The following is a 144179-nucleotide window of genomic DNA, read 5'->3' on the forward strand; positions in this document are numbered from 1 at the left end:
ATCCATATTTACTTCCATATAAGGATGCAGTACTTACTGGTCCAAATAAATCAATATGGAGTAGTTCTAAGGGTCTGGAGGTTGAAACAATGTCTTTGGTTTTAAAAGATGATTTCACAATTTTCCCTCTCTGACATGCACCACTGAGTGTATCTGAATGATAGTCAATGTCTGGTAGGCCTTTGACAAGTTGTAACTTACTAAGCTTAGAGATTAATGTCCAGTTAGCATGTCCCAACCTTCTGTGCCACATCCATTTCTTATCATTCACTGATAGAAGGCAAATCACCTTCTGATCAGCCAGTTCAGAAAAATTGATTTTGTAGACATTGTCAACTATCTTTCCCTTGAACACAATGGATTTGTCTTCCTTGTTGATTACAGTACAGTTGGTTTTCTCAAAAAGCACATCATAACCATTATCACAAAATTGGCTAATGCTCAAAAGGTTATGTTCAAGACCATCTACCAACCATACATTATTAATTGAGGTAGAGGAATTACCAATAGTTCCTATACCTATGATATTGCCAAATTGGTTGCCTCCAAATTTCACACTTCCTCCTTCCTTCATTATTAGGTTGAGGAAGCTGGACTTTTCTCCTGTCATGTGTCTTGAGCAACCACTGTCTAGGTACCATGATCTTTGCTTTGGCACTGCTCTTAGACATACCTGCATCATTAACATTTTCAGATTTAGGTACCCATTGTTCTTTGGGTCCAGAAAGGTTAGTACTTGAGGCTTTACTCTTCACTTCCTGTACCTTGTGCTGTGAGTTGAATTGCTTCTGATTAACCATCACCTTAAGTTTTGGTACTTCAGAAGCAGTAATTGTCTTCTTCTGAAACTTGGACTTCAGAACCTCAGATTTTGGTTTCACCAGACTCTGAGGAACATGTTCTGATCTTTTCAGGATCCTGATCTTTGAAGTCTTAGTATCAGTTTTGATCATAGCCTTTGGCTTAATGTTCTTTGGCTTTGAGGTGATCTTAGCCTTAGAGCTAGAAGCTTCAGGTTCTGATTGAACAACAGTTTCCAACTCAGCACCTTCAGGTACAAAGAAGGTTTTCAATCCTTCCTTAATGCATTCACAACATGCTTTGAGACTGATTTCATTTGGTTTCCCTCATGAAAAAATAATCCCTTTGCCATTGTTTCTGTAAATGCTATAGATCATAGAAGCCACTCTGCTTCTGTCAATGTCAGATATGATAAAATCTTCAAGAGCAATTTCATGGTTGCTTAAAGGTTTTTCATTACACTTTTCATGTAGCTTCTGACATAAGAACCTGAGCTGATCTTCATAAGTTTTACACATGAAGTCAAAGCCCCTAAGTCCTTGCTCAGAAGCTTTCAGATCCAATAGAGTTGATTTTTGTTGTTTTACCAAATCAGCATATTTTTCTTTTAAATCCTTCAACTCATTGGTTCTTACTTCAAAATGTGTAAGAAGTTCTTTAAGTGACTCAACAAGTTCATCTCTGGGAATCTTAGAATATACCTCATTTTCATCTTCAGAATCTGATTCTGATCCAGCTTCTGAAGTTGCCGTAGCAACTAACCCAACAACTATCTTTGCATCTTCATCAGCTTCCTCTTTATCAGATCCAGATTCACTTCCTAAATCATCCCAGGTTGCCATTAAACTCTGCTTAATCTGCTTCTTGAATTTGCTTGGTTTGAACGTTGACTTCTTTGACTTGTCCTTTGACTTCTCCTTCTGAAGATCAGGGCATTCAGCAATAAAGTGTCCAGGCTTCTTACAGTTGAAGCATCCCTTCTGATCTTCTTTCCTTGAGCTTCTGGAGTTACTCTTTCTGGCTAGAAACTTTATGTTCTTCTTGGCCAGATACTGAAATCTGTTGGAGAGCATGGCCATTTCAGCAGCATCTGGTTCAGAATCTGAACTTGATTGTTCTTCCTCTTCAGATTCAACCACTTTGAGAGCTCTTGATGACTTGCCTTTGGATGGAAGATATATTGATTTACTCTTCTTAGTAGACTCATGTTCATTAAGACTTAACTCATGAACTTTGAGAGAACTAACAAGATCTTCGACACTTAAAGTGTTTAAATCTTTAGCTTCCTCAATGGTAGTCACCTTTGGTCTCCATCTAGCAGGCAAGCTTCTAAGTATCTTGCTCACATGATCAGAAGCAACATAACTCTTCTTCAAGATTTGTAGCCCAGAGACTAAGGTTTGAAACCTAGAGTACATCTACTCAATAGTTTCATCATCCTTCATCTTGAATAACTCATACTGATGTACAAGCATGAGAGCCTTTGCTTCTTTGACCTTCTTGCTGCCTTCATAGTTTGAACAGAGAGAAGAAAACATAGCTTTAGCAGTGGACTTGTCACTCATCTTCATATATTCTGCTTTAGGAATAACAGTGACAAGTGCTCCTCTGATAATATGATGCTTCTTGTAGAGTTTCTTCAACTCAGGAGTATGTTTCTTTCTATCAACAGCAGCTCCTTCTTCATCAAGAACTAAGCCACCAACTCCTTCTTCTAGTATATCCCATAGTCCTTCATCTAAGCTCATGATATAACTATAGAAGTTGGTTTTCCACCAAGAAAATTCTTTAGCATCTCCGTTGAACTTTGGAATCTTTCCAACACTGGATTTCTTACTGTCATTATAATCATGTGAAACATTATTATAGCTAGTTTGACCAGTAGTAGAAGATTCAGTAGACATGTTTTTCTCAGATCTTGGACTGTTACACTGTTAGGTGTTATCAATAGAACCAAGGCTCTATATACCAATTGAAGGTGAGAAAAACACAAGAAGGGGGGTTGAATTGTGTTTTGAAAAATTATTCGTTTCTCCTAAAACTGAACACACTGATCAGAAGCTAAGTGAAACAGCTTCTGAAGTGATAATCAGAATCTGAATGCAGCGAAATAAAACAGAGAGAGAGAAGAAGAACGACACAAAGCAATTATACTGGTTCCTTCCACAATCCGGAAGTAGTCCAGTCCCCCTTGCACTTCCAAGGAGATTTCACTAAGAGTAATATCTGATTACAATTGCTCAAGCACACCTGCAAGAGACTTCCTTTGCTCAAGCACACTTTGCAAGAGTCTTCCTATGCTCAAGAACACAATCAAGAGACTTCCCTGCTCAAGCACAACTGCAAGAGACTTCTAACTAAACAAAATTACACAGAAAATTGTTTAAGGTTGAACACTTGATATACAATAAGAGGTGCTCACAATACAAATCAGATACAGACTCAATGACTTAAGAATTTCTAAGATATGACTTTGAGACACAGAAATTCTAAGTGAATGCAGAACAATTTCAGCAGAGGTTTGGCACTTGTAAAAATGTTGTGAGTCTTTCGTTCAGCGTTCTTGCATTACCAAAACTATAAGTCTTCACTCCTTTATATAGAGGTGTGAAAGAGACGTTGTGAAATTGCCAGCATATCAAAGAGTCGTTGTTGAAGCTTGATCTTTCACCAATGATCTTTTGCCTGATTTGGTTGTTGTCCTATGAAGAACCAATTTGAAATCCATTCCCATTGTGAAGGAACATCTTTACAGGCGTAGCTGTTATTCTGGAGATGTTTTCTTGTCCAGTAGCGTAGACGCAAAAACAGAGTAGTGGAGAAGGTGGTAGTACAGTTCGTACAAAGTACAATGTCAACGCTTTCGTCCAAAATTGCAAGCACATGTCTTCAAACACCTTTGAAATAACCGTTGCAAAATTCCACTAATCTTTTGCTGTCCTTTGATGAATTTCGATCCATGACACAACTCTTGAATCCTTGAATTTCTCAAATTCAGTTGATCTTCAGCTTCTGGTGAAATGGCTTCTGATGAGGCAGCTTCTGATAACGCAGCTTCTGATGATGCAGCTTCTGATAACGTAGCTTCTGATGATATGGCACTTCTGGACCTCTTGTTTTCAGGAGCACTATTCTTCAGGAGCACTTTACTCTCTTCAGGAGTAGCTTTACTTCAGGAGCGCTTTTTCTCTTCAGGAGCAAGTTGCCTTCAGGAGCGTCTAAGCTTCAATTTTGTTGATTCCTTTTGCTCTTTATTTGCTCATTCATACCCACTTAAAGATGTAACTTTTTAATTATGGTCCTGTACACTTGAACAAATATTAGCTAGTCCAATTTACAATTTTTAATACCTTGTTATCATCAAAACTCTTTAAGGTTCATTGTTAAACACATTTTGTTCCAACACAAAAGACTACACCCCCATCTGCTCCTCCTCCCACGCCAACAACATATGCTTCCATTTCCAACCATTCTTCCCCACTCCCAGACCTAATAACACATCTTAACCACTTCCACCCGACTCGTTCTCAGATAAGTCAAATAACAGTCTAAACTTGTCACGCAACACATCGCCTTCTAACCACTGATCTAACCAGAATAACATCTTAATCCCATCGCCCACCACCCTGACCTTCTTCTCGTCAAACCAACTTCCCACACACAGTCCTACACCTCTACGAATTTCCAAGATATCATTCCCCCAACTCGATACTATTCTCCCTCCCTCCTTCACTTTACCTAAGAATTAATAATGTTCTTTAATTTTTTTTAACTGAATAAAGTGTAAGGAGGACATTAAGGAGAGACTAGACATCCCGACCAAGTCAGCATCCCCAAGCAACTCCCATCATATGTCACTTACTCATAATGATATATAGGAGAATGCTAAGTAGTTCCCTTGGGGCACTGGTTAGAGTACTAAAATAAGTAACTTTGCAAGAAAAAATTGTGTAATTATTGCTAAGACAAAAGTAAAAACTTGCATTTATATGACAAAATTTCTACTAATGGATTTCTTAACCATTGCCCTCAGGGCATTGGTTAGCGAAACCCATATTATTAAAATGCATGGAATCCATTAGTAAGAGAAAATTTCTTTTTCCTAATTATTACTAAGACAAAATTTCTACTAATGGATGCCTATAACCACAGCCCTTGGGCATTGGTTAGAGTAATATACATTATTAAAAATGAAAAAATATGTACAAGAGCGGACCAAACCAAAACCTTCTTAAAAAACCCATAAAAAAAACCAAAAAACAACATAAAAAGACAACAAAAAAAGGTTATGAAAAGCGAAAATTAGGTAATACATAACGGTCCCTAAAGTTATCTGGGTTAAAAACCAGCATAGAATCCCACCAAACCATATCAATTATATAATGACCATGATTTGCGAACTTGTCTGCACAACCATTGCCTTCCATAAAAATGAAGGATGAAATCACTCCAAGATCAAGAGAGATATAATTTCAAAGCATTTCTAGATTTGGAATTGCCAATTTATGTCAATATTCCAGTACAAAATCTTAATTCAAAAAAATTAAAAGGATCATATGACCCTTAAGCAAATTTTATTATTAATTTAACAGTATTTTAATAATTTCCTCATAAAATATATTAGATTAATTGAAAGTTTTGTTTAACCAAAAAAAGTAACATGAATTTCAATACCCGTCACTTTCAGTGATACACGCAAGCACGATGAAAAAAATTGCAGCAGCATGTATTTGTTTAAAAAAAACTAAGTCAAATCCGTACTAGTAGGGAAAGTGGGAAATTTTAACAGATAAAAAACAATAAAATTATGTAAATCGCTGATTAGTTCTTCTATAGCACTTTTTAAGACATTTAAATGCAAACTTTTTATAAAAATTTGTTTAATTTGAGCATTAAAAATTAGAATATTTATTTTTTTTTTATGAAAAAATTTCTTACTTTAGAATCCTTAAAAAATACTCGTGACTCTCGTTAATTAACAAGACCTTCAAAATATAACTTAGTATATAAGGTTCTATGAGAGTGCCTCGTTTTGAAAAGCCGAAATAGCACGAGTGTGGTAATAAAATCGAGTTAAGATCATCTTCATTTCTTGTATTTTGAAAGTTAAAGACGTAGAAAAGTTTAAAAAAGTATAAAATAATTAATGATGGTGAAATCCACTTAGTGGTAGGACCCACTATCAATTTTTTGTATTTATCTCTGTTTAAATTGTATACTCCATTTAATTTGTCAAATAGAAATGATCCTAACCAATAAAGAATTATGATTTTCTTACAAAATCAATAACAAAATGCCTCGTTTGATTTTATGTGTCATCTCTATCCATTATTAAATTTGATCCGATTTTTATTTGATTTTATTTCCTTAATTTAATCCATTAAGGAAAGTTCCTATGTCATTCTTATCCACTATTAAATGCAGGTAATGTCGACATAAATTTAAACATTAAGTGACATAATTTTCCATATAATTTTATTTTTTTTTATATTATTTTTAGTCAAAGAAATTTCCTCCCTCCTCCTATAAAACGAACCGAAAGTAATTTAGTTACTGAATTACACTTTCTGAATAATAATCAGAATTAAGAATGGCACCATTTAATTTCAACGTGTTTATGTTACTCTCTCTTTTATCCATTGTTACTCATATTGATGCTATTAAACCTCTTCATCTTCAAGACTTTTCTGATTTTAATCGGACCAGTTTTCCACCAGGCTTTGTTTTTGGAACAGCTTCCTCTGCATTCCAGGTATGCCCCAACAATCATCTTTCAATTTATGCAAACATGCATGCAACGTAGAAGTGTTGTTATTAGATTATGAAGCACGGACACGGACATCAGACACGACACTACACCTGACACATAGTTTAATAATTTGAGAAAATTACATAATTTTGTGTCATGACACACACGCCTAATCCAAGGAGTGCCCGTGTTTCATAGTTATTAGACATTTAATTGTGTACTGATTTTATATTTTCATGTTTTTTGAATTTTTAGTATGAAGGTGCAGCAAGAGAAGGTGGAAAAGGACCAAGTATATGGGATACCTTTACTCATAAATACCCAGGTTGTTATTAATCACTGTTCTTTTTATTTTTCAATTTTGAAACAAATATGAATATCGTCGTGTGTTCTGTTTTTATGTTCATTTGTGGCAAAAAAAACAGCATCATGTCTTGTATCTTTGAATATCGTGTTTTATTATGGCAAAAAACAAAAACAGTATCATGTGTTTTGTTTTTTTTTTAATATCTCAAAAAAGTATCACGTGTTCTATTTGGATTGGTTTCGCTATCCAAAAAGGCTTTAGCGGCGCAGGTGGTTGTTCGCTTCGACTCATGCGTAATTTTTTTTATTACATAGAAAAGTATCATGTGTTTTGGTTTAATATTTATTTGAAAAATGGATCTACTGCAAGCCATTAGGATTGGTCTGATCGGCTGCAGTTAGTAAAGTGGCACAGTCCTGTTTCGGTGAGTGTTCGATCAAGATCGGATGGTCCTGATTTGTGTTAGGTATTTTGTGAATTTAAATATAAAAACCAAATCTGTTTTTTCTGGATTTTCCGATCAACATCACATCGGATGGTCGTTAATGTCTCAACTACATGAATGCGGGAAAATAGTGACTGAAGTGAATCTGATCTTGATTGGAAAAATGGATCCACTGCATCAGGCTTTATCGTGAGACACCATAAAGCCTGCTGTAGAGAATTGATGTTTGTTCATTTGGGGGGAACATTTCACCATACCCTATGTATTTGATCCATGGTTTTAAATTGCAGTCGGTTGCAAATGTAATTGCGGGTGGGCATTGTGGCTGTTGCAGGTTGCAAGGTTGCTTATTTCAGTCGCTGCGGCATGAATTTATTTTTTATGAGTGTCAAATATTATACTAATTTATTACTTATCTTATAACTATAAAATCGAATATAGATTATAGAATATATTTTCTTTGGTTACTCCAGATATTATAATTGATTACTTACTCTTAACCTTTTGTTAAAAAAATAATAATTTGTGTGATCACTACATAGTCTGATGCAATGCGACCGTTGCACTCCCTATGTTGCGGTTATGGACACTACTGAAACTTCAATATTGCGGCCGCATCACATGACCTGGTTTGCAATTTTAAACCATGAATCTAGATGTCCATAAGTCTCTGTCTTGACTAAATGGAACTCGTGGTGAATTTGGTGAAGCTTCTTTCTTTATGCATGTGAGATCTAGCAAGTTCCGTTCAATTTAGTGCTAGAATCATGTCGAAGGGTCACTTTTAGCATAAGTAGCTTCTGGATGCCTTCTAGATTCAACTTAGTGCAACTTGCTATACCTTATTGCTTGTTTTACTTGTAAATTGAATTGCCTAGTTACATGACTTGTAAATTCCTCATAATGAAATGTCTTACAGAAAAAATAAGAGATCGACACAATGGAGATGTAGCCGACGACTCGTATCATCGGTACAAGGTATGGTCCAAATTGTAGTTTTGCAGAGGTACATTAAATACAAATGTAACTTATATTTAGAGTTCTGAAAGAATGCTTTATGTATTTTAGGAGGATATTGGAATCATGAAAGATTTGAATATGGATGCTTATAGATTTTCGATTTCTTGGTCTAGAGTACTACCAAGTAAGTCATATTTTTGTTAATATTCGTCGTTGTATATTGGTGATTTATAGTAACCATCATAAATTTCTTATCAACTATTTGCAGAAGGAAAGTTTAGTGGAGGTGTAAACCAGGAGGGAATAAACTACTACAACAACCTCATCGACGAAATATTGGCCAATGGTAAAATTCATCAAAATTTATCTGTGTTTCCACTTTTCACATTGTATTAGAATTTAAAATCATATCCATATGGTTGTTAATGAAAAATAATCATTGAGAATAATGCAGGTATGCAACCATATGTAACCCTTTTCCATTGGGACGTTCCTCAAGCCTTAGAGGATGAGTATCGCGGTTTCTTAAGCCGTCGTATTGTGTGAGTGACAACAATTTTCCATCAAGAGCTATTTCTGTATGATTATTTAGGAAAAGTTTACAGTAACTGAAATTGACTGATTAACTTATGTAATTTACAATCTTGCAGAGATGATTTTAGGGACTATGCTGAACTTTGCTTCAAGGAATTTGGTGATAGGGTGAAACATTGGATTACTTTGAATGAACCATGGAGTGTGAGCATGAATGCTTATGCATATGGAAAGTTTGCACCGGGTCGATGTTCAGATTGGTTAAATCTGAATTGCACAGGCGGTGATTCGGGAACAGAACCATATTTGGCTGCACACTACCAACTTCTTGCTCATGCTGCTGCTGTAAAACTGTACCGGACCAAATATCAGGTCCTCTGTTTTAAAACCAAAATGTTATTCAAATTCGGAACTGGATCTTTATGTCCTGAAATTCAAATAAAACGAGACATGAATAACCAAGATTTTAAAAAATGTGAACTAATTGCAGCTGTCGCTAACTAAAATTTTAAAAAATGCAGGCATCTCAAAACGGTAAAATAGGGATTACCTTACTCTCCCATTGGTTTGAGCCAGCCTCTCAAGCAAAATCAGACGTTGATGCTGCACTACGAGGCCTCGACTTCATGTTTGGCTGGTAAAGATTAAACTTTACTATTCGTAGCCAACACTAACAATTTTTGAAAATATGTTCACGATATGATCTAGTGGTCTATCATTCCACTTCGTAAGAAGACTGTCGACCAACTTCATTTGATTTTGGTTCACACTCTTTTGAATTTAAAAGAAATATTGTTATGTATGATTTCCTGAATTTAAATGCAACGATGTGCCATTTGATTGCATCTGCATTTTACATTTTGCTGTAGGTATATGCATCCAATCACAAAAGGCAGCTATCCAAAAAGCATGCGATCTTTGGTGGGAAACCGGCTACCAAGGTTCTCCAAAAAAGAATCCAAGCATCTTAAGGGGTCCTTCGATTTTCTCGGCCTAAACTATTACTCTTCCTATTATGCTGCTGATGCACCTCACCTAAGCAATGCCAGACCAGCGATACAAACTGATTCTCTCATTAATGCTACATGTAATTATCAAGTTAATTATATGCTTATGGTAGTTAATTAAGTTCATATTCTGAAATTTATATCTAAGCATGATTTATTAATTTTTTTCTATGACAGTTGAACATGATGGCAAGCCCCTTGGTCCAATGGTATGTATTTCATCATTTCATTAGAAGCTAACTTACATATCAATTTTGTAGCTTTTGTGCTCCAAAATATTATTTCTAAAATGTAATGATGGCTTTATTTATGATTATATGCAGTCTGCTTCCAGTTGGTTATGCATTTATCCACGAGGATTTCGACAATTGTTGCTTTACGTCAAGGAGCATTACAACAATCCCGTAATTTACATTACTGAAAACGGTAATACTTTACTGTACTTATTTTCTAAGATATTATATACGTAATACTGTAATATTATTAATAAAGCTAATGAAAGTCTGATAAAATTAATTGATAGGTCGTGATGAATTCAACGATCCAACATTATCACTTGAAGAATCCCTTTTAGATACCGACAGAATTGATTACTTTTATCGTCATCTTTATTATCTTCAAACTGCAATCAGGTGAGTAATGCTTTATCAGAACTCAGAAGCGGCTCTATGCCCCTAGTTATTCATTTGTACTAGGCTTATGGATATTATTTGTTTTTTCTGAACTTTATGCATTGCAGGGATGGGGTGAATGTAAAGGGATACTTTGCATGGTCGTTGTTGGATAACTTTGAATGGGAATCTGGCTTCAGTTTGCGATTTGGACTCGTCTTTGTGGATTTTAAAGACAACTTGAAAAGACACCCAAAACTCTCGGCGCATTGGTTCAAGAATTTCCTCAAAAGATCTTAGACATGTATTATGCATTGTTCCAAGAAAAGTTTTGTTTAAATGAACTTTTTTTGAGAAGTTGGTTAAATGAACTTAGGATTAGAAAAGTGATATGAAAGTCACTCAATGATTTATGTGAAACATGAGAATCACTAATAAAAGAATTTATAGGTTTATTAAAGGATTTATTATTCGCTCTGCAATTCTAGAAGTTGAACCGTCGAATATGTGAATTGTACGCACTACATTGCTTTTCACTCGCAGCAGGTACGTATATTAAATGTAAACGAGATAACACTTTCTGTTGGGAAATGCTGCATAATTTCCCTCTCCGTGAACTCAAAAATAGGAACTAAGCGGAAAACGTAAAATATCACACAAGAACGTAAAATATTACACAAGAAAATTTTAGTAGCATGAAAAACCTTCTCAATCTTCTCAATGTGAATAAGGAAAAACCACAGGATCTGTAGACCCTCTTGAACTCCACTGTGATAATGACTGGAGATACAAATTTTTACTTTTAAGTAAACCTACTATGTATCTTAATTTGTAGATACAATTCTTACAAATTACTTCATTATATTTTTTTTTTCTCAAAACACTAACCGAGACTTTCTATTTTTCTCGTAACTCTCTTGTGAGGAACTCCAATTTTTCTCTCAACTCTGAGATTATGTTGTGCTTCGTTACTTTGATTAGGTTTGTTGAAACCAAGTGCATTAAGTGTATGGTTCTCATTTTCCAACTTAGGCTATCAATTGCCAAGCTTTTCAAATTGTTCCTGACACATTGGAATTTAGTCACTACATGCTATGATCCATAGGCATACTGAAGGAGAACTTTAACATTTAATTTGGTGCACTATTTTTCGTTGGATTCCAACAATTCTCTCCTTCCAAGCCAAAGCGAAAATATCTTGAATTTAGTTTTGGGATGCTGCCAAGCATCTTTACAAAATTTTAACTTTTCATTTGGTAGAGCTTTTGTCATCATATTATCCCCGATGTCATCGGTGTGAATTTTCTCTATTTGCAGTAGTTTTTCTTTAACGCATCACATATCCAATGATACCTCACATCTATGCGTTTTGACCTTGAATGGTATGTCGAGTTCTTTCTGAGGTGAATTACACTTTGACTACCACAATAGGGAACATAACTTTCTTGATTTTGTCCTAACTTTGCATTAACTTCTTCATCCACATGATTTAGTTATTGTTATGTATTATGCTTCTGTGGCACTTAAAGCAACACACTTTTGTAGTCGTGATTTTCATAAGACAACTCCCCCCTACCAAAGTAATAAGATATCCGGATGCAGACTTCCTTGAATCTACATCTCCCGCCATATCAACATCTACATATCCAACAAGAATTTGATTTCCATTGCCAAAAACATAAGCACTTTTCCCTGTCCTTTTAGATACCCCAGTATCCATTTCACAGAACTCTAGTGTTCCTTTTCTAGGTTCGACTTGAATCTACTCAAAACCCCTACAACATAACCGATTATGGTCTCGTGCAAACCATGCCATACATAAGACTATCCACAACTGAAGAAGAGGGAAACTAACCCATTTCTTATTTTTCTTGGTCATTGGAACATGCACAAATGGTGTATTTTGCATGTTGAACATTTCAAAAACTGTTTTGATATAAACTTCTTGTGACATCCACAACATTATTTTAGAACGATCTCTAACGATTTTCATTCCAAGAATTTTCTTCACTACACCCAAGTTTTTCATAGCAAAAGATTTGGTCAATGTCTTCTTGAGAGCATATATCTGTCTGACTGTCTTATCCCAACAATAATCATATCATCATCATCATACATAAAAAAAATTCAAACTTAAAAGAAGAGAAAAAAAGCATTGTAGAAAAAGAAAGAAGAGTGAAAAAGGAAGCAGATATTTTTTTTTTGTTCTTGCAAATCTAAACACACACACACCCTCTAATTTTTTTATCTTCATTCCTTTGTTTCTTTGTTTTACCTTGTCTACCTTTAATACTTGTTTTTTTTTTTTTTTTTTATCTTTTTATTGTTTTGTGTTTGTCTTTCATTCCAAGCCTTCATATATTTTTTGGTTGCCATTAGTAAATTTGTTTTCTTGTATTGATTGATTTGGCTCCTCTAAAGAACGAAAATGAGAAATTGAGTGGTAAAAGACAAGATTGGTTCATTATAGAAGAAGCCAAGAAATGAATGTAATTAACACGTGAGTGGAGTGGTGAAGCCCAATTTTAAACATTTGTTTTTATTTTTCACTAAGTTTCATAATCATATCTGGTCCATCTTCACCGGTGTGGTAGCATTGGCTCTTAAAATGAGAGCAACGATGGAACAAATGCAACATGTCAAGAGATTAAGCGGGCAATTTAATCTAAGAATTGATGAATTGGAAAGGATGTCAAATGAAATTAATGATGATAGTGGAGATGAGAAGGATAGGTGGCGTAGGAGAAGAGAGAGGAGAGAAAGGGTGGAAGGTATATGAGAGGCATAAAAATAAAGGTTCCAACTTTTATCAGAAAAAGTGATCCGGATGTCTATTTGAAATGGGAGACTAAAATTGAACAAATTTTTAATTGTCACACTTACACTAATCTTCAAAAAGTGCTGGTTGAATCCCTTGAATATAAGGAGTATGCCATAGTGTGGTGCGATCAAATTGTCAAAGATAAAAGGAGGTATGGAGAGCCACAAATTAAGACTTGGGAGGAAATAAAGAGAATCATGAGGAGAAGATTTGTGTCATCCTATTACAATAGAGAATTACACAATAAATTTCAAAGATTCACTTAAGAAATCAAAATAGTTGATGAAGGCGATGGAGGTTGTATAGATAAGAGTCAATGTGGTGGAAGAGAATGAAGCAGCAATGGCTAGAATTATTCATGGCCTAAATCGTGAAATACGTGACATAGTGGGGCTACATCACTATGTGGATTTGGATGAGTTTATGCATCAAGTCATCAAGGTTGAACAACAACTCAAAAGGAAAAGTCAAATTAGGAGAAACACTTCTTCTTTTAACTCTCTAAGTTGGAAGGACAAGTCAAAGCTGGAGAGAGCCTCATCATCAACAAAAGAGGCCACAATTGACACAAAAGGTAAAACACAAATCCATCTCAAAGTGTGTCTACTAACAAAAATGTTAAGTGTTTTTAAGTGTCATGGTCAAGAGCATATTACATCTTGATGAAGTAATTTTGCTTCAAACAAGATAAGTATTTGTGTATCGTCTCCACAGGGAATAGTGCGTTATCAATGACAGTTTAACATCGATTATCATTCAAAGTATTAAGAGTACTTGTTTGTTTTAATTGAAATGTATCTAGCTAAACTAATTGCAAAAAGTAAAAGTTGAGATAAATAAGGATTGAAACTTGTTAGGAGTAGCGTTCCTTAACCAAGCGTCACACGTAACCTAATTGATCCATATGAATTCTAGCTTCATAAGCAACATTATCACAATCAATTCTAAACTATCCTTCGTGTCCAAAGTGATATAATTATTTCTAAGTTATCGTTTAAACATTCGTGTCCAAATTCCTTAAACGATAACAAAGTCGATCGGATAACCTAATCGACCGTGTCCAGCCTGGTTAAGTTATACGAAAGCATTTAGCTCTTGATTATGGTGATTATCGCAAGATTAACAAAGATGTCAAGTAAGTTAACCTAAGATATATTGCTATTCTAGCTCAAGATTCAAGAGTTTGTGTCCAAATCATCTTTGAATCTCATTGAAAGCATTAACACAAGAATAACAACAATATTGAATATAAATTGCTAGAATCATATTTTGCAAAATCAAAAGATTACATGTTAAGCAAAGATCAAGTACCTCTCATCCCAACAAAGGGGATTTAGCTACTCATCATCATGGAAGCCATGCAAGGATGGATTGAAAAGGAAGGATTCATTACACTTGTGATGTCTCAACAAAGTATTAAGATCCAACTTCCAAAACCAATCTTACTCAATGAAGAACTACCTTACTTCTCTCTATGAAAATATCTAAACTAAAACCTAAGAGAAGCTAAGAAAATATCAAGCTAAGATATGACAAGATATTTACAAAGAATAGCAAGTGGGCTATTTATAGAATTCCCACTATGCTTGAGCTCGCCTCGCGAGCAGCCTTACTCGCCATGGCGAGTACTGTTTCCTTCACCATTAAGCTTCTGCCACGTCACCCTGGGAGGGTCAAACCGCCCTTACTCGCAACGGCGAGTAGCTCTGCTCGCCTCGCGAGCAAGGGGGTGCTCACGGCTTTGTGGCTTGAATTGAAGCTCGCCACTGCGAGCTGATGTGCTCGCCTCGCGAGCAGTGTAGTACTTGCGGCCTTTTGCACTTTTCTTGGCTTTTTCATGCTTGCTTAGTGTCTTGAGGTCAAATCCTGCACAATTGGGTAAAGTAAGGTAATTAAAGCGTAATAAGGCAATTATCACTTTTATCTCGGCTTTTCCTTAAATTACTTGCAAAACAAGTAACAAAAGTGCTTAAAATATAACATGAAACTATCACTTCCTAGCACTTATCAAACTCTCCCCAACTTAACTCTTTGTTTGTCCTCAAACAAAAGATTGAAAATCAAACAAGTTAATAGAACAAGGCACAAGTACAAAAGGTTTTGAAAACTTTCTCAGATAATGATTCAAAATGAATGTGCGTGCAAGGCTAAGTTTCCAACTAATTTAGAATTCTACTACTAATATGAGATGAGTCCTATGTACAAAGCTCATGCCAAATAGTTCAAAACAATAATACATATATTCACGAACCACACCTAACACACTTCTTTGAAAGTAGATAAACAATTGAAAACAAACAAATGAGGGTTATGAACACACATCCGGAAATCAAGTTAACATTCCAATCAAGTTATGTGTCCATCCAAATATCATTTCAAAAGGCATAAAGAACATGGATCAAAAGGTCTTTGAGGGTTATAACTTGGCTTGGCTACAAAAGAAATGTCATATGTGGGGCAATTGAAATCAAAAAGCCTAACAATCAGGAACATTCCTTGTATCAACCATTAAATTTCACAACCTTTCCTACCAATCATTACAAACCCTTGGTGCTTAAACATGAAGCACTTTGATCTTGACAACTTATTTTCTTTTTGGATTTTTCTTTCTTTTTCTCTTTTTCTTTTTCTTTTCATGTACACATTGTTTTTCTTTTCTTTTTCTTTTCATGTACACATTGTTTTTCTTTTCTTTTTGTATTTACAACAACATGTTGTCTTGATCAAAGATAAAATTACACCATTGTACTTGACAAAAGATTTACATCTACCTTCTCTCCCCAACTTGAATCAACAAATACCCTAATTGAATGTTCCTCTACTCTAAGGCAAAAGGGACAAATAACATTGAAATTTTAGGGTTCAACAATTAAAAACATATCAGAGTCCTAAAGTGCGTCAAAGATGAACTGAATTTTGAAAAATTTAAAGGCAACTTCATCAAGCATTGTGCTTATGAATTGACAGTTCATAATTGATGACTCCGATTCATTTGGCTCAAGTGGGTTAGCAAATACTCGCTCTTCTCACAAGGTAGGCTATTTGTGGTCAAGTACGTTTCACTCAATAACAAAAATGTGCCTTGATCACTTCCATGCCTTCACACAATTTAAAACAATTATTGGATTTAACATAAAACAACCGAGTTAAACAATGAAAACCGGTCTCCTTGCATATGTACAAACATTTGAGGTTTCCTCACTTTAGGCTAGTACTACATGGTTCACAAACAAATAAATTATTGTAAAGAACTAAATGAAATGAAATTTGCACAAAGTACTCGTTCCATATTAGAGTAAAAACCTAGAAAAACTGGAAACTTGTACCTTGGCTTTGCGCTTTTAATCATAACTATGAATCAATATCAATCATCTGAGGATTGAAATTTAAGCTTTGGCTATTAAAACCAAAAGGGTACTTGATCATACAAAAAAAATATATATTTGCTAAACATGAATTTAACTAATCATAATACGAAAATAAACAATACTAAGATAAATAAGACATCACAATACTAATTAATTTAATTGTGCCAACGAAACACAATACAACATAACACAATACGATTGTACTAATACAAAAATAAACTAAGTCATTAGTGCTAAATCAAAACACAAAAGAAGTAACATTGTTCAAAAAGTATCAAAAGAGAAAGCAAATGAATTATAAGGAAGACAGCAAGAAAATGAATGAAAGCTTGATAAAATCATTCTATGAAGAACTGGCTTTCAAGACTTTTCCTCCTCCTTAAGATTGCATATCATCATCCGAGCCATCGTGAGAAGATGTAGCACTCGGTACATTTGCTGGATCATCTCTATCATCATCCTCATCACCACCTACATCTTCTCCCATGGTTGCATTCTCATGCCCTGCAAAGTCTCCAACCCCTCCATATGGACCTGGCATGCCCTCAGGCCAATTAACATAGTTCTGAAAAGCCTGTGGTGTCATGAACTGATCCATCACCTCCTGTGGGTAGCCTACTTGCTGCTGCATGACATACTGAGATTGTTGGAAGTAGGTGTTTGCACGGTTTTGGGCTGTCAGCATATTCCAAGTGTGCATATTGCTTTGATGTTGCCACTGAACGTAGCTAGCAAAATCAAAGGCAGCAGTGGGTTGGAATGGCATGGGTTCTTCCTGTGGAGGCGGTGCCTGTGAAGATGAAGCTTGCTTCCCCTTACCTTTATCTTTCTTAGATTCACCCATGATGAAACGGGTGATGAAAATATCATTGATGGGGTTGCGAATTTTCTCATGAACGGCAGAAGGAAGCTTCATACCGGTATCCTTAATGAGTCCCATGATGAGACCGGGGAAGAATAGGCGGGCTGCTGGCTCACCCTTCCCTTGTAAAGCGACTTTCCTCAACTCCCAAGCAATGGTTCGAGCTATATCCACGGGTTTGCCCTTAAGAATGTAGTAGATAAGAGGGCACACTTCCACAACACAATCGGACATGTGGCTACTTGGCATGACATTGTAGAGGATAAACTTTTGGATTATTTTGGCCGGGTTAGTCATGAATTTGTATTGGCAGCGGTGTTCTCTCCCGGCTTCACTCTTGTCATAGTTGAAACCCTCAAGCAAAAGAAATCGTTTGATTTCTTCATGAGTTTCATCAACCTTAAAGTGCCCCAAGTTTTGTTTGGTGTGAAATTCATCATATTCATGGTCATGGGGTAGTTCGAAGGGATTGCCAAGGTATTTGTTGATGGCTGCCCTATCAAATTTAATGGTGCGACCCCGGACAACAGTCTCATATGGGAAGATATCAGTGAAGGGGTTTTCTGGAAGAGCATTGGCGTAAAACTCACGCACAAGCTCAACATTCAGGTTGGTCATGGGGTTGCACAGTCTATCCCACCCTTGGTCTTTCAAAAGTTTAGCAATCTCCCCGTAAGGTCCATTAGGACTTATGTTAAACACTCTCTCAGCCCACATGTTTTGGTCGAGCAACTCGACATACCTCTCCTGATGAAAGCGGGATTTAAATCTACCCATATCAAAACTTTGGTTTCGGGAGGGTTGGGGTGCAGAGGCTTCACCCTTCTTTCTCTTTTGAGGATTCTTAGGAGCCATACCTACAAAACAGCCAGGAAATCCATACACAATACAATATAACAGTCAAAAATCTGTATGGAAACAAATCAGCACAATTGGCATCACTAGAACTTCAAACCAGAACAAAAATTTCAGGTTCTGAAGCTACTCGCCTCGCGAGCAGCTTTACTCGCAGTGGCGAGTTAGCAGATGAATTTCTGGGTTCAAGATGGACACTCGCCTCGCGAGTTATGAAGCTCGCCACGGCGAGTAACCCAGAATTTTTCAAAAATCCATTCTTTTTTCAACAGTTGTTCAGTTTCATGAATTCTAACCCTAAATAAAGCATTTTCGACCCTGGTAATGACCTAAAGATGAATTGAATCATGCCTTTGTTTTGCAATTCGAATTTATGCCACAAAACCCTAATTTTTATTTTTCAAAATTTACAAAAGGGTTAACCAAAAGATGTGGCTTTAGAGAGAAAAGCAATACGAAATTGTGCATGATTCTGTTTCATCTTAGGCATCTGGGTGCTAAATCAGAACAAAAGTTTCATCAACCTTCAATCTTCTAATCCTAGGGTTTACATGCATTCAAAATTGAAAAAAAAAAAAAAATCTGAAGCAAGAAGAAATGATTCAAACCTGTTGGAAGATTAAACTGAAGCAAGTGCAAAATAAACAGAAAAGAATGAGTGGCCTTGTCTTGACTTTGATTGAAACTTTGAAGATTTAGGGTTAGTGATGGTGTTAGAGAGAAGAATGTGAAAATTTTTGATGAGAGAGAGTGTAAAAACGAAAATGATAAGGGAAAGATAAAAATGGGTGGTTTAAGGAAAATAATGGGGGAGTTAATGTGAGTTAGTGGCCTTGGGATGTGTAACTGCCCAACTGAGCTTACTCGCCTCGCGAGCAACACTACTCGCTGTGGCGAGTGATTTGGTCGTTTGACCCATTTTGACTACCTGCATGCTCGCAGTGGCGAGCAGACTTACTCGCCTCGCGAGTGATGACAATTTTGAATTTTTGGTTTTCTTTTTGGCTCCTGCTTTAGATGGTTTGATGTATGCACATGATCCTAATAAATAATATGCCTAGAAAGCAGTAAAAAAAGACTTACAACGTTGGGTTGCCTCCCAACTAGCGCTTGTTTTACGTCTTTAGCTCGACGCCTTTTTGGTTAGGGCGGCCAAAATGAAACGGAAAGCACATCATCTTTTGTACTCCTTCGCTTTGGGAGAAATTCCATGAACTTTAGGAACAAATGATTTGGAGTCCATGACCTCCCTAGCTTTGGTTTATTGAACAAGGTGTAAATTTCATCAATGACTCGATCGATTTCGACCTTGTTCATCTTCTTCCCTCTTGTTACCATTAAATCTTCCTTGATTTGTAACCGTTCCTTTTCCTCAACCACCCTTGCTTCTTTAATATCAACATTTGTAACTACCTCATTTTGAACACAAACTTCTTCAACAATCTCTCCGACTCTCTCAAACATGTTTGGATTATTTTCTTGTTCTCTAAGAGTGGATTGATTGTTGGCTTGGCTATCCATGATTTGTGCTTGAATCAACCCAATTTGAAGTGATAAAGTCTTCAATCTTTGGTTGGTGATTTGCATGTTTATCATGGATTGTTGCATGAAGATGTTCAAAGTATTTTCAATCACCTTGTATCTCTCATCTTCATAAGAATGTTGCTGATACTGCGGATAGGATTCATACTCGGGTGGAGTATAGAAGTTGAAGTAACCATGATCAGCCATGATTTTGGCTTGGTGGTGATCCTAAAACGGACACAACTTACAAGAAACTTTTCTTTGTTTATCAACAAGGGGTTAATACAAACAACTATCAAATAAATAAAACTATTTACGGATTATAGACAAATACTTAAAACGATATATCAATCGTTCTATCTATAATAACTAAACACCATTCCCCGGCAGCGGCGCCATTTTGATGAAGTAATTTTGCTTCAAACAAGATAAGTATTTGTGTATCGTCTCCACAGGGAATAGTGTGTTATCAATGACAGTTTAACATCGATTATCATTCAAAGTATTAAGAGTACTTGTTTGTTTTAATTGAAATGTATCTAGCTAAACTAATTGCAAAAAGTAAAAGTTGAGATAAATAAGGATTGAAACTTGTTAGGAGTAGCGTTCCTTAACCAAGCGTCACACGTAACCTAATTGATCCATATGAATTCTAGCTTCATAAGCAACATTATCACAATCAATTCTAAACTATCCTTCGTGTCCAAAGTGATATAATTATTTCTAAGTTATCGTTTAAACATTCGTGTCCAAATTCCTTAAACGATAACAAAGTCGATCGGATAACCTAATCGACCGTGTCCAGCCTGGTTAAGTTATACGAAAGCATTTAGCTCTTGATTATGGTGATTATCGCAAGATTAACAAAGATGTCAAGTAAGTTAACCTAAGATATATTGCTATTCTAGCTCAAGATTCAAGAGTTTGTGTCCAAATCATCTTTGAATCTCATTGAAAGCATTAACACAAGAATAACAACAATATTGAATATAAATTGCTAGAATCATATTTTGCAAAATCAAAAGATTACATGTTAAGCAAAGATCAAGTACCTCTCATCCCAACAAAGGGGATTTAGCTACTCATCATCATGGAAGCCATGCAAGGATGGATTGAAAAGGAAGGATTCATTACACTTGTGATGTCTCAACAAAGTATTAAGATCCAACTTCCAAAACCAATCTTACTCAATGAAGAACTACCTTACTTCTCTCTATGAAAATATCTAAACTAAAACCTAAGAGAAGCTAAGAAAATATCAAGCTAAGATATGACAAGATATTTACAAAGAATAGCAAGTGGGCTATTTATAGAATTCCCACTATGCTTGAGCTCGCCTCGCGAGCAGCCTTACTCGCCATGGCGAGTACTGTTTCCTTCACCATTAAGCTTCTGCCACGTCACCCTGGGAGGGTCAAACCGCCCTTACTCGCAACGGCGAGTAGCTCTGCTCGCCTCGCGAGCAAGGGGGTGCTCACGGCTTTGTGGCTTGAATTGAAGCTCGCCACTGCGAGCTGATGTGCTCGCCTCGCGAGCAGTGTAGTACTTGCGGCCTTTTGCACTTTTCTTGGCTTTTTCATGCTTGCTTAGTGTCTTGAGGTCAAATCCTGCACAATTGGGTAAAGTAAGGTAATTAAAGCGTAATAAGGCAATTATCACTTTTATCTCGGCTTTTCCTTAAATTACTTGCAAAACAAGTAACAAAAGTGCTTAAAATATAACATGAAACTATCACTTCCTAGCACTTATCACATCTCAATGTCCTATAAAGAGAACTATGCTTATTGAGGAGAATGAACCAAATGAGGAAGAGGAGTATGATGGTTACATTGAAAATGATTATGAAGTGGAGGAAGGGGAAATTCCAAGTGGAGAATTCCTCATGATTAGGAAGATATTGAGAAATCAAGCTAAGGAGGAAAAATCAAATCAAAGAGAAAAAATTTTCCACACAAGATGTCTAGTTCAAGGAAACGCATATTCTTTAATCATTGATAGAGGAAGTTGTACTAATGTAGCTAGTACGCGTTTGGTTTCTAAGTTAGGATTGCAAACAAAACCTAACCCTAGGCCTTACAAACTTCAAGGGTTTAGTGAAAGTGTATAAACTAGTCGGCCGACCCGTGCGACGCACGGGTCTTATGGTTTAATATGTGTTAAAATAAATAAATATATCATTAAAAATATACGAACACTAAAAACATTGAATTTACAATCCGAAGAAATAAACATTATATGAATTTTGTAAATTAAAACATTAGCTAATATCAGCTTTGTTATTATAAATTTTGAAAAACTTCCCTGCAAACAACATTTGAAGTTAAATTAATATCTTCACCATCATCATCAGTCAACACTATGTTCAAGCCTTGCATTACACTAATAATAGGAGGGAAATTATTGAAAGAAATCATCAATCATCATTGATTTTTTATGATAGAGGCATTAGCAATTTGAATTTCAATTTTTATTGTGCTGAAGTATTTTTTTTATAATAGTGTCAGCAACCATTGAAATTTCATGAAGAAATCATCATCCCTCATCAATTTGTTTGATACAACAAAAACATGAGTGATCTAGTGGCAAAAGTTGTGAAGTGTTGTCCTGTGCTACGCGGTTCGATTCCCTCCAAACCTCTTTGGAAGCAATAATATTTTAAAGGTGGATTAGGGATGGCTCTTTGGAAGTAATAATATTTTTTTAAAGGTGGATTAGGGATGGCTCTTTGGAAGTAATAATATTTTAAAGGTGGATTAGGGATGGGAATAGGATTTGCACACTATTCTCCAATTACTAGACTTTCGACCCGTGCGATGCACGGGTCTATTAAAGAACTTAATAGATATACAATATAGAGATTAAAATCGTCATAATATGCCTTTCAAGAGCATTTTAAAAAAGGGTCATGTTAACTTGTGCCCTTAGGGCACATGTTAAGCAACCTAAATAGAGCAATTTTGCATTGGAAAACACAATATAACAACTTTTAAGAAGTTGAATGCACGCCTTTTGATATGTGTATTTCTATAATGAGTATCTTAACATGTGCCTTGAGGGCACAAGTTAACATTAGCCTTTAAAAAATAAATTAAATTTTTATATGATTAACTTTTCTACACAAAGTTCTTCAATTGAAATAATACATGATGAATTTAACTCAACAAAACTTTATCATAGATAAGAAGTTTTAGTATATAAACAGGCAAATGATAGAATTTCTGCTGAATAAGAAGTCTAGGGAAGTGACCTTTACATATATAGTTACATTCTTAATGTCAAAATTCTCATATTTCATGGCATATTTTCAATTGACATCTTCTCCATACTCACGGCATGTTAGAAAATAACATTAGTTTTTTTTTTTGCTAAACAAACATTTAATTGATGATTAAAGGTGATTTATAATGTAAATAATGTTCAAATACTAATCTAAGTATATTGGTGAGTATAATATAGATATCATGTTAGTTCCCCAAGTTAAGAGTTTCATTGTTGGCCTTCCTCTCAAGCTTGGTAAATGAAAAAACAATTTGCTCAATCTGATAAATCAGCATTTTCGGGTTTTGTTGTCAATAAAATCATACCTAATGTGAATGAATAAAAAATTTATCTTCTATTGCTTGATAAATAACTGAACAGGGGACATCCTTGAATGAAATGTATGGTGGTGAGACTGGAGTATACCCTATGAAAGCCAAGACTTCTACAGCAAATGCAGTGGAGATTTACAAATGATATTGAGATATATGAAAGTAAAGTAGAGGTAGCATAGCCAACGTAACTAAATTTGTTTAAATTAGCATTGTATTTTATTTTATTATAAGTTATTTAAATAGAAAATTCTACTAATTAGTCTCCAAATGAAATTGATCAATATCCAATTTTAAAATTACCTTGTAGAACTTGAGAAGCATCTAGGGAGACTAAGAAGCACTTGAGAAAATTACTACAACATAGGAGTTGAAATCGAACCAAATGAGATAAATGGAAAGCTTTATAATGTTTCAACAGAAGCCCTTAAATTACAAAATTTGAACAGAAATAACTGCAACATGAAGAGAAGACGTCCATTTGTTTATATTTTCAACATAAACATAGATAACACCTATAACTCCAACATGAATGAAAGGAAAGCAAAATAGAGAGAACAATTACATGGGAAAGACTGGAGATTTACCTTTAACATGTAGCAGTTTTCCTTTCAATATTAACACATGGCTTGTCCCTGCCAAGCAAAAAAATAAATAAATATATAAGCGTGATAGAAATTGATGACAGTCAGTCATGCACTATTTTTAGAGTCTTTTTCATGATATTTTTGAGTTCACAAGCAAGTTTAAGCATCAAGAAGAGCAAGAAAAGCAAGAAAATTGGAAGACTTGGAATCCAGGAATCGTGGTACGATTTTCACCATCGTAATACGATTTTTGAAGTCAGAACGCATGTTCTTGAAGAAGCCAAATCGCAGTACGATTCCTCCTGGCGTGGTACGATTGCAAGATGGATCTGGAAGGATTTTTAGGGTTTAAGGCCAAATCGTGGTACGATTATTAGCATCGTGATACGATTGTGGCGCGGCCAGATTTTCCTATTTAAACAAAAGTCAGTTTCAGGCACAAGAAAACAAAAGAATGTCGCAAAATGGAAGGTGTGAAAAGAAGAAACAAGTGGGCTTGGTGTTATCATGGGTCATTATAATAATAAAAATAAAAAGGAACATGTGGCATACTACAATTGGTGGAAGTAAAAACCATGACTCAAAATGTTTATAAAAGGAAGCTCACAACACAGGAACCATTCATTCACGTTTTTGGAGGCTGGGAGATTACGGCTTGGACAAGAAACGCAGCCGGTGAATCAAGATTTGGAGAGAGAAGAAAAACGCTAGGCATAAGTAACAAAGGAGCATCAAGAATTCAACAACAGCGGTTGGAATTAATTTGAGAGGCAACGCCGAGTCTCCGACAACGACGGAGCTTTATCGGTTATTTTCCTTTACTATGTTGTTTATTACTTTAACCATGTCTAGCTAATTTCCTTTGATTAGGTCTGAGATGATTCTGGTGTAAATCTAATTGAAACATGTTGCTGTGAAACTCTATTTATTGTGAATGATTATTTAGTCTTTATTCAATTCAATTGTTCTTAATGCTTTTTATATCCTGATCAAATATAAATATGTTTTAGTGAGAATGAATGACTACTGACCATAGCTTTCTACTTAGACCTAATTGAATTGTTCTAATAAACATGGTTAGTCTAGGAATGGATAATCGTTTATTAGTGATATTAAGTTAACGTGCTTTAAACCTTCAAAGATTGTTAGACCACCTAAGGAATTAGGGGCTGTAGTTTAAGAGGAGGGTCCTAACTCAAGGGATTGATTAGGACTATTTTGTTAACTATCGTGGGACTAGAAAATCATTCATAAGAATAGGTGCAGCATACCAATTAGGGGAACATAGATGATTCGAAAGACCTAATCTCATCTCTCTTTATCTTTTCCAAAACTATATCTATTTTCTGTTTATTTATTTTTTATGCAAATCAAATCTACTGCCTAGTGGCAAACAAAATATTTTACACATCCTAAATATTAACCTTATTGCTGAATTGAGATTAATACAGTCCTCGTGGGATCGATATTTTTACTACTTCGATAGTATTTGGTGCACTTGCCAGAGATCTATCAAGTTTTTGGCGCCGTTGCCGGGGACTGTTAAGTCATTTCAATTTGACAATTTTGTTTTTATTTAGGATTTCTGTCATTTATATTTTTGTATATATATTTATATAAAAAAAATAATATTATGCTCTTTGTTTTCTTCTCATTGTACTGTGCTACTGAAAAGTTTATCCAAGTTTTGCAGCTATGATAGACAGGGTACTCCTCTATGACACAGAAGAGATTGCTAAGTTGCAGTATGAAAAATATATGATATCTTTTAAGATCAAAATTTTGGACAACAAAATCTCGAGTTGTGGTCATTATGAGGCGAATCAACCAGGTAGTGATGGTGAAGGGAAGAAAGAGGTGATCAACATCGATTACAATACTCAACTTCAGAATATTTTAGATGATTTCTTGGGGTCAAATCAAGTTTTATTTGAAAAGTTTGATGTTCAGTGTGGTGATCTTGTTGAGAAAGCACATGAGTCTCAGAGGAAGCTGGTTCAGATGGAGATTGAGTGTCACAAGGTTGTGGTGGAAGAAAATCCAAAAGTGAGGAGTGTTGACATTTTTCCGAAGTCTGAACAAACAGGGGTTAAGAAAATCACTCGTGTGCAGATGGTTGCTTGTCCTTCTCTAAGGTGGGAGAGCCTAAATTCCAAGGGTTTAACTATGAGCGCATGGGAGCATTTACTTCTTTGTTACAAATTCATGGAATTCCTACCAAACAAGAGGAAGAAGAAGGATGATATATTCTTTCTATCATATTTTCCACCCTAGCATTGGTTGAAGCGTCAAGCTCAATGACGTAAAAGAAAGCGCTTGGTGGGAGGCAACCCATCCTTTTTATTATGTCTTTATTTTCAGTATTTTATTTTTATTGTTGAGTCAGACAATTGTCAGTATGTTTGAATAACTCAGTTGTATCCCCCTGTTATGTGATTGAATCTGAACTTGTTTATTATTGATGAATTTGCTTGTTTGTTGACTTTTTCCAGTTTAGTAACAAATATTTGTTCAAGTGGTATTCCAAAAGTTCAAAAGGAGGAGTGACTTGGTATTTCAAAGGCGAAATGTACGGCAGTTAAAGATAGGTAGTCACAACTCCCAGAAATCTCAGCCATAAGGTTCATTGCCAAATTTTGTTTTTCAATTTACATATATTAGATTATTCCATGCATCTACATTTCTAGAACTTGCGATTTTTCTCTATTGTTGATTGATCTTTGTCATTAGCACACTGAGGCAAAAGTGCTTGGTCCTGTGAGCCTTTTGAAGCCTACCCTGATCTTAATTGTTATATATTATCCATTTCTTAGCCAATTTGAGCCGGTAGGATTAGAACTTTTTGTTCGGTGACAAACTACATTACAAGCCTAGAGACTTTTAGGATTTGTCCCTTAATGTATTTTCTGAGTTAAGGCATTGTAGAATGTTGCTAAAGATTAAGTTTGGGGTTGCTATTGGAATTTGCAACCAATTAAGTTTGGGGTGGGGGTACTAGAGAATAAGAGAACAAAAATGAAAGAAAAAGAAATTGTCATGCAAAATACACACAAAAATGGTGTATGAAGAAAAAAAAATGATGAAAATGAAATGATGAAAAGAAAGGGACAAAACACATTGAAAATCCGAGTAACTTCAAACTCGATTGTCCCTACTGTTGAAAATATTCTCTAGTACCTTTGCATTGATTGTTATTCCACAAGGTGAATGAAGGAAGGATTGAATTTTGTACTTTAACTTTCGTAGGAATGCCTAACTCAAATTTTGTGTAGCCTACTTATCCAAATATATCCCACCTTTCACCTAAGCCCCGTTATAACCCTGAAGACCTCAAAAGTGTGTAATGATATTGATTTTGATTGACGTTTAGAAACTTTTCAAGGGTATGGTAATATGTAGATTGCATGTCGACTGTGAACCCTATTCAAATTGTTGCGTGGAGTTGTGAATTGGTGGATGCAAACAAGTCAAACTAGCTCATCTTTAGCTAGTAAGGAGTTGAACTTTTGGGTACTATCGCTTGATCAGGTAATTGTTATTTTACTGTCGATTGTCAATATTGCAAGCAAATTCCTTGAGGACAAGGAATGGTTTAAGTTTGGGGTTGTGATGACAGTCAGTCATGCACTATTTTTAGAGTCTTTTTCATGATATTTTTGAGTTCACAAGCAAGTTTAAGCATCAAGAAGAGCAAGAAAAGCAAGAAAATTGGAAGACTTGGAATCCAGGAATCGTGGTACGATTTTCACCATCGTAATACGATTTTTGAAGTCAGAACACATGTTCTTGAAGAAGCCAAATCGCAGTACGATTCCTCCTGGCGTGGTACGATTGCAAGATGGATCTGGAAGGATTTTTAGGGTTTAAGGCCAAATCGTGGTACGATTATTAGCATCGTGATACGATTGTGGCGCGGCCAGATTTTCCTATTTAAACAAAAGTCAGTTTCAGGCACAAGAAAACAAAAGAATGTCGCAAAATGGAAGGTGTGAAAAGAAGAAACAAGTGGGCTTGGTGTTATCATGGGTCATTATAATAATAAAAATAAAAAGGAACATGTGGCATACTACAATTGGTGGAAGTAAAAACCATGACTCAAAATGTTTATAAAAGGAAGCTCACAACACAGGAACCATTCATTCACGTTTTTGGAGGCTGGGAGATTACGGCTTGGACAAGAAACGCAGCCGGTGAATCAAGATTTGGAGAGAGAAGAAAAACGCTAGGCATAAGTAACAAAGGAGCATCAAGAATTCAACAACAGCGGTTGGAATTAATTTGAGAGGCAACGCCGAGTCTCCGACAACGACGGAGCTTTATCGGTTATTTTCCTTTACTATGTTGTTTATTACTTTAACCATGTCTAGCTAATTTCCTTTGATTAGGTCTGAGATGATTCTGGTGTAAACCTAATTGAAACATGTTGCTGTGAAACTCTATTTATTGTGAATGATTATTTAGTCTTTATTCAATTCAATTGTTGTTAATGCTTTTTATATCCTGATCAAATATAAATATGTTTTAGTGAGAATGAATGACTACTGACCATAGCTTTCTACTTAGACCTAATTGAATTGTTCTAATAAACATGGTTAGTCTAGGAATGGATAATCGTTTATTAGTGATATTAAGTTAACGTGCTTTAAACCTTCAAAGATTGTTAGACCACCTAAGGAATTAGGGGCTGTAGTTTAAGAGGAGGGTCCTAACTCAAGGGATTGATTAGGACTATTTTGTTAACTATCGTGGGACTAGAAAATCATTCATAAGAATAGGTGCAGCATACCAATTAGGGGAACATAGATGATTCGAAAGACCTAATCTCATCTCTCTTTATCTTTTCCAAAACTATATCTATTTTCTGTTTATTTATTTTTTATGCAAATCAAATCTACTGCCTAGTGGCAAACAAAATATTTTACACATCCTAAATATTAACCTTATTGCTGAATTGAGATTAATACAGTCCTCGTGGGATCGATATTTTTACTACTTCGATAGTATTTGGTGCACTTGCCAGAGATCTATCAGAAATCATGGACTGTCGAAGAGGGGAAAAATCGTTGGTTTCTAGTGAAGCATGAATAAATGTAGAAGGGAAACCATTATTAGTGCATGTTAAGGGAAAAAACCATTAAAAGAAAACCAATAGTTTATTTATAACGTGTGAATCAATTTGAATGGAATGAAAGTTTTTTTTTTCTTTTTTTGAGGGGACAAATGAATGAAAGGGTTATGGCCTTGTGGGTAACGTGTCGTTTAGTGGGATGGTGGGATAAGAGAGTCACATTTTTTTATTAGCGTAGTTGGTTAAGAGTTTTTTTTTTTAAATAACTGATCCAATCCAGTAGTGGTCATGGCATGTACGTGCATAAGTTTTTTACCCGCGAACATGTACTTCATGCTTAGTGACAAAGATTACCGATGAGGTGAAATTAATTCACCAAAAACTTGTGTGGCTTAGTGTTAAATACTCTAAAGGGTGATCAATTGGAACCTGGTTCATGTCCTTGCAAGTAATTTTTTTCATAAAGATTTTTAAAGCTAATAAAAAAGAGCGGGATTAGGGTTAATCAGCACTGTTTAACATTGATATATATAAAGATAAAGATATAGACCATTGAAATTTCATGAAGAAATCATCAGTACTCATCAATTTGTTTATAGACCATTCTCAGTAATTATATATAATAGACAGATACATGTTGCCAAACAAGTAGAGGTTTGTTTTTCAATTGAAAAATATGAGTATGTTATTGAGTGATGCGTCCATACGACTCTTCTAGAAAACTCCACAAACTGTTACTTAGTTATTGTGTTAGCGCCTAATAATTTAATTTTCTTTTTCTTTTTCTATTTGCATAGAACTTGTACTTATCGATTTTATACTTTCAAACAATGGTAATCAAAGTAAATAAGAATAAAAAAAATATTATTTAGATTGGTTTGGTTCATAGCTTTTATTTCCCTCTTTGCAATTGGAGAAATCTTAAGAATCAACGAGTAGAGTAGGAAACTAAGATAAGAACATAATCCTAAAATAATGAATAAACAAATGGAATGAATGAGACTTACCGATTGGTGGAGAGAGAGAGAGATTCATTCTATTGAAATTGCTTCATTAAGATTTGATATGAAGAGATCGGTAAAGAATGCAAGGTAATATAGGATTTGAATTAATCAATTAATTACCAAACGGGCTAAACTAATTTCCTTTACATCAATCCAAATCATGATATTTTTATGCTCTTTTTGTGTTCACATGAAATCCAACAATAACATTCGTCCTTTTGTGATTATCCCTTTTATGTTGTGAAAGGTTATCATATAAATAGAAAAATCGGTAAAATAAGAACGAATTGTAACGATCGGTGAGTTTTTTAGGCGACCTCTTTACTAATTGGGCTAAAGAGGCAAACACAATACTTTAATATATTTAAGAGATATTTAATATGATTTTAACTTTAGGAGTTTTTTTTTCTATGTAAGGAGAGGATAAGATTTTTTTTTTTTTTTTGAAAGAAGAGAATAAGATTTATAAAATATAAAGTGATAAAACCATACAGTATTTCATACATGCAAATGGCAGAAAACATGACTAAAGCTTTCAAGTCTACTTATGTTATAATTATCTTTCTTTCTCTATTTTTTCTTTCAATGAATATTGATGGTAAGCCAATTTAATCCTTTTCAATTTTTTAGTTACTTACTGCATAATATTTTCATTTTCATCCTTTTACTCTCTTTTTCATTACAGCGGCTAAATGTTATCAAGAGTCTGATTGTCCAAAAGATATGTGCTCATTTCTTTCTATACCAAAGTGTAATTTTACAAGATATTTTCCTATTTTTTTGGGAGGCATATGTGGATGTGATTGAGTAATGTGTCCATGACATCCAGCAAGAAAACTCCATGAGGTGTCGTTTTGTTATTGTGTTAGCACTCAATAATTTGAATTTTATTTTCCTAGTTTTTTTTTTATAGACCTTGTACTCATGGAAAATATTACCATTTATACTGTCTTCTAGATTTTATTTCCCACTCTGCAATTGGTGAAATCTTAATAATGAAAATCTAAGATAAGAACAAAGTCCTAAAGAATGAGCAAGAAAAAAAAAGGGCATGAATGAGACTTACCGATTGGTGGAAAGTGTTGCAAGCAAATGGTAGAATTTTTTTTTTACATTTTGAAAAAAACATATAATATTTCTGACATAATGGGAGAATATATGGTTAAAATTATCAAATTTGTTTATGTTATGATTATCTTTCTTTCCCTACTAGTATAGTGACCCGTGCCAAGCACGGGAAATAAAAACTTTTTTGATCAAATGTATAGATTTTATATTATGTTATCTTAAAATTATAAATGTGATTATAATTTAAATTTGATATGGAAAAAAATATCATCTTAATGTTGTTAATTTTGTATATATTTTGAAATATATACAAAAACACAATAATATATACAAAATTTATTTTGTATATATTTTATAAGCATGAGGATCTGCTTATATAGAAATTGCATGTCCTGTAATGACCAATACGTAGACATGGCAACGGGGCGGACCGGGGGCGGGTTTGAGAATCCCCGTCCCCGCCCCCGCTTCCATGCACCCGTACCCGCCCCCGCCTCTGTCCCCAAACCATATCAGGGGTAAAAATTGAACACACAACCCCGCCCTCAACTCCCGGCTCCGCCCCCACCCCCACCCGCGAAAACTTTATTTTTTATAAAATATTTAAAAAATGCATATTTTTTCATTTTTTCATAGCAACAAAAACACAATAATTATATTAATAATTATTTATCTAATAAACTTTTTTCAAAAGAGCAAAATAATTATAATAAATACGTTTCTAAAGAGTAATATTATATTAAAATAGGTTGGTACTTATGGAAATAAGATTATAAAATTTAAGAAAGAAAGTTTTAAAAAACGGGTGCGGGGCGGGGGTGGGTGCGGGGCGAGAGTAAGCATACCCAGCACCCGCCCCCGTACTAAAACTCCAAATTTCCCCCACACCCGTACCCGCACCCGGTTAAATCGGCTTTTCCCTGTTAAATTCAGGGCGGGGGCGGCCGGGTCTTGCGGGGGCGGGGTTTGTTGCCATGTCTGCCAATACGCCTTACAAAGAAATTAAAAAAGAAAAACGACTTCTAAATAATACGTAACTTTAGTTTTTTAAATTATAGCAACAACAATTCTAAAACATAGCCAATGATCATACTTTTTGAAAAACTTCATAATACACAACATTTTTGGTTTCTTTGCAAACATTATTATCTTCATCCAAGATGAGCAGCTTCAAACCTTTTCTAGAAGTAACTCGAGAGACAATGACATAGAGTTGTCCATGCGTGAACACGGGCTTAGGAAGATAAACTCCCACTCGAGATAAAGATTGACCCTGACTTTTATTTATTGTCATCGCAAAACAAAGCGTCAATGAAAATTGCATGCGTCTGAATTTGAAGGGTAGTTCTGGATCACTCAGAATAAGATTCATCCTGGGAATGAATACCCTGGTACCTGCCCTTTCTCCTGTAATTACAGTAGCAACTACTGTGCTCTTCCCTAGATGTGTAACTGTCAGCCTCGTACCATTACATAGTCCATTGGCCTGATCAATGTTTCTCATCAGCAGAGCCGGACATCCCACCCTTAGTTTCAACCGGTGATTTGGAATTCCAGAGCTCTTAATACCATTAAGAAATTCTGTTGTGAAATACTCTCTTTGGACATCATAATTTTCACACGATCGACAAACAGAATCAGAGCTTAAATACTCTTTCTCTTCACTTGGAATCAGCGACATCATATATTCGTTAACATGCTCAACTGAATCAAGCGTTGGTGCGAGTATTCCCCTTTCTTGGAAAAATAGCTGGTCACCAATGTTATCATTCAAATCAGGATACACAAAGTTTATAATTGACATCAACGGATTTATTGTGTCCGATATGAGCAAATATTCAAGAATTTCTACCTTCATTTCACCATTCTCATCCGAAGCGTCATTGTCGTCTCCAGTTGAGAGTATCCACTTACCAAAATTAGGAATTTCTTCCTGCTCTGCATTCTCTGCAGGTACCAAAGATGCACCCAATCTCATATTAACAGTAAGCCTCTACAAATTACAATAAGCTCATATCTTTGATGAATTGATTGAGGCATCAACAATATCCTGCCTCGTTCCTTTTCGGACAACAGACAATATCTGCCTGAAATCACCACCTAAAACTACTGTCATTCCACCAAAAGGTCTAAACTCGTTTAGGGGATCATTCTTGGACATCACACATTGATCGGTCAACTGCCTCAAAGCACCATCGGTGCATCATTGGAGTCTCATCCCAAATTATCAACTTTGCAGCGCACACCAGGTCGGCCCTAGGACTACCCTTTTCCATCATAAGCGATGATGCCTCATTAATCTCAATAGCGACTGTCAGCGTCGAGTGCGCGGTTCTTCCACCTGGTAATAGAAAAGCCGTTATACCGCTGGATGCAACATTCAATACAATTAACCCCTTCGATCTAACAGCATCTGACAATGTTTTCCATATAAAGGTTTTTCCAGTACCACCGTAACCATATAAGAAAAAGAAACCACCGTCGTCAGAACCAACGGACTCGATGATCTTGTCATGCACACATCTTTGTTCATCAGTCAACATCAACGTGTGTCTTATCCAGTTCATCTTTGTTGTCATTTAGCTCATCAACGATAAGCTTGTTTGTGAAAGTTGGCATGTCTGCTGCATTTGACCTGGCCATAGATTTGAAGTCAATAAGAGACCATCCTTTTTCCTGAAGCAGCATTTCAATTTCAATCAAACACAGCTTCTTCAAGTCATCGTCACTGATACGCAGATCTTCATATTAAATGTAAAGTCCCGAAATTAATATTAACACCTTTGCATGCATATGTGTGCACGTTGAAGGGAAAGATAAAATATTAGCATTATATGAGAATTCTTAACATTTAAACATATCAGCTTAAAAAATGTAGAAAATGCTGAATGGTATCGTAGAGTTAGTAACTCTTGGTTTGTTCTTTACTATAATTGCCTCGTCCATGTCATTTGCACCCTGATGCTAAACTCGTCATCCCATAATTCCAAGCAGTATTTGACTTGTGTTGCTTCAAAAACAACAACAAAGGAGTACGTAAAGAGAAGTGCAGTGGAGACAACACTAACAAAGCATATCTCAGTGGAGACATGTTTTTACTTTGAAGTTTTATGTTATCTCTTAATGCATTTTAAGTGCAGCTTTTCCTTTTAAAGTTGCATAATGACACGCCATTTGTTCTAATTCTCATCAATGACAATTGCAACATGTTCTGGCCTTAAAAAAAATATCATTATGTCTTGAAACATGTCTATTTTCACTTCTGTCTTTGTCATAAAAACTAAAAATGATAGTAAGAGAATATATGCAATGCAACGGAAAAAATGATATTAAAGTTACGACTCAATTCTTAATCGAAAAAAGCTTCTTTCAGCTTAACTCAAACTAAAAAAATGAGCTTATTTGTGAAGGATTTCCCAAGCCATTATCTAATTAACGCGAAAATAAATAGATATAGAAACTGCTACAAAAAGATGTCATGAATGCTCACTAATCTAGATAACGTGAAAAATTAATCAATTAAAGAACAATTTTGTGGCGTTGATAGTAGGTCATGCATTAACCTTATATTGTTTGCATTATTTGTAGGTGTGTTAGTGTCAGTTCTGCGCTGCTATTACGTGATGTAGCCGCTGGCTGGGAGGTTTTTGTTTGTGCATAATTGCTGTTGCGTCCGCTTGGCTTTTCTGTTTTTTAGTTGCAGGTATTTCAGCCTGTTGTAGTGCAGCTTTGCTGCTGTGCATCTGCGATTTTTTAGAGGATCTTTGTGGGCATTAGGTTGTGAGATAGAGGTACTCTCGTGTAGGCAGCACCACGGTTTGTCGTGGTACTTTGCTGGGTTTGGTCTTTGATGAAGGCAACCTAGTGTACACCTCGACCTCATGATTATTGCACCCGACCCTTGTATATGAATTTACCATCCGCATATATCTCCCTTAGATCATACCCCTATTCAAGCCTTCAAAACACTCCCTACATTCACATTTAGGTTCCCTCGTAGAAAAATATTTTCTCCTAGTGGTATATTTAGAATTAAGCCTCCTAAATCATCCCAAAATTTACTTTTAAAGTTTTTTTTAACTCTGCCCAGGGTGCATAAGCACTAATGATATTAAAGATGTATTGTTCCACTATAACTTTTAGGAATATGATATGATCTTCTATCATTTTCACATCTATAATATCCTTCTTTCATTCCTCATCAACAATAATGTCTACCCTATTTGTCGGTCTAACTTATAACACTAAAGACGTATTGTTACACTATAAATTGTATAACTATGATATGATGTCCTATCCTCTTTACATATACAACATCCTTCTTTGATTCCGTATTCACTATGATGTCTACCTCATTTCTCGTTCTAACTTTATTAGTGTACCAATTCTAAAACCTTGAACTATCTAATTCTTTCGTCCTTTCATCCACCCACTTAATTTCATGATATTAAAGATGTATTGTTCCACTAAACTCTTTAGGAATATGATCTCCTATCCTTTTCACATCTATAATATCCTTCTTTCATTCCTCACCAACAATAATGTCTACCCTATTTGTCTGTCTAACTTGTAACACTAAAGACGTACTGTTACACTATAAATTGTATAGATATGATATGATGTCCTATCCTTTTTACATATACAATATCCTTCTTTGATTCTGTATTCATTATAATGTCTACCTCATTTCTCGATCTAACTTTGTTAGTGTACCAAATCTTAAACCTTGAACTATCTAATTTTTTCGCCCTTTAATCCAACCACTTATTTTCCTATATGCACGTACAATAGTCTTCCTTCTAGTCATAGCACCAACTATTTCAATATATTTTTCTATAAGAGTGTCTATATTCCATGTTCCAAAACTGATCATACTCTCTTGTACTAACTTCTTTATCCACGCATCATTTTTAGAGGTCCATATTACACCTCAAAATGAATGTGATACAAATAACATACATTTTGCCCAAACCATGGGTCGTTTATGCGTATGATGGTTTACCGAAAATTATCATTGATAGTTGAAAGACCAATTTTAAAAGGCTATATTGTGCTAGCAAAATATTTGCATTGATTTTGCTAGGCTGTATTTTTTATTCATTGTTTGAAAAATGGAATATGTTATTTAGTATATCAATAATATTAATGGGATTTATACCGTCTTCAATAATTTTTATTTTTAAACCAAAAGTGGGCAATTAGAGTATCACCTCACCAAAATATATTAAATAAAAAATATATACAATAGAAAAAGAGGAGAGACCAAACCAAAACTCTCAGAAATTTAAGAATCTAAAGTTTGATAAACCAAACTTGTTTCCAACAGAATACTCACTAATTTGGGCAGAGATGTTATTGCAGTTAGTATAATCATTAAGAGTCAGACCTAAATTTGCTAAAGCATATAAGCAAAAATTTAATTCTCTATAAATATAAGAAAATATAACTTTCATAAGCATATATGTTCCAAATTTGTTAAACACTCATACAAACTTCTATAAGTAGCTAGCATTTCTCTTTATATATGTTTATATTTGGGTTTCTTAATTAAGATTTCTTTTGTCAAAAAAAAAATTAAGATTTCTAAAACTTTTTTATATGTACATTCAAAAAAAAAACTTTTTTATATATGTTTAAAATTATATTTGTATAAAATTTGTTAAACACTCGTACGAACTTCTTATCGAAGTCAAATATCTCAAAATTCAATAATTTTTTATATACACTTAAAATTATGTTTGTATAAAATTTATTTAATAAAACACTGATAAAAATGTCTCAAGTAAGTCGAATATCTGTAAAGATTAAAACCAGTTTATATGTGATTAATGCATTAAAATCACGTGATTCTCCTTTATTTCTCCATTAAATATCTAAGGTATTTTATTAATGATATTAAATCGATTTAAACAAAATTAAATCATTTAAATAATGTGATTCTCATTACCTGTATAGGAGTAAAGTAGTCATTAAGGAGAATATCTTCATTAATATTAAAATGTGATTTAATGATTTAGAAATTTTTTAAAATGTGATTCTCATTAACAAAATATATATATATATATATATATATATATATATATATATAAACACAGTCCTCTCATTAAGGAGAATATCTTCATTAATATTAAAATGTGATTAATGATTTAGAAAAATTTTATTACATTAATATCATTTGTTTTTTTATGGTCCTTTTGAATGACCTTAACAAAATAACCAAATATTATTTTTTTGGGTACCAAGTAAAATGTATCTAGTTAAATTATATAACAAATTAATGGTTACTACCAAATCTAATTAAATTATTTTAAAAAGTTACACTTTTATCAAATCATTTTTTTTGACAAATCAAATCATATTTTTATTATTTGACATATATCAATTATTTCATCTCTTTGATATTTAAATAATTATTTCATTAATCGTATTTTAATTAGATATTACTTGTTTTATTTTAATATCTGAATTCAAATATATTAATTTAAATTATTTGATTATTCAAAAAAAAAAACATATTAGAATTTGAAATTGTAAAACTTCCTTTTGTATTTGTATTTCTAAAATACGAAACGTTTAGCAGAAAGAAAAAACATTTAATTATTTTTACAAATATAAAGCATACGTTTTCACAAAATAAATCAACAATAATTTGGAATTCGTATTTTTTGAATGAATAGGAAATGTTTGATTTGAAATTTGAAGCATATTAGAATTTGAAATTGTAAAACTTCCTTTTATACATAAACAATAAATACAAATTTGTGAGGATGAATGTGGTGAGAGTATTTTGTGAGGATGAATGTGGTGAGAGTATTTGAAAAAAGAATAGGATGAGAGTGCCACGTGTCATAAGAATAGGAGGAGAAAAAACATTTCCATAAAGGGCTATGGAATCGGCCGTAAATTTATATTATATAGATTTATTGTTGCAATAAACATTGAAAATAAACCAATTTTATCATTTTCAAATTTTCTTAGTTACTTACTACATGATATTTATCCATTTTCGGTCCACTTTGTGTGAAGGTTTGAAATAGAACTGATGAACAAAACTAGCAAGTGTACTAGTTTGTCATCAAGTAGTAATATTTCTTATGAAAGAGTTCGTATCCACAGGGATTACCTAGCTTCAACATAACTACCGCGATTTTGATTAAGTTACAGTAACAAAAAGGAGAGTTTTGGTGGCAAATGATTGGGTTCAATTTTCTTAAGAGAGAAATATAGAAAACGACTGGGTCATGTGAGATTTTCTTCCCTGAATTAATTGACTAACTACAAACCATGAATCATAATTACTTGTTCTCAATACTTTTGATCAATATAGTTGAGCCAATGTCTTGGTCTTTAACACTCTTCAAATGGTCACACTTTCTACTGACATAGGAAGCCCCAACCTAATTCAAGAGTTCAAGAACACCAAAGTAAGTAACAATTATTATTAATTTATGCCTAAATTTAATCAATAATTGAATGTTTAAACTAGGCCAAGCTACCAAAGTTAGGGCTAGTATGCATTGATCACATAGAAAGCATTAAGAACAAAATAACCAAATGAAATAGCAAAATAATCGACTGAATTTGCATAGAATTATTTAAAGTTACATGAAAAAATAATTACAGGGAATTAGCTACTCATTATTTCTAAACACATATAATTATATATGAATAAACGAACTTGAGAAAAACATCACCGTTTGATGATTCCTTGCTCCCGAATGGCTCCGGTCGCTCCAATCTTCCAGAAATCGCATTTCTGCCTTCTTGTGCTTGTCAAAAGATGTTTTTCTACTGACTTAAGGGTCAATATTTATAGGCGTTCATTTCCCTAAATTTTAGGGGAATTGGTTCCCGATGCGGGTCTATACCTCGTGAAGTGAGATAGGAAGAAGGCATATCCTTTTGACCTAATCGCTCTATCTCATGATGTGGTGTTCACATCCCATGATGCGAGATAGATAGTAGAGATCATAATGATTGCATTTCAAGTGAGATGTCCAAATGAAATTCACAGAATTCTCGCAAAACAGGGCTCATAGTCTGCGATGCGAGTTAAGCAGTAGCTGACTCATTGATTTCTTTGCTCCTACTCCATTTCTTCTCACCAAAACGTCTGTAATGCAAGCTACACATATTTTAACACACACTTTCCAACACTCTCTATTTGATTGGTTAAAATTCATATGGGTCCCACCTAGTCATATGGGTCCCATATAAATATGGTGGGACCCATATGAATTTTAACCCGTCAAAGATCGTGTGTTGAAAATTATGTGTTAAAATGTGTGTTGTTAGTATTACTAGTATAGTCATTTAGCATCATATGGGTGTATATGAGTGAACCAAGTCAACCATAAGTCATAAAATTCCCTCATCCTCATCTTCCCCTTATCTCTTTCTCACACACATTCAAAATCAAAGTGGAGGTAAACCCATTTCTACAAATTCTTGAAAAATCATTGCATGCAAACAGGCTTCCTCCCCTATTCATCTTTCGACCACTCAAGTTAATTTATCTCTTCTCAGTTGCACCTCAACTAGGAAAAAGGAGAAAAGAGGCTTTTCCTTTCATCTCTTATAATCTCTGGCATACAACCTTGTTTCCCATTAATTTATCAAGTAATCCCTCGTTACATTGGTGAGTTCTTTATCTAAGCTTTATATTTAATTTGGGTATGAGAATTTGGTAATTATTAGGAATGTTAATTCAAAAGTTATATGAAGTTTGTTAGCTTAATTAAAGGAGGTTAGTTGGGTTACTTGTAGAACAAGTAACGATTGAGTTAGTTGCAAAATTAACTATGTATAAATAAGATCATAAGCATGTACCAATTGTATTCATTACTTTTATCAATAAAAATTTGATTTCTCATCATTTAACTCTAAAAAATTCTCTCAATTCCTTTACAAATTATTTTTCCCAACTTCACCATCTTCAAAATCATCTCAAGTACAACTATATGATCTCAACCTTTTTTTTGTCATAACAACAACATAATTCCAAATGGAATAGAACAATTAAAAACTCTAAACAAGCTCTAAGCTGATCTTAAAATCTAAATCGAAGGTGACTAGTACCAAAGACCCACGAATGGTATCGATCCTCACTGCTACCGATCGTCAAATCTAAGTCAGCACTCTACCCTATTTTTGAAGTTCCTGTGATTTCCATGTAACTCAAACTATTCAGAGCTTGTGGAATAAGAATAGTCCACAACAAAACAAGGTCACCTTCTATAAACACCATACACATGATCCCCAAAACTCAATCAGTAAATAAGCTTGGAAACGCAATGCACAAGTATGCGGCGGTGTTTACCTTCTACACTCCTATTCCGTTGAGAGGTTACAACACACGAGGTCTGATGTATTATTCCACATTCTCATCAAAGTGAGAACCTTGGCAAGTGAACTCAGTCCCATTATCACGACGAATTATTTTCACAAGGTTTCCAAATTGTCTTTGCACCATAGCAACGAATTTACAAAGTTTGTGCCACTTCTATTTTATCATTCAGCAAATAAATCCAAAATCCTCTACAAATTAAAAATCATCCATAATTGTCAAAAAAATATTGTTCACCACGTAGAGCCGTAGTTTCATACTCACCTGACAATTCACAATGAATTAACTCAAAAATATTTTATGCTTTATTATTACTAAAAAAAAACTCTTCGTGACATTGTTTTTCTCGAAGCATACATCACATACCTTAATACATTCTATGTCTTTTGCTCTATAGTACTAGAAAAAGGCAACATTGTAACAACTTTATGAGAAGGATGTCTCAAATGCCAAAGACTTATGCTTCTTTTCTCGACAACCTTCAGTGCTCTTGACAATGGTATGCCGTAAAATTAACACAGCCACCACGTTTCTCATCCGCTCCAATCAGCATCCTCGAGATATGGTCATGTATAACACAAAATTTGTTAGTTAACACTTAACAGGACAATGCAATTTGATTCCTCAATTAATTGTGATGCATGAATCAAATTGCAATTCAACTATGGCACATATAACACATTAGTTAACTTCAAGTGACCATCAAGCATTATTGTCCCTTCATTTTATGCTATTGCCATTATTACATTTGGTAAGCCATCAAAAGCATGGCATGATCCCTTTCACGTCATTCATTGATTCAAAAATTTAAGTCATGTGATGAGAAGCTCCTGTGTCAATTATCCACGCCACTATCTTATGCTTACAACATAGTCTTCCTTGGCTTCCTTCCTTTTGAGAATTCAAATGACTGGCAACGTGTTCCATTGTTCGTTGCTGAGCCCATTGAGTCCTCCCTTGCCAGCATCAACTAGTTGTTCTCCCTTTGATGTGTTGCCGATATGCAATGAATTGGCTCTGATCTGTCCTCTTCCTCATGTAACCACTTGTTGTTGTCTGCCACGCGCACACTGCACCTCGCCCATTGGTTTCTCCTCGATTCCCCCACAACTGTGGGTATCCGATCAATTGGAAGCACGTATGACGTATCAGCATCATTATCTAGCTTGGAGCAATTAGAGCACAACACATTTTCTGCTTACTTTCGTTACGACCTTTTCCAACTCGAGCAGCACAATCGATATGTTCACTCTTCTATTCATTTGTCCTGGTTATGGCTCGAACATGTTCCTCTTGAATCACCATAGCATACGCTTTGTTCAAGGTCGACAATGGTTCAGTTCTTAAGATGTTTGTTCGGACTGTGTTGTATGTTGTGGCATCAAGACCGTAAAAAATTGATGGAGATTCTCTTCTTCTCTCTTCTTATCCAGCTCTGCACAAATATTGCATGTGCATCTTACAATTTTCATGCCACTATGGTTTCCAATCAGACAATTCTGATTTGAGTTGAATGTGTGGTCCATTCCCCACCTAGAATCTCTCTTATATAGTTGAGTCCAAGCTAGGTTCCATCGTATTCAAGATCCATGACCATGACAAAAGCATGGAATTCACAATCTAATCAAAACACATTTGAGATTGTTCTATATGCATATAATTTAATTGATTCTGTAACACATTTGTATTTATATTTTGATACTTCTTTTATGTTCTTTCGTAACTTCATAATGCATTTTTTCGTGAGCGTGATACTATTTTCGTGAGCAGGATAAACAAAAACACATTATTTTTAACTAATTAGTGCAAACATTTGTCTCCAGATATATTATGTTCCATTTTACCAGGAATTCAGATATAGATATAGATACTTATAAATTAAGGAAACTAATTCAAAATTAAAGTTGCTCTTGATTAATGACCAAGTTCATATCATATTATTGGGGATCATCATGACATACAATATCAAGTTGTAACACTAGTGTTTCTTAAGAAAGTTCCTAAACCAATAGGCAGAGAGCTTTTGGTGTCTTTTAAGATTATCATTGTAATCAACATAGTTCATTCCAAAACGTCTAGTGTATCCAGCAAGCCATTCAAAGTTGTCCAAAAGTGACCATGCAAAATATCCTTGTACTTTCACACCATGATGCCTTAACAAAAAAAAAGTCAAAAATAATAATAGATTAGAGATTAAAAAAAGGAAACTAAGTAAGGTTAGAGTGTGAAAATAATGTGATTCAATATCTAATAAGTAGAGATATGCTGCTATTTACTTGATTGCAGATGAAACATAATAAAGATGACGATAAAAGTAATCAATTCTATAAGTATCCATAAGCGCCTCTTCAAGTGATAGTGTTGGATCGTTGAGCTCGTCCATACCTATAATTTAAATATTAAAATTTGAAAATTTTAGTTTATTGATTTGATTAGGAAGAAAAACAAGTAAACAATGTATTGAGATTTAAGAATAAGATAAGATTAGGAGTTCTCAAAGATTAAGTAGCTTAAGTATATAAAAGGTTTATATACAAATTAATGTGTGTTTTATAGTAACTTGAATTTTATCTTAAAAACGATGCAAATGCATATCAAAAATTTTAAAAAAAACTAAAATATTACCATTTTCTGTTATGTAAATCAAAGGATTGTTATACTTTGTCTTTGTGTACAACAGTAGTTCCTGAATCCCCCTTGGATAAACAAATAGCCAAGGTGAAGCAGCCTGTACGTAAATTTATTTTGTTAGTTATTCATCAAACAAACAAATCATAGAATAAAGTATCTGGTATAATTTTCAATACATGCGCACGCACAAATTCATATCTCAGATATAACAGTAACTGAATGAGAGTCTTACTCACCATTGGACCAATTGGTATCCCGTTACGCTCGGCTGTCATAAGTCATAGCAAGAAACATTTTACATCAAATAAAGGAATTGTCTTCTTTCATTGAATAAAAAATCAAAAGAAAGTATCACATTTTGACTTTTCTATCAATGGTTTAAGGTTATTTCAATTTAATCAGTTAATGCATTTTCATTTTATATAACTCAGCATGTATATACTATGTATAATTCTTCATAAGGAGTTGTGAACAAGGTATTCTTACTTGTAAATTTGACATGAGTATCCTTGAGATAGCTTGGATCGCTTGCGTCACTATTTGATTGTGGTATATTGGCAGCATAATTGGAGGTGTAGTAATTGATTCCAATAAAATCAAATGAGCCAATAAGCATCTTAGATTGCTCTTTGGTGAACTTTGGTAAACGATTTCCCGCAAAAGACACCATGCTTAGTGGATACTCTCCTGTTGTCAATGGCTGCATAAACCTGCAAAAAATAAATAAATTATGAAGCTAGATTGAAGTATAACATTAGTCGCAATTATGTCTTTATCCATGATTTTGTGGACAATTGTGAACAAATGCAACATTACCATCCAAACATGAAATCAAGAGCACGTTCGGCAGCTTGATGATCTAACGTGTCATTTGAGAACGGCAGAGACCAGTGAGAATTTAAGCTGATGCCTATTGAACCATTTTGTGAAGCCTGCAGCCATGAATTCAAGTTAATTAATGTTTTGGACAATCATAACAAATACAAGATTTTTATTAGTAATAAATTTGAATATGCATAGGAAAAAAAAATAGGTATAAGTTCTTCAGTGTTGCACCTGATGATTGGTTCTATAAAGTTTGACAGCAGCTGCATGAGCAAGGAGTTGGTTGTGTGAGGCGATGTAAGGTTCTGAACCCAAACTGTAAGAGTGTGGCTCATTGAAGGTAATCCAATGCTTCACTCGGTCTCCAAATTCCTTGAAGCATAGCTCGGCATAGTCTTGAAAATCATTTCTGCATATATATAGAAAATAACAACAAAAACATCAGCAATCAAACTATATATCACCATGTAGGGTCAACTACGTCATAAAGCTTTATCATGGATCATGCACGTAACGATCAAATTATTATACTTGCTTGAATGAAAATTTGTGTCATGCAACTTACATAATATAAGGGCTTAAGAAGCCACTGTACTCATCTTGTAAGGCTTGGGGAAGATCCCAGTGGAAAAGGGTCACAAATGGTACCAGACCTATATCAATAATTCCATCAATTTATATTACTATGATTATGAACATCATTTAGTAAAAAAAAAAAAGTATTATGAACTTCATGAATATGATATACTTGTGAAGTATGTATGCATTACCATTATCAAGTAGCTCATTGATCAGATTGTTGTAATATTTGATTCCTTCTTGATTTATACCTGCACTCACTTTTCCTTCTGCATGTTTGTTAAAGCTGTAAATTAGTTAATGTAAATGAAAGATTCACACCTATACATGAAACTCTAAGTGAATTAAAGGATTTGAATAAATTCATATTACTTGGCAGTATTCTTGGCCAAGAGATGGAGAATCTGTATGCATCTGTATTCATATACTTCATGATTGCAACATCTTCCTATTAAGATGTGAAAATAATGGTTACCACATATACTTGACAAAAAAATTGCATACACATAAGGTAAAATATATGATTGAATTTAATTCATACAAAACAATGATATATTATATCTCTGACTTGATACTGATGCAATAGTTTTCTGAACTTTTTATTTTGTTGGTACAAGTAGTTTTCTGAACTTTAAATATCGATAATTGATTATATAATGTTTAGCCTATATCAAATTCCATTTCATGTGAAATTTTACAATGGTTGGATTATTTTTTTTTTTTTTGTTGTTATGTTTTTTTTGTACAAATAAATGGTTTCTTGGTTTCTAGTTGTACTAGTAGTTTCTGCATTTGTTTCCTGGTTTTACGTTTTTCTGGATTTGTACAAATAAGAGGTATTCACCAAAAAAATAAAAAATAAATGAATAACACGTATAAGAGTCTGGACAATGGTCCGAAGTCGAATCTCTTATAAAGAAGTGAAAAAAATTTAGGGCATCCAGATCTGTCAAATTATCATTTTTCTATCCGACTTCCTTTGAAGATATTATTGTTCTTGTTTTGAGTAGTGACTACCAGATTAATATTGAAAAAGACGTATAAATAATTATAGTTCTCAAAAATATTTTTGGCTAATGATGCATAGACCAAGTTTGTGGAAACCTCCATGTTCATAAATAACGTGTGTGGGAAGATATTTAATGTTTGATTTTGGAAACATTTTAATAGTATTTGTTAGCAAACTGAAGTTCTTGATTTATCTGCATGCAAACTAAAATTTGTTCCAGGTTTATACGGCATCCATCTTTGAGAATCATTACAAGTTGCTTGCCCGATTAGAAAATAAAATACAAGAGGTAATGTTATAGTCTTATAGAGTCTATTTTAGCTTCTTGTTAAACAGATTTTGTTGTATCATTCAAGAATGTCTTCCCTATAAGCATATTTTTCTTTTCATAAAAATGTGGTCATTACGGCGGTTCAAACTGCAACTATATGCATAACTGTTTTTGTGAAAATGTGGTCATTACGGCGGTTCAAACTGTCATTATGCACTTTTTTTTGCTGAAAAGTGTATATTATGTCGGTTAAAACTGCCGTTTTATTCAAAATATTAGCCGCCATTTTATTCAACGTGTACTATGCCAATTTACATGGTGGTTCTTCTTAAACCACTGTTTTAAACTTTTTGGCATGCAAAATTACGAAAGTTTTGAAAATGCCATTTTGGTTTATAGTGGTGGCTAAAACTGTCGTAACAAACAAATTTTTGCCCCCCTAATTCACGCGATTTTTTTGTAGTGCATTAATAATGCAAACTTTGCAAGGTCAAGAGATTGCTTTTATATCAAATTGGATGTACCTTATAACGATGATACTGATCAACAGCTACATCTCCATTGCTTCCATCCAATATTTGTTCTGCATGAAATTACACCAATTAGGCAAAAAAAAAAAAAAATTGAAGAGGCATAATAAGGCAATTACTACATGTATTTTGCTTTTATTAAAACAAAACATGTAAATGAAGCACCTTTTATTTTTCATTCAAGTTATTTTACTTTTGAAGGGATTTTTCATTCAGCTTATTATTCATCAAATTGAGATAATTAAGAAAAGAAAGTCAGAAAATAAAGAAATATACCTGGATGTTCATGAGCATATTTATCCAAAACACTTTGTCCTCTTCCGCCTTCATTTGCAGCACCTTCATACTACATTATCAGCACACATAATTATATCTTATTAATTAACCCCCAATTCTCAAGCTTTCATTAATACTATTACCCATACACTTCATCCCTAAATCTTTGGTCATTAAGTATTGAATTTTGTTCAAAATTTTTGACTGATTAAGCTTGTTTTTGCTATGTACCATTACAAAATTTAAAAACATACATTAAATGATTTTTTACAAAAATAATTGTGGGTAAATGGAATTATATCTATCTCTAAATTTATTGTTTTTCAAGGTATGAAAAGTTTGATAACATACAAAATGTTACTAAACACACCTTGTAGGAGGCCGAGCCAGTACCAAAAATGAAACCTTTGGGAAAACTGCTACGTTTTAGAGAAGTAAGGTTAACAAGTGTTGTAGGAGTAAGAGTTGCTGCCATTATTGGAACACAGGTGCTAATAGTAAGAGTCAAGACACCAAGGTAGAGGAGACATAGATGGCCATAGATTGCCATGATGCCCTAAAGAGAAATAGAATAACAGTAGTTGTTGGTGAGAAGAGACAAAATTAAAAGAGATATATATAGGAAAACTAGGACTCGTAAATGAGAAGAGACAAGACATGAGAGAAAGTTGAAAATTGAAGTATGCTAGTGTCCACTCCTTTGGAACATGTTATGTTTTATTTTTCTGAACAAAGCATGTTATGTTTTAAAAAGAGTAAGTATACAATTTCATACATACATAATGTAATGCATAAATTATAATAACAATATTTTAAATTGATTTCTAAAGTTGAAAAGATGTTAATAAGATATATATCTCTGATAGTATATGTGTAATGTTATTTTGCCTCTCTCTCTTTTTTTTTTCAAAAAAAAAATATCTTCTTATAAATAAAAGTTGCCAAGTTTCTTAAGAAAATTTTTGAAGTCAAAAAAGTTTTTACAAATTTTCTAATTTTCTGCCTTCTTTGTTTTATCAAGCATATTGTTGCCATTCATTCTTTAAAGGGTGATAGTATTATTAGCTATATTTCCCAAAAAAAAAGTATTATTAGATATATTTGGTTTTATTTCAGAGGTATTTTATTTCAGAGGTATTTGGTTGTTTTTATTAATATGTATATTCGGTTTTATTTCAGAAGTTAAATAGTTATTTTCAACAATCTATCTGATATTTATTCAAAAAAAAAAAAACAATCTATCTGATATGAAAATGAGAAGTCGAAATTATTTAAGGTTTTGATTTTTTGTCTTTTGGAAGCAACAACTCATCATTGGTCTCTATTATTTTGAAAGTCGCAAATATTTATATCTATATTTTTAATCAAAATTAAACTTTCATAAAAAAAAATATTGTTCATAATTTACAGATGTTAGCGCAATAAAAAAGTGGAAAAGGACAATTTTGTAAGAAATATCTATTAAAATGCGTGTCTGTCTTTCCACTAGCACTGATAAAGGAAAGGGACAATTTTGTTAGAAATATCTATTAAAAAGTTATGCTCATGAGTGCCCAATCAAATTGAAGGCCCAACTCTAATATTAAAAAAACATTATTTTCCTTAAAAGAAAAAAACATTCTTTATGTAATTTTTATTAAAATGTCAGATTAAACTTAAAATAATATTTTTTTTATTTTATTTTTATAATTAATAGTTAATATTAAACAATGATTTTTTTTTGGTAGTGAATATTAAACAATGATTAAAAACTCATTAACAATATCAAAGTAAAAAAAAAAACATTTCATAATATCATAAATTGAAACATTTACATATGGATAAAAACTAGACCAAAACATTTACAAACCAGAAATGCTAACCCTTTTTTTTTTTATCTCTACTTCCAACATCTATGAACCCTAACTCATGATTCCTCACAATTTAAATAACATAAACAAGACTCACAATCTAAACAAAACAACAACTAAACATTTGCGTCTAATACAAACAATAATCTCTAATTTACAACCCATGAGAATACAAGAAAACCACCCAAAACTTCATCCTTTTCAATTATCATATTTATCATATTTTTCCATTTGATGCATCCTCTTTCTTTTTCAACTCCTTTTTCAATTCTGATATTTTGCCCAAAAATTGCAGTGTGAATTTGTAGAGTTCAGAAATTGCAAAACCTAGAAATTATAGAGTCCATAATTTCTTGTCAATAGATTCAGACATGTGTGAATGAACCGAAGGGCGAGTAGAGAAGCCACAATGATTATATATAGCGATATTGATTGAGAAGAGAAAATCAACAACGAAGATTAAGAAGAGATGCAACGATGATTGAGAGGAGAGTAGAGAGGCAACGATTGTCGCGATTGTATGTAGTATAGATTATTGATAAGAAAATAGATGAACAAAAAAAATTCGATATAAGAAAATAAGGCTCAGTTGAGAAAAAATTATCGATTGATTCCAATTTCATAGATTTTGTAAAATTAATAGTTAATATAATTTGAAAATAGTTATTTAAATTTTAAAGTAATACTCCCTCCGGTCCTTAATACAAGAGAAGATTCTTTTTTTAGGTTCATTGAATAAATAATGTATTTAGTTTACATTGTCACTAGTACAAAAAACACTTTTTAAGTGGGGTAAAAAAGACTTTTTAAGTCGGTTCTATATCCCACTTATAGGTGGACGACTTAATAACTATTTTGATTTTAAGTAGTCTATATTTCACCCCACTTAAAAAGTTATCAATTAAGTCGGTTCACCCCACCTAAAAAGTTATTAATTAAGTCGGCTCACCCCACTTAAAAAGTTTTAATTACGTCGGCTAATCCCACATAAAAAAGGCTAAAAAGTATTAAAAAAAAATCCATTCAACCTATTTAAATTCTAATTCTTTTTTTTTTAGTTTCTTATATATTATACATGATGATAAAACAGAATTTTATAAATTAATCTAAAATTTCATACACAATAACTAATATCATCATTGAACCAAATTCCATATCAAACACTAAACAAACTCAAAGCTACAAAATCTTCTTATAAGCTACTTCAGATAACACAAGAGACAAGCCAACAACATCTTGGTTAGAAACATTCACAAAGCATCATCAGGTTCAGCAACAGTTAAAGAGGCAATAGTTAGGTCAGTAATTTCCACAGAAACCTCTTCAGATGTAGTGAACTCCATAGCTTGGTCATGTTCAACTCCAAAGCGTTCCTTATTTTCTGTTTAAGCAGAATCATATGTTTCCTCCAGTTCAGGCTGCTCAGATCCTGTAAATGATCAACATCATGTTCAGATTAGTAAACAAAAGCAAATTATCATTCGGTGCTACTAAATTAATAACAATAATTAAGAACCACAAGCATCAGTGTTCAGAGAAACCACTAAAACCAAAACCTATATCAGCTTTTACCATCCTTACATCACTCCCATCACCAATTGCTAATGTTCTATAGTCACACAATTTTAAGATCTGCACAAGCTGTGCAGACAGGTGTAGAGCAAACCTGCATAATTTTTTAGGTGAATGGAATCAGAAGCAGCACAAAATTTCACCAACAGAAAAAAAATAAAAAAATATTAATCAGACACTGAAGCATAATCCTTCAAGAGTTTGATGTTAAATGAGATTACAAAACTAATCCTCTTCAAGAGTTTGATGTACATTTTTATCTCCCTCCTCTACTCCAATTCTAGAGACCTTGAGAGAAAACTTATGGACATACATTGGTTTACTAATCCTACAAAATAATATAAGGGTCATGTTAACTTGCCCTTAGGGCACATGTTAAGCATTAATGTCATTCCATTAATGGTAAGATTATATTAAACATTTTGAGCAATAAATTAACACAATTTCCGATACTAATAGAATTAGTGGAATTCTTAACATGTGCCCTAAGGGCACAAGTTAACATTTCCCATAATATAATACCTAGACTCTCTTGAGTATAAGTTAGTTTGTCATATAACCACTTTGTATAAGTTGTTTCTATTATAAAAAATAAAAAATGGATTTTATATAAGTTGCTTCTATCCTTGATGCTTGTATGCAATAGTGATTCAATCTAGATTTGATAATGGATTCACTTGGCAGATGTGTAAATGTAAACACTGAAAGAAATTAAAACTCATTGTACGAAGAATATTGCACCAATAGAAATCAGTTCCCTAATTGCTCAGTCAAGTCAATTCAAATGCAATTATGAAATCAAAACAGGATTGAATCAACAAAAAACTAAAACTTAATAATTAATTAAAAAGAGTAGAATAGAAACTACTTAATAAAAATTGGATGTGTAGAATCAAAATGGGATTGCAACTAATCAGCCTTCTCCAATGGTTCCACACCTAGAGGATTATTCTTGATATAAATTGGACCATACTTTCTCACTGTCTTTCCAAAATCTGTTGTCACCTATTATAATGCAACAACTACTGAATATATTACTAGATTATATCAATATTAATTACATGACTAAGAATCAATTTTATTAGGAACCTCTGCCCATGATCCCCAAGAGTTCTAGCTTTCAACAGAAGATCCACAAAGTAAGTCACCGTTTTCCAGCAAGATAGGCTGAACAAAAACAAATCGAATTCACCACTAAGATTATAATTATTTTCATAACTGCGAATTCCAAACTCCGAGCGAAAAATTACTATTTAGTGGCTTTTGTTTTACCTTGTTCTTTATTGGTCCTGATATACCAGGTGGAAGTTGTTCTCATTCTATCCAGGTAATTCCTTTATCATATGAATGTTTCATGAATCGACTCCCTCTAAAATAAAATAAGCTAATTACTCTAGGCTCATAATGAATCCTCAATTTCTTTAATTAATTCAAAAGCACATTACTAACCTAGATTGGAAAAAATACACACGCACATGCATATATCTATGAAGAATGTAAGGATAGAAACATTACTTTTGAAAATCTAGGCCTATTTTGTAGAACAACAGCAACACATTTGATGGAAGTTTGAACAGTACAGGGTCCAGATAGGAACATTTGGTTCTTCATCACCAATTACAAGTACCTGCCATTTGCCATTCTGCCAATCAAATTTTCATTAACAGTATTAAAACAAGCCGTGAAAACCTTAGAGCCAAGTAACAAATATAATACGAAAATGAGATGATTATTGATTTGAAATCATATTATTCACACTTTACATGTCAGCCGTTTTAGAAATGCTAATTTTTATGTATTTCTGCAAATAAAAGACGAGAAGATAAAACTATTGCCTTCAGTTCTTGGATAGAGATACATTTCAATTATTAACAACCAAACAGAACTTCCTAGTCCTGATTAATATATATGAAGCAATGACACAAGCACGGACACTAAACGGGACATTGATGCAAACACATAGACACAATAATAGTGTAGGAAAATATAAGTGATTCAAGGTAGCTACTTATGTCGATGTCATATAAATGTCCAACATTGACACATGTCACACCGAACAAGCCTGTAATCCAAAGTGTTGGTGCTACAAAGATTAATTTGGTATTGAATTTTGTTGACAAAGCCTCTACAAATAGAAAGATAAAAGGCAAGGTAGCTTACATACATAAACTATAGACACATACATGTAATTTAACTATATGTACCTTGTAAGCCAGCAACCATATTTTATTTTGACATCAGGTGCACCTTCTGATGTGCCCCAAGAATCGGCAACCAAAAAAATGACCCTTCCCAACCTGGTGAAATAAAAATAATGAAAATTAGGCTTGTTATATTATTTTCTCAAAGAAATTGAAAAAATAAAAGAAAACAACCTCCAAATCAAAATAACACAGTGGTGAAGTCAAAGAAAATAATCCCACAGCAGTTTCAGGCTATGAAATCAAGGAGTGGTGAAGTCAAATAAATTGTGCTACAATTCAACTTCACAAAATCTATCGATTGCCACCTTCACAAATTTCAACTTTATTTTCTCAAAAATCAAAATAATAATATAAATTAAAGAAAAAAATAAAAAAAATCACAGCGATAACAGAAATTAAAGTATAAACATTAGAGAGAGGGGTATACCAAAGCTCTTCGGCGACGACGGCGGCTGGGTTTGGTTGACGACGGTGGTGAAGTGACGGTGGTTAATCTCAGAATCTATGGGTGAATGTCAAATTAGAAGCTCAGAATCGTGGAGTATATAGAGTGGAGCTCGATGGTGAAGCTGAGAGTGGAGATGTGGTGAATCTCAGAATCGAAGGGTGTCACGGTGGAGAAGGATGACACAAGGTTTCTCGATAGTGAAGCTGTTTTCACCAAAATTTTTGAAAGGAATTGGGTTTGGCTTTTGCACTTGAGCGGCTAGATGTGTTTTCATCAAAATTTGGTTTCGCACTAAATTTGTTTTTTTTTTTTTGGTAATCTCAAATTTGGTTTGGCACTAAATTTGTTTTTTTTTTTAATCTATTTCTTTTCGCTGAGTTTTTAAGTCAAGTGGATAACTGTCCACTTAAAATTCCTGTGTCGATAGACTCCACACATGTTTTTAAGTCTGGTGGATAGCTTCCCACTTAAAATCCCTGTGTCAATAAGTGTTTTTTGTACTAGTGTGTAGTCCAAATACATTAATTATTCAATGAATCTAAAAAAAAAAATTCTTCTCTTATATTTAGGACCGGAGGGAGTATAATATTTCTGACATGGTAAATGGGAAAATATATTGGCTTATAAAAATAAAAGGAAAATATTATTTTAAGATTAATCTCGTGTGGCATATATTTCAGTGTCACGTCATCTAAACTAACAGTATCATGTTAACAGTTGTTTTCAAACAGTGATACAATAAGCGAGCACATCTTTTCTCAAAATAAAAAATGTAAACATTTTCTTAATTTGGATTTAGAGTGTGGTTCGCTACAGGCGCAGACCGAGTCCAATACTTTCTTGGAATACAAGTTTGACATGAATTTTTTATTTTTCAATCAAATCTTAACACGCTCCTATGCATGTATGCTTTTTTGGATTATGAAAGAAAGTTGAAGAAAAACAAGTGAAAGGAAAGATTGTTAAGAGAATGAAAGTGAGTAGAAAGTGAGATGATTTTAAGGTTGTTTTGTAGAAGTGATGGTTAGAGGAAAGAAAGAGGTATACTCACACGTGACTTAACTCACATAGGTGTATAACTAGCGTGACTTAAGTCACGTTTGATACATTGGTTGATTTCAACGTGAGTTAACTCACGTTGGGTTATTTTATAAAAACATAACAACACCATTCTGCCACAAGAATATTCAAAACTCCATTGTTGCGATTTTGCTCTCTTTTCTTGCGATTATCTCCAAGCTTAAGTCAATCAACGTCAATTACAACCACAAGATCAAGTGAGTGTTTATTATCCTATTGCATTGGTTTTTTTTAATTGAATTGTTAGATTTTTTTTGATAAATTTCACATATTTAGATTTTTAGGATTTTTTTTTACCAATTTTTAGTTTTTAGGATTGTTATTAAGTTTGAAAATGTTGATCAGAGTAGGTTTGACCCAAATTGTGGTAGAAATTGTTAGATTTTATGTTGATTGAATGTTACACTCTAGGTTTGACCATTGATTTTACACTCTAGATTTTATGTTGAGAATTGTTGGATAAATTGTTAATGATTGAATGTTACACTCTAGAAATTGTCCAATTGTGGTAGAATTTTTACAAATAGAGTAGGTTTAACCATTGATTATTTGCATTGTGTAGATATGTCTGAGAAGTAGGGTGATGCTCAATTGAAAAAGGAGGGTGAGAAGGATCTGAAAAAGAAAGCAAAAACAACTTTGAGATGGCAGAACATCAAATGTGAAGGATCCGAAGAAAAAAAGAAATGTGAAGGTGCCAATGTACAATTTACAAAGAAGGAGTGGAAGGACGTGTTATTTAGTCCACAACCAAAATTAGATGCCCCAGGAACTGTCAAGGACAACACAATTAACTTAAGTGATGAGGGAGAAGATTAAAAGATATTTTTGCAATGGCTTGTAATAATGTCTTTGTTTTTGGATGTTTTTTTTATGAATTTAGATATATTCTTTTTGGTAATCATTTTGGTACTTTGAATAAAGTTGCGTATTATAACTTTCAATTCTACATGAATGAATGAATGCATGAATGAAACAATTCATAACTAAAAAAACACAAGTACATGAAATCAATTCAAAAAATACACAATTTTATTTAGTTTTAATTTCATCTACGTTACATTACATTCTTCCAAAATATGTGGTATCATTATGATGTTGGATTTAAATTAAATTCTTGAAACTTTTCTCAATATGTTGATATTAAAGTGTCTTATACTTAGTGTAAAAATTTGCAAGCCTCTTTGAAAATTAAAAAGAATGAAGGGAACACAACACATGTATTCTACCAAATCAACTATATACTGAAGGTGAGAAAAACACAAGAAGGGGGGTTGAATTGTGTTTTAGAAAAATTCTTCTTTTCTCCTAAAAACTGAACACACTGATCAGAAGCTAAGCGAGACAGCTTCTGAAGTGATAATCAGAATCTAAATGCAGCGGAATAAAACAGAGAGAGAGAGAAGAAGAACGACACAAAGCAATTATACTGGTTCCTTCCACAATCCGGAAGTAGTCCAGTCCCCCTTGCACTTCCAAGGAGATTTCACTATGAGTAATATCTGATTACAAATGCTCAAGCACACAAGCAAGAGACTTCCAATGCTCAAGCACACAAGCAAGAGACTTCCAATGCTCAAGCACACAAGCAAGAGACTTCCTTTGCTCAAGAACACAATCAAGAGACTTCCTGCTCAAGCACAACTGCAAGAGACTTCCTAACTAAACAAAATTACACAGAAAATTGTTTAAGGTTGAACACTTGATATACAATCAGAGGTGCTCACAATACAAATCAGATACAGACTCAATGGACTTAAGAATTTCTAAGATATGACTTTGAGACACAGAAATTCTAAGTGAATGCAGAACAATTTCAGCAGAGGTTTGGTACTTGTGAAAATCTTTGTGAGTCTTTCGTTCAGAGTTCATGCATTACCAATTCTCTAGGTCTTCACTCCTTTATATAGTGGTGTGAAAGAGACGTTGTGAAATTGCCAGCACACCAAAGAGTCGTTGTTGAAGCTTGATCTTTCACCAATAATCTTTTGCCTGATTTGGCTGTTGTCCTATGAAGAACAAATTTGAAATCCATTCCTTATCCAAAGGAACATCTATGCAGGCGAAACCGTATTCTGGAGCTGTTTTCTTGTCCTGTAGCGCGGACACAAAACAGAGTAGTGGAGAACGTGGTTGTACAATTCGTACAAAGTACAATGTCAACGCTTTCGTCCAAATTGCAAACACACGCCTTCAAACACCTTTGAAATGACCGTTGCAAACTCCACTAATCCTTTGTTTGTGTTTTCGAATCCAAAAGACAGCTTTTGCATTGATAATTCTTCAATTCTTGATTCTTTGCAAATCCAGTTGATATTCAGCTTCTGGTGAAATGGCTTCTGATGAGGCAGCTTCTGATGATGCAGCTTCTGATGATATAACTTCTGCAGCTTCTGATGACGCAGCTTCTGATGATGTGGCTTCTGGACCTCTTGTCTTCAGAAGCACTATTCTTCAGGAGCAGCTTACTTCAGGAGCGCTATTTCTTCAGGAGCAGCTTGACTTCAGGAGCGCTTTTTCTCTTCAGTAGCAAGTTGCCTTCAGGAGCGTCCAAGCTTCAAATTTTTGTTGTTTCCATAGCTCTTTATTTGCTCATTCAGAACCAATGATGATGTAACTTTATAATTATGGTCCTGTACACTTGAACAAATATTAGCTAGTCCAATTTACAATTTTTAATACCTTGTTATCATCAAAACCCTTTAAGGTTCATTGTTAAACACATTTTGTTCCAACAATCTCCCCCTTTTTGATGATGACAAACAAAAGTATTTAAAATTGATCAATTGTTGTTAATCTAATTAACAAGTTGACTTTGGGGTTCTGAGGTTTGTAAGCTCAGAATCTGAGGTTTGTAAGCTCAAACTCCCCCTGAGTCTGATAGTCTTTAAGGTGAGGTTTGTAAGCTCCCCCTAAGTTCTATCCAGGTTAATTAAATTCATTTTTCGCGCAATAATATTATCAGAGCTTAAAAACAAAATTGAATCATTGAAAGAATTAACTTATAGATAAGAAGAATGGTTCAATTAATTTTACTTGAATTTTGATACTCCTTCGTTCGTTCATAGCTTATACCAATAAGGTAAAAAAAAATGATAGAAGGTTTTCAAAAATTTCAAATTCCATTAATGGGGCTCAGAGCCTTTAAATACTTGTCACATATACTCCCCCTTTTGTCATTATCAAAAAAAATTGAAATATATAGGCATAAAAGACAAAGAGATATGAGAAAAACTCAAACATGAGAGAGTATACTAAGCAATGAACTAAATAAATCAGAGCAAAATATATGAACATGTATATTCAATTGTCAGAAGCAGCTAAACAGTCAGAATCAGTAAGCATTCAGAAGCAAGAGAAATAAGACAAGATGGTTTCAGAAGCAAGGACTAAGAAATTTTAAAACAGACAACAAACAAAGAAAAACACAAGGGTGTGCAACTAAGGGTTGGTTTGTTGTTGTTTCTTCATCTCTTCCATTTCTTCAATCTTCTTCTTCAACAGTTCTTCAAGTTGTTGTTGCCTCTGAAGAAGAGCTTGTTCCCTTTCTCTAGCTTCTTGCTGCTGCTGTGCCATCTGTTTCTTCAGAAGCTTACACAACCTTGCTTCTCTGGTCAAGTAATCCGTTTCAAAGAAGAAAGGCTGGTTTGCCAGGAGCAGTGTAGAACTTCTTACTCTGAGACTCTGATTCAGATGCTCCATTAACTTCCTGACAGTAGCTTCCTTGCTTCTGATGCACTTAGCCCTTATGCTTTCAATTAGCTCAGTTGCCCGGTTCTGAAGAGATGCCCAGGAGTCTTCATATGCACCTGTGAGATCAATTGTCCCTCTTTGATCCACCAGATTATGCAATTGACTCAGAATTGTCAGAAGCTCAGAATTAATATATCCAGATTCCAGGATGTCTGTGGGTGGTTGTTCAAGGATTTCAAGATCAGAATCATTGATTTCCAAATCTTGAACAGGGTTAGGAACTGGAATGGTAAAGTGTGTTTGTGTGTTTGAAGATGAAGGCTGGTCAGAATCAATGTGTGTGGTGGAGGTTGAGGCTTGAACATTGACTAGAGAGATGTCAACATCCATGGGAGTTGGTTCAGGGGAGTGTTCAGGTAAAGGTTGAAATTCAGTTTCAGTTGATGGTTGATGTGGTGAAGATGATGTTTGAGTGTTGAGTTGGGGGTCAATAGTAGCTATTGGTGATTGTGGGGGTGTTGTGGGTTTTTGTGGTTCAGGTGTTTGTTGATGGGGGTTTTCTGAAACAACATTTTCAGAAGCAGCTGCTTCTGGAGTTGTTTCAGAGGCCTTTTCTGAGGTAGATTTGTCTATGGGTAACTCACCTGAGTAGTGGAGAGCAAGATTGTCTAAGACAGAAGTGTCTTCTAATGATTCAGGTGCTGATGGTGAAGAGGGTGAAATGGGGATAGAGGTGACTGGAATCTGGATTGCCTGATCTGCAGGGCCAGCTTCAGAAGAGATCTTCTGTGGACCAGCAGATTGAGGAACTGCTTCTGAAGTTCCCTCTTCTGGAGCATTTTCAAAAATGAGCATCATATCGTCTTCCTCATTGTCTTCAGAAGGCTTACCAGCAATGGCTCTTACTTCAGCCAATTTCTCTTTGAAGTACCTATCACAATCTTCCATACCCAAGGCCTTGAGCTTTTCATCTCTTTGATGAGTGTATTGTGCTTTTAGATACTTGTTGTCTGAAATAAGTTCAGAAGCACGTTCATCTGCCATCCTTTTCCTTATTCGAGTCATCTCAACCATAGGACTCACAAGTTGAAGGGGAGCCTTCTTCTTCTTCAGCTTGGGATCAGCCTCCTCTTTCTCTATTTCTTCAAGAGCTTCATCCAGCTGCTCTTGAGTGATTACCAAGTCTGCCTTACCTTTTCTCCTCTTCTGTGGAATAGAAGCAGCACCAACCTTCTGCATCTTTCCTTTTTCCTTGATAGAAACAGGTTTAGCAGCTTCTGACTCAGTACTAGTTCTGGCCTTCTTTCCTTTAGTAGGAGCAGCTTCTGATTCAGAACTAGTTCTGGCCCTTTTCCCTTCAGGTGCATCAGAAACAGCAGCTTCTGACACAGCAACTGCCTTGGCCTTCTTGCCTTTCCCTTTAGCAAGAGCAGCTTCCTCCTGAGACCTCGCATCTTCCTCCAAGACGTACTCAGCTACTGATTGAACTAGGAAATCAGAGTCACTTTCCTTAAAGATGGGAGGAAAGTCCCTGATTATCTCAGTTTCAGCAGTTGTCATCTCTAACCACTTTTCATCTTTAGGGGCTTCTTTGATGAACTTCATAGAGCATAAGCTCCTGCTACTGATAGTCCTTTCAGCAGTAGAGACTTCGAAACATTTATCAGAAGCACTCCTTGTCCTTTTTAAGAACTCCAGCACCCTTCCTTGATGAAAGATTTCAGACAGCAATCTTCCATAGGGTACTTGTTTTCTTCCTCTTGTAGTGCTTTCGTTTATGGCCCAGCAGAGATGATCCATTACATATCTGGGGAAGTTTATCTTTTCAAGATTGGTCATGAAATAAATTGCTAGCTTCTGTTGGTTGTTGGGTTGGTCAGACCCTCCTGCTCTTTGAAAGAAGCAATCATTACTGAATTTCACCAACATTCTGTTGTGAATCTCCATCTCTGAAGGCTTGGCATCTTTCTTCCCACCCAGAAGAGAGTTGTAGTAACCTTTTAGCAGGACATCTTCCTTCCTGACTATTTCTTGGAATCTTCCCTCTGCATGCATCCTACAAGCTTTAGCTATAACGTCCTCAGTGATGGTTATAGGAATGCCCATCACTTCAGACCTTATTTCTAAGCTATCAAATGATGTAGGATTCATATCCATGACCATTTTCCCTTTCTTTGACCCCGCTTGTTTGCTTACGACTTTTGCAGGCTTTTCATTGTACACTTCAGCTTTTAACCAAAAGTCCTTGACCAAGTTCACATATGTTGGCCCATTTAGCATCTTGAAATACTCAGACATCATCTGAGTTTCTATCAAACCTTCCATGTTTACTTCATACTTCTTGAGTGAAGCAAAATCCACCGGTGACTCTACTTGAACTATTAAGGATTCCCATGGAATATCCATAGTCTTCTCTTTGTAGATGGACCCAGATTCTGATACGCTTTGCTTGTTTGATGTAGATTCTGAAACTTTTGAGCTTGATGATGCCATTTGATGATTGACGAAGATTTGAAGAAGATGAAGATTTTAGGGTTCTAAGGTTGAGAGAATGCGCTTACTTCGCAAGAGGTTTGAGAGCAAATGTGTTTGTTGTGAGTGAGTAGTGTGTGAATTGACAAAGTGTTAAAAGTAAAACGATTGCAATTCAAAAGAGACAAACAAACATAACATTAATGACAAAATTGGGGGCGCGTGAAAAGTACTTTCAAAGCTATTAAATCATCATTGCCCTTTTAGTTATACACCAACACATACAGGCCACGTAAGAAGTTCACAGAGTAACTACCAAGTTAGTGGGTCAGAAGTTACTTTTTAAAAGGTAACTTCCAACGTTTCCACTAATTCAACTATTCAGAAGCAACAAATCCAGCTTCTGGACTTCAGATGCTGACGTCATCATCAGAAGCGAGTTTTCCTCAGAGCCTCAATAAAGAGCTTCTGATGGACTACTGCTTCTGAACTAACTTCAGAACCTAAAATCCTATTCAGGAGCAAGCAAGCATTTAATCAGATACAAAGTGCATGTTCAAATTTTTCTTTATAAAATCAAATCTTTCAACAGTTAAAGGCTTAGTAAATATATCAGCCCATTGATTTTCAGTATCAATGAATTGTATATCTAAAATTCCTTTTTGAACATAATCTCTGATAAAATGGTGTTTGATTTCAATGTGCTTCGCTCTTGAATGCAAAATTGGATTTTTAGACAAACAAATAGCAGCAGTATTATCACAATAAATGGGAATACTGTTAGCAGTTATCTGATAATCTTCCAACTGATGTTTCATCCAAAGTAGTTGTGTACAACAACTTGCAGCTGAAATGTATTCTGCTTCTGCTGTAGACATAGCAATAGTTGTTTGTCTTTTGCTAGCCCAGGATATAAGATTATCACCCAGAAATTGACAATTGCCACTGGTTGACTTTCTTTCAATCCTATCACCAGCATAATCAGCATCACAGAATCCAATTAGCTTATAATCTAAGGATTTCCTATAAAGGAGTCCAAGATTAGTTGTTCCTTTCAAATACCTGAAGATTCTCTTGACAGCAGTCATATGAGATTCTCTAGGATCTGATTGGAATCTTGCACACAAGCATACACTGAATAAAATATCTGGCCTAGATGCAGTGAGGTATAACAAAGAACCAATCATACCTCTATACAGCTTCTGATCTACTTTAGCTCCTTCATCTTCTTTGCTCAAGTTGCACGTAGGGTGCATTGGAGTGTTCATCACTTTACAATCTACAAGTTTGAACTTCTTCAGAAGCTCCTTTGTGTACTTTGATTGATGAACATAGACTCCATCTTTGCATTGATTGATTTGAATGCCCAGGAAGAACTTCAGCTCTCCCATCATGCTCATTTCAAATTCATCCTGCATTAACTCAGAAAATTCCTTGCAAAGAGATGCATTAGTAGAACCAAATATTATATCATCAACATATATTTGCACAACAAGAATATCTTTCTCAAGGGTCCTTCTGAAGAGTGTAGTATCGACCTGTCCTCTTTTAAAATCATTTTTGATTAAGAAATTACTTAGTCTATCATACCAAGCTCTGGGAGCTTGTTTCAAGCCATATAGTGATTTCTTCAGTTTAAAAACATGGTCAGGATATTTAATATCCTCAAATCCAGGAGGTTGCTTGACATACACTTCTTCTTCTATGACACCATTTAGAAATGCACTCTTGACATCCATTTGATATAATATTATGCCATGATTAACTGCATAGGAAAGAAGTAACCTGATTGCTTCCAATCTTGCAACTGGAGCAAACGTTTCAGTGTAATCAATGCCTTCTTGTTGACTATACCCTTGTGCAACAAGCCTGGCTTTGTTTCTTGTTACTTCACCTTGCTCATTCAGCTTGTTTCTGAATACCCATTTTGTTCCAATAATGTTCTTGTGCTGAGGTTTGGGTACCAGATCCCACACATCATTTCTTTGAAATTGATTCAACTCTTCTTGCATAGCTAGGATCCATCCATCATCTGAAAGTGCTTCATCAACTGTTGTAGGTTCAATCATTGAGATTAGTCCAATCATTGACTCTTCTTGTCTGAAATGTGATCTTGTTCTTCTTGGACTATCTTTGTTTCCAATGATTAGCTCCTCAGGATGTGAAGACTTGTGTTTGAATGTGTTTCTGGGAGGATCTTCTTGATGTGAGCCATCTTGTGCTTCATCAGAAGCAGTTTCATCTTGCGCTTTTGATGTGGGTTCAGCTTCTGGACTATCTTCAGACTCAGCTATCTGATCAGGTTCTGGAGTAGCCTCAGGAACCTGTATCTCTGCAAAACTTTCACCTTGCTTTGAAGTTTTATCTTCAAGCTCCTTGTCATCAAATTTAACGTGCATAGATTCTTCAACACAAAGTGTTTCTGAATTATACACTCTGTATGCCTTTGACCTTTCAGAGTAACCTAAGAAGATTCCTCTTTGGGCCTTGGCATCAAATTTCTTTAGGTAGAGCTTGTTGTTCAGAATGTAACATGTACATCCAAATTGATGAAAGTAAGAGATATTGGGTTTTCTTCCTTTAAAGAGTTCATATGCTGTTTTCTCCAAAATAGGTCTAATATAGATCCTGTTTTGAACATAGCAAGCTGTATTCACTGCTTCTGCCCAAAAATGTTTTGGTAAATTGTTTTCATGAATCATGGTTCTGGCCATTTCTTGTAAAGTTCTATTCTTTCTCTCTACAACCCCATTTTGTTGTGGTGTTCTAGGAGAAGAGAATTCATGGAAAATTCCATGTTTTTCACAAAAAGCTTCAAATGGCTCATTTTCAAATTCTCCACCATGATCACTTCTGATTTTCAAAATTTTTGATTCTTTTTCAGATTGAATTTGAGTGCAGAAGCTACTGAATACATCACACGCAACATCTTTACTCTTTATGAATTTCACCCAAGTCCATCTGCTGTAATCATCAACAATGACTAATCCATATCTACTTCCATATAAGGATGCAGTACTTACTGGTCCAAATAAATCAATATGGAGTAATTCTAACGGTCTTGAGGTTGAAACAATGTCTTTGGATTTAAAAGATGATTTCACAATTTTCCCTCTCTGACATGCACCACAGAGTGCATCTGAATGATAGTCAATGTCTGGTAGCCCTTTCACAAGTTGTAACTTACTAAGCTTAGAGATTAACCTCCAGTTAGCATGTCCCAACCTTCTGTGCCACATCCATTTCTTATCATTCACTGATAGTAGGCAAACCACCTTCTGATCAGCCAGTTCAGAAAAATTGATTTTATAGACATTGTCAACTCTCTTTCCTTTGAACACAATGGATTTGTCTTCCTTGTTGATTACTGTACAGTTGGGTCTTTCAAAAAGCACATCATAACCATTATCACAAAATTGACTAATGCTCAAAAGGTTATGTTCAAGACCATCTACCAACCATACATTATTAATTGAGGTAGAGGAATTACCAATAGTTCCTGTACCTATGATCCTGCCTGACTGGTTGCCTCCAAATTTCACATTTCCTCCCTCTTTCATTGTTAGACTGAGGAACATGGACTTGTCTCCTGTCATGTGTCTTGAGCAACCGCTGTCTAGGTACCATGATCTTTGCTTTGGCACTGCTCTTAGACATACCTGCATCATTGACATTTTTAGTTTTAGGTACCCATTGTTCTATGGGTCCTGGAAGGTTAGTACTTAAGGCTTTACTCTTCACTTCTTGTACCTTGTGCTGTGAGTTGGGTTGCTTCTGATTAACCATCACCTTAGGTTTTGGTACTTCAGAAGCAATAACTGTCTTCTTCTAAAACTTAGACTTCAGAACCCCAGATTTTGGTTTCACCAGACTCTGAGGAATAGGTTCTGATCTTTTCAGGATCCTAACCTTTGAAGTCTTGGAATCAGATTTGATCATAGCCTTTGACTTAGAGTTCTTTGGCTTTGAAATAATCTTAGCCTTAGAACTAGAAGCTTCAGGTTCTGATTGAACAACAGTTTCCAACTCAGCCCCTTCTGGTACAAAGAATGTTTTCAGACCTTCCTTGATGCATTCACAACAAGACTTTAGATTGGTTTTCTCCAGTTTCACTTCTGGAAAACCAATTCCTCTGCCATTGTTCTTGTAAATGCTATAAATCATAGAAGCCACTCTGCTTCTGTCAATGCCAGATATAATAAAATCTTCAAGAGCAATTTCATGGTTACTTAAAGGTTTTTCATTACACTTTTCTTGTAGCTTCTGACATAAGAACCTGAGCTGATCTTCATATGTTTTACACATGAAGTCAAAGCCCCTAAGTCCTTGTTCAGAAGCTTTCAGATCCAATAAAGTTGATTTTTGCTGTTGTACCAAATCAGCATATTTTTCTTTTAAATCCTTCAACTCATTGGTTCTTACTTCAAAATGTGTAAGAAGTTCTTTAAGTGACTCAACAAGTTCATCTCTGGGAATTTTGGAATATACCTCGTTTTCATCTTCTGAGTCTGAATCTGACCCAGCTTCTGAAGTTGCTGTTGCTACCAACCCAACAGCTACCTTTGCATCTTCATCAGCTTCCTCTTTATCAGATCCAGATTCACTACCCAAATCATCCCAGGTTGCCATTAAACTCTGCTTAATCTGCTTCTTGAATTTGCTTGGTTTGAATGTAGACCTCTTTGACTTGTCCTTTGACTTTTCTCTTTGAAGATCAGGGCATTCAGCAATGAAGTGACCTGGCTTCTTACAGTTGAAGCATCCCTTCTGATCTTCTTTCCTTGAGCTTCTGGAGTTACCCCTTCTGGAGAGAAACTTTCTGTTCTTCTTGGCCAGATATTGAAGTCTGTTTGAGAGCATGGCCATTTCTGCAGCATCTGGTTCAGAGTCTGAACTTGACTGTTCTTCCTTTTCAGATTCAACCACTTTGAGAGCTTTTGATGACTTGCCTTTGGATGGAAGAGCTATTGATTTACTCTTCTTAGTAGACTCATGTTCATTAAGACTTAACTCATGAACTTTGAGAGAACTAACAAGATCTTCGACACTTAAAGTGTTTAAATCTTTAGCTTCCTCAATGGCAGTCACTTTTGGTCTCCATCTGGCAGGTAAGCTTCTGAGTATCTTGCTTACATGATCAGAAGCAACATAGCTCTTCTTTAGAATCTGTAGACCAGAAACTAAGGTTTGAAACCTTGAGTACATCTCCTCAATAGTTTCATCATCCTTCATTTTGAATAACTCATACTGATGTACAAGCATGAAAGCCTTTGCTTCTTTGACCTTCTTGCTCCCTTCATAATTTGAACAGAGAGAAGCAAACATAGCTTTAGCAGTGGATTTGTCACTCATCTTCATGTATTCTGCTTTGGGTATGGCAGTGACAAGAGCTCCTCTGATAATATGATGCTTCTTGTAAAGTTTCCTCAGTTCTGGAGTATGTTTCTTTCTATCCACAGCAGCTCCTTCTTCATCAAGGACTAAATCACCAACACCATCTTCCAGAATATCCCATAATTCTTCATCTAGGCTCATGATGTAACTGTAAAAGTTGGTCTTCCACCAAGAGAACTCTTCAGCATCTCCATTGAACTTTGGAACTTTTCCAATACTGGTTTTCTTACTATCACTATAATCATGTGAGACATGTTTATAGCTAGTATCACCAGGACCAGTAGGAGTAGGAGTAGACATGTTTTTCTCAGATCTTTGACTGTTGCACGGTTAAGTGATACACAACAGACCAAGGCTCTAGATACCAATTGAAGGTGAGAAAAACACAAGAAGGGGGGTTGAATTGTGTTTTAGAAAAATTCTTCTTTTCTCCTAAAAACTGAACACACTGATCAGAAGCTAAGCGAGACAGCTTCTGAAGTGATAATCAGAATCTAAATGCAGCGGAATAAAACAGAGAGAGAGAGAAGAAGAACGACACAAAGCAATTATACTGGTTCCTTCCACAATCCGGAAGTAGTCCAGTCCCCCTTGCACTTCCAAGGAGATTTCACTATGAGTAATATCTGATTACAAATGCTCAAGCACACAAGCAAGAGACTTCCAATGCTCAAGCACACAAGCAAGAGACTTCCAATGCTCAAGCACACAAGCAAGAGACTTCCTTTGCTCAAGAACACAATCAAGAGACTTCCTGCTCAAGCACAACTGCAAGAGACTTCCTAACTAAACAAAATTACACAGAAAATTGTTTAAGGTTGAACACTTGATATACAATCAGAGGTGCTCACAATACAAATCAGATACAGACTCAATGGACTTAAGAATTTCTAAGATATGACTTTGAGACACAGAAATTCTAAGTGAATGCAGAACAATTTCAGCAGAGGTTTGGTACTTGTGAAAATCTTTGTGAGTCTTTCGTTCAGAGTTCATGCATTACCAATTCTCTAGGTCTTCACTCCTTTATATAGTGGTGTGAAAGAGACGTTGTGAAATTGCCAGCACACCAAAGAGTCGTTGTTGAAGCTTGATCTTTCACCAATAATCTTTTGCCTGATTTGGCTGTTGTCCTATGAAGAACAAATTTGAAATCCATTCCTTATCCAAAGGAACATCTATGCAGGCGAAACCGTATTCTGGAGCTGTTTTCTTGTCCTGTAGCGCGGACACAAAACAGAGTAGTGGAGAACGTGGTTGTACAATTCGTACAAAGTACAATGTCAACGCTTTCGTCCAAATTGCAAACACACGCCTTCAAACACCTTTGAAATGACCGTTGCAAACTCCACTAATCCTTTGTTTGTGTTTTCGAATCCAAAAGACAGCTTTTGCATTGATAATTCTTCAATTCTTGATTCTTTGCAAATCCAGTTGATATTCAGCTTCTGGTGAAATGGCTTCTGATGAGGTAGCTTCTGATGATGCAGCTTCTGATGATATGACTTCTGCAGCTTCTGATGACGCAGCTTCTGATGATGTGGCTTCTGGACCTCTTGTCTTCAGAAGCACTATTCTTCAGGAGCAGCTTACTTCAGGAGCGCTATTTCTTCAGGAGCAGCTTGACTTCAGGAGCGCTTTTTCTCTTCAGTAGCAAGTTGCCTTCAGGAGCGTCCAAGCTTCAAATTTTTGTTGTTTCCATAGCTCTTTATTTGCTCATTCAGAACCAATGATGATGTAACTTTATAATTATGGTCATGTACACTTGAACAAATATTAGCTAGTCCAATTTACAATTTTTAATACCTTGTTATCATCAAAACCCTTTAAGGTTCATTGTTAAACACATTTTGTTCCAACATATACCTCATATAAGATGAGTAGTAACGAAGAGGAATGATATCCAATATATTCTTCTGAACTTAATCCTACTGCCCTGCCAACTGACAAGTTTCAATTGACAAATGAGCATGATGAAGCACAAAACAACATCTTAGAAATGCATTTCTGTTTGTAACACTCATCTTATATGAAGGAATTCGATGTGAAAACCTATATAGTTGATTTGGTAAAATACATGTTGTGTTCTCTTAATTATTTTGAGTTTTTAAAGAGACTTGCAAACCTTTACGCTAAGTATAAGACACTTTAATACCAACATTGTCAGCAAAATTCCATGAATTAAACTTAAATTCCAACAAAATAATGTCACAACATAATAATACTACCTAAACATATTCGTCTGGCCGAATCAAACTCTTGAAAATATCTTCAGGCGATCTCAGCAACGTAGCATTCATCTCAATCCTCGGGAACATGTTGGGCTGACGAAATACTGAGAACATGCTCCTCACGCAGTCGTCGTTTGTGAGCATTATCTTGTTGGACTGCAATATCCCGGGACGTCCATACTAAACGTCTTCCACCCTCCTTGTGTCTACGTAGTTGAGTCTTTGGTTGATTTCATTCAGTTAATCATTCAGATCTTTTAGCGTTACATCGTCCCTAACCTTGAACAAATAAGGATTTTCCACCGTTGAAGCATACTTGAGCATTGAACTTATTGTCCATTGTTTCAGATCTACACCATAAGAAAGTAAACAATCAATGAAAAACTCATTTAAATATTTCATCAAACACTTGGAGTGAAAATTATAAATAAATATGCAAACATCTAAAGATTTAAGCAACCGTAAACATTGTATCATTTCTTGCCAACAACAATTAGAATTTAAACAAACCCTAAAACTAAAAAATTTCTAATTTAAGAGGAAAAATGTAACATATAAACATAAAATATCGATGATACTTGATTATGAAAACTTACTTGTTATTGAAGTGTTGGTTGATTTCAACTTGAAGAAATTGGAGATTTGGATGATTTAATAGTTTTTTGAGATTTTAGATGCGAAATGAGAAAATGAGGTACTGTCTGACCTTTAAATACACGCCACATGATTTAACTCACGTTGAATGTACCAAACGTGACTTAATTCCAATATGTTGAATTCCAATGTGACTTAAGTCACGTAGATTATACACCAACGTGAGTTATGTCACGTGGGGGCATTTTGAGAAATTCAGGTGGGTGTGAGCAATTCCTGTTGGGAGAAGAGCAATCTTCTTCCAAGAATATTCCTTTATTTGACATGGAGTCATGTTTTTTATTTTTTATTAAGTATATAGCAATAACATCCAAAAATATGGAAATAAGAAATATTTGGTTTTCTATTATTCAAAAGTTCACACGGGGTTTTGTACTTTTCCAATGGATACACAGTTTAAAACATGGTAAACTGTGTTAATGGATTCAGCCCAAAGACATTTTTCTACATTTCATTCATTTAAGATTGTCCTAGCCATCTTTTGTAAAGTCTTATTTTCCTTTCAACAACTCCATTTTGTTATGGAGTTCATGGAAAACAAATATTAAGAGAAATATCATTCTCATAAAAAAATGTCTTGAAGGATTGATTTTCAAACTCTCCTCCATGACAGTCGACAATCGACATAGATCTAGAATAATAGTGAGGGGATGAATTTAGTGTTAGAATTTTTTTCTTCAATATTTTCCCTTTTAAAATATAATATTATAAAGATAACGCAAAAGGTTTGAACAACAAAAACTCTAATTTAACAATCTTTTTTGGTATAGTTTGAAATCTTGAATTTTAAAAAATATTACAGCTTTAAACCAATTAAGAAAATCACGGAAATCATCTTGAATAGGAAACTCACATTTTTTATTTTAATTTTTTTTCCTCAAAATCAATAGCTTTATTTTTTGTCAGCTTAGCTCAGTTGGTAGGGATAAAGCATAACATATGCAAGGTCTCGGGTTAAAAAAAAAAAAAATATCCACTTTACAAGGAACTTGAAGAGCCGGCCCGGTAGCCAAAAATTGTATCATATCCGTCCTAGTATTTTAACAATATACCTAAGGCTACAATTATCTTGGTCCATAATGGACCAATAATAGGTCTATTTTATACGGAACTTGAGTTGTAATGATTGGTAAGTTTTTATGTGTCTTTCCACTAAGTATGTTGAAGAGGTAACACAACACTTTGTTATACTTTAGAGATATTTAATATGATTTTAACTTTAGGAAGTTTTATTTTACAACTTCATAGGCATGAAAAACTATTTAAGGAATATAATGAGAGAATAATATTTATAAATCATAAATTGATAAAACCATATAGTATTTGATACATGCAAATGACAGAAAACATGATCGAAGCTTTCAAGCTTGTTTATGTTATGGTTATCTTTCTTTCCGTAATTCTTCTTTCAACAAACATTGATGGTAAGCCAATTTATTCCTTTTGAGTTTTCTATAGTTACTTACTACATAATGTTTTATCCCTTTTAATATCATCCTTTTATTCTCTTTCTCATTACAGCAGCCGAATGTTATCAAGATTCTGATTGTCCAAAAGATATGTGCTCATATCTTGCTAAACCGACGTGTATTTTCACAGAGTATTTTCCCATATTTTGGATGGCCGTATGTGGATGTAATTGATCAACGTGTCCATGAGCTACCATTTTGTTATTGTGGATTTGTATTCTAAGATGGTAGTAAGAAAATAGTATTATTTAGATTGTCTTGTAGAGGGATGGACCCAATGTTGGGCCATCTGAGGCTAAAGACATCCATTTTCCATTTTTTTTTTGTTACAAATAATAAAACACACAACTATATCAAAACACCTCTTTCTCGTGCGAAACAAGTAAGTGCAACACATTTGTTATGGTTTATAAGTTTTTGAAGTTGGCTTTGCTCTTGTGAGTAACAACTGCAAGTGTTGAACATGTTTTTTTAGCTACGAAAGTTGTGAAGAGTCAACTATGTAACAAAATGAATGATCAGTGACCGTCTTGTAACTTATATAGAAATAGACGTTCTTTTAACAATTAACAATGATGTTATTTTAGCTCATTTTTAACAAATAGATAGCTAACAATTTTCACTGTAATTGTATTGCATCAAACAATGTTATTTATTATTTTTAGGCTTATTGAACTCATGATCCCTAATTAATTTCTGCATTTCATTTTGGTCTCATAACTTCTAAACGTGTTTATATTAGTTTTGTTATATTATTGATATCATTCAAAAAGACAAACATGGTATGTTCAGTTTGTTATAATTTGAAAGTTACAAATATTTATTATTATATTTTTAAACAAAATTAAATTTTCATAAACAAATGTTCTCACAAATATAAAAAGTCATAAATATTTATAGGCTTAATTGCATGTTTGGTCCCTTATGTTTATTTTAGTTTTCAAGTTGGTCCCTTACGTTTTGAAAGTTTCAAGTTGGTCCCTTACGTTTTAAAAGTTTCAAGTTGGTCCAAAACGTTGCTCATGTTGGAATAAGTTAGTCCCTTATGTTTATTTTAGTTTTCAAGTTGGTCCCTTATGTTTATTTTAGTTTTCAAGTTGGTCCCTTATGCTTTGGACCGACATGCAATTAAGCCATATTTATACATATATTATGATATGAGGGAACAGAGAGAAAATGCTCTATATTTTACTGCTATGCGTGAGACGCGCCAAACCATGTACGAGGCGCGTGCGATTCCGTGAAAAAACAACATTTTGCTTTTTTTTTTAATGCAGGTTTGGAGAAAAATCCACATTTTACACTACAAACCCAACTGAAAACTTGCATATAAATACAAGAGCTTTCGTTCACAAACATTCATTCAGAACTTGGCAATTCAACAAGAAGACAAGCACAAGAAGCATCAACTTAGAGAGTCACTCATCAACCTTTGTTCTTATAGTTTGTTTTATTTATTTATTTTGTAATTTGTCTTTAGTTACCATGAGTAACTAAACAACTATTGATTAGTGTTCTAAGATGAACCCCTTTTTTTCTTGGATTACATTAATTCAAGTTTTTTATTCAGTTATGTTTTAAGATCTATTTAATCTTTGATTAGCTTCTTTAAAAAAAGATCTATCTAATATTTGTATGTGATGGTCAGATTAGGCAAATGTACCAAATCATTTACCAAGTAATAGTGTAAGTAGAGTGTCATATCCACACTGTGATCCTTATGTGTGGGGTCTTACTCCCTCAAAGGTAATTGAAACATAGAATTAAGTTAAAGTTCCTAAATTTCCAAAGGTATGATGGTCAGTGTTCCTAAAGGGTTTTCCCATCTATGAATCATATAGAAGTACATAGCACACTCTCCCTCTTAGTAGTTCTACAAATAGGCAGCCCTATCATCGTCTACCTTACAAAGGGTCGATGAGAATGGATTTACTAGGCTGATTTAAGTCATAAAGTCACTTGTTTCCCTAATTAATAAACTAGTTACATCCTAGGTTCAACAGAATTTACTCAATATTAGTAATGTCACCTCCTAAATACTTACTATACTAGGGTCAACTCGCTCTCGGTATCTTTCGTCTAGTTACTAACTAATTACTTCCTAGATATACTGATATAAATCTCAAGATATAAATATCAATATTAGGTCATGTCACTACCTAAGTGCCTAAACCAGGGTTGCACTCCAGAGGAGACAAATCTTACGCACAATAGTAAAACTAAATAGCAGACAGAAAATAACTAAATAAACGACATTAAATTAAATAATTATCCAACAAAATAAATATAGGTTCATCTTAGAACCCTAACCTAAAAAGATTTAGTTATTCATGGTAAATAAATAACTAATTACAAAAGAAACAAAACTTACCCTAAAAACTTGGAAAGAGGATAGAAACTCCTCCTGAAAGCTCCTAGAATCCGCCTTCCTCTTGAACTGCTCCAGTTCTGAACGAGAACTTATTAATGAGGAAGGCGGTATTTATAGGGAAAGTTTTCACCTGGACTTGGGCTAAAAATGCGGGCTTTCTACCACAAAAAGTCACAAAATTGTGACTTTTCCCGCAAGCAACCAAGCGCCTAGCGTCCCTTCCATGCGCATGGCGCCTAATCCATGCGCAATGGCACTTTCTGACTGACTTTGGGCACTTAACGCCCCATTCCATGCACATGGGCGCTTCTGAGTGTGTTTCAGATGCTGAAATGCCTATTTCTTCGTCTTTTTAGGTGTTTGCTTCTACATAAGTTGTCTTGGAACTTAGGAATATAATTCCTCCCTTTGTAAAGTAAGAATAATGTAAGATGACATATCATTAGTATGCATCAGGTCAGGCTTAATGCTTTCATAACCCTATAAAGTGTGACTGGACTTAGAAACATATTCCATAGGTAATTCTAGCTTATATTCTGAATTGTTGCATATGAATTTTATTTTTTTCCCCCAGGTAAGATAGAGTAAGGCCTATCCATTTAATCTACTAAGGACAAGTAAGGGTATATGGTGAAATTCTAAGATTCATAGGTAAAAGTGGTTTCTTTATATGACAATTATGCTTATGTTTCAATTACAAGTGACAGTGTAAGTCATTTCCTTAAATAACTGAGCGACCACATATGAAACTATAGAGGATTGACAACCCTATACAATATTGCACGCGCGACCTTTAAGGTGATTGAGGAATAACATGACATCTAGAGAGACATTATATCCCACCGATCTAATCAACTAAAAAGAACCCTTATTCAATAACTCATAATTGTTTGCATTAATCCAACAAGAAAATATAAGGGATTTGAAGAATTGTAATCGTTGTTAAACTCTACAATCAAAACCTTAAATTTTCTGCAATAAACTTCACTGCATTGCATAAGATCTATCGGTGTATCACCAAACCTAATTAATTTTAATTTTATTCATCTTCTTCCCTCGTCTTCATCTTCATCTAACCTTCTTCATCAACATGCATCATCTTCAACAATAAGAATATTTTCTCAAAGCATGCTTTGAGATAATAGAATGTATTATCTTGTCAATTTATTAAACTCTGAATTCCCTTGTGTGATTATTCTTATGAGTCTCCTTCCACCAGGAGAAATCAAACCCCTTTCAGGTGTATATCTCATTGAGTGAAATATAACTCTTTCTGATGTATTACCCTCACAAGTTAATATTTTCATTTTAATTTTACTTGTACATTATGCAACATATGGCAATAGAGTACTTCTATGATAAAAGATAACTTTTTTTTTTGGAATGCTGATATATAAAAGAGTACTTGCATGTTGAACATCTTGCTGAGTACCTTTTAGATGAACAATCCTCCGTAGGGATCAATCATCATTGAAGAAGTTCAAACATTAATATGGTGATTTCCATTTTTTTAGGCTATTCCTCAATCAGAAAAGGAATTTGTTCCTTCTTCTGATCTTTAATGCATGCTGGAAGTGATTTATAATGAACATCTCAGAGCTTCTATGCATGAAATTAACTCAAAAGTAGAAGAACTCTACAATCAATTGGACTTCCTCAATAGACTGATAAGAGAAGCTCTAAGAAGACTTAGTCAACTTTTTAGAGTTTCTTGTTCTTCTGGTAATTATTATGCAAATCATCTATAATGTAATGAAGTAATTTTGAGAAGTAATAAATATTATTTTTCCAAATGTTCACTTGGTATTAATTTTATGCCAATTAATATCAATCACTTCTATCTTTTGTTCCTTTTTTTTTAGCCAGTCTAGTATGATTCCTCTGAGAAACAATTTTAACTTGGGTCAATACACGTAGTTCATGTATTTACAATTAGTGGTCTAGTCTGAGTCTTTAATACTAACTTTTAAGATTAGTTAGGATTAGATTGTTGCAGTAGTCTTTATATCATAGCTATGTTTAGGTAATATACTACTTAGTAGGTATAATATTCTGCTTTCTAGTAAGATCAGTATAGTACATACTTTCAGCACTAGTTGAAACACTAAGTTATTGCTTGTTAGTGTCAGAAGTAAACTTCTAGCATTATTTCTTAGTCTTAAACTTGGTATAATTCTTAGTAGAGCAAGAAACCTTAAGTTATGTATTAGTTTTTAGTCTTTAATTTCATTTGTTGAGTCCTAAACTCAACAATTGACTTAGTAAGTATATAGTTAGTAGGGATCTTAGTTCGTCGGTTAGTTGTAGGTTTTAGGTATTAGTTGTAGATTTTAGGTGTAACTAGTTCTTGTTTGTGCTTGTTATTTTTTGATTGTTTGTATTTATATTTATGTCTGCGTTTGTGCTTGTTTGTGTTTCAAATTTTTTGTGATTTTATTTGTTCCTGTACTTTTGCCTATGTGTTTGTCTTTGATTTTGTTTAATTCTTTGTACGCATGCGATACAGCGTGAGAGCACAATTTTATCGCCGTAAGAAAATATCGATACAGGGACTTGTGATTATGACGCAGTTGGAAGCGTAGGCTAAACCTAGATAGAAAAAGAACAAGTTTGCAAGCGACAAACTTGTGAAAATAGGGTTCCGGAATCTACGAGAAATTGAGAAAACTCTCTAAAACATTATTGAATGAATAAAAGTTACCTCTTATGCTACAACTGATAAGCTTAAATAGGGAAATAACAAACCTTAATTGGCCGAAAAATAAAAAAACTGAAATAAAAACAGAAAGTTACTAAAAATTGGGCTAAAATAAAAACACTAATAAAATACAACCCTCCTACATCACATCATCAAGGTTTGTCTTTTTTCCCCTTTTATGCAAAATAAAAATTTTTTTATTTGTATTTTTAAATATAAATTCAAGATGATAAAAAGATAATATTATAATAAAAGAAAGCCTTGAAATCATTGGATTGGATCATTATGAGGAATACATTAAATCCTATTCCTTCCTGTTGTTTTGGAAATACATACCTAAGGATGATGTATCCTCCATTGTATTTCTTACTTTATCTCTAGTAATAAACAAACGACTCACTAACATAAATATTCTCATGCTTCAGACCTTGCGTCTAGCTTTATATTTTCAACAATCTTTCTTCGCTTTCTTATCGGAAGTTTGCCCAAGATTTTGATAAAAGCTCGAAGCTAGATTAGGTGAATGCACTTCCTACACAAAAGAAAGATATAGAATCGTGAAATGTTTGCATAAGACTACTTTCTATAAACCCAAGAATTAAAGGAACTATTCACTCTTCATAGTGAATAGATGAAACATAATTAAATTAAAGAAAATAAAAGAAAAAAACTATATTGAAACAAAATGCAAAAGTACAAGTGTTCTTGATGGTAAGTGGTGCCAAACTAAGGATAACCTAAGTTTATTCATTAGTACAAAAAACACTTATTAGCTCAAGGATTTTAAATGGGCAGTTATCCACATGACTTAAAAAGCTGGGTGTAAGGGAAGTTTTTAACTTCAAATGATATTAAATTGTTTGACCCCATTTAAAAACTATTTATTAAAAGTAAGCCAAAATACAAAGTGCCAAGACCAAATGTAAAGCGTCAAACTGAAATACAAAGTACCTCTCACCAAAAATTTCACTCACCAAACGCGCCAAACTCATAAAACTCAACAAAAATTTCCCTTTTCCATTCTCCCTCCTCCATCGAAAGTTGTACAACTCCAAAGCTCCCTCCATGAAACCAAATCCATCACCGTGAAACCCTTTTCCCTTTCCATCCTCCATTCTCCATCGAACCACCGTGAAACTCTAACTCCAGTCACCGTGAAACCATTCCCACCGTAAAAACCCAAATCCTCCGTGAAACCACCGTGAAACTCAAACTCCATCTCTTCACCACCGAGCAACACCATCGCCGTCTCTTTCTGCATCTTCACCGTCTCTTTTCCTCAAAAAGTAACACCCAACTCAAATTCTTCTTCAACTAACTTCAATCCATGTTTTTTTTGTTCCCACTGTTTGATTTTCGTTTTGAAATTCTTTCTCAGGTTCCTTCTCTTTCTGCAATCTCACCGTTGCCGTGAAACTGTGTTCCATTGTCGTCGTCGCAAAATCGTGGTTTGTTGTCGTCATCGCACTGCGTCTGAACATATCTCATGTTCCTTCGTTCTCCTTCCCTTTGCATCTCTAGTAGCATGTGCTTTTTGACTTAGTGGATGTGCTTATTTGAATTATTTGGTGTTGAAACCGGAGAAATTACGAATTAAGCTAATAAGTTATAATAAGCTTTTAATAAGCTGCTTAGTTATTGTTTTAATTTTGCTGCATTTGTTGCTATAATAAGCTAATTAGTATCTTTTTTAATAAGCTAATTGTTTTAATAAGCTGAACAAAATAGTAGAATTTATTAAAATAAAATTGATGTAATATGCTATAAGCTATAATAAGCATTTAGAAATTTTTAATTAATTTATTTACTATAATAAGCATTTAGATGCCACTCTTGATGAAGATCGAAGATAGAGGAGTTTTCTATCTGAGGTATATGTCCATCAAATGCTTATAATGATATTGCTTTTTGGTTAGCATGCACTATCATCTAACTATTTTTTTTAACCCTTTCTACTAGGTGATTTTTTTTTTAGTATGTTATTAACTTGTGGATCTTTAAACACTGCTTTCACTTCTGAAAGTTTTAAGGCTAATTGTGAATTAGATGTTATGCAACTAAAAAAGTGTGGTTGTAGTTATTGTGCATTTTGGTATCTTAAGCATCTTTGCATATGCATTCTGGTATCTTTGATAATATAAGTTTTGTTTTAAAATTTGATTACACCAGGTTCTATGTCTGTTTTCCAGTTCCTGGATTACAGCACGTCTTAGAGGTGCTACTTGAGCTATCTCTGCAGCCGAGGAATTTGTAGTTATGTAAAGACAATTTCTCATTCCATTTCTGACAAGAGTTTCCTCACACACATTGTAATTTCTAGGTAAATCCTCTAATGCTGAATTTGTCAATTTTGCAATTTTTCGATTCTTAGATATGCAAATAATATTTGCCTTGGATGGAAATGATACAACTATTTTGACCAAATTATTCTTATAGACAAATGACTTTCTATAAAATATAATGAGCCTATATATTAATTGGCTGGCTCTTTATATTCTAATTAATCTAGAGGGAAAAACCTCTTATTCTTTCGGATAGTGGCTCTTTATATTCTAATTAATCTAGAGGGAAAAACCTCTTATTCTTTCGGATAGTTAATTACATTTACGAATTCCTATTGTTAATTAACTGCATCATGAATTATATTGTAGTTAGAAACTTGGACATATGATGTTTATAACTAGGTATTGTATTGTTTTCATTTGTTTCACTATTCCCACACATTCCAAAAACATTGTTTGCTTATGTTGAAACCTACCACCTGTCATCCAATTTCCTTAAAAATATGCCATGAAGACAAAACTTGTGCAAGCATCTCTACAACAGTGCAAGTTTCAAGGAACTACTAGTTTCATTAGTTAGGTAGAAAAAGCACAAACTTATTTCTGGATAGTGACGAAATAGTATTTAAAATTATACAGTTAAGACTGTTTTTACAGAGTTGCTTAGCAAGACGTAGAAATAGATTAAAAGAAAACCAGCCTTACAACCCAACAACAAACGCCAGAGTGAGTTTAGAAGAAGCAAATGTCAATGTATACTCATATTGTTTTTCCCTTCAATATTTGTTCAAGGACTTGAGTTCCAGCTGATTCTATTGCTTGCTCTGGTATTACTTACAACCAACACCTTTCTGTCCCCAGTATTACTTACAACCAACACCTTTCTGTCCCCACTCCTTTCCTATAACATAGTGAATACTTTTGCTATCTACTCTTTACTATGTTAGTCCAAGTAAGCACCTGAATATAGTCTTTGTAGATGTAGGCTTTTTCAACAATAGTTATGGATCGTAGTTGGATGAGTTCTAACCGCGTTAGTGAAGAGTATAAGAAAGGAGTGAAAGAGTTTATACAATTTGCTTTTTAAAAACTTCCTGAGAATAATGGAAGGTTTTATTGTCCTTGTATTAAATGTTTCAACGGAGGCCCATTCCATTTCGAGGTAATAACAGATCATCTTATTTGTCACAGGAGTTGCCAAAATTATACCAACTGGATATGGCATGGTGAGTCGGTAAACAATACAAGTGGGTCAAAGAGAAAGGAAGTCGATGTTGATATGGATGATTATCGACTAGAGGACATGATCCGTGATATCGGCCAAGAGTCTTTTCAGCGAGCGCATGTGTATGACAATTTGTGCAGTGAAAAAAAGAGCCTTTGTATTCGGGGTGCACAAACTTGTCACGGCTAGCTGCGGTGCTAAGATTGTTCAACTTGAAGGCAAGACATGGATGGACAGATAAAAGCTTTAATGAATTGTTTGAGTTGTTGAAAGAAATGCAGCAAGAAGGTAACACATTGCCCAATCGTGACCATGAGGCTAAGAAGATATTGTGTCCAATGGGTATGGAGTATAAGAAAATACATACTTGCCCAAATGATTGTATATTGTACCGAAATGAGTTTGAAACATTGAAGAATTGTCCTAGCTGTGGGCTATCACGCTACAAAGGCGTGGGCAATCACACTACAAATTGAAGGACAATGATTTCGATTAAGATGATAGCTCAAAGTGACCTCCTGCAAAGGTATTATGGTATCTTCCAATAATTCCAAGACTTGAACGATTGTTTTCTAATGCAAATGATACAAAAAAATGTATAGGATGGCACGCAGATGTGAGGAAACGTGATAGGTATATTCGTCATCTGGCTGATTCTTTGTAATGGAAGAAAATTAATGATTTATATCTGGAATTCGGGAAAGAGAGAAGAAACCTCAGGCTTGGACTTGCTATAGATGGAATGAATCTGTATGGGAACTTAAGTAGTAACCATAGTTCATGGCCCGTTCTCCTATTTATCTATAATCTATCTCCTTCAATTTGCATGAAGCGCAAGTACGTTATGTTATCCATTATGATTGCAGGCCCACAACAACCAGGAAATGACATAGATGTTTATCTCAATCCATTTATTGAAGACTTGAAAATACTTTGGGAGGAAGGTGTGTGATGTGTTTGATGCCCATTCTCGTGATTATTTCAAGATCCGTGCAATGTTATTTTGCACCATCAATGATTTTTTCGCATATGGGAACTTGTTCGGTTATAGCGTTAAGGGACATAAAACATGTCTTATATGTGAAGAAGAAACTTGCTACCACAAATTGAAACATGGAAGGAAGACAGTTTACCTTGCACATAGGAAACTTCTCAAGCTGAATCACCCATATTGTAGGTTGAGAAAAGAATTTAATGGGAACCCGGAAAATAAAATTGCTCTGAAAACCTTAACTGGAAAGCAAGTTTATAAACGGTTGAAATGTGTCAATGTTATATTTGGGAAGAAACAAAAAAAAGTCTGTTGAGAAAAATATATGGAAGAAGAGGTATGTGTTCATTGATATTCCTTACTGGTCTAGTCTAGATGGTAGACATTATATCGATGTGATGCATGTTGAAAAAAATGTTTGTGATAGTGTAGTTGGAAAACTTCTCAACATTAATGGCAAAACAAAAGATGGTGTGAATGCTCGTCTAGATATGCTTGAGAGGGGTATAAGACAACAATTAGATCCACAGCCAAAAGTCAAATATTTTTGTTTAACTTCTGGTCGTGGAGCTAATGGTTGTCTTATACCCATCTCAAGCATATCTAGACGAGCATTCACACCATCTTTTGTTTGCCATTAATGTTGAGAAGTGTTCCAACTACACTATCACAAACATATTTTTCGACATGCATCACATCGATACAATGTATAACACCTAGACTAGACCAGTAAGGAATATCAAAGAACACAGACCTCTTCTTCCATATATTTTTCTCAACAGACTTTTTTTGTTTCTTCCCAAATATAACATTGACACTTTTCAACCGTTTATAAACTTGCTTTCCAGTTAAGGCTTTCGGATCAATTTTATTTTTTGGGTGCCCATTAAATGCTTTTCTCAACCTACGATATGGGTGATTCAGTTTGAGAAATTTCCTATGTACAAGGTAAACTGTCTTCCTTCCATGTTTCAATTGGTGGTAGCAAGTGTGTTCTTCACATATAGGACATGCTTTATGTCCATTAACGCTATAACCGAAAATGTCCCCATATGCGGGAAAATCATTGATGGTGCAAAATAACATTGCACGCATCTTGAAATAATCATGAGAATGGGAATCAAACACATCAATGCCTTCTGCCCAAAGTATTTTCAAGTCTTCAATCAATGGATTGAGATAAACATCTATGGCATTTTCTAGTTGCTTTGGGCCTGTAATCATCATGGATAACATAATGTACTTGCGCTTCATGCAAATTGAAAAAGGTAGATTGTAGATAACTAAAAGAAAGGGCCATGAACTATGATTACTTCTTAAGTCTCTATACGGATTCATTCCATCTGTAGCAAGTCCAAGCCTAAGGTTTCTTCTCTCTTTCCTGAATTTCGGATATAAATCATCAATTTTCTTCCATTGCAAAGAATCAACCGGATGATGAAGATACCCATCACGTTTCCTCTCATCTGCATGACATCTTATATTTTCCGCATCATTTGAATTAGCAAACAATCGTTTAAGTCTTGGAATTATGGGAAGATACCATAACACCTTCACAGGTGGATGCTTTGAGCTATCATCACAATCGAAATCATTGTCCTTCAATTTGTAGTGTGATAGCCCACACCTAGGACAGTTCTTCAACGTTTCAAACTCATTTCGGGACAATATACAATCATTTGGGAAAGCGTGTATTTTCTTATACTTCATACCCATCAGACACAATATCTTCTTAGCCTTATGGTTACGATTGGGCAATGTGTTACCATCTGACAGCATTTCTTTCAACAGCTGAAGCAATCCAGTAAAACTTTTATCTGTCCATCCATGTCTTGCTTTCAAGTTGAACAATCTCAGCACCATAGCCAGCCTTGAGAAGTTTGTGCACCCCAGATACAAAGGCTCTTCTTTGTCACTACACAAATTGTCATACACATGCGCTCGCTGAAAAGACTCTTGGCCGATAACACGGATCATGTCCTCTAGCCGATAATCATCCATATCAACATCGACTTCCTTTCTTTTTGACCCACTTGTATTGTTTACCGACTCACCATGCCATATCCATTTGGTATAATTTTGGCAAATCCCATGACAAATAAGATGATACATTATTACCTCAAAATGGAATAGGCCTCAATTGAAGCATTCAACACAAGGACAATAAAACCTTCTATTATTCTCATGAAGTTTTTCAAAAGAAAATTGTATAAACTTTTTCACTCCTTTCTTATACTCTTCACTTACGCAGTAAGCACTCATCCAACTACGATCCATAACTACTGCTGAAAAACCCTACATCCACAAAGACTATATTAAGGTGCTTACTTGGACTAACATAGTAAAGAGAAGATAGTGAAGGTATTCACTATGTTCGAGGATAGGAGAGGAGACAGAAAGTTGTTGGGTTGTAAGCAATACCAAAGCAAGCAATTGAATCAACTCGGACTCAAGTCCTTGAACAAATAATGAAGGGAAAAACAGTATGAGTATACATTGGCATTGCTTCTTCTAAACTCACTCTGAAGTATGTTGTTGGGTTGTAAGGTTGGCTTTCTTTTAATTTGTTTCTAGGTCATGTTAAGTAACTCTATAAAAATTGTCTTAACTGTATATTTTTAAGTCTTAACTGCATAATTTTAAAGATGCTTATTCACTTTTAAGATCATATACAATTTCAAACTACAACCGCACTTTTTTAGTTGCGTAACATCTAATTCACAACTAGCCTTAAAACTTTCAGAAGTGAAAACAGTGTTTAAAGATTCATGAGTTAATAACATACTCAAAAAACTTACCTAGTAGAAAGGGTTAAAAAAAACTAGTTAGATGAGAATGCATGCTAACCAAAATGCAATATCATTATAAGCATTTGATGGACATATACCTCACAGATAGAAAGCTCATCTATCTTCGATCTTCATCAAGAGTGGAATCTAAAAGCTTCTTATAGTAAATAACTTGATAAAACATTTCTAAATGTTTATTATAGCTTATAGTTTATTACATCAGTTTTAATAAATTCTACTATTTTGTTCAGCTTATTAAAACAAATATCTTATTAAAAAAGATACTAATTATCTTATTGTAGCAACAAATGTAGCAAAATTAAAACAATAATTAAGCAACTTATTAAAAGCTTATTATAGCTTATTTGCTTAATTCATAATTTCTCCAGTTTCAACACCAAATAAATCAAATAAGCACATCCACTAAGTCAAAAAGCACATGGTACTAGAGATGCAAAGGGGAGGATAAAAAAAAGGAACCTGAGATTTGTTCAGACGTAGAGCGACGACGACAACAAAACACGATTTCGTGGCAACGACAACGAAACACGGTTTCACGGTGACAATGAGAGAGAAGAAAGAGAAGGAACATGAGAAAGAATTTCAAAACAAAAATCAATCAGTGGGAACAAAAGAATCATGGATTGAAGTTAGTTGAAGAAGAATTTGAGTTCGGTGTTACCTTTTTGAGGAAAAGAGACAGTGAAGATGCAGAAAGAGACGGTGATGTTGTTGCTTGGTGGTGAAGTCAGAATCGGTGATTGTAGTTTGAGTTTAACGGTGGTTTCACGGAGGATTTGGGTTTCACGGTGGGATTAGGTTTCACGGTGACTGGAGTTTGAGTTTCACGGTGGTTCGATTGAGAATGGAAAGGGAAAAGGGCTTCACGGTGGGATTGGGTTCATGGTGATGGAAAGGGTTTCACGATGATGGATTTGGTTTCACGGAGGGAGCTTTGGAGCTGTACAGCTTTCGATTGAGAAGGGAGAACGGAAACGAGAAATTTTTGGTGAGAGGAACTTTGTATTTTAGTTTGGCGCTTTACATTTGGTCTTGGCACTTTGTATTTTGGCTTACTTTTAATAAATAGTTTTTAAATGGGGTCAAACAATTTAATATCATTTGAAGTTAAAAATTTCCCCCTTCTTCAAAAAAAAAAAAGTTAAAAATTTCCCTTACACCCAGCTTTTTAAGTCATATGGATAGCTTGCTCATTTAAAATCCTTGAGTTAATAAGTGTATTTTGTACTAGTGAAACTTCTATTCCCAGAAATAAAATTTTAAAACTTTGAAACAAACATAAAAATATATCTTTCCTACTATCATATTCCCAGGAATCTTCAAATATGACTTGAAACAAACGCCCCCTAACAAAAAAGAAATGTTCCATTAGGCTTAACATGAATCCATTAGACTTAACATCATATGGAGTTGTGAATTATCAAACGTATTAAGTTTGCGGGTTAAAAAGTTTTTACCCCCTGTAATATAGGTCATTTCCGGTTTTACACCCTGTAATTTTTTTTTTATTTAACCCCCTGTAAAAAAAAACTTGTTTTGATTTACCCCCCTAATAGGCTAAACAAAAACAAAAATTTCTTGAAAAATAAAATAAAATTGGTTTTTGTTTGGCCTATTAGGGGGGTAAATCAAAAAAAAAAATTACAGGGGGTGAATCAAAAAAGAAATTTTACAGGGGAGAAAACCGGAATGACCTATATTAAGGGGGGTAAAGACCTATTAACCATTAAGTTTGCATGTGTCTTAATTTCACTCTTGTTTAGAAAGACTTAACATCATTTAGAAACAAGAAATGATCTTCTTAGGCCTTAACATCCTAACAAGAACATGAATCAAATAGACTTAAGATCCTATCTGACTTGTGAAATTTCAAAAGTCTAGAGTCAATCATTCATTGAGTCTCATTTTGCATCTACATTCATTTTTTTTGGCATTATACTCAAGCTGGTTTCTAAGGTGATAGAGCAATTAAGTTGCTCACCAGTGTACCATTAGATCTATTAACATTGAGTTAAGGGTTTAGATTTGTTGATAACGAAAAGTAAGGGGCATTGGCGGAGCTAGAAATATTTTTATAAGGGAAGTTTTTTGCCCAAGCTCTCTGCCCATTGGTTTTGTTGCAGGTTCGGATTTTATATTAAATTACCACTTTTTGGATTAAATACCATTTTAGAGAGAAGAATACAAGTTTGGACCAAACTTTCAAACAAATGTAATAATTGAGGGACCATAATGTTTAATTTTAAAAAGAGGTGACTATTTTCGTGAGCGTGATAAAAAGGGGGATGAAAAATATTAAAATAAAACTCAAACACACTATTTTTAACTACTAATAATACAAATATTTGTATAGTTTATACATGCTTTAATCGTACCTTCAATCACCCATATGCTCTACTGCTTTTTAAGAAAATTTCTAAACCAATGAGCTGAAAGCTTTTGGTGTCTTTTAAGATTATCTTTGTAATCTACAAAGTTAATTCCAAAACGTCTGGTGTATCCGGCAAGCCATTCAAAATTGTCCAAAAGTGACCATGCAAAATATCCTTGTACTTTCACACCATGCCTTAACCAAAAAAGTCAGAAATAATAATATATCAGATATTAAAATAGGCAAACTAAGTAAGGTTAGAGTGTGAAAATAATGTGATTCAATATGAAATAAGTAGAGAGATGGTTCTATTTACTTGATTGCAGATGAAATATAATAAAGATGTCGATAAAAGTAATTGATTCTGTAAGTATCCATGAGTGCCTCTTCAAGTGATAGCGTTGGATCATTTAACTCGTCCATACCTAAATTTAGTTATTAAAATTTTAGTTTATTATACAATTGATTTGACTAGGAAGAAAAAGAAGAATCAAACAATGTATTGAGGGTAAAAAAGATTAGGAGTCCTATCTCTTAAAAAAAAAAAAAAGATTAGGAGTCCTCTCTCTTAAGAAAAAAGATTAGGAGTCCATCTCTTAAAAAAAAAAAAAAGATTAGGAGTCCTCTCTCTTAAGAATGAAAATTAAGTAGATTTACTAACTAACTTTAGATATTTTTTTTTTGATGAAGCTAAATAGCCCGCCCACCTAAATTGACACCGGTGAGAATCGAACCTGAGACCTCGAGGAGGAGCACACTCCCAGATCCCAAGCCAATAACTAACTTTAGATATATTGTATTGAAGTTTATGTTAAATGCATATTGTAAAAATCAAATGGACTTGATTAATGTAGTACCATTTTCTGTTATGTAAATCAAAGGATTGTTATACTTTGTCTTTGTGTACAACAGCAGTTCTTGAATCCCTCTTGGATAAACAAATAGCCAAGGTGAAGCAGCCTACATAAGTGTCGTTTCTCAGTATACGATTGTATAAATGGCAATACGCGCGCACATACACACACATTCATATCCCAGATATATAGCAGTAACTGCAATAGAGTCTTACTCACCCTTGGTCCAATTGGTATCCCGTTACGCTCAGCTGTCAAAAGTCATTGCACAAAATATTTTACATCAAATTAGGAAAGTATGTGACAAATTGATTTTTTTATCAATGGTTTAATGTTATTTCAATTCCTCATAGGAGTTGTGATCAAGGTGTTCTTACTTGTTAAATTGACATGAGTATCCTTGAAATATCCAGGTGTGCTTGTGTCATTATTTGATTGTGGTATATTGGAAGCATAATTGGAGGTGTAGTAATTTATTCCAATAAAATCAAATGAACCAATAAGCATCTTAGACTGCTCTCTGGTGAACTTTGGTAATCGATTTCCCACGAAAGACACCATGCTTGATGGATACTCTCCTGTTGTCAGTGGCTGCATAAACCTACAAAAAAGTCTTTCAAGAAGCTAGCATGAAGCATACCATAATCATGCATATAAATAGGATTTTAAATTACAGGCACAATTATGTCGTGATCCATGATTTTGCGGAACATTGTGAATAAATGCAACATTACCATCCAAACATGAAATCAAGAGCACGTTCGGCAGCTTGATGATCTAACGTGTCATTTGAGAACGGCAAAAACCAGTGACAATTTAAGGTGATGCCTATTGAACCATTTTGAGAAGCCTGATGCCATTAATTCGAGTTAGTTAAAGTTTTTCGGAAAATCATAACAAATACAAGAAAGGTTTATGGTTCTTCGGTGTTGCACCTGATGATTGGTTCTATAAAGTTTGACAGCAGCTGCATGAGCAAGGAGTTGGTTGTGTGAGGCCATGTAAGGTTCCGTACCCAAACTGTAAGAGTGTGGCTCATTGAGGGTAATCCAATGCTTCACTCTGTCTCCGAATTCCTTGAAGCATAGCTCGGCATAGTCCTGAAAATCTTTTCTGCATATGTATAGAAATTAACAAGTAAAACATCGGCAATGAAACCATATATCCTCATGTGGGGTCAATTACATTTCAATCGACGTCATAAAGTTCTATCATGGATAGCGCATATATAAATTCAACGCTATTAAATTAAAACTCAATTTATATAAGTAACCATCGATTTATTATTATTGCTTGAATGAAAAATCGCGCCATGCAACTTACATAATATTAGGGCGTAAGAAGCCGCTGTACTCGTCTTGTAGCGCTTGGGGAAGATCCCAGTGGAAAAGGGTCACAAATGGTACCAGACCTGTATCAATACCTCCATCAATTTATATTACCATGATTATGAACATCATTTAGTAAAAAAATTATTATGAATTTCATGAATATGATCAAATACTTGTGAAACATGGATTAATATGCATTACCATTATCAAGTAGCTCATTGATCAGATTGTTGTAATATTTGATTCCTTCTTGATTTATACCTGCACTTACTTTTCCTTCTGCATGTTTGTTAGAGCTGTAAATTAGTTAATGTAAATGAAAGATTCACCTATAGATAAAATGAAACTCTAGGTGAATTAAAATGGATGTGACTAAATTCAACATTTGTTATTACTTGGCAATATTCTTGGCCAAGAGATAGAGAATCTGTATGCATCTGTATTCATATACTTCATGATTGCAACATCTTCCTATTAAAATGTAAAAATGGTTACCACATATACTAGACAAAAAATTGCAAACAAAATATTAGAGCTTCATAAGGTAAAATGTATGATTGAATTCAAAGTATATATCTGACATGTTGCTTGATATATCGATAATTTGTATTATATTACAATGATGTAAAATTTACAAGATCAAGAAAATGCTTTTATATCAATCAAATTGGATATACCTTATAACGATGATACTGATCAACAGCTACATCTCCATTGCTTCTATCCAATATTTTTTCTGTATGAGATTACACCAATAAGCAATTACTACATTAAAATTAAAAACCAAAGTAAAAAGACTACTTTCAGTAACAACATGGTGTGTCACTACAGTTATCAAATTACATATATTCCTTTAACTTTTTTTGGTCCCACATATATAGTTCTTTGTTTGGGTTTCTTATAGCTTTCTCCATTTAAGATATATAATCATGTTTGAGACGTGTCGGACACTAAACGTAGATACCTCCCTCAGTTGTAATTCAAACCTTAATTAAAATGTAGGTTATGTAGCGCCTGACAGGTATTTGTCGCCTAATGTATGAAAATTTAAGGTCATTTCCCCAATTCCTATTCTTTCTCATGCGATATTTGTCTCAAATCGTGTAAACAAATTCTAAAATAGACAAGAGCTGCACTTAGGAGATGAGAAATGGATACATATAGATAAGTGTTGAATAATGTTCGTGTTACATTGAAATGTGTGCAAAATTGTTATTTTCAAAAAAAATCAGAGTTAAAATGAAACAAACTAATGAAGTCATCGGTGGACCACATATAACAATAGGGTTAAAAGTCAACATAATTGAACCAACTTGACAAACGGAGTTAAGTTATGGGACAAAATCTTAACGAAAATTAATTATGGGACTAATATAAAACGTCATAGTTAAGCGATTGGATATCTAATTGAGCCTAAAATTTATTTTTGCTTTTTCAAAAAAAAAAAAAACTTAAAGGAAGCACCCTTTTTTTTAACAAACAAAATATTATTGATCAGGAGCAACTAGCACAAGAAGTGCAAAATTACTACAAAATAGAGTACACCAGCATAAGTATTATGACTACATAAGTATTATGACTACATAAATAAGCAAAATAGAGTACATGAATACGGTTGATATCATATGCTACATAAGCTACATACTATCAACTAAGTTTGCAGAAACCTTTCCTACTAACTTCCAGAACAAGACCAATACATAAAATATCACTTATCATTTGTGACCCTTTTCCACTTATAAGCTACATACTATCAACTAAGTTTGCAACACTTTTATTTTTCATTCAAGTTATTTTATTTTTGAAGGGATTTTTCATCCAAGCTATTATTCACCAAATTGAGATAATTAAAGAAAGGAAAGTAAGAAAAAAAAGAAATATACCTGGATGTTCATGAGCATATTTATCCCAAATACTTTGTCCTCTTCCACCTTCATTTGCAGCACCTTCATACTACATTATCAACACAAAAATTATACCTTACAAATTAACCTCCAATATTTCTTAAGCTTCAATTATAGTACTCATTCCATCCCTAAATCTTTGGTCTTAAAGTATTACATTTTGTTCAAAATTTTTGATTGATTAAGCTTGTTTTTGCTATGTACAATTACAAAATTTAAAAACATACATTAGATGATTTTGGTTTTTTAATATGTGAGTCAAGTTTCATAACATACAAAATTTTACAAAACGCACCTGGTAAGAGGATGAGGCAGTACCAAAAATGAAACCATTAGGAAAACTACTACGGTTTAGAGAAGTACGGTCAACAAGTGTTGTAGGAGTAACAGCTGCTGCCATTATTGGAACAAAGGAGCTAATGATAAAATTCAAGACACCAAAGTAGAGGAAATATTGATGGCCATTGAATGCCATGCCCTTGTGAAGTTCTTATTCTGCTCAAATATAGTTACAAGTATTGTGGAAGTTAATATATATGGAACTTGATTATTTTTCAAGATAAAAGGGATATATAGAAAAATTAGGACTTGCAAATGAGAAGGACAAGACAAGACATGAGAGACAAATGAAAATTGGAGTATATGCTTGTCTTGTGCCCACTCCTTTGGAGCATGCTATGTTTTTAAAAGAGTACCAAAAAAAAAAAAATTGTTCCCAAATAAAACTTAGATGGTAACATATTATAAGAAATTTGATATTTTGGGGTGCATGTTAAAATCCGCAATTCCTTATTCCATAAGACTAACGTGTGTGAGTTTTGCCACTAGAAACTTTAGAGAAAAAAATATTCATTTTCATTCATAATGTATAATGCATAAATGAAGCAACTAATAAATATTTTTGAAGATGTATAAAAGGGATATATAGGAAATATAAGACTTGTAAATGAGAAAAGACAAGACATGATAGAGAATTTAAAATTGGAGTGTGTTGGTCTTTGTCTTGCATTGTGTCCACTCCTTTGAAGTAGGTTATGTTTTTAAAAGAGGAAATATCTATATTTTTTTGTCCCGTAACTAGCTCAAATAACAAAATGTTGTCATTTACCCATATACGCATACATAAATAATTTAGTACTATTTTTCAAGATTTTTTTTTTTGGTACAAATGGACTATTTTCAAGATAAAAGGGATACATAGGAAAAGAGAAATGATATTTGTACTAAATTATTTAACAACTTTTGGAATAATTCTATCTGATACTCGCACTATTCTCTCTCATACTAACACTATTCAACGTCTTTTTCGGACAAAAACTATTCATTGTCTGAAAAAAGACGATGAAAAAAGAAGGTTTTTGCAAAAATTGTCACAAAATGTTGCACAAATATCATTAATCATAGGAAAACTAGGTATTGTACAAAGAGAAGAGACAAAACATGAGAGAAGTGAAGAATGGAGTATGCGTCTCCACTCCTTTTGGAGCATGTTATGTTTTCAAAAGAGTAAATATCCAATTTTGCACATACAGAATGTAAGATGCATAAATTATATTAACAATATTTAAAAAGATTTATAAATTTGAAAAGATGCTAATAAGATGTATATCTCTGCTAGCAAAAAGAAAATCCAAAAATAAGATTCACCTTTTCTAAATTTCATTAGGGGGCCCCTTTACGAAACACGTCAACACTCTAATTATCGTAAAATTATGCACCTATTGCATAATTAGGACGGATTCCCTTGTTCGACAAAAGATCCTTTTATATACAATAATGGTATTGTAGCGGGTATAGTTTAGTGGTAAAAGTGCGATTCGTTCTATGGATCCCTTAATAGTTAAGGGGTCCCTTGCGTGATTCATATCACGATCAAAAACTAGTATATGCATAAATTATAATAATCTTTAAAAATATTTATAAAATTGAAAAGATGTTAATAAGATGTATATCTCTGCTACTAGTATATGCATAAATTATAATAATCATAACATTAAGATATTAATGTGAGAAATACATTTGAAACTAAATGAATATTATAAGAAGTGTAATTGATAACAAAATCTAGACATGTAGACAAACCTGATTAACATTTTGTAATTCCATAGATATTTTAAAATACATATAATGTAGAGGATCAGATTGATAATGAGGATTTGTTTGATAATGAAAATATTTCAGAGAGCAAATTGTAATCAATACTATAGTTCCCTCTCTATTCTCTGCTAGTGTCCACATTAGTTCCACACGAAAATGAGGATATATTTGCAGAATGACATTGACTGTCATTTACCGTTTAAATTTGGAATTAAATAATTAAATAATTTATAAAGAAACGGATCCAAATAAAGCATTTTTTTTTAGAAAATGGATAATGTGTGTTGGTACGTTAGTGCTATATATTAATATTAATAAAGGAGAGCTACAGTTTTGTTAGAAATATATATTAATAATTTTAATATTAATAAAGCATTTTTTTTTTGAAAGGGAGTTTTTAATAGATTTTTTTGGAATTAAATAATTAAATAATTTATAAAGAAACGGATCCAAATAAAGCATTTTTTTTTAGAAAATGGATAATGTGTGTTGGTACGTTAGTGCTATATATTAATATTAATAAAGGAGAGCTACAGTTTTGTTAGAAATATATATTAATAATTTTAATATTAATAAAGCATTTTTTTTTTGAAAGGGAGTTTTTAATAGATTTTTTTTTGTAAAAAAAAAAATTTATTAAAAACTAGTGGCTCAAAATATATAACTTAACAAGTTGATGTTAAAAATGTTCATAAAAAGTAGATATGCATTATGCAGTTATAGCTTTTTTGGTAACATTATGCAGTTATAGCTTGAAATAATGTGTTGGATATTCTATAATATTTCAAAAGTATTTTAACTATACTTAAAAAAAAAGTATTTTAACTGATTAATTAAAATTATTATGTAAGGGTCGGTATTCTAACCCCATATTCTCCACTTATTCATTATTAAGGGTGAATTTCTAACCATTTCATTTTAATTGCAAATCATTTAAAAAAAACTCGGTATCCAGCCAAGAACCGACTAATTCGAGGGGTCCAATCGCAACATCCACCTACAATTACAAATCATTTTAATTGGTTTTAAATGTGTAGAGTCAACTTTATTTTTTATTTTTTTGACAAATAAAGAAATTTTTTTGTTTTGCTCAAGCCTATCCTTGAGCTAATAAATCTTTGAGGACAATGTGTCTTCACACCCTTCAAGCCTATCCCTGTTCGTGATTGATCATGATAGTTTGTGATATGTAGAGATGGTGTACAACATTAATAGCAATATGTGCTTAAGAGTCAACTTAATTCAGTGCACACAATGCTATGCCTTTTATAGCTTACATACAATCCCATGCATGTTAAACAGTGGAACATCTAGAATTTAATTGGTGTAAAAGAGGGTGAATAAGAAGTGCTTTACTAAACCTGAATTCTTTTATTCAAAATTCTTTTTATTTACAAGAGATCTACATATGAGTGAATTTCATATCACTTTTTTCTAATCCAAAGTTTGTCAAAACAAAACACTTCTTCATTGAACCGTGCCGAAGATATACGTCTAAGACTTTTTGAGGAAATTCTTGAACCATTGCGCCGAGAGTTTTGGGTGTCTTTTCACGCCGTTTTTAAAATCCACAAAGACGAGTCCGAATCGCACGGTGTAGCCAGAGTCCCATTCCATGTTATCCAACAATGACCATGCAAAATATCCCTTTACATTCACACCATCCCTGCTATGCATAAAGGTCAATAAAAAGCAAAAGAATTAAACACAAAAAAACTAGTTACAACTATAGCAGTTTTCTACACATTCATTTATACACATAATATGAGAAAGATCACCTTCCATTTTTCTTGTTCAAGGTAAATGTAAAAAGGAAAGGGTAGAAAACATGCATATGAAGCATTCGATGAAGCATTACTTACTTGATTGCAGTTTGAAGATAATAAAGATGACGATAAAAGTAATCAATTCTGAGAGTATCTATAAGGGATTCTTCAAGTGATAGTGTAGGATCGTTGAACTCATCATAACCTATCAGTTGATTTTGTCAGATTTATCAAATTGCAGCATGCTTTATCAAATATAAACATTATTTAAGTACACATATAATCTATCAACATTTCGGCAAGTGCAATAGATGTATTACCATTTTCAGTAATGTAAATTACAGGGTTGTTGTACTGCTTCTTGATGTAAAGCAATAATTGCCGAAATCCTCGTGGATAAATGCACAACCAGCTGGAAGCAGCCTGCATATAATTATAAATAAAGTTATCTTTATACTAACACATAATCTTTTTGAGCACAAAACCTACAAATGAAAAGCATTTATATGTAGGTTAACTGCCAACGAAATCATGAATTACATACCATTGGACCAAGAGCCTTGCCATTATATTGATCTGTCATTGAAAAATAATAAACCATGCTTACACATAAAGTTCAGAATATAACTGAATTAACTAGTGAAAGTGTATAATTAACTTGATAATTACTTGTAACATTAACAAGATTATCAGTTTGTTGGGCTGGTTTGGCACCGCGTAACTGAGGTGCATTAGCAGCATAAAAGGATGAGTAATAGTTTAGGCCGAGAAAATCAAAGGACCCTCTAAGTTGCGCTGATTCTTCTTTGGAGAACTTTGGTAGCCGGTTTCCCACCATAGATCGCATGCTTTTTGGATACTCACCTTTTGTAAGTGGATCCATATACCTAACGCAAAATGCAGATGTAATCAAAGTAATGAAATACTCTTCTCTGATTTTGTAATATACTTTGCAGTTTGCACAAATGGAAGATAGCTGCATTTCAATTTAGCTGGTCATAAATAACTGTTTCTTTTAATTTCTAAATCAGATGAACTGAAATCATATGAAGTTTAGCTTCAACTTTCAACAGGTTCCAGAGAAGACATATAGTTTATGTAAACAATGCAAATCACTCCACATAAAAACGAGTACCAGCACATCAATTTTAGAGGTATATCTGTTTATAGTGGTAATATTGGGCAACACTTTACAGTCATTATTATATCACATAAATGCACATGTATATGAGGTAGTTTTATTTTTTGGTAGAATGTATATGATGTAGTTGGTCCACAGTTTTCTTAGCAAGTGGAATGATACACCATTAATCATATCATGATCATATTTTCAAAAATTAATATAATCTCTCTGTTAGTGTTGAGCTACGAATAGTTAAGTTTAATTTTTACCATCCAAACATGAAATCGAGGGCTCGTTGTGCAGCATCACGATCTGATTTGTCGTTAGAGACCGGCACAAACCAATCAGAGTTTATAGTAATCCCTATTAAACCCTTTTGAGATGCCTGCATATTTTTTAGAAAATTGGCTATTAGTTTGTTATAGCTCCAATAAGTTCACACTATAAAAAGATGCATGATCACCACAGAAAGCAATTGTGCATGGTTTTGTACTACTTGACCCTTCTATTTGAGATGTTCAAGTCTCGCGTTCTTTGAATTTAAAAAAATAAAGATTCACTGCCGAATTCAAAACAAGTACGTTGCATTTTTAAACAATTCAATATACAGAGGACTGAGGACCTGACCTGATACTTGGTCTTGTACAGTTTTACAGCTGCAGCATGAGCAAGAAGTTGGTAGTGCGAAGTCAAATATGGCTCTGTCGCAGAATCTCCTCCTGTGCAATTCAGTTTTAACCAATCTGAACATCGACCTGGTGCAAACCTTCCGACTGCATAGCCATTCTTACTCACACTCCTTGGTTCATTCAAAGTAGTCCAACGTTTCACCCTATCACCAAATTCCTTGAAGCAAAGTTCAGCATAGTTCCTAAAATCATCTCTGCAAGCTCGTGAATTACAAATGTTAATCAACAAATTATATTTACTGCAAACTTTCCCCTAAATAGTCGTAATGAAACAGTTCTAGATGGAAAATTGGTGTCACTCACACAATACGAGGACTCAAGAAACCGCCATACTCATCCTCCAAGGCTTGGGGAACGTCCCAATGGAAAAGTGTCACATACGGTTGCACACCTGCATTATTCTCAATGATTACTTATGATTAACAACCACATGGATACGATTCTAATACAATTTGAGAACTTAATTTAAAAAATTAAGGAATCTTGACCATTAGCCAATAGTTCATCGATGAGGTTGTTATAGTAGTTTATTCCTCCAGGGTTTACACCTCCACTAAGTTTTCCTTCTGCAAATAGTTCATGAGAAATTTATAATGGTTACTACAAATCAGCAATATCCAAGGAAGAATATTAACAAAATATGACTTACTTGGTAACACTCTAGACCAAGAAATGGAGAATCTATAAGCATCCATATTCATATACTTCATGATTCCAACATCTTCCTAAAATGAGTAAACCAGTCTATCATGACTCTCAATATACATCATGTTTCTCTTTATACATTTGCAAAACTATGATTTGGACCATACCTTGTACCGATTATATGAGTCGTCAGCTACATCTCCAGTACTTCTATCTTTTATTTTTTCTGCATGCCATTTCATTAATAAATATGAGGAATCTGTACATATAATATAACTAAGCAATTCAATTTAAAGTTAAAGCAAGCAATAACTGAAACATTAAAGTTATTGCTTCCAAGTTACACCAAAGTTGGATCTACTAGACATTCAGAAACTACTTATGCTAAAAGTGACCCTTGAACACAATTCAGGCACTAAATACATCATAAAGGAAAAGCTTGCAAGCTGCAATAAATTGAAAGGAACTTGCAGGATCTCACATTGATAAAGACATAGAGGACTTCTAGATATCTAGGTCAAAGGGCACTTCTAACACGGATCTTTTAAAAAATGGTTCAAAAGTTTACACTTAAAGTTAACTTAGTGCATATTTGTCTGAGTTTGTCATCCGATTCACCGCGCATCCAAGTCGAAGTAACCTATTGTAGCTTCATATTCACCGCGCATCTTTAAGCTTTCCAACGTGAAAACAAACATATGCTAAATATTGGTTTGTTTTCAGTGAGGCAGGGGCAAATGTACAGTTGACCCAACACTACAATATATAATAGATTCACGGGAAATCCGCGACTATTTATAAACAAACGTGAAAAGAAAAAAAAAAAAGGTTATTAGTATACTCCATTTGAAACAAATTATAAGGAAAAACAAGTCAAAGCAAAATAATGTATTTGGTCCAAATTTGGATCAAGTATATCAACTTTCTTTGACTCGTTTTTGCTTATATTTTGTTACAGATTGAACAACATTTTAATGCAACTTCTCATTTACAAGATTCTATGCACTCATTGGCTGCATGCAGTCAATGATTGTCTGACTGTCCGATCAAGATTGAACAGCTAGGATCTCAAGTTCAGTAACCTTTATTTTAAAGAAAATCAAACTTTGTTTGAGATCTAAACCGTCTAATCAAGATTGGACAATCACTCAAACACTGACCCTAATTACATGCTGGGTATTTTTGCCCCTAATTAATATAAAATAACAAATGATCCAAATATCCCAAATACAGAAGCATGGAATTAGGGGCAAAAATACCCAGAAAGGTAAAAAAAAAAAAAAAAAAAAAAAAAAAAAAAAAAAGTAAAATTTATGTCTCCTTAAATTGGGTAGAATGCTATAACCTAAGTAAATAGATTTAGTCACACTCTAAAGGGAAAATTCCACATAAATAAATAAATAAATCCAAATGTGTGTTTGTATTCGAAGAGTACTAGCAACACACCCTTTAACACACACATTTGTACACGTAACTACCCTTTCCCATGTGCATGCTTATAATAAAGATTTTTACCCTATCAAGTTTTGTGAGTATATTTGTTTGATTGACAGGTCCTACTTCCCCAAATGCTCTGCACCAATTGATAAACATTGTCCACCACTTATTCAAATTGTTTTTATGTATAGAATACAACAGAAAAATCATATGGTCCAAGAGATTGCCAAACTCCCATTCTAAAGACTGCATTCTTAACTTCCTCCTTTATCTACAATAGTTGTTAGAACATTCATAATTTCAGGACTCACAACAGAAAATGGTCAACAAGCTCTTAACCTTAAGTGCGGAGTTTAAATCCATTCAAGTAATGATCGTAAAATGACCATTAGTGTCACTTTTTATTCCAAAAAGAAAAAAAAGTAAATGTTTTCAAAATTGTTAACCATGTTTTTGAGCTCCATTTTATTATCATCTATCTTAGTTATGAGCCATTGTATATACCTTCATTCTGTAGTTCTAAATCTAATTCAGGGTAATCTTGAAAAATAACAGAACACAAATATCCATAGAATCACACTGAAACAATAATAATTAAAGAAAAGAAAAAGGGCGATTGGATTGATGCAAAAAATGTAACAGGGAAGAAAGTTGCATTGCATTATTCTATTTTTAACAAATACAACACTTTCAATCATCCAAAGTGTTGCATATTATTATTACACTATTGTTTATCTCTATTACACTTTCATGATTCAGAAAGAAAGAAAAAACTGAAACTCTACAACACAACTAATACATGGAATTGAAATCCATGAAGAATGAAAGAAACCAAATTTACAATTCCTAGAAGAAAAAACTATGAGACTCAAGATTCAAGAAAAAGAGGCAGAGCAAAAGAAATGCTCAACAATAAGAGGAACAACCACAGCAATTACAAGAAGAAAGATCAGCATTCCAAACAACGCAATCCTAACCGTAGTCACCAAATCACTATAAACATCGCACGATGCAAGAAGCGGGTTAACAACGACACTTGAACCTGAATCACACATTTCAACTTTCATTTCTCCACAATGACCTTCAAGCTTGTCTTTCATAACCGGCCACAGTGGTTGAATGTATCTCGCATTAGCACTAAATCGTAAATCCAAAAACACCAACCCGCATGCTTCTCCAATACCATGAACTTTCCATCCATCAATCATCATAGACACGTTACGAAACTTTGCTTCTTGAGTTGAAGCATCCACAGGTTCGTTGTAAAAAGGCTTCGAAATAGAGAAAGTTGAGAGGTTTTCTTGACGGTGGAAGAGTGAGAAATGAAGAGAGTCATAGTGAATTGTGCTTCCAATAGTGTTGGAGTGTTCCGCAAGAAACTCGATACCTAAGTTGGCTGTGAAGGTTTTTCCATTGGTGACATTAAGAACAGTTGAAGTTGTTGAATGGAGTGTGAAAGAAGGAGTTAGAGGAACGAAGAACAAGGCGATCGAACATGCGAGAATCAAGATCATCCATTCACCAAGAATTGCAAAGAGTGCAGTTGTTGTTGCATAAGCTTGATTCAAAGATGAATCATCAAGATCACTGGTGTAAAGAGATGCTTCTTTGTTGTTTTTCATGGTTGAAAGATTTTTGGTGAGAATGTGAGAAAGAGAAGATATAACAGAATTGAAACAAGTTGTTTCAAGATTAAACAACTCAGTATGAATATAATGTGAAGTGAATAATGCCTTTTATAAGCATTAGGTTCCAAATACTAACACATTCTATTAGTTTTAAATGCAGATACCTTTAAGAAGTGTGTATTAACCAATATTTAAAATGTCAAAGAAATACAAGTTGAAATTATAGTTTCCTCAAATCTATAAAACCATGTATATATGCATATGTAGGGCTGAGCAAGGACGAGTTTGGTTGAATGTAATCACATTTATCAGTATCATCGTATCTGTATTGGTGCATTAGGTTATCATTATTTTGTCTCTATGAATTTCTATCACAATATCTCGCCACTTCCAACGATATGCATTACTAACTTTCATGAAATTCATCATGGCTACATCCCAAGTTTCATGAAATTCATTTTTTTTATATACATTAAATCGTCAACAAAAATAGCACAACCTACACTTCAGAGCCTGCAAATTCAGAACGCTTAACCTTCAATTGAACAAACACATGTGCTATGAAGTCAAGGATTTGATACAAAAGTTTACCGCTCTGTAATGAACTGAGTTTCATTTCTAACATGCAGCTCATTGATTGGTAGACTTAAGGGCAAATTTCTGTTACTGTATAAGAAATTTTTGCAACAAGGAATTCCTTTTGTGTATGCCTATAGCATTTGGTTTCAAGCACGCACACAGACACGGACACCGGACACGACACGGACACCGACACGTCGATACGGATATAGGTGTAAACATAGGTGTCAGTGTCGGACACCGACGCGTGTCCGACACGGGATGGGTGTCCATGCTTCATCTACATACTTGCCATTAAAATAACAAACCCAGATGAGCTACATGGGTTATAGCATTCTACCTAATTTAAGGAGACATAAATTTTACCTTTTTTTTTACCTTTCTGGGTATTTTTGCCCCTAATTAAAAAAAAAAAAATACAGAAGTAATTAATAACAAACAACCTGGGTATTTATGAGCGAAAGTATCCCAAATACTTGGTCCTTTTCCATCTTTTTTTGCTGCACCTTCATACTACAAAAAAAATCCAAATATCTTATAACTATGCTTCTACATTGCACATAATCATATGTAATTATCATATGTATAATAATATAATAACGCTAATTGAAATCAATAGTTTATACCTGAAATGCAGAGGAAGCAGTTCCAAAAATAAAATCTGGCGGGAAACTACTCCGATTGAGAAAAGGAACATCGTGAATAGAAATAGGTTTAACAGCGGCATTGATACGAGTAATGGATAAAATGAAGAGTAACAGAAGCACGTTGAAATCAAAAGCTGTCATTGTGAATTGAGAATTCTGATTATTCAGAAAAGTGATTATGAGTGTAAAGTGATTATGGTTATTATCATTTCGATTTATAGGAGGAGATTTTCTTGGCTAAAATTAAAGAATGTGTGAGTTTGTTTATTTTGGGAAATTATTATGATGAAAGCTATTTATTGCTAAATTTCTTCATTACCGTTTGTTTAGTTGAGTGTTAACCGTACGGTTTCCCACTTCTAAGTAGTGATTGAAAAGTATCCTTATCCTTTTTTCTTTTTTTTCTTTTTTTTAAAAAAAACTTATCCTAATTAGTACAAGTAAATAGTCAAAAATCCCTCCAAAATTGTAAATTCTTGTAAATATCTCCCTCAAAATCAAGGAAAGGTAAACTCACTAAAACAGTTAAACGTCTTTCAGTTTGCTTCCTCTATTATTCAATATGTTGTGGTCGTTGACTGTTTGCATGACAATGTCACGTTATCTGGAATGGTATGCCACATCATAAGGGTAAATGGTTGTACTTGCAAAAGTACAATAATCGTAATTAGGGTTTGTGTTGTATTTGCCATGTCTTGAGAAGACTCTCAGGGGTTGTATTTATAGCCCTCTATGGGCCTGATTTATGTTTACTTAAGTGGTAAGTAATAGGGACATTTAAGTATTTAGGCAGCTTTCTAGAGCTTTCTAGAAGCAGATTAAGGCGGCGCCCTGGGGAGGGCGTGCCTTTGGTCCTAGAGGCCTTCTAGAGGGTGCTAGGTCCTTTAGGAGGGTCTAAAAGCCCTTCTGGAAGTCCTATAGGTTTTTAGGAATATATTGACGGTCCAGTGGTTATTTACTCTTAGCACTTATTTGAGGATAAATCTATTGAATAATAGTTTTATTTTTTAAATTGGCAAATGCTAGTTTGTTAATAGTCAATATATTGTTAGAACGGAGGGTATTAAATCTTCTTCATCTTAAACTCTTTTAATATCTCAATTTTCTAACCAATGAGCTATTCCTTTAAGGCACACAATAGTTTAACAGGGTTACAGGTGAAAACAAATATTTCTTGAATTATTTATATCTAGTGATAAAAAAAATAAAAATAAAAGGCTTCGAAAGAGTATCAAAGACAGAGCATGTAGGTTCATCAAACACTAACCGAAACATTTATAGATCATGAAACAAAGATGTTCTCTTGATGGCAACGGAAATTGGATCCACTTTCTTGACACAATCTGATATATGAATATTATGTTTATATTATATAATGTTGGTTAACAAAAAAAATCCAATCATTATTTAGATTATGATACATAGATATTGATCGAACTCTTTCAAAAAAAAAAAATTTGATTGACAAAAATGCATTCATTTTATGATAAATTTGTTGAACAGTCTTCTCGTATCTTGTCAAAGATATTCTTCTTCTTCTTGTCCTCATTCTTATAAATTTCCAAATCATTAGAAAGAAATTCTCATCTAGCTTTAAGTGTGTAAAATGTTAGTTGAGTGAAAGAAAAGTATAAAGTCATGTGTAAGCCTGCAGAGACTAGATAATATAGTTTGTAAGCCTATTGAAGCTAAGATAATACAGGAGGAAAAGTCTCTAGTGGCAGAAGTGTAAGGTGTTGTATAATAATAACATAGAATCATCTCAAGTAATAATAACAAACAATTACAACTAAAATTAAATTAGAGAACAAGAGAAACTTATCGAATTTAGTTGTAGACACAGCTCCATCAAAATCTTCACAAATCAACTTAGAAGAAACCTGCAAAACAACACACTGTTAAGTAACCTGAGGCGTGACATAGTCACTGTCCTTGAGGATTTTATCCGCCTCATAAGCGCATATCCTCCCAGGATACAACAGTTCTTCCCCGTTATGAATCATAGCCGGAGGTGACAGAACAACTCGAATGTATCTCAATGATAACTGGAGATGTGACCCAGAAACTCAGAATTTTTTATGAGAGAAAATAATGGTGTGTACATAGAAACATATGAAAAATAAAATAAAATAATGGAGTATGTATGTGTGGTGTGTGCGTTTATATGTACTGCAATCTATCTGTTCTGTAAGTGTGTCAACAGAATTTATATCCAAAAAATGTTTATTGAATAAGCAATCAAAAGCCTTAAAAATAGCTAACAAAAATAAGTAAAGGAAGCACGTTATAGTGATGCCAAGACCAAGTAAAACAAGGCAAAGTAATTTGAAAAGTAAGTTCCACAAATCATGGCAACGTGATATTCTGCCAAATGAGCTTCTTATGAATAAGTCAACAAAGCTAATTTTCTCAATAAAATTAATTAAACCATTTTTATAATAAATAAAAAATAAATAACTTTTGAAATATCTCAAATATACAACATCATAGTGGCAGAAGTGTAAGGTGTAGACGTTGAGAAGGTTCTCTCAAGCATCATAGTGAAAATCTCACAGTTGTGGGGACTAGATTAACCACATTGGATGAACAAGTATAATTCTTGCGTGTTAAGTTCTCTACCCTTACTCTTTATCTGCAACATTAATATTTAATTTCACTTTACACACCATTACCACTTTGTTTATTATTTATTACGCTAACACTTTTGAACGTACTTCATAACGTTATGAACATAAGAAAGTTTTTATTTCTTCCAAGTATCAACTTGAGAATCATTTACCACAAGTGGAGGTTAAATTTAAAAATGGTCACAATTTAAGTCCCCCTTTCTTGCGACTATTATTTCCACTTCATCAGCTTGCTGTTAAAACCCATCTAAACCATGACATCTCGCATATAATCCCAATCCATACGATCACATGCCTTTCTAGTAACAAGTTTGAGAGCCACACAACCTTCATTACCCCTAGTTTTGGTTTTCATGTAGTGGATGACTTCAATTGCGACCATGGCATTATCAAGAATGAAACGACTCGAAGCAAAATTTGCTTGATTATCAGAAATACACTTTGGAGATTTTGTTACCATGATCATCTTCAAGAGAAGTAACTTTACTCACCTTTTTCCGTGTCATGGCAGATGCATGAAAAAATTTAGTGTTCTAATCCCTGTCTCTATATCAATGTGCATTTTCTATTTGACGCCAATACAAATCATACTGTGTAAGTAATCTAGTCATGCGCTTAATAAGGGGCAACATCCGAGTTTGAGCATCACCAGAATGACAATTACGAACATTATTCAATTGCCTACTACATTCCGCGATATCAAGTTTCAGTTTGTTGAATTATATGTACTCCATGTGTACATGTCTTCAGCACATCGGCTTAACCTTGGTAGCACTAATTGATCTGTATAGATGTTCCATCTTTCCTTAACCATATCGTTGAATCACAGTTCCAATTTCCAAGCGTTTTCAAAATGAAAGTTACGCCTAGACAATGAATGACGCATGATAGGGTTACAATCCAATAAAATTGGATAATGATCCGATGATGGAGCTACCAAATTCTCAATTTTTGCTTCGGCGAGCAAATTAAACCACATAGAGTTTGCAAGAGCGCGGTCTAGTCTTTCCTCAACAGCCCGGAGGTGCCTAGATTCTTGAACCTTGTAAACGGAAATCACATAAAAATTTGCTTTCGCAAATATAATCACATAAAATCCACAACGATTCCTAAAAAAAAAAAAAATCTACAATGAGTGTGGTGCAAACATTTAAAGGTATTTTGCATATAAAAATAAATAAAATATAATAGAAACACTACATCAATGTTGATATGTTGAAAATAGCCACGAGTTTTCAAACTTTTATCATATCGACTTTCTCACGTTTATAAAAATTTGCTTATGCAAATATAATCACTTAAAAAAATCTAAAACGAGTGCAGTGTAAAAATTTAGTGTTTTGCATATAATTTTTTTTTTAATAGAAACACTACATCAATGTTGATATATTGAAAATAGTCGCGAGTTTTCAAAAATTTGTTTACGCAAATATAATAGCATAAAATCTGCAACGATTCCTCTTAAAAAATATGCATCGAGTGAGGTGCAAAAACTAAACGGTTTTTTGCATATATTAAAAAAAATTAATGAAAATACTACATCAATGTTGATATGTTGAAAATAGTCATGAGTTCTCAAAATTTTATTATATCAATTTTCTCATGTTGATACATAAATTTTTTTTCTTATGCAAATATAAGCACATAAAATCTGCAATAAGTGCGGTGAAATTTTTTAACGGTGTTTTGCATTTAAAATAAAATAAAAATATTTAATAGAAACCCTACATCATTGATAAGTTGAAACTAGTCATGAATTTTCAAAATTTTACTATATGGACTTTCTCATATCGGTACATAAAAATTTGTATCCACATATATAAGCATATAAAATCTCCAACAAATGTGGTGCAAATATTAAACGATGTTTTGCATATTAAATAAAAAATATTTAATAGAACCACTACTTTAATACTAATATTTTGAAAATCGTTATGAGTTTTCAAAAATTTTATCATATATGTACATAAAAATTTGTTTCCGTAGTTATAAACACATAAAATCCACAATAGATGCGGTGCAAACATTTAACGACGTTATACATATAAAATATTTAATAGAAACACTACATTAATATTGATATTTTGAAAATAGTTATGAGTTTTCAAATTTTTATCATATATGTACATAAAAACTTGTTTCCGTAGTTATAGACACATAAAATGTACAATAGGTGCGGTGTAAATATTTAACGGTGTTATACGTATAAAATAACAAATATTTAATTGAAACAATATATTAATGTTGATATTTTAAAAATAATTATGAGTTTTTTAAAATTTTATCATATCAACTTTCTCATATTTGTACATGAATGCTTGATGCCATATATATTACCAAACAAAATCCACAATGTTAAAAATAGTTAATGACATTTATTTAAATATAATAATAAGGTTTAAGATTTAAAGTTTATTATTTTCAGTACTAGCAGCCACTTCTTGTCCACTAAACAACTACTATTATTTTTCTTTTTAAGAACTACTATTATTGTTGGAGACTATGTTTTTATATTTGGGATCTAATATGCTTCGATTAAAATAAGAAATTAAGGTATTAAGCCACTTTGTAGGAATGAAACCTCTTGCATTAAGTTTTTGGATTCTTTAGTACCTAGGCTGCTAAGTACACCATTCGTCTCCGGTCATTATTATAAGCAAAAATTTAAATAAATCTACATTTTAGATTCATTTAATTAGTGATGTATATGATCTTTATTATAAGCCACATACATCATTTAATTAATGAGTTTAAAATGTTGGTTTTTGCTTATAATAGTGATCGAATGGTGTAGATTTTAGAGGAGATTTCAACTGCACTTAATTGTCGTTGAAGGTTTTTTTAAATTTTTTGTTTTGTAGTAGTTAACTGTCATTAGGACAATGGTGATTAATTGTCTTTAAAAATATCGAGTGGCTGTTAGTTGTCGTTGGAGTTAATAGAATAAATTTCATGTGTGAATAAGTAATTTCTTAAGGCTTTGTTTGGGAGTTTGGAAAGAAGAGGAAGGAGGGCTTTGGAGTGTTGGAAATATCGGGAAAATTGAAAGAAAAAATCACATTTTTTGAAAGAATAATTTTTTTATAGAATGATATTTGCGTATATTTTTTATTTTAAAAATATTATAACAATATAGATTAAATTTAAAGAATTCATGTAAACCCTCCATAACCTCTCAAACCATTCTCAATTACAATTTTTTAGTTTTAGTTCCTCAAATAAAAATAATTTTGTATTATGGAAAAATAAACCCCTAAAATCTTCTTCTCTCAATGGCATCTATTTTTTTCCCCTAAATTCTGTTTTCAAATGAAGACGAGGTCGCATAACCGTAATTATAATGAAATTCTACTATTTTTTTTCCCATCACGCTTAACACACACACGCTCCACGCGGTCCGCATTGATTTTAGTTAAAAAGATAATAAAAAAATAAGAGTTGGTACTTAGTAGTTTTTTTTTTTTTGACAAAGTTGGTACTTAGTAGTTAGTAGTTGTTACTAATTGTCCTCGACAAAAATTATTCAAAAGAATCTTATTAAAATAATAATGATTATTATAACAATAATAGTAACATGAAGAAGAAAGACAACAATAATAAAAATAATAATAGTAACAGACAATTTTTATATTACACTAAATAATTTGAGTGTATCAATAAACATGATCTTTAAATTAATAGTTAAATGAGTTACTATTATTATTGAGAGGGGTGATAGATTAAAGAGGAAATTACGCTCACCTCCCCTGAAGTTTGACTCAATAGCACTCACACCCCCTCTAGTTTTTAATTAAACAATAACCACCCTTGTATCTTAAAAAAAATAAACAATCACTACCCCTCTCAATAAACATGATCTTTAAATTAATAGTTTAATCTATCACCCTGAAATGTATATGTATATAGTCCGTTGTCCTCCACCCACACTTTCAACCTGTGAAGTCAGGATACGTGGTACGGGTGCATGTACAATACAATCTGGATACACAAATTTTTTAAAATTTAAATACGGTTAAGATACGTTAACAAAATTTTTATACTAAAACTTATATGTATGTAAAATACTTGAAGAAAATAAACATTGACTACTCTTCATTATTATATTATTATATAAGTCTCATTTTTTTTTTTATAAATAATATATTATTATATAAGTCTCATTTTTTTTTATAAATAATACATGTGATCAAAATAAAATAAAATGTCTCTCAAAAAAAAATGAAAAGTTTTCGTATAAATCATATTATATGTTCATTCATATGTTACTATATCAACAAAAACATCATTAAAAGAACTCGACACAAATTTTATCTAATGTTGATTAGTTGAATCTCCTGGATCTCGTTACATTCACCCACAAGAAATATCATTTTAAGTGGTTTATAAAAAAATAATTTAACTGATGCATATCTAAAATTGAATCATGTATATGTTCAATGAATTTTTACAACATTGTTTCATTTTTTATCTTACACCTTTTTTAAAATGTTTCTGTGAAGTAAGTATCTTGATGTATATGTTGAGTATCATGTAATTATTCGATAAAATATTTATTAAAAATTAAAATAATTATTTTTAAAATAATTATTTTAAACTTCATGGATACGTATCTAGACTTCATTTCAACCATGTTCTTAGGGGTGGAAATAGGCTAGGCCGGGCCGGGCTTTGTAAGGCCTAAGTCTGGCCTACTTCAAAAATTATAGTCCTGAGCCTGACCTATTACCCGTCATAGGCTCATTTTCGAGGCCTGGCCTGGCCTATTTAAAGGTCCGATGAAGCCTGAAAGCCTATTTAAAAGCCTATTTTACACCAAAGCCTAGCAACACATGTAAGCCTACTACTAAATAGGCCAAAATTTACGAAGGCCTAAAGCACATGAATATATCTGCAACTAAATAATGAAATCTTATGAAGGTATAATCACAACAATATATGTGCTACTAAATAACTAATCTTATGAAGGCTTGAGTTTACGAGGAAAAAAAACTTCAACGATATCAATAATGGAAGATATATTATACATAAAAAGCTTAATAGGCCGGCCCGACGGGATTAATAGACTTTTTTGTAAGCCTTAGCCTGACCTATTTAATTAAATAGGCTTTATAAAAAGCTTGAGTCTGACCTTGTTAATAAACGAGCTGGGCCGAGCTAAGCTTTAAATAGGCTAGGCCATAGGCCCCTGTCGGACGGCCTGGCCTGTTCCCACCCCTACATGTTCTAGTGTGCGGTGCTGGAAAATTAATTAATATTTTCTTGAACCCTCAAGCAAAATTTTCAACGATTAATTAATTAAGAAATAATGTTTCGGTGGATTATCCTTCAAAAAAATGTTTCGGTGGATTAACTGACGGCATGTGTTAATTGCGTCAATATAAAGGGATATGCTTCATTTACAATTTTAATAAGGATGTGCAAGCTCAACAATTAAACATGCGGGTCCATGTATTTTTAACTTCTCAAAAACAAAGATGTGCATTTTCATGTGAAAACGAAGATGTTTATTTCAACGGTTTAAGAAAATTATAAATAAATATATTTTTAACTTGAATAGAGATCCAATGTTTTATGAAAATATAGATTTGCATCTTTATGTCAGAATGAAGATGTTTATCTCACTAATTTAATATAACATTTCAAATCAAGCTTTTAATAAAGATCCAACTTCTATAACTTGAATTAGATGTCCTGAGTTATTTGTCCAATATACATAGTTCAATTTTTTGATTTTTTTTTTTTGTTTTCAAAATGGTATATATAATAAAACACCGCTAAGCGCTAAAGCACAAGGAGTGCCAAAACGCCTAGGCACAAACAGAGTTCAAGCTATCCTGTACAAAGCCAACACGGCACCAAACAAAAAGATAAAAGAAACAAAGCTAGAATACTGAATTTAAGCAAGCTAAAGGGCTCCGCCGCCACACTTGATAATCAAAATAAAAAATATTGTATTTCGATTTCAACCACCAATATGATTGAAGTTTCACCCTTTCACCTAGCGTGCAAATTGTCTTCATTTCTTTTGAAAACTCTATTATTTTGTTTATTCCAAATTGTCCAAGCAACTGACAATTTTTTTTATTTAAAAGAGTTAAGGAGTTAAAAGGTCCCGAGTTTGCGTCCTAACAAAGAAAAAAAATACTAACATAATAACTAAGAAGTCAATATTAGTCATTAAAAAAACGGAGATTTGCTTCTTCATGTTAGAACGAAGATGTTTATTTCAACAGTTTAAAAAAATTATAAATAAATAAATTTTATAAATGAGAGCATCCCAAGATACATTTGTCAAACCATTCTATAAAAATAAGGAAATTTTGAAAATATTTGTGACTTTTGTTGACCGGCAGCTCAACAACACTTGTACGTGCTCATATTCGTGTATGTTATGATGACATAAAACTTGTTGTTTTTTTCTACATTACCCTTTACTTATTTGGAGTAATTTTCCCCCATCAAAGAAAAATTTATTTTTTCATCTTTTTTCTTATGATCAAATACTATTTTCATCTCCAGAACATCAAACTTCTTCATCTGCTTCATTCAATATGTGATCTCCATCTCCTTTGTTCCATAATCAAATCCTACTTGTTATTAAGGGTAAATTACACTCAATTCATCAAGGGATAATGTAGGCTTCACCAATTTGGTTTTTTCTTACAATCAATTACCGTTTTCATCTCAAGAACATCAAACTTCTTCATCTTCTTCGTTCAACATGTAATCTTCATCTTCTTCAACCCAGAATCGAATCATACTTGTCATGAGAGGTAAATTACTTCCAATTCATGAAGGAGTAATGTAGGCCTCACCAATAAACTTCAATATTGTCATGCGTACGTTCTTCACAAGTTCTTTTGTGCTCAAGTTGTACCCTTCACCCAACTATAAAATATTATATAAATAATATTAGATACAATGGTCAATTTCATGGAGAAAAAAAGACCAAAATCAAAATCAAAAAAAAAAAATGAATATACCAAGCAAATATTGTAGAAAACAACTTAGAATAAAATACTTATTATAAGATAATAACAATTAAACAACTATTTGTCAATATAATAATAGTAATAGTGATGGAACCATGAGTTTAAAAGTGGTAAAAATATGTTTAATGGCAATTTAAAGGATGGGTAACTACCTGAGCAATGATGGTAATGTCAAGTGTAGAATCTCCAAAGGGTAAGACACTGCTATTGACAACAAATAGTTGAAATCTTTGAATTTCGACCATTATTTTAACCAAAAGCCCCTTGTGCTCTTGACATTGTATCCGAATCAACATTTGTTTTCCTAATACTCTTGCTTCCACTTGAAATGGTGAACCAACAACACATTCAACACTATCATCACATGATGAAGAATCTTCATCGCTGCATAGGCATGGTTTGGTCGATGATTTTTTTTTTGCTTTCTTGTTTTGTTCTTCGACAACTTCCAAACGATTTTTAAGCTCTTTCATGTATTTAATAGTGTCAACTAGTACAGATAGCTTGTCCATCTAGCAGATTTTTACAGATTCAATTAGTGAGTAGTTTAACACAAAACAGTGTAACCAAGATTTATCTTTATCTCTAAAATATAAGAGATTTATCTTGAGTAGTTATATATGATGAAGAATAAAATTGTAAAACAATGCTACATAGTAGGGCTGGTCTAAGGGGGCTGCCACTAAAGCAGGGGCTTTAGGCCCTCGAATTTTTTAGGCTCCGTATTAGGCTTCATTTTTTTGTCTTTGAAAATATTTTCGTACGTCAAATTTTGTAAACATGTTCACTCGAAGCTCAAGTGGTATGTAATTCGATGTCGGTTGTTCTAAATATATTAAGACAAGTAGTGTGTGATCAAAGTTTGTAAAAGTAAAAAATTAATTTATATTTGTATCATTTTAATATTATTTTGTTATTTTATGATCTCTAATAATTGGTAAATAATGTCTATATTAAATATTATTTTCAACACGCACACACGCGCGCGCGCGCACACACACACACACACACACACATATATATATATATATATATATATATATATATGAAGTTGTGACAAAGCAAAGTTTGATTTCTAGTTGACAAAATACTCATATTTAATTAGTGTCGGACACACATCATATAGAATCACTTTCGATTGAGGAAACTTATGGATTTTTTTTAAAATTTCGTTTTAGGCCTAAAAATACATTGGGACGGCCCTGCTACAGAGTAATTGTCAACAAATTCAATACAACAACCAAACATATTAATTCTCTTACTTGGGACTTTTATGATTCAATCACAAATGTAAGGGTTTTGATATATACTCCGGAGTATTTGTTTTCTAAACCAATAAATTAACAATCAATTTTATGATATAATAAACCAATAAATTAACAATCATTTTTATGATATAATAAACCAACCCATTAATTCCTTAATTATTTTTTCTCCTTCCTATTTTTTTTACCTTTTTCATTTTTTTATTATATTTTTCTTTCCACTACTCATCTTTAAAAGAAGAAAGAAGAAGAGTAATCGAAAGAGAAAATATAATAAAAAAATGTAAAAAACTAACAAAGAAAATATAAAAAGAAGAGAAAAATAAAGAGTCAAAAAATAATAATGTTAAAAGATAGATTTGCTCTTAAATAAAATTGATTTGTTTTATTTTAAAGAAAGATAAGAATGTAATAAATATGTAATTATTTTTCCTATATTAGTACTTCATCCGCTCATAAATACAAGTCAAAGTTTGACCATGTGCACTATTTATATAACTTATTTGACCATGTGCACTATTTATATAACTTATTTTGACCATATATTAACGGAAAAGTTAATACTCCCTCCGTTGCAAATAAACAAAATCAATAAAATCACATTTTTAAGGAATGTGGTCTGTCCTATTTATTTTGAACTAAAGTGTCTAATTTACCCTCATGATAATTCTAATTGTTGGTCACAACCTACAATTTGTTGCTGTATTAATTACTACAAGTGGAGTATAGTTTTAATGAATACTTACTCTGGTTATAACTAATAGATTCACGAATAACTAATGTATCTGACATATATATAGATCATATACATTAGATATTCAATTAACCTAAAAAGTTGGTATTTGTTTATAAATGTAATCGGGGAAGTATGTGCTACTTTCTAAAACATACTGTATTTTTCTAGTTGATACTCCCTCCGTCCCTTAATGTAACCACCCATTTGATTTTATTTTTGTCCCTAAATGTAACCCCCTTTTCAAATTACTAGATGCATTTGTTACTTTTTTCCTAAACATACCCCCAATTAATATTACTAATTTGTCTTGAAATATGAATAGTCAAATTTAATACACATACAAACAAAGGACAATTTGGTAATATTAATACACAAAACAGACACATTAATTACACTGACAACTTTTCTTAAGAAATGTGAAAAATGCAAAGGGGGGTTACATTAAGGGACGGAGGGAGTATTTAGTTCCAGTTGATAGGCCACCGTGTTTCGGGTTCATAAACTCATCAATTCTAAAGTATACTACTACTTTTAAGGTGCTATTGCATTGAATGTAATAAAATTGTAGAGTATTTTATTTGGGTAATGCTAACTTGTACCCTAAGGATACAAGTTAAGGATCTATAAAAGGAAATAAGTAATAAATTTTGTATTGAAAGTATAAATATTTAAATATTTATAATATTAAATACACAATTTCCAAAAAAATAATTTTACTTTTAGCATCTTAACTTATGCCCTTAAGATAACATTTTCCATTTTATTTTATAGAACAACAATGCTATTTGTCCCGAAGCTTTTTATCAAGAATTTGTCCCGAGGCTTTGTTGGACCAATCACAATTCATGCTGGCCCGGAAAAAACGGCATCGTGGTTCCCATATTTTTTTGAAGTAGCAGTTATTGAAACAATTAAATAAAGAGTAATGATATTTTGACATCCATTTAATGACAACTTTGTTGACAACCTTGTTTTTCTCACTTCTTATTGGTCAAAAACAATGGAGAGAGAAAAAGGAAGAGAGAGGATAACAACATCATGTGAGTATGAGAGAGAAAGTTGTCCAAAAGTTGTCAAAAAGTGGTTGTCAAAATATCATTTCTCTTAAATAAAATCAAAGGGTCAGAATGTTGCCAACACATTCTGGAAATTTCATGAGGCTCCACCTCGCGTTATCCAGCATTTTCCTTTATAGAAAGATAAGAATGTAATAAATATATAATTAATTTTCCTATATTATGACTCCTTGCACTCATAAATACATGTCATACATTGACCATGTACACTACTACTTTCTCTGGTCACTATTATAAGCAAAAGACTACTTTTTAGGTATATGAAATGAGTGATGTATGTGGTCTACATATTCTACACTTTAATATAGACCACATAATAGACCACATACATCATTTCTTCGATGAATCTATAAAGTATTTTTATAATAATGACCGGAAGGAGTATCTATGTAATCTATTTTGACCAATATATAAAGGGAAATGTTAATTTTTTTTTTTTTGACAAGAGGAAATCTTAATATATAAGTTGCTCGATTTATCACCTTCAATATTTTTAAAATATAAACTTTTTATAATTTGTTATGATAAATAATTAAAGATATTAATTATTAAAATTGTGCATTGACATATGTGAATGATCAACTACAACGCAATATGTATTTATCAACTAAGTAGTTGATAATTGATGATTTTAAGAGTTGGCTAATAGGTAAGTCAAAATAAAGTATCGTACCTTTTTAAGGTTAGGAACAAGAGCTGCAAGAGCAATGAAGGTTTGGGTGAGTTTCTCTCTTCGATTTCTCTCAGCCATGATGTGATCTCTACCATGAGCACGAGGCCTTTTGCTTTTTGAGGTTTTTGTTTCCATGTTTTCTTTTTCCAACGACCCTTTTGAGGTTTCTGTTGAGTGATTCATATTTTCCAATTCGGTTGGAGACACTGATATTGTTTCATTCTCTTTTGAGTTACTAGGGGGTGAATTTGGGGGGTTGTCAAAAGATGGTATTTGAAACTGAAAAGAGGAGTTACATGGTGATGGAGAAATATTTGGTGAAAGTGATTCATTGATTTTGTCATTATTATCAATTGTTTCATGAATGAATGACTTGCTGAGATTATTTGTGGAAGTGGACCCCAGAGTTAAACATTGTTGTTTGTTTTGTTCTTGAAATACATTAGACATGTCTTGTGAAAGAAACCCTCCTACATCAGCATCAAGGAAATTCAGGTTGCATTCCTCAGCAAATATATTGTATTCGTTCATTTCCTGAAAAAAAAAAAGTTCAAGTGTTGATTAATTAATAACTATGTTATTCCAAATGTTGAGACAAATCTTGAAGATTTGGTCTACAAATATATTTGAAAAGGTATAACTATATTTCAGATCTATGTTTATTCTTATTTAAGGTTAGGCTTATGTCCCTTGTGACGGATATTCTGAAGTGGAAGACAAAGATCTCAAACTCACAAATTACGTTAGATCTCAAACTCAAACTTCACTTAGCTTACATTTAACTTAATTAAAGCCAAAATAATTAATTAATAATCGACCATATGTGATTTTCTTACCAAATCAGTTAACCAGCTGCTGATTGATGATACTTTCATTGCTGGGTTGTTGATTTCCTCCATTCTCTCAACGGTAACACTTCTGTACTGAACTTGAAACAGGATTCGATGCTATTATTTTTGCTGAATTAGAATGCCATTGGTGGATCTTTTATAGCACTATATTTTAAGCACGTGTGGTCAATATATTCTGCTTTCAATCTAGTACGTAGACAAATATTCTTTTTTAATGTTTAGTTTGTATCATAGATCACGAGTGACGTATATGTCTTTCCACTCTTTTTATTGCGTTAACGCATGTAAATTATCAACAATATTTTATTGAAATTTACTAGTAAATTACAAACGATACATTATATGTCCTCGTGAGCTTAACTCAGTTGGTTGGGACAATCTATAAAATATGCAAGGTCCAGGGTTCAAGCCCCGACCACTACCAAAAAAACGATATTTTATATAATTTAATATATATCAAGATCTTAAGAAGTTTTTTTTTTTTTAAGAATCAAAAATGGGATTTATATTCACACTATCATAGATGTCTTTCTAGCACAAGACTTGTCATAGAAGGTGCTCAATAAACAGAGTTCTGAGAACAAATACACAAGCACGCAGTCAATCGATATCCAAGCAAATTAACGGGTCCGACCACCGCTGCTGACAACCAAAAACAAAAGCGACATTATTAGCCTTCAACCACCAGTATGAATGAAACTTAACCTTATCAATAAGCTCCGTATTAGGAGTGTGAGAGCTATTAAAAAGTCTATTGTTACGCTCATTCCACACTAGCCAAACACAGAGAAGCCAAATCAACTGTAAAAATGATCTGCGAGCCCTCGTGCCACCTAAATAATTAGTAAACTGAACAAAATGTACACGAAGGCTGTGATGATCTACACCTACAACACCAATCCAAGAACGAACATGTTGCCAAATGATGCCAAAAACATCGCAATGAAGTTGTTTTGGTAGCCAGGAATAAAGAGAGGGATGTGGCACTTTCATTTAAATTTATTAAGATTTTAAGCGTAACACTTAATCTTAAAATAAAAGTGTTATGCTTTGTTGTCACACTTTTATTTTTTTATTTTTTTTTTGAAGAAACTAAAATGATATATATTCACACCAAACACAACGCCTCTTTAGCACAAGGCGTGCCAAAGAAACGCAAAACGGAAACAATATATGTTACAAGGCAACGGTTCAAAAAAAAAAAACAGGCATTAGGTCGATACCCAAGCATAACAACGGGTCCGACCGCCACTGCTGACAACCATACACAAAAGCAACGTTATTAGCACGCAGCCACCAATAAGAATGAAACTTAACCTTTTCGACTAGCTCCTCAATAGGACTAATAACATTATTAAAGACTTTATTATTACGCTCTTTCCAAATGGTCCAAACACATAATAGCCAAATGAGCTGAAGGAAAGAACGTCGCGTCTTGGTGCCACCTAAATAATTAGTAAAGTGAATAAAATGAGCATCAATATCTCGGTGGTCGACTTCTGAGAAGCCTAGCCATGACCGTACCTACTGCCAAATAACTCCAAAAAAATCACAATGAATAAATAAATGGTTTGCAGTTTCAATATGACCACACCCTCCAACGTAGGAGATGTCTGTGACAGGAAGGATGCCTCGATCATAAAGGTTAATTTTGGTTGGCAATCTGTCTCGGAGTAATCGCCAAGCTAGAATCGACACCTTCGACGACACTTGAGGATGCCAAACCAAACTCTGAACATCATCCTGCAGCTGATAATCATGAGATGTAATAACTGCATACCCCGAACGCACCGAATAGCCACCAACAGGATCAGGGTGCCACTGCCAGCTATCTGAGACAAAAGGCTGCAGAAAAATATTAGTAATAATTGCCCTACACTCCGCTAGCATCTCTTCCTCCCACACCCACAACCGCCGCCTCCACTGCCAAGCTCCACCATCCACCTCCAAACCTAGAGAGAACATAGAAGCAACATTAGCCAGCTTGTTCTCCGCTAGATGGAACAACCGACTAAAACGCCGACAAAGAGGAACATCTCCGACCCACCTATCAAGCCAAAACGAAGTATTTTCCCCATCACCGACCTTCCTCAAAACCGACCCTGCAAACCAACCCTCTCCCTCCTCACCTAACCCATCTCTAATCTTCACCGCCTCCTTCCACTAACAAGAAGCACTCCGCCCCCCATCCTCCAACCTCCCTGCCTCCTCACCATACCTAGCAACTAACACCCTATACCAAAAACCTCCTCTATCAATCAACATCCGCCAACACCACTTCCCTAAGAGAGCTAAATTAAACTCCTTTAACTGCCTAACCCCCAAACCTCCGTCCTCCTTACGCACACACTTTTATTTTAATATTTAAATTTATTCTTATTTATTATTTGTTACGTGTGTTATTTGTATTGAAAATTGAGAGTATTTTCAGAAAGAGAAAAATATAGTCCAAAAGAGCTGAAAATGGTTATTTTCTTTAAATATATTATAAATATTTGTTTAAGGGTATAATTGAAATAACAAAAAAGCCAATCCAAAATCTCCTAAAATCCCCTTATTTTCTTTATAGATAGTATAAAATATAGTGTAAATATACATTTGTTATTAAATAACTGTTTTTTTTAAGAAATTTGTTCTTAAATGAATAAAAAAAATATTTTTTGCTTATATAATGAAACTTGAAAAAGTAGTAGCATGCGTACAGTACTATATCATTTTTATTTTAGGGAAGTACTATATCATTATATCATTTTTATTTTAGGGAAGTACTATATCATTTTTTGAAAACATGTTTTTGTCGCATGTTTTTTTTTTATACTAATCAATGACAACTATTTGTTCTGTATTTTTTATGTATCAATGATAAATATATGTTCGTGTCTTTTTTTGTATATATTTACCAGTGATCAATATTCACTCTGCTTCTTTTAATGTATCAAGAACAAATGATTGTCCTTTGTTTTTTATATTAATGAATGACAAATATTTTACCAACACTTTTTTTATGCATTAGTGATAATATTTGTCCCATGTTTTTCGTTTACTAATCAGTGACAAATATTTGTTATGTATTAGGGGTAAATATGTGTTTTTTTTATATTTTTATAATTATCGCTGACAAAAATTTGTCCCTTGGTTTTACATTGATTTTTTTTTTTTTTGTGGTGTTCGGGGTTCGAACCTCGGACCTTGCATATATTATGCATTGTGCTTACCAACTTAACTAAGCTCATGAGAACTTGGTTTTACATTGATTAGTTACATGTATTCCTTTCGTATTTTATTGTTATGGAAAAAACACAACTGAGTAAAACTTGTTTGTGTGAAGAAGGAATTTATTTTATGTATGTTTGTTAGTGACAAATATTTGTCCTCCTTTATTTATGTGTCGGTGAAAAATATTTGTCCTACATTTTATATAGTAATCAGCGAAAAATAATTGTCCTGCACTTTTTTGTGTGTGTCTATATATATATATATATATATATATATATATATATATATATATATATATAGTCTCATATTTTTCTAGAATTATCAATGATAAATGCTTTTATATTTTTTTTACTATTATTAGTGATAAATATTTGTTCAGTATTTTTTATATTAATCAATGCTAAATATTTGGAGAGTAGTGAGAAAAAGAAAGAGATAGAAATGTATGAAAGAAGTTTGATTTAATTAAGAGCGAAAGAAGAAAAAAAAGTAACGTGTAAGAGAGAAAGAGAAAAAGAAGAAGGAAAATATAGGAAGTGGGTGTGTGAAGTTAGAATTTTTTAATACATTTTGCCTAAAAAAAAATTTATACATTTTTTATTTTGTTTTTGTGCACAAAGTCAAAATTGCCCAAAAAAAATAGGGTTTAATATGTGATTCGTCCCTGCAAATAGGGCTCGCTTAAAATTTCGTCCCTGCAATCGCTAATCTTTTTTTTTTGCCCCTGCAAAGTTTAATCAGTTAAAAATTCGTCCTTTGACCCAGTTTAATCACTGCCACATTAGCAAATCACCAAAATGGCACGCGAAAGGACGAAAATACCCCTGGCTTATTTTTTTTCCTTAAAAAAAAATTTCAAAATTTTGAAAATTCTTTTTTTAAATTTAAAAAAATCTGAAAAAATCATAAAAAATTTCGGAAAAAAATTTTAAAATTAAAACTGAAAAAACTGAAATTTTTCCGAGAAAAAATCGTAAAAAAAAAAAATGGGGAAAAATCTGGAAAAAAAAGTTTTTTGAAGGAAAAAACAAAAAAATAAGCCAGGGGTATTTTCGTCCTTTCGCGTGCCCTTTTGGTCATTTGCTGACGTGGCAGTGATTAAATTGGGTCAAAGGACGAATTTTTAACTGATTAAATTTTGCAGGGGCAAAAAAAAAGGATTAGTGATTGGAGGGACGAAATTTTAAGCGACCCCTATTTGCAGGGACGAATCACATATTAAACCCAAAAAAATAAGATGTGTTACAAAGTGTCATATTTTTTTTAAGAGAATGTACAAAAGTTTTTTTTTGAAAGAAGAGAATGTACAAAAGTGTCATGTATTGTGTTTTAGCCTTTGGGTGGTAGTTTAGTTTCTTAAATTTATATTATTATTGTTATATAAAGATTATACAATTATGAGTTTAGTTAGTACATTTCACTACAATATAATTATTTCACACATGCATTCAATTACGTATTGTCACAAATAATTAATGAATACGACAACTTAAGTGTTTTCATATTTATTAATTGACATGACAAGACATTATTAAATGCATGTTAAAATAATTGTACACTGATAGAGTATATTAATTTAATTCTATTAGTATTTTTAAGGGGTAATTTATATTAGTAATATTATCTGTGATTATTATATAGAACACTCTTTTTGGAAAATTTACTTTCTCTGGTCCTTATTATAAGAATAAAAACCAAAAAATATTAAAATTAATATACTTCCTCTGTCTCTAAATAATAGTCGTTTAAGGTTTATGCACTGTTATTAAGGAAATAATTAATTGTGTTGATTTTGATGGTAAAATTAGTGTCATTTACTAAAACACCCTTATTAATTGTAGTTAGTGGAGTAGTTAAGTTGGATGAAATTCAATAAATAAGGGTATAATAATGGAAAATAATAATAAATGTTGTATTGGTATTCTAAAGTGACAATTATTTTAAGAAAAAGAAAAATTGGTAAAGAGACAATTATTGTGAGACGGAGGGAGTAATTATTAATTGCTGTAACATTTTAAATATTTTAAAAAATATACCTTTATAAAAAGTTGTGAAACATTAAATACATTCACTAATATTAAAAAGATAACCATTAAATGAGAGGTAGAAAAATCTTTAAAACAATAACTACACCTTGAAATTTGTGACATTTTTGTTTTATAAATATGAAGAAAAAAATTAAAAAATTTCTTACTACCTTCATTCCTTTTTAATTGTCACCTTTTGACATTTTAAACAAATCAAGACATTTATTAAATATTACTACTTCTTCAGAAAAAAAATATTACTTCTAATAATTTATCATTTTTCTATGATACCCTTATTTATTTAATATCTCATTTCATACATTTCTCTCTCCGCAATAAATAACTAATAGTAATATTAATAAAACAACATTTAACTAAGAGTGTGATCATGAACACATTATGTGTTGGCACTGTTAGTGTCTTATGGCGGATTTGTCTAGGAGTTGGTTGAGTGAGGGGTTCTGCTAATGGCCTTCCTCTTGTTCGGTTGTCGTTAACTGCTCTTGTTAGGAGTTTTGTGTTTCTGTTGTGGTTTTAGTTTTTGCTCTTATTTTTCTGTGGGAGGGTTTCTTTGATTTTGTTATTGCTGAACATGAGTGCTTCTTATACTCAAATTTGTATATTTGTTTGGATTCTTGTAGTAGATTTCTCTCTTTTATATTTTATATATAACATATATTTGACATTAAAAAAACATTTTTTATTAAAAAAAGACATTTAAAAAGACACTGGATGGAGTATATAATGGAGTGAAGGGAGTAGAGTAGATATAGCAAAAGAACACCTGAAACATGTTTCTCATGAATTGTTTAAAGGGTCACACTAACAAATGTTATAATGATACTTGTTAAGGATTCAAAATTAGAAATGATTGATGATGAAATCTAGGTAGAAAAAATTATTCCATCCGTCTCACAGTAATTGTCTCTTTAGCATTTTTTCTTTTTCTCAAAATAATTGTCACTTTAGAATACCAATGCAGCATTTATTATTTTTTTTCCATTATTATACCCTTATTTATTGAATTTCATCAAACTTAACTACTCCACTAACTACAATTAATAAGGGTATTTTAGTAAATGATATTAATTTTACCATTGAAATCAACACAACTAATCATTTCCTTAATAATCGTGCACAAACCTTAAACGACTATAATTTAGAGACGGGGGGAGTACTTTTTGTTGTTATAATATTGAAAACACAATTTTTAAGATAAAATTTCTAATTTAAACTTCTTAACAAGTGTCTCAACTGTTGGAACAAAATGTGTTTAACAATAAACCTTAAAGAGTTTTGATGATAACAAGGTATTAAAAATTGTAAATTGGACTAGCTAATATTTGTTCAAGTGTACAGGACCTTAATTAAAAAGTTACATCATTTATTGGTTCTGAATGAGCAAATGAAGAGCTAAAGGAATCAACAATAATTGAAGCTTAGTGCTTCTGAAGGCAACTCGCTCCTGAAGAGAAAAGTGCTCCTGAAGAAAAGCCGCTCCTGAAGTTAGTAAAGCGCTCCTGAAGAATAGTGCTCCTGAAGACAAGATGTCCAGAAGCCACATCATTAGAAGCTGCGTTATCAGAAGCTGTATCATTCAGAAGCTGCATCATCAGAAGCTATGTTATCAGAAGCTGCCTCATCAGAAGTCATTTCACCAGAAGCTGAAGATCAACTGGATTCGCAAAAGATTCAAGGATTGAAGAATCATCACTGCAAAAGCTGTCTATTGGATTCGAAAACACAACAAAAGATTAGTGGAATTTTGCAACGGTCATTTCAAAGATGTTTGAAGACATGTGCTTGCAATTTGGACGAAAGCGTTAACATTGTACTATTGTACGAACTGTACAACCACCTTCTCCACTACTCTATTTTGTGTCCACGCTACAAGACAAGAAAACAGCTCCAGAATACGGCTTCGCCTGCATAGATGTTCCTTTGGATAAGGAATGGATTTCAAATTGGTTCTTCATAGGACCACAACCAAATCAGGCAAAAGATCATTGGTGAAAGATCAAGCTTCAACAACGACTCTTTGATGTGCTGGCAATTTCACAACGTCTCTTTCACACCTCTATATAAAGGAGTGAAGACTTAGAGAATTGGTAATGCAAGAACGCTAAACAAAAGACTATTATACAAGTGTCAAACCTCTGCTGAAATTGTTCTGCATTCACTTAGAATTTCTGTGTCTCAAAGTCTTATCTTAGAAATTCTTAAGTCATTGAGTCTGTATCTGATTTGTATTGTGAGCACCTCTGATTGTATATCAAGTGTTCAACCTTAAACAATTTTCTGTGTAATTTTGTTTAGTTAGAAGTCTCTTGCAGTTGTGCTTGAGCAGGAAGTCTCTTGATTGTGTTCTTGAGCAAAGGAAGTCTCTTGCTTGTGTGCTTGAGCAAAGGAAGTCTCTTGCTTGTGTGCTTGAGCAATTGTAATCAGATATTACTCTTAGTGAAATCTCCTTGGAAGTGCAAGGGGGACTGGACTACTTCCGGATTGTGGAAGGAACCAGTATAATTGCTTTGTGTCATTCTTCTTCTCTCTCTCTCTGTTTTATTCCGCTGCATTTAGATTCTGATAATCACTTCAGAAGCTGTCTCACTTAGCTTCTGATCAAGTGTGTTCAGTTTTAGGAGAAACGAAGAATTTTTCAAAACACAATTCAACCCCCCTTCTTGTGTTTTTCTCACCTTCAATTGGTATCTAGAGCCTTGGTCTGTTGTGTAACACTTAACCGTGCAACAGTCAAAGATCTGAGAAAAACATGTCTACTCCTCCTCCTACTGGTTCTGATGATACTAGCTATAAACATGTCTCACATGATTATAGTGATAGTAAGAAATCCAGTGTTGGAAAGATTCCAAAATTCAATGGAGATGCTGAAGAATTTTCTTGGTGGAAGACCAACTTTTACAGTTATATCATGAGCCTAGATGAAGAATTATGGGATATTCTGGAAGATGGTGTTGGTGATTTAGTCCTTGATGAAGAAGGAGCTGCTGTGGATAGAAAGAAACATACTCTTGAGTTGAAGAAACTCTACAAGAAGCATCATATTATCAGAGGAGCTCTTGTCACTGCTATACCCAAAGCAGAGTACATGAAGATGAGTGACAAATCCCCTGCTAAAGCTATGTTTGCTTCACTCTGTTCAAACTACGAAGGCAGCAAGAAGGTCAAAGAAGCTAAAGCTCTCATGCTTGTACATCAGTACGAGTTATTCAAGATGAAGGATGATGAGACTATTGAGGAGATGTACTCAAGGTTTCAAACCTTAGTCTCTGGGCTACAAATTCTAAAGAAGAGCTATGTTGCTTCTGACCATGTGAGTAAGATACTCAGAAGCTTATCTGCAAGATGGAGACCAAAGGTGACTGCCATTGAGGAAGCTAAAGATTTAAACACTTTAAGTGTCGAAGATCTTGTTAGTTCTCTCAAAGTTCATGAGTTAAGTCTTAATGAACATGAGTCTACTAAGAAGAGTAAATCAATAGCTCTTCCATCCAAAGGCAAGTCATCAAAAGCTCTCAAAGTGATTAAATCTGAAGAGGAAGATCAATCAAGTTCAGATTCTGAACCAGATGCTGCTGAAATGGCCATGCTCTCAAACAGACTTCAATATCTGGCCAAGAAGAACAGAAAGTTTTTAACCAAGAGGAGTAACTCTAGAAGCTCAAGGAAAGAAGATCAGAAGGGATGCTTCAACTGTAAGAAGCCTGGACATTTCATTGCTGAATGCCCTGATCTTCAAAGAGAAAAGTCAAAGGACAAGTCAAAGAGGTCTACATTCAAACCAAGCAAATTCAAGAAGCAGATCAAGCAGAGTTTAATGGCAACCTGAGATGATTTGGGAAGTGAATCTGGATCTGATAAAGAGGAAGCTGATGAAGATGCAAAGGTAGCTGTTGGGCTGGTAGCAACAGCAACTTCAGAAGCTGGATCAGATTCAAACTCAGAAGATGAAAACGAGGTATATTCCAAAATTCCCAGAGATGAACTTGTTGAGTCACTTAAAGAACTTCTTACACATTTTGAAGTAAGAACCAATGAGTTGAAGGATTTAAAAGAAAAATATGCTGATTTGGTGAAACAGCAAAAATCAACTCTATTGGATCTGAAAGCTTCTGAACAAGGACTTAGGGGCTTTGACTTCATGTGTAAAACGTATGAAGATCAGCTCAGGTTCTTATGTCAGAAGCTACAAGTAAAGTGTAATGAAAAACCTTTAAGTAACCATGAAATTGCTCTTGAAGATTTTATTATATCTGGCATTGACAGAAGCAGAGTGGCTTCTATGATTTATAGCATTTACAAGAACAATGGCAGAGGAATTGGTTTTCCAGAAGTGAAACTTGAGAAAACCAATCTAAAATCTTGTTGTGAATGCATCAAGGAAGGTCTGAAAACCTTCTTTGTACCTGAAGGTGCTGAGTTGGAAACTGTTGTTTAATCAGAACCTGAAGCTTCTAGTTCTAAGGCTAAGATTACTTCAAAGCCAAAGAACTCTAAGTCAAAGGTTATGATCAAATCTGATTCTAAGACTTCAAAGATCAGGATCCTGAAAAGATCAGAACCTGTACCTCAGAGTCTGGTGAAACCAAAATCTGAGGTTCTGAAGTCTAAGTTTCAGAAGAAGACAGTTACTGCTTCTGAAGTACCAAAACCAAAGGTAATGGTTAATCAGAAGCAACCCAACTCACAACACAAGGTACAAGGAGCGAAGAGTAAAGCCTTAAGCACTAACCTTCCAGGACCCATAGGACAATGGGTACCTAAATCTGAAAATGTCAATGATGCAGGTATGTCTAAGAGCAGCACCAAAGCAAAGATCATGGTACCTAGACAGCGGTTGCTCAAGACACATGACAGGAGAAAAATCCAGTTTCCTCAGCCTAACAATGAAAGAGGGAGGAAATGTGAAATTTTGAGGCAACCAGTCAGGCAAGATCATAGGTACAGGAACTATTGGTAATTCCTCTACCTCAATTAATAATGTATGGTTGGTAGATGGTCTTGAACATAACCTTTTGAGCATTAGTCAATTTTGTATGGTTATGATGTGCTTTTTGAGAAAACCAACTGTACAGTAATCAACAAGGAAGACAAATCCATTGTGTTCAAGGGAAAGAGAGTTGATAATGTCTATAAAATCAATTTTTCTGAACTGGCTGATCAGAAGGTGATTTGCCTTCTATCAGTGAATGATAAGAAATGGATGTGGCACAGAAGGTTGAGACATGCTAACTGGAGGTTAATCTCTAAGCTTAGTAAGTTACAACTTGTCAAAGGGCTACCAGACATTGACTATCATTCAGATGCACTTTGTGGTGCATGTCAGAGAGGGAAAATTGTGAAATCATCTTTTAAAACCAAAGACATTGTTTCAACCTCAAGACCCTTAGAACTACTTCACATTGATTTATTTGGACCAGTGAGTACTGCATCCTTGTATGGAAGTAAATATGGATTAGTCATTGTTGATGAATACAGCAGATGGACTTGGGTGAAATTCCTGAAAAGTAAGGATCATGCATATGTGGTATTCAGTAACTTCTGCACACAAATTCAAACTGAAAAAGAGTCAAAGATTTTGAAAATCAGAAGTGATCATGGTGGAGAATTTGAAAATGAGCCATTTGAAGCTTTTTGTGAAAAACATGGAATTATCTATGAATTCTCTTCTCCTAGAACTCCACAACAAAATGGGGTTGTAGAGAGAAAGAATAGAACTTTACAAGTAATGGCAAGAACCATGATCCATGAAAACAATTTGGCTAAACATTTTTGGGCAGAAGCAGTGAATACAGCATGTTATGTTCAAAACAGGATCTATATTAGACCTATTTTGGAGAAAACAACATATGAACTCTTTAAAGGAAGAAAACCCAATATCTCTTACTTTCATCAATTTGGATGTACATGTTACATTCTGAACAACAAGCTCTACCTAAAGAAATTTGATGCCAAGGCCCAAAGAGGAATCTTCTTAGGTTACTCTGAAAGGTCAAAGGCATACAGAGTGTATAATTCAGAGACACTCTGTGTTGAAGAATCTATGCACGTTAAATTTGATGACAAAGAGCTTGAAGATAAAACTTCAAAGCAGGGTGAAAGTGTTGCAGAGATACAGGTTCCTAAAGCTACTCCAGAACCTGATCAGATAGCTGAATCTGAAGAAAGTCCAGAAGCTGAACCCACATCAGAAGCGCAAAATGAAACTGCTTCTGATGAAGCACAAGATGGCTCACATAAAGAAGATCCTCCCAGAAACACCTTCAAGCACAAATCTTCACATCCTGAGGAACTAATCATTGGAAACAAAGATAGTCCAAGGAGAACAAGATCATACTTCAGACAAGAAGAGTCAATGATTGGACTGATCTCAATGATTGAACCTACAAAAGTTGAAGAAGCACTTTCAGATGATGGATGGATCTTAGCTATGCAAGAAGAGTTGAATCAATTTCAAAGAAATGATGTGTGGGATCTGGTACCCAAACCTCAGCACAAGAACATTATTGGAACAAAATGGGTATTCAGAAACAAGTTGAATGAGCAAGGAGAAGTAACAAGAAACAAAGCCGGACTTGTTGCACAAGGGTATAGTCAACAAGAAGGCATTGATTACACTGAAACATTTGCTCCAGTTGCAAGATTGGAAGCAATCAGGTTACTTCTTTCCTATGCAGTTAATCATGGCATAATATTGTATCAAATGGATGTCAAGAGTGCATTTCTTAATGGCGTCATAGAAGAAGAAGTGTATGTCAAGCAACCTCCTGGATTTGAGGATATTAAATATCCAGACCATGTTTTTAAACTGAAGAAATCACTATATGGCTTGAAACAAGCTCCCAGAGCTTGGTATGATAGACTAAGTAATTTCTTAATCAAAAATGATTATAAAAGAGGACAGGTTGATACAACACTCATCAGAAGGACCCTTGGGAAAGATATTCTTGTTGTGCAAATATATGTTGATGATATTCTTCTACTAATGCATCTCTTTGCAAGGAATTTTCTAAGTTAATGCAGGATGAATTTGAAATGAGCATGATGGGAGAGCTGAAGTTCTTCCTGGGCATTCAAATTAATCAATGCAAAGATGGAGTCTATGTTCATCAATCAAAGTATACAAAGGAGCTTCTGAAGAATTTCAATCTTGAAGATTGTAAAGTAATGAACACTCCAATGCACCCTACGTGCACCTTAAGCAAAGAAGATGAAGGAGCTAAAGTTGATCAGAAGCTGTATAGAGGTATGATTGGTTCTTTGTTATACCTTACTGCATCTAGGCCAGATATTTTATTCAGTGTATGCTTGTGTGCATGATTCCAATCAGGTCCTAGAGAATCTCATATGACTGCTGTCAAGAGAATCTTCAGGTATTTGAAAGGAACAACTAATCTTGGACTCCTTTATAGGAAATCCTTAGATTATAAGCTAATTGGATTCTGTGATTCTGATTATGCTGGTGATAGGATTGAAAGAAAGTCAACCAGTGGCAATTGTCAATTTCTGGGTGATAATCTTATATCCTGGGCTAGCAAAAGACAAACAACTATTGCTATGTCTACAGCAGAAGCAGAATACATTTCAGCTGCAAGTTGTTGTACACAACTACTTTGGATGAAACATTAGTTGGAAGACTATCAGATAATTGCTAACAGTATTCCCATTTATTGTGATAATACTGCTGCTATTTGTTTGTCTAAAAATCCAATTTTGCATTCAAGAGCTAAGCACATTGAAATCAAACACCATTTTATCAGAGATTATGTTCAAAAAGGAATTTTAGATATACAATTCATTGATACTGAAAATCAATGGGCTGATATATTTACTAAGCCTTTAACTGTTGAAAGATTTGATTTTATAAAGAAAAATTTGAACATGCATTTTGTGTCTGATTAAATGATTGCTTACTCCTGAATAGGATTTTAGGTTCTGAAGTTAGTTCAGAAGCAGTAGTCCATCAGAAGCTCTTTATTGAGGTTCTGAGGAAAACTCGCTTCTGATGATGACGTCAGCATCTGAAGTCCAGAAGCTGGATTTTATGCTTCTGAATAGTAGAGTTAGTGGAAACGTTGGGAGTTACTTTTTATGGTAACTTCTGGCCCACTAACTTGGTAGTTACTCTGTGAACTTCTGACGTGGCCTGTTTGTATTGGTGTATAAATAAAAAGGGCAATGATGATTTAATAGCTTTGAAAGTACTTTTCACGCGCCTCCAGTTTTGTCATTAATGTTATGTTTGTTTGTCTCTTTTGAATTGCAATCGTTTTACTTTTAACACTTTGTCAATTCACACACTACTCACTCACAACAAACACATTTGCTTTCAAACCTTTTGCGAAGTAAGCGCATTCTCTCAACCCTAGAATCCTAAAATCATCATCTTCTTCAAATCTTCTTCAATCATCAAATGGAATCAATCAAGCTCAAAAATTTCAGAATCTACTGCATGAATTGTCCCTGAATATGACTACAGAGGTAGAAGCATGAAATTGGAAGAATGGGATTTAGAAGTTCAGATAGAAAATCCAGTGGATTTTGAATCACTAGCTTTCCATAAGTGTTGGATCAGAAGCTATTATGAAGAGCAAGGACTTCTGGATTACTTCAAGATGTTGAATGGACCAACATACGAAGCATTGGTTAGGCACTTCTGGGTAAGAGCGAAACTCTATAACAAAGAAGCATCACAAGCCGAAGAGAATCAAATGGTTTTGATGTATCCAGAACTAAAGGGGAAGACAAGAGAAGAAATGGGACTTGAGCCATTTACAGAACATGAAATCAGGTCAAGCATCTGTGGCATTCCAGTGAGAATTACACAATGGCAGATAGAAGCTGTACTTGGTCGGAAAGCTTCTGGATATTACTCTGGAATTAATCTTTCAAGTGCTACTGAAAAACGCATTTGGAAAGAAAGAGCTAATTTGGTTATATACAATTCCAAGAAGGAAGGGAAATATGCTGACCTAGATATGGTAAAGAAGATGCTTCTGAAGATTCAGAATGAAGATTTGCTACCATGTGGTGGTAGTGAGAAACCAAATTTGGCTCAGAAAGTCTTTCTCCAGCACTTCATCAAGAAGGAAAAGATGAACGTTCCAAAATACATGTTCAAGTACTTGATAGAGTGTCTGAATCAGAGTCAGCTGCAGGACAAACCCTGGGTTCCTTATGGAAGATTCTTATCAGAGATATTCTATCAAGGAGGTGTCTTGGACAGCCTAAGCAGAGCTCAAGCCTTCACTGATAAGATGATTGACACTAAGACTGGGAAGTTCATCAATGCTCATACTCTCTAGAATATGGAGCTAATCAGTGAGGTCACCAAACTCCAAACTGATTTAAGTGAATCCCATGTCAGGTCTGATCTTATGAGAGATTTTCCACCCATCTGCAAAAAGGATCCTATTGATGTGCAGATGTACTACATCAAGGATTATTATGAAGCAACCAACAAGGTCATCAGATTGGATGAGGTACCTGAGAAAATGTATGGTGGTGCAGTGCCTCTGGCAAAAGGCAGTAGAAGAAAAAGAAAAATGACTGCAGAAGAGTATATAGAGGTTGAAAAATCTGCTAAGAAGACAAAACCTGCTTCTGACAAGCTTAAAATTGGTGGTTCTGCAATGCCATCAATTGAAGAGATAACTGAAGTCACCAACTCTAATGTGGTCCTAAGTATTGGTATTGCTCCTGAACAACCTGCTATACCAAAGAGGAAGAGGAAGCCAGCTTTGAGGAGGACCAAGGATTTTCCTCGTATCACCAAGATGACTAAAGCTGCTTCTGATTTGGAATTGAAGGACTTACAAGGGAAGAAGGCAGAAGCTGAAAAGGTTTTGGAGATTGCATCTGAGCTACAAGAGTCTGTAGCTTCAGAAGCCAAGCAACTGATGCTGATGGCTAGTGAGTCTGCTGAGAAGGATTCTGATCCTGAACCAGAAGAGGTAGTCAATATTTCATCAGATTCCACATCCTCATCATCATCAGATTCTGATGATGACATACCCATAGCTCAACTTCTTCAAAAACCAGTAAAAAGCCAGTCAACATCAACCAAAACCAACAAAAAGCCCTCTCAGTCAACCACTTATGAACCAGTTGGTCATATCATCAATGAGAAGTTGGCTGAAATGGCTGAGCAGAGAGATAAAGTCATTGACACTATCTTTCGCCTTAACCCTCAACCTCTTAACATTCAACCTCTCAACATGATTCCTCCAGAAGATGTTGAACCCAACTCAGAGAAAGCCTCTGAAGCAACTCCAGAAGCAGTTGCTTCTGAAAATATTGTTTCAGAAAGCCCCCATCAACAACCACCTGAACCACTCAAACCCACATCACCTCCACAACCTCAATCACCAACTGCTAACATTGATCCCCAACTCAACTCTCAAACATCAACTTCACCACATCAACCACCAACCGAAACTGAAACCAACTCCCCACTTAACCAACAACCAGAAGAATCCTCTCACCAACACACTCCTATGGACATTGATCCTGACCAACCATCAACCTCAACTCAAGCTGAACAACTCACAATTCCAGAATCCATCCTTGTTCAAGATAATACTCTTAATGATTCTGACCTGGAAACCCTTGAACAACCACCCCTGGACATCCTGGAATCTGAACGTATTGACAATGAGCTACTCAAGATTCATTCTGAAATGCATGGTCTGGTGGATCAAAGAAGGACAATTGATCTCACCAATGCATATGAAGAAGCATGGACATCACTTCAAAACAGAGCTGCAGAGTTAATAGAAGCTGTTAAGGCCAAGTGCATCAGAATCAAGGAAGCCTCTGTAAGAAGGTTAATGGAGAACCTGAAGCAAAGACTCAGAGTCAGAAGTCCTAGACTGCTTCTGGCAAACAAGCCTTTCTTCTCTGAAATGGAATATTTGACCAGAGACGCAAGGATGTTCAGGCTTCTGAGGCAGAAGATGGCAAAGCAACAACAAGAAGCTAAGGAAAGGGAATTGGAGCTTCTCCAGAAGCAACAACTTCTTGAAGATCAATTGAAGCAACAAGCTGAAGAAATGGAGAGGATGAGGAAACTACTTCAAACCAAACCTTAGTTGCACACCTTAGTGTTTATATATTGTTTGTTGTTTGTTTAATCCTGTCTATTTCTTGCTTCTGATCACTTCTTATCTTAAGTTTCTTACTGCTTCTTAATCCTTCATGGTTCTGATTCTTGAATGCCTGAATACTTTGTTTTATTCATCTATATACTCATTGCTTGGCTATTTTATTTTTTGTTATAGATTTTAGGTTCTGATACTTTATTATACTCTCTTATTGTTTGAATTTTTTTCTCAAATCTTTTTGTCTTGTTTTTTTGATAATGACAAAAGGGGGAGTATATGTGATAGTATTTAAAGGCTCTGAGCCCAATTAATGATATTTGAAAATTTTGAAAAACTTATAACTTTTTATCTTACCTAAAGAAGGGTGTATCAAAAAGGGGGAGTATCAAATTTCAAATAAAATTAATTGAACCACTCTTCTCATCTATAACTTATTTCATTTTAAAGCTCTAAGATTATTATTATGCTAAGAATGAATTTAATTAACCTGGATAGAACTTAGGGGGAGCTTACAAACCTCACCTAAAGACTATCAGACTCAGGGGGAGTTTGAGCTTACAAACCTCAGATTCTGAGCTTACAAACCTCAGAACCCCAAAGTCAACTTGTTAATTGGATTAACAACAATTGATCAATTTTAAATACTATTGTTTGTCATCATCAAAAAGGGGGAGATTGTTGGAACAAAATGTGTTTAACAATAAACCTTAAAGAGTTTTGATGATAACAAGGTATTAAAAATTGTAAATTGCACTAGCTAATATTTGTTCAAGTGTACAGGACCTTAATTAAAAAGTTACATCATTTATTGGTTCTGAATGAGCAAATGAAGAGCTAAAGGAATCAACAATAATTGAAGCTTAGTGCTTCTGAAGGAAACTCGCTCCTGAAGAGAAAAGTGCTCCTGAAGAAAAGCCGCTCCTGAAGTTAGTAAAGCGCTCCTGAAGAATAGTGCTCCTGAAGACAAGAGGTCCAGAAGCCACATCATCAGAAGCTGCGTTATCAGAAGTTGTATCATTCAGAAGCTGCATCATCAGAAGCTATGTTATCAGAAGCTGCCTTATCAGAAGTCATTTCACCAGAAGCTGAAGATCAACTGGATTTGCAAAAGATTCAAGGATTGAAGAATCATCACTGCAAAAGCTGTGTATTGGATTCGAAAACACAACAAAAGATTAGTGGAATTTTACAACGGTCATTTCAAAGATGTTTGAAGACATGTGCTTGCAATTTGGACGAAAGTGTTGACATTGTACTATTGTACGAACTATACAACCACCTTCTCCACTACTCTATTTTGTGTCCACGCTACAAGACAAGAAAACAGCTCCAGAATACGGCTTCGCCTGCATAGATGTTCCTTTGGATAAGGAATGGATTTCAAATTGGTTATTCATAGGACAACAACCAAATCAGGCAAAAGATCATTGGTGAAAGATCAAGCTTCAACAACGACTCTTTGATGTGCTGGCAATTTCACAACGTCTCTTTCACACCTCTATATAAAGGAGTGAAGACTTAGAGAATTGGTAATGCAAGAACGTTAAACAAAAGACTCTTATACAAGTGCCAAACCTCTGCTGAAATTGTTCTGCGTTCACTTAGAATTTCTGTGTCTCAAAGTCTTATCTTAGAAATTCTTAAGTCATTGAGTCTGTATCTGATTTGTATTGTGAGCACCTCTGATTGTATATCAAGTGTTCAACCTTAAACAATTTTCTGTGTAATTTTGTTTAGTAAGAAGTCTCTTGCAGTTGTGCTTGAGCAGGAAGTCTCTTGATTGTGTTCTTGAGCAAAGGAAGTCTCTTGCTTGTGTGCTTGAGCAAAGGAAGTCTCTTGCTTGTGTGCTTGAGCAATTGTAATCAGATATTACTCTTAGTGAAATCTCCTTGGAAGTGCAAGGGGGACTGGACTACTTCCGGATTGTGGAAGGAACCAATATAATTGCTTTGTGTCGTTCTTCTTCTCTCTCTCTCTCTCTCTGTTTTATTCCGCTGCATTTAGATTCTGATAATCACTTCAGAAGCTGTCTCACTTAGCTTCTGATCAAGTGTGTTCAGTTTTAGGAGAAACGAAGAATTTTTCAAAACACAATTCAACCCCCCTTCTTGTGTTTTTCTCACCTTCAAACTACCCTAAAAATATTTGTATACAAACAAGTGTCTCAACTACTCTAAAAATATCTGTATACATTTCCCTAATTTATTTAAAACCAGGTGCTCACGCTAGGTACTAAATAGTCGCACACTTGTACTAACGTCACGCACTAAAACTTTGTTTAAAAAACAGATGTGTATATACACACACTAAGTAGTTGCACTTTAGCTAACTTGTGGAAGTTATTAAAATCGATGTGTATATACACGCACAATAAAACAGAATCCACATATTCTTACAAAAATAATATAATATTATATTTTTTTATAGATGAGAAAATGGTATCCAAATTTAAGTCATAAAACTTTAGACTTTTAAGTAACATTTACAAAAGAATTACATTTATCTTTTCATTGTATGTCTGTTTTTTTTTATTGATCTTCGTATATGTGTCTTTATATATAGAGGCGAGATCAAATTGAAAAATATGACCGTTAAATTGTAAGTTTATATCAAATAGAACATTCACGTACATTTTTACAAAAATCTAACATCATTTGATATATTATTGAGATACATCAATATTCATTTTTTAAAAACAGATACACCAATATTAATGGTGTTCTATTAAGTGCGTAAATCATTAATCTTGATGTATCTCAATAACATGTCAAATATTTTATATTTTTGAAAAAAATTAATGAATAATCTATATTATATGAACTTAGAACCTAAGGGTCAAATTTAAAAAATATTTATCGAGTAAAACCATATTGAGCAGTGTGACATTGATACAACATTATATTGTTGTAATTTGATGTTGGATTAATTTTTTCACCTAAAGGGAAGTCTAAAATATATGTTTGTTTGAAAACCGAGAAAGGAATATCTTCACTAAGAACTCAAGTTATATCATAAAGCTCTTCTCTAGCTAGTTTGTGGCGGGTCGTGAGAATGTCGTTCAAGGATCGTCAAACTTTGCTCAGGACGCTTAAGCGTTTTAAAAAGAAGAAGCCAATCATCTCAAATTACAATTCTTTGGTCAATGGAAAAGAATATTCTTTGGTTGTAGGTAACTCTTCTTTAAATATAAATGGTGACTGAAAAAATTGGTTAATTCTTTATGATGAAACAACCTGGACGGTATAGGATGTTGTGTATATTTGTTGACGCAGTACGGAAGCGTGGGGTTAGCAAGCGCTAAACCTAGATAGAAAAGAACAAGTTTGCAAGCGACAAACTTGTGAAAATAGGGTTGCAAGCGACAAACCTATCAAAATAAGGGTTCCGGAATCCACCAGAAATTGAGAGAAAATCTCGAATATTATTAACGAATGAAAAAGTGTGTCTCTTAGCTACATAAGTTCTACTTATATAGTGAAAGAAATAACAAACTCGTGAGCCAAAATAAAATAAAGCGTAATAATAATAGAGTTCTAGAAAATTACTAAGATTTGGGTAAATAATAAATACTACTCCCTCTGTTCCTTTTTAATTGTCACATTTTGACTTTTTACACAAACCAAGACAACAAATACTTTTACTACTTTTGATACAACAATTTTTCTTTTTCCTATAATAACCTTAATCATTTAATACTTCATTTCATACATTTCTCTCTCTGCAATAAATATATAGGGGTAATATAGGTAAAGCCACATTTAATAATACTTTGAACTTTGAAAACGACAGTTATTTAGAAACAAAAATTTTATGCAAAAGTGACAATTATAAAGGAACGGAGGGAGTACTAAATTACTAATAAAACCCTCCATAAAACCCTCCTGCATCATTTGTAAATCAATTTGGGTGGAGTTTAAGAGAGACCAAACTTACATGTTTAATGTTCTTTCTACAGGAGAAAGAAAGGGTGATTGGAGATTTGGATTGTTACTTGGATGAGTTAGTAATGTTGGGCGGACATAGGCTCTGTTTGGTAAAAATAGCGGATAGCTGATAGCTTTTAGCTTATAAGCTAGCTGATAGCTTTTAGCTGATAAGCTAGATGATGACTGATGACTGATAAGCTAGTTGAAGTGTTTGGTAAAATTAGCGGTTTAAGTAGCTGATAAATGTAAAATGACATAAAATGGTATTATTAATTCAAAATATAAAGTTTATATAACTTGATATTTAAATATTCATGAATTCTTAATTCAATTTTGTTTTTTAAAAAGTAAATAGACATTTTTACAAAAGACTTAAAACAATTTTATATGGTTTAGAACCTAATAATTGACGGTTACAATGAATTTTTTTTTTGAGAGGACCTTCTTGAAATTTATTTTACTGAATTATTAAATACATTATCAATCAATAAGGGATAAATAGACATTTTTACAAAAGACTTAAAACAATTTTATATAGTTTAGAACAAGGGAAAAAAACAAGTGAGGTATATTATCATTTAAAAAAAAAAATAACACACAGGGGAGGTATATATATATACACACACACGTCCATCATTATATTAGAGTTGTTGAACTGCAATATTAATGTGCTAAACAAAAGCATTGTACGCCGTCCAGTAGCATTTTTTTTAAAGTATAATATATTATAAAGGGTAAATATGGGTTTTAATTAAAATAATAAGGGTAAAAATGGAACAAAAGATGATAAGCTATAAGCTATAAGCTCAAACGTTACTTGGAATAGCGTCTGAAAAATAGCTTATAAGCTCGTGGAAATTCGTGAAATAAGCTATAAGCTCATTGTAAAAAAAGTTACCAAACAGATCGCTTATTTTGTCAAACGGACTTATAAGCTATCCGCTATAAGCTATAAGCTCTTTTTATGGTCTTACCAAACAGAGCCATAGTCTCATAAAAATTGTCTTGTAACCTGCAGTGATCGAACCTTCACCTAAAGGGTGGATGGTACGCATATAACCACTTAAGCATAGTGTTTAATTTATTACGTTTCCGCATCATTTGCACACATATAGTATTATAAACCAAAGATAATTTAGTCACACCTAACTATATTGTCTGGATCCGCCCCTAAGGGTTGACCCAATATATTAAGAGGCATAAATCAAAAATGTTAATGAGGTCTTTTAAAATAACTTTAACTCAAAAAATAATTATAAAAAACATAAAAATAAAAAAAAATTGTGGAGTCCAAAGGTTTGAACTCATGACCAAGACCAAAAGTATTTGAGTTATTTTCCATAACAAATTTAGTTATGCAAAATTCTATAATTTATTTGGCATATTATATACTCCCTCCGTTTCAAAATACATGTCGCATTTTTGCAATGTGCCCTATTTACATGATTTACTTTGATCATACTTTTTAACTAACATATAAATACAAATATTAGCATATAAGATATGTTCGATTTGTTTCGATAAATATAGTATTTACAATTTTTTATTATAGTTTTTTTACTTTATATAATTAAAGATATTAACGGTCAAAGTTGTGCATTGAAATGTGTGAAGTGGTTGACTACGACATGTATTTTAAAACGGATGGAGTATTTATAACCAAATAAAATTTCTTTTAGGCCATTATTTGATCTAAAATTTTGAGAGCTAAAACCCTTGCTGGGGATGTTTGGCCCTTGAGCCAGCCCTGCGTAGAGCAAGCTTTTTCTTTCATTTAAAAGACAGCATATTTAACCCATCAATTCCTTTCATGATTTTTATTTTGCAATTTTAGTTCCATTTATGCAATTTTATACTTCGTTTTATTGATTATGTCGATTATGTACTGAATTTCAAGTAGAAACTAGAAAGTAGGGGGGTTTCTCCTGCAAATATTGATTTTTATTTTCGAATATTTTTGTGAGGGGTAATCGTGAATTCAAGGGTCTAGAATAATAGACCCTATAGTACGTTAAATTTGGGCAAAGGGTCTAGAATAAATTTTTAATCTCCAATACCGACACAACACCAAAAAATCTCCTATAGAAACAACATAGTGACGGAAGTGGATGCAAAAGAACAAATTAATAAAACTAATTAAAAATTAAACACTTTATTTAATTTATTTTAATTCAGCAATTTTGTTTTTAGCGTGTCACATTATTTTAATTCAGCAATTTTGTTTTTAGCGTGTCACATGACGTAGAATAATTAGTCCACATGATACACCGTTATTTTTTTAAGAGAAAGCTAACTGAAGGATTAATGTCAATATCAATATTTTTATAAAGTATAAGAATCAATGCCAAACAAAAGAGTGCAGAGACTAAAGTTAAAAACTAGTTAAAATGCGAGGGCTAATGATATGTTTACGTCTTACATCAAAAAAAATGATATGTTTACGTCCAGCATAAAACTTTGCCACCTTTAAGCCAAAAATATTGATGTGTATTTATGAACCGTGACTGTATTGTGTAAAAAAATGTGTATCAAGTTATCATTTCTGTTTCCCTCAAAAAAACAAAGTTATCATTTCTGTTATAAGTATTAATTATTGCCACCTTTTTAACCAATGACACTATTCTTTCCTAGCTCATGGGTTTGCTTTCTCTCTTCAGCCGCCCTTGCCTCCTCTTTTATAGCTAAGTAACTTAATTATTTTGATTACCAAGCTTTGAAGGTGACTTCATCTTTCTATAGATAAGAGAAGACAATATTTGATGAATTGTGAGCCTGCCATCACGTGGGCTTCCTGGGCTAGGGATTAACTTGCTCTTTTATTCCTTTTTGAAATTGTCTGTAGTTACTATTTTTCAGGCGAATTCATAATCATCTATCGAATCGAGGTTTCTTCAGTAGAGAGAAATGCCATCTCATCTAATAGGTCATTAAAATCGTATGATTTGTTACATGAATTGTTGCTAGCGAATATACTCTAGAAATTTCGTTTAATCTCTCTAGAATTCCTCATTTTAGGTTCGCTCATATGCGCCTAACGTATCGAGCTATTCTCATAATCATTGCTTTTTGTCTCTTTTGGTACTTGAACTCAAAAACCTACAAAAATAAAAGGAAAATATGTAAAAAGTAGAGTAACTGACTTAATATTATAAAATATTTTTATCACTTCCAATTCAATATATTGCACTTTACATTTATGATAATAGTGAATGCATCAATACTTGACAAAAACACTTAAAATCTTTTTTTTTCTCTCATTTATTTATACATTTTTATTAATATGTGTGAAATGAACAAATGACTCATTTAATTTAAAACGGAGGAAGTATTACATTTTTAATTTGATAATTTCTTGTTGCACCCAAAGTACTTCTTAGTACAACTCAAATTTTTCCCTAAAAAAGAAGAGTACACCTCAAATTTATCAAAAATACCCTTAATTTCCCTTTAAATTTTGAACCACTATCCTTTGAGCAAATCTTGCATAGGTACAACCCCAAATAAAATTTAGCATAGGTACAACCCCAAATAAAATTTATTTTGACACATATATGATTGATAAAATTTAAAAGAAAATTATATTAAATAATATGACTATATTTTTCTCTTTTAATTTTATCATTCATGTGTATGCCTAAATATTTTTGATTTTGATTTGAGGCCGTGCTCAATCAAGTATTTCTCCTATTCTTTATCTTCTTCATCGTTTCTATGTCTCCATCACCCTGTTGTTTTCCTATTTTTTATTCTCACTCCCACTCTCACTCTCATTTTCAAATTCAATAATTGCCACATCTAACTTAGGGTGATTATATGTTTCTTTTTAATATATTTTGGTAATGCTCTTTGCATTACTTTTGTTTTAAAAAAAAAAAAAGGGTGATCATACTCCAGTAGGTTGCTTTCTTTCAGGAAAAATTGTGTATGTGTTGCAATCGGGTGGCACTTTGGTGACATAACGTCACCGTGACATTAAATCTGGGCCACACAACACACACCTTTGTGTGGCCCAGATTTAATGTCACCCATACAACACATCTGAGCCACACAACACAACCTTTTGTGTGGCCCAGATTTAATGTTACGGTGACATTATGTCACCAAGGTATTATCTGTTGCAATCGGTGTACACAAATTCAAAAGGAATCTTATCACCTCGTAATTGCAATTCGATTGCAGATCAAGTAGTGGGTAATTCAATTGAAGATCACATAGGAGTACGTGTAACGACGTTCATATTAAATGCACAAACTCATGTACAGTTGAATTAAAACCGCGTATATTTAATTAATTTCAGTATATCTATGTCGAATCCATTTTTTTTAAGCTATGAGAAAGGACATGCATCAAGAGGATACAACCACATTCTAAATAGATTGGTATTCCGATGAACCTCTATCATATATTGTCAATCTCAAATTATTATTTAAGAAGGGAAAAAAAATATATAAGAGGGGGGACTAGGCCAAAACCCTCAAACAAGAAATAAAGGAAAGCAAAACAACATACAGTTAAAACTCTATAAATTAATAATGTCAGGACCGGAGAAATTTATTAATTTAGAGAGTTATTAATTTATCGATAAATTAATAATTATTAATTTAAAGAGTTTTTAAGTAATTATATAGTACATACCAAACAAAAAGACAAATTAGTCTATGCCTCTTAGAATTACGTTGCAGCGAACCTTGGGACTCAACGTAAATTAGTAACTATTGTGTTCATATGCATTGAAAATCAATAATGACTTTAAAGGATGCATTGGATGCAATAAGAAAAGTTAGAGATGAGCTCCAAACATACTTAAACTTTAAAGGAAAACAGACAACTATTGAATCATATTTCAATAGAGTGTAATATATTATTTTTCAGTTTCTATGAATTATTAATTTATGATTTTCTTGGGACCGAAAATTATAAAGAGATCTCTCGAAAAATTATTATCTTATTATTTTATCAAGTTTTTCAATTTTTTACATTGGCCCAAGTCGGGACCGGACGAATTTATTATTTTAGAGAGTTTATTAATTTACCGAGTATTAATTAAGGGAATATGTAAGTTGGAAGACCACATCTGTCTCTAAAGAAATTAAAATGTAAAGAAGATGGTAGTTCAGTCAACCAAACGGAGTCCTGCACAGAATGACCCATACTAGCCAATATGTTGGCACACCAATTCCCTTCGCAGAAGACGTGAGAAGAAATAACCTGAACACCGGCCCAGATGACATACATTATGCCATCTGTTACGAAGCAAACCGGCACTAAAGAGGCATTCTTAAAAATCAACAGAGCACTAGTAGAGTAGCTCTCTATCTCATAATTAAAAATAGAGGAGTTACCCAAATTACAGGTAAAGGCACCAAATAAAATACTTAAATGATCTTGGAAAAGACCGTTGCAAGCAGCATGATCGCCGATGACAAAACCATTCGTATTAACCTTCAACCAAGGGGCAGTAGGGGCCTTCCATTGAACCAAGGTAATTTCCTTAAACCGGCGGTGGTGTGGGGAAACTGAGAGAGCATCAAGGAGACTAAAATACGTAGCCAAACATTTACCAGATGACTTGTTACCACTCATAGCCAACTAAGCATGCAGCCGATGTAACGCCCTATTTCTATTAAAGCGATAAAACATGCGAATAATGCATTTATTCAAGAAATAGACATTACGTTCTCCAAAAGATCTCAAAGCATGCATATTATAAATTTCTCAAAAACTTCGCAGCGGACAAATAGCATACATCACCAAGTAGCCATAGTATAAATATCAAATACAACATCAGATAAGCTCCAATTATCCACATACGGATAAAGTCTCAACATCAAATCAATCCAAAATAAATGTACAGACCGACAACCTACATCAGAGCCTATACTAAGACTCTAACAGATAAACAAAGGAAGCTTCTGCTATCCTCAAGCAACTCACCAAGCAAGCTAAAAGATCAATCATGCACGCCGTCTACCCATTTATACAAATAGGTAGGTGGTCCACCACAGACCACTGAGGGTTAGCTTCCCATCATCATAATCAAACATAAACAAGCATAAACATTCAAGGATTCATGCATAACACATATACATACTCAACATTCCTAGAATACTATCATCACATATATTACCCCAGCTCGACATTAATCATGTTATCATACTTCTGTCATAACACATTAAGCATATTCATACCTTAGATCATTATCAAGATTCATCACTTAACAACATCAATCAATATAAGAATTACTCGCCTTATTCCTCATTTAGCATAATTAATCTCAACAAATACAATTCAACATTTCAAAGTTACAAACAAGGAAATTATCGTCACCAAAAGATCACCCAATCACATACATATAATTCACACTTCATCATTTCACCAAAACAACATCATCATTTAAAATCACTAGTGTACAAGTATAACAAAAATCATCAAGTACACAATTCACCAAGCTCACCAATGCACATAAACAATTAGGACTCATGCAAAGACATAATATACGCCTATACACAACTCCTATATGGACATGGTACCATCACCAACAACAACAGGTCGTCACCTCATGATGCAACAAAAACATCATAACCATTGAATACAAAATATTCAAATCACACCACTGGATATAAACATCCTAAGACTCATGATGCATGAACATATGACACACTATGCACATGTTCAACAACAAACTCACCAACATCATCACCATTAGATATATATGAATATCTTAAATCACCTTCATTTTGCAAATATGCATTCACCAACAACATCACCATCATTTAACATATATGCATTCACCAACAATATCACCATCATTTAACATATATGCATTAATCAACATCAACTACATCATACAACTCAACAACTCCATACAATCTCTCACAATTCAAGTAAAGGAGAAAATACATCATACTATGATAAACATCGTGTTCAACACCTATCAATCATTCATACATCTTCATATAATCATATCAAACTAATCACAAAAGATTTGCAAGGTATCCGGTCTTAAAGATCATTTTCGACAAAGTTCGTCTATCGTTTTACAACTTTAAAACAATTAAGACAATTAAGTCAAAACTAAGCAAACCAGTTCTAGTGCCTCAACTATGTATACACTTAAATCACATATGAGTGCAGTTGAGTATACATGTGTGTTTCACCGGCCAAATACGACGAAATCATAAAAATCACAAAGTTCGTCTCACTTTATCATATTGTAAAACCAATTCATTATCAAAAGAGACTAAGTTTGATTCAACAAGACATAGGTTAAATACTCTTAAACAACCTAATTGGACTCTTAATACTCAAGTTTTGAAGCTTGGAAACAAACCATAAGTTTCGGGTTGACTTGGAAATAGTTATACAAAGTTTCCTTAAAATTTCTCCGAGACCTACTTGGAGTGTTTTAATCATAACTCAAAATCCAGAAAACATTTTCAAGTCAAATCAAAGCCATTGGAAATATAACAAAATTATCTAAAACTTTCATGTTTACACCAAAGGCCAATCAAAACAGAAATGGGTGAAAAAGCACAAAAAACGCAAAAACCGAAGTCATGACAGCACACACGGTCTGTGCCGTGCACACGCACAGCCGTGCCAAAATAGACAGAAGTCCACGCACGGTCTGTGCCATGCACACGCACGGCCGTGCTCGTCTGATAGCACAAATTTTCCCTTTTTTTTCGCTTTCACCGTTTCGCGCATAAAATTCAAACCGTTAATCCGTTTTCGATGCCGTTTTCGCCTACACGCTCCTGACCCTTAGCTCTATCATAATCTACAGAAAAATTCAAGTTCCAACCATCCCAAAATCATTTTTCCAAAACCTCACATAATCACTTATTTGCAAAAACGCTTAAACACCGACTTTTCACACGAAAAACCCGTTTTCTCCCAAACGACTCGACTAACACAACCACAACATGAAAACAGATATTCTACTAAGTCCAATTCATCCAACAACATCAAAAACTCAGTCAAAAATGTAACGCCCTATTTTTATTACTTATTTATTTATTTATTTGAGTTTAGAGTCTTTTACGTTATAATTTAATTAATATGTTTGATAAGTGATATTTGTATTATTATATGTTGATATTTATTAGTAGCCCGTCTTTTATTATTTAGTGGAGAAATATATTTAGTGGAAGAATATATTTAGTGGAAGTATATATTTAGTGGAGAAATATATTTAGTGGAAGAATATATTTAGTGGAAGTATATATTTAGTAGAGAAATATAATTATTTAGAATAATGAGGCTTTGGGGCAGAATTGGAATTAAGAGAAAATAAATAGGTTAAGGTTTATATAAAGAGGAGAGTCAGAGTTAGATAATAAGGATTACGTGCAAACTGTTTTTGGGAGAAAGAGGAGAAACATAGAGAAAGAGGAGAAACCTAGAGAAGAGAAGAACCAGAGAAGAGAAGTTTGTAGCATTCTTACAATCAATCAATCTAAGGTAAGAGTGGGACTATCATTCAATAATTTTGAGTCTATGATTCTGAAAATGTCATTTAACATGTTGTAGGTTTAGTTTTTGAGAGTTGGAGAATTAGGGTTAAGAGTGATAATGGATGATTTATGTTATGTTGTTGTTGATTTGTGGTTATTGATGATTGTTGTTGTTAATGTCATATTATGAATTGGGTATGAATTATGTTGAGTTGTTGTTGATTGTGATGATTTTGAGTGAATGTGAAGTTTGAATAATATAAGTTGCTTTTCCAGATTTTTTTTCTTATCTCTGCCCCGAATTTTGAAATAGAAACTGGTATTGATCGGTACATAATTGGTCTTAGGTGTAAACAAAAAAGTTGTAGGTATGAATGTTAGTTTTCTAAGGCCGTTGGTCTGACGTCAAAATGATTTATAGAACTTGAGTTATGGTCAAATTACTGCACGTAGGTCACAATAAATTTTTATGGACTTTCTGCACAACTTTTCCGAATTTGAAACGAAAACTGGTATTGATCAGTACAGAATTGGTCTTAGGTGTAACCATGAAAGTTTTAGATAATTTTGTTAGCTTTCCAGTGGCTTTGGTTTAACATGAAAATGATGTTTGGTCTTTGAGTTATGATGAAAATACTCCAAGGAGGTCTTAGCGAAATTGTACAGTGACAACATTCTCTGTTTCATGTTTTTGCGTTTTGTTCATATGTTTCTGTTTTGAATTGATCTTTGTTGTAAACATGAAAGTTGTTGTTAATTGTGATATCTTTACAGTAGCCTTGGTTTGACATGAAAATATGTTGTTAATAATTTATCATGTTTTTACAAAGATTCATGATGAATTGTTGATATTTGATACGATGTTATATGATGTTGTTTATGATTGATGAACATTATATTATGATGCAAAGTCGTTGTCGTTGTTGTCACCACTGTTGTCGTCAATGTCGTTAAAGTTGTAAGTTGTTTGTCGATGTCGTCAAAGTCGTTGGTCGTCAAAGTATTGTTGTTGAGTCCATGCATCATCATTGTCAGAGAAGAGGGCTCATGCCCTGGAATGCTAGTCATTCACCTTTAAAGACGAGGGCTCATGCCCTAGAAGCTTTTGCTCATTAAAGACGAGGGGTCATGCCCTAGGAGCTTTTGCTTAATAGCGACGAGGGCTCATGCCCTGGGAGTATATTTATGCTAAAAAGTGACGAGGGCTTATGCCCTAGAATGGTACCACATGCATGAGTAAGATGATAGAGTTGCATAGTCGAGTTAAGTTGCATTGTCGAGTCAAGTTGTTAAGTTGATTTATGAAGTTGATATTGATGTTGATTATGAAGTTGATTATGATGATGATAATGATGCTACATGACCATTGTTATGATATGTTGATGATGTTTATGTTGTTAACTATAATTGTTGAATTATATGCTTAACATTATTGTTTGTGAATCTCACCCCTTCTACTTGGAAATGTTGCTCTTCGTATGAGTAACTTGCAGGTGACCGAGAATAAGTAGCTGTTGATTTCTGTCGTGAGTGGCTATCTCTCACTGTGTCTTTAGGTGCTCTGATACGTAACGGGATGGGAACTTTTGTGGCTATTTTCTATTTCTTACGTACTGCTTATGATTTTACATGAATATGATTTAGTTTTTGGATTATTACGAGATGTTTTGATGAGGCCTTCGTGCCAAGACTAATTATGTTGTTGAATTAAAATCTGCTAGAAAGTTTTTGAATATTTATGTTGACCAATTTATGAAGGATGAATTGTTATTTATTCCATTTATGATTTTTAATAAGTGTAGCATTCCGTTTATGTTGAATGACTCTGATTTATATGTGAAATTTTTATGTTGGAAAAACGGGGTGTTACAGAATCTACTTCTGACTACCTTGATTTGTGTTTCTCTCTCTAGAAAAGCCCTAGTCTCTCTCTAAAACCAGAAAAATATGCAATAAATTAGTAATGAATGAATGGAAAGAGAAGAGAAAACTATTTATATGGGCCAGGTCTGCGAAATTTCGCTGATAGCCAAATATTTCGCTATCAGCGAAATGCTGAAAATCTGCCTCT

General features: G+C 33.6%; 7 protein-coding genes, 3 long non-coding RNA genes and 2 pseudogenes across 29 annotated transcripts; 4 read left to right on the top strand and 8 right to left on the bottom strand.

The window, feature by feature from the left end:
• The first annotated feature begins 6356 nt into the window (after positions 1-6356).
• LOC146930831 (cyanogenic beta-glucosidase-like) lies at positions 6357-10874 on the top strand. The gene is made up of 13 exons (XM_085702273.1): positions 6357-6553; positions 6806-6875; positions 8222-8280; positions 8371-8446; positions 8531-8608; positions 8717-8804; positions 8913-9168; positions 9318-9433; positions 9666-9883; positions 9981-10012; positions 10127-10229; positions 10327-10435; positions 10543-10874. The coding sequence occupies exons 1-13, from the start codon at positions 6392-6394 to the stop codon at positions 10712-10714; spliced, it is 1539 nt and encodes a 512-aa protein (XP_085558399.1). The 5' UTR covers positions 6357-6391; the 3' UTR covers positions 10715-10874.
• On the bottom strand, positions 8588-30308 carry LOC146930832 (uncharacterized). 11 transcript variants are annotated; one of them, XR_015006501.1, is made up of 5 exons: positions 30097-30307; positions 24022-24069; positions 23738-23889; positions 23429-23547; positions 20817-21451 (listed from the first exon to the last, which is right to left on the bottom strand). XR_015006501.1 is itself a non-coding variant. In XM_085702277.1 (4 exons), exon 4 carries the CDS (start codon positions 18318-18320, stop codon positions 16983-16985), a length of 1338 nt encoding a protein of 445 aa, XP_085558403.1. In that variant the 5' UTR covers positions 18321-18322; positions 23738-23790; positions 24022-24069; positions 30097-30188; the 3' UTR covers positions 12708-16982. The 11 variants fall into 11 exon arrangements, 4 of the variants coding, with proteins under 4 accessions (XP_085558403.1, XP_085558402.1, XP_085558401.1 ...); XR_015006502.1 differs by lacking the exons at positions 20817-21451; positions 23429-23547 and adding an exon at positions 8588-9223 and having other exon boundaries at positions 30097-30308; XR_015006505.1 differs by lacking the exons at positions 20817-21451; positions 23429-23547 and adding an exon at positions 8588-9223 and having other exon boundaries at positions 23738-23790; positions 30097-30188.
• A 241-nt stretch (positions 30309-30549) lies between these two features.
• On the top strand, positions 30550-31063 carry LOC146930833 (uncharacterized). Its single transcript, XR_015006507.1, has 2 exons — positions 30550-30691; positions 30779-31063. It is a non-coding gene; the product is annotated as an uncharacterized LOC146930833 (long non-coding RNA).
• Positions 31064-42398: 11335 nt separating this feature from the next.
• On the bottom strand, positions 42399-47315 carry LOC146930834 (beta-glucosidase 12-like). Its single transcript, XM_085702279.1, has 13 exons — positions 46999-47315; positions 46629-46698; positions 46347-46405; positions 44915-44990; positions 44734-44811; positions 44529-44616; positions 44195-44372; positions 43955-44070; positions 43625-43848; positions 43375-43406; positions 43133-43235; positions 42784-42892; positions 42399-42660 (listed from the first exon to the last, which is right to left on the bottom strand). The coding sequence occupies exons 1-13, from the start codon at positions 47176-47178 to the stop codon at positions 42486-42488; spliced, it is 1488 nt and encodes a 495-aa protein (XP_085558405.1). The 5' UTR covers positions 47179-47315; the 3' UTR covers positions 42399-42485.
• A 2239-nt stretch (positions 47316-49554) lies between these two features.
• LOC146930835 (uncharacterized) lies at positions 49555-53039 on the bottom strand. Of its 8 annotated transcripts, none has more exons than XR_015006513.1 (8): positions 52682-53039; positions 52255-52347; positions 51566-51692; positions 51323-51419; positions 51140-51217; positions 50989-51055; positions 50060-50144; positions 49555-49907 (listed from the first exon to the last, which is right to left on the bottom strand). It is a non-coding gene; the product is annotated as an uncharacterized LOC146930835 (long non-coding RNA). The 8 variants fall into 8 exon arrangements; XR_015006509.1 differs by having other exon boundaries at positions 49768-49907; positions 50051-50144; XR_015006511.1 differs by lacking the exon at positions 50989-51055 and having other exon boundaries at positions 49768-49907; positions 50051-50144.
• A 16469-nt stretch (positions 53040-69508) lies between these two features.
• LOC146930836 (uncharacterized) lies at positions 69509-70370 on the top strand. Its single transcript, XR_015006516.1, has 2 exons — positions 69509-69650; positions 69748-70370. It is a non-coding gene; the product is annotated as an uncharacterized LOC146930836 (long non-coding RNA).
• A 7679-nt stretch (positions 70371-78049) lies between these two features.
• On the top strand, positions 78050-79836 carry LOC146930837 (uncharacterized; annotated as a pseudogene).
• On the bottom strand, positions 79837-81539 carry LOC146930838 (uncharacterized; annotated as a pseudogene).
• A 2828-nt stretch (positions 81540-84367) lies between these two features.
• On the bottom strand, positions 84368-89039 carry LOC146930839 (beta-glucosidase 12-like). 3 transcript variants are annotated; one of them, XM_085702281.1, is made up of 13 exons: positions 88828-89039; positions 88512-88581; positions 87306-87364; positions 87024-87099; positions 86830-86907; positions 86621-86708; positions 86233-86410; positions 86032-86147; positions 85675-85898; positions 85517-85548; positions 85301-85403; positions 84760-84868; positions 84368-84638 (listed from the first exon to the last, which is right to left on the bottom strand). In XM_085702281.1, exons 1-13 carry the CDS (start codon positions 89005-89007, stop codon positions 84467-84469), a joined length of 1485 nt encoding a protein of 494 aa, XP_085558407.1. In that variant the 5' UTR covers positions 89008-89039; the 3' UTR covers positions 84368-84466. The 3 variants fall into 3 exon arrangements, with proteins under 3 accessions (XP_085558407.1, XP_085558409.1, XP_085558408.1); XM_085702283.1 differs by lacking the exon at positions 84760-84868; XM_085702282.1 differs by lacking the exon at positions 84760-84868 and having other exon boundaries at positions 84522-84638; positions 85301-85548.
• A 2941-nt stretch (positions 89040-91980) lies between these two features.
• Positions 91981-101496, bottom strand: LOC146930840 (cyanogenic beta-glucosidase-like). Its single transcript, XM_085702280.1, has 13 exons — positions 99123-101496; positions 98940-99009; positions 95020-95078; positions 94857-94932; positions 94696-94773; positions 94511-94598; positions 94146-94401; positions 93788-93903; positions 93065-93282; positions 92940-92971; positions 92716-92818; positions 92492-92600; positions 91981-92295 (listed from the first exon to the last, which is right to left on the bottom strand). The coding sequence occupies exons 1-13, from the start codon at positions 99282-99284 to the stop codon at positions 92124-92126; spliced, it is 1539 nt and encodes a 512-aa protein (XP_085558406.1). The 5' UTR covers positions 99285-101496; the 3' UTR covers positions 91981-92123.
• Positions 101497-108013: 6517 nt separating this feature from the next.
• On the bottom strand, positions 108014-113473 carry LOC146930841 (transcription factor bHLH25-like). The gene is made up of 4 exons (XM_085702285.1): positions 113349-113473; positions 112513-113046; positions 108915-109274; positions 108014-108658 (listed from the first exon to the last, which is right to left on the bottom strand). The coding sequence occupies exons 1-4, from the start codon at positions 113409-113411 to the stop codon at positions 108560-108562; spliced, it is 1056 nt and encodes a 351-aa protein (XP_085558411.1). The 5' UTR covers positions 113412-113473; the 3' UTR covers positions 108014-108559.
• Positions 113474-114887: 1414 nt separating this feature from the next.
• Positions 114888-115441, bottom strand: LOC146930842 (uncharacterized). The gene is made up of 2 exons (XM_085707606.1): positions 115411-115441; positions 114888-115315 (listed from the first exon to the last, which is right to left on the bottom strand). Exons 1-2 carry the CDS (start codon positions 115439-115441, stop codon positions 114888-114890), a joined length of 459 nt encoding a protein of 152 aa, XP_085563732.1.
• Between the last annotated feature and the right edge of the window lie 28738 nt (positions 115442-144179).

The sequence above is a fragment of the Medicago sativa genome, chromosome 4, assembly GCF_051527215.1.
Source record: "Medicago sativa cultivar Bolivia chromosome 4, Bolivia_mono, whole genome shotgun sequence".
NCBI classification, from domain to species: domain Eukaryota; kingdom Viridiplantae; phylum Streptophyta; class Magnoliopsida; order Fabales; family Fabaceae; genus Medicago; species Medicago sativa.

Excerpts from the sequence above, each read along its gene's own strand:
- LOC146930831 (XM_085702273.1), top strand. The coding sequence starts at position 6,392 with ATGGCACCATTTAATTTCAACGTGTTTATGTTACTCTCTCTTTTATCC. Across the intron at positions 6,876-8,221 it reads CTTTACTCATAAATACCCAG|AAAAAATAAGAGATCGACAC; the intron begins GTTGTTATTAAT and ends AATGTCTTACAG. Across the intron at positions 9,884-9,980 it reads TTCTCTCATTAATGCTACAT|TTGAACATGATGGCAAGCCC; the intron begins GTAATTATCAAG and ends TTTCTATGACAG.
- LOC146930832 (XM_085702274.1), bottom strand. The coding sequence starts at position 30,124 with ATGAATCTCTCTCTCTCTCCACCAATCG. Across the intron at positions 24,070-30,096 it reads CTCTCTCTCTCCACCAATCG|GGACAAGCCATGTGTTAATA; the intron begins GTAAGTCTCATT and ends TTTGCTTGGCAG. Across the intron at positions 18,323-24,021 it reads AAAACTGCTACATGTTAAAG|GTATGGCTCCTAAGAATCCT; the intron begins GTAAATCTCCAG and ends GCTGTTTTGTAG.
- LOC146930834 (XM_085702279.1), bottom strand. The coding sequence starts at position 47,178 with ATGGCAATCTATGGCCATCTATGTCTCCTCTACCTTGGTGTCTTGACT. Across the intron at positions 46,699-46,998 it reads CTGGCTCGGCCTCCTACAAG|TATGAAGGTGCTGCAAATGA; the intron begins GTGTGTTTAGTA and ends CTGATAATGTAG. Across the intron at positions 44,617-44,733 it reads CAATGAGCTACTTGATAATG|GTCTGGTACCATTTGTGACC; the intron begins GTAATGCATACA and ends TTATTGATATAG.
- LOC146930839 (XM_085702281.1), bottom strand. The coding sequence starts at position 89,007 with ATGGCATTCAATGGCCATCAATATTTCCTCTACTTTGGTGTCTTGAAT. Across the intron at positions 87,100-87,305 it reads ATCAGTATCATCGTTATAAG|GAAGATGTTGCAATCATGAA; the intron begins GTATATCCAATT and ends ACATTTTAATAG. Across the intron at positions 85,404-85,516 it reads GGATACCAATTGGACCAAGG|GCTGCTTCACCTTGGCTATT; the intron begins GTGAGTAAGACT and ends ACACTTATGTAG.
- LOC146930840 (XM_085702280.1), bottom strand. The coding sequence starts at position 99,284 with ATGACAGCTTTTGATTTCAACGTGCTTCTGTTACTCTTCATTTTATCC. Across the intron at positions 94,774-94,856 it reads TTGGTCTAGAGTGTTACCAA|AAGGAAAACTTAGTGGAGGT; the intron begins GTAAGTCATATT and ends AACTATTTGCAG. Across the intron at positions 94,402-94,510 it reads TTCTTGAGTCCTCGTATTGT|AGATGATTTTAGGAACTATG; the intron begins GTGAGTGACACC and ends ACGAGCTTGCAG.
- LOC146930841 (XM_085702285.1), bottom strand. The coding sequence starts at position 113,411 with ATGGAGGAAATCAACAACCCAGCAATGAAAGTATCATCAATCAGCAGC. Across the intron at positions 109,275-112,512 it reads TTGTTCCTAACCTTAAAAAG|ATGGACAAGCTATCTGTACT; the intron begins GTACGATACTTT and ends AAAATCTGCTAG. Across the intron at positions 108,659-108,914 it reads ACATTACCATCATTGCTCAG|TTGGGTGAAGGGTACAACTT; the intron begins GTAGTTACCCAT and ends AATATTTTATAG.
- LOC146930842 (XM_085707606.1), bottom strand. The coding sequence starts at position 115,441 with ATGGGGAAAATACTTCGTTTTGGCTTGATAG. Across the intron at positions 115,316-115,410 it reads ACTTCGTTTTGGCTTGATAG|GTTTGGAGGTGGATGGTGGA; the intron begins GTGGGTCGGAGA and ends TGTTCTCTCTAG.